Source organism: Poecilia reticulata, chromosome 12 (genome assembly GCF_904066995.2).
Source record: "Poecilia reticulata chromosome 12, P_reticulata-male-v2, whole genome shotgun sequence".
NCBI classification, from domain to species: Eukaryota; Metazoa; Chordata; class Actinopteri; order Cyprinodontiformes; family Poeciliidae; genus Poecilia; species Poecilia reticulata.
The window spans coordinates 27,792,260-27,925,768 of NC_088841.1; the positions used below are offsets into that span (position 1 = coordinate 27,792,260).

At 51.3% G+C, this 133,509-nt stretch overlaps 13 protein-coding genes and 1 long non-coding RNA gene across 36 annotated transcripts in view; 9 read left to right on the plus strand and 5 right to left on the minus strand.

Moving 5' to 3' along the window:
• Positions 1–1,319, plus strand: part of LOC103460428 (uncharacterized) — an 11,450-nt gene extending 10,131 nt beyond the window's left edge. For both annotated transcript variants that reach the window (XM_008402584.3, XM_081613180.1), the window contains one exon: positions 1–1,319. This exon is cut by the window's left edge and continues 550 nt beyond it. The gene's annotated coding sequence lies outside the window, so the exon portion shown is untranslated.
• Positions 1,320–5,621: 4,302 nt separating this feature from the next.
• Positions 5,622–7,083, minus strand: LOC103460429 (uncharacterized). Of its 2 annotated transcripts, XR_532927.2 has the most exons (3): positions 6,932–7,083; positions 6,224–6,262; positions 5,622–5,826 (listed from the first exon to the last, which is right to left on the minus strand). It is a non-coding gene; the product is annotated as an uncharacterized LOC103460429 (long non-coding RNA). The 2 variants fall into 2 exon arrangements; XR_014090045.1 differs by lacking the exon at positions 6,224–6,262.
• pisd (phosphatidylserine decarboxylase) lies at positions 7,048–15,704 on the plus strand. 5 transcript variants are annotated; one of them, XM_008402587.3, is made up of 9 exons: positions 7,048–7,145; positions 10,664–10,707; positions 10,780–10,916; positions 12,969–13,103; positions 13,187–13,288; positions 13,444–13,567; positions 13,636–13,776; positions 13,845–14,005; positions 15,189–15,704. In XM_008402587.3, exons 1-9 carry the CDS (start codon positions 7,090–7,092, stop codon positions 15,426–15,428), a joined length of 1,140 nt encoding a protein of 379 aa, XP_008400809.1. In that variant the 5' UTR covers positions 7,048–7,089; the 3' UTR covers positions 15,429–15,704. The 5 variants fall into 5 exon arrangements, with proteins under 5 accessions (XP_008400809.1, XP_017158810.1, XP_081469307.1 ...); XM_017303321.2 differs by having other exon boundaries at positions 10,664–10,916; XM_081613181.1 differs by lacking the exons at positions 7,048–7,145; positions 10,664–10,707; positions 10,780–10,916 and adding exons at positions 10,938–11,893; positions 12,675–12,819 and having other exon boundaries at positions 13,371–13,567.
• Positions 15,705–15,959: 255 nt separating this feature from the next.
• Positions 15,960–19,149, minus strand: rnf224 (ring finger protein 224). Of its 3 annotated transcripts, none has more exons than XM_008402589.3 (4): positions 18,732–19,149; positions 17,626–17,711; positions 16,691–16,917; positions 15,960–16,440 (listed from the first exon to the last, which is right to left on the minus strand). In XM_008402589.3, the coding sequence occupies exons 3-4, from the start codon at positions 16,910–16,912 to the stop codon at positions 16,132–16,134; spliced, it is 531 nt and encodes a 176-aa protein (XP_008400811.1). In that variant the 5' UTR covers positions 16,913–16,917; positions 17,626–17,711; positions 18,732–19,149; the 3' UTR covers positions 15,960–16,131. The 3 variants fall into 3 exon arrangements, with proteins under 3 accessions (XP_008400811.1, XP_017158815.1, XP_017158813.1); XM_017303326.2 differs by lacking the exon at positions 17,626–17,711 and having other exon boundaries at positions 18,732–18,889; positions 19,030–19,146; XM_017303324.2 differs by lacking the exon at positions 17,626–17,711 and having other exon boundaries at positions 18,732–19,147.
• A 6,798-nt stretch (positions 19,150–25,947) lies between these two features.
• Positions 25,948–29,448, plus strand: LOC108165961 (tyrosine-protein kinase Fer-like). The gene is made up of 5 exons (XM_081613908.1): positions 25,948–26,140; positions 27,828–27,954; positions 28,853–28,984; positions 29,056–29,244; positions 29,299–29,448. Exons 2-5 carry the CDS (start codon positions 27,886–27,888, stop codon positions 29,446–29,448), a joined length of 540 nt encoding a protein of 179 aa, XP_081470034.1. The 5' UTR covers positions 25,948–26,140; positions 27,828–27,885.
• Positions 29,449–29,487: 39 nt separating this feature from the next.
• Positions 29,488–38,946, plus strand: LOC103460451 (tyrosine-protein kinase Fer). The gene is made up of 15 exons (XM_081613509.1): positions 29,488–29,665; positions 33,678–33,815; positions 33,887–34,006; positions 34,077–34,199; positions 35,127–35,313; positions 35,384–35,479; positions 35,564–35,770; positions 35,852–35,974; positions 36,858–36,914; positions 36,999–37,117; positions 37,194–37,288; positions 37,373–37,496; positions 37,567–37,721; positions 37,790–37,912; positions 37,987–38,946. Exons 1-15 carry the CDS (start codon positions 29,640–29,642, stop codon positions 38,121–38,123), a joined length of 1,830 nt encoding a protein of 609 aa, XP_081469635.1. The 5' UTR covers positions 29,488–29,639; the 3' UTR covers positions 38,124–38,946.
• A 4,139-nt stretch (positions 38,947–43,085) lies between these two features.
• Positions 43,086–48,601, minus strand: cdc26 (cell division cycle 26 homolog). 3 transcript variants are annotated; one of them, XM_008402592.3, is made up of 3 exons: positions 48,465–48,601; positions 43,380–43,478; positions 43,086–43,309 (listed from the first exon to the last, which is right to left on the minus strand). In XM_008402592.3, exons 2-3 carry the CDS (start codon positions 43,458–43,460, stop codon positions 43,106–43,108), a joined length of 285 nt encoding a protein of 94 aa, XP_008400814.1. In that variant the 5' UTR covers positions 43,461–43,478; positions 48,465–48,601; the 3' UTR covers positions 43,086–43,105. The 3 variants fall into 3 exon arrangements, with proteins under 3 accessions (XP_008400814.1, XP_008400815.1, XP_081470148.1); XM_008402593.3 differs by lacking the exon at positions 48,465–48,601 and adding an exon at positions 47,702–47,914; XM_081614022.1 differs by lacking the exon at positions 48,465–48,601 and adding an exon at positions 47,642–47,665.
• On the plus strand, positions 48,480–65,079 carry prpf4 (pre-mRNA splicing tri-snRNP complex factor PRPF4). Its single transcript, XM_081614016.1, has 15 exons — positions 48,480–48,617; positions 52,505–52,683; positions 55,734–55,920; positions 56,022–56,109; positions 56,392–56,471; positions 56,585–56,678; positions 58,821–58,915; positions 58,982–59,040; positions 59,141–59,264; positions 59,338–59,427; positions 59,715–59,837; positions 64,351–64,458; positions 64,540–64,658; positions 64,748–64,854; positions 64,922–65,079. The coding sequence occupies exons 2-15, from the start codon at positions 52,512–52,514 to the stop codon at positions 65,006–65,008; spliced, it is 1,533 nt and encodes a 510-aa protein (XP_081470142.1). The 5' UTR covers positions 48,480–48,617; positions 52,505–52,511; the 3' UTR covers positions 65,009–65,079.
• A 1,763-nt stretch (positions 65,080–66,842) lies between these two features.
• On the minus strand, positions 66,843–92,543 carry LOC103460434 (ferric reductase 1-like). Of its 2 annotated transcripts, none has more exons than XM_081614015.1 (16): positions 92,433–92,543; positions 89,705–90,080; positions 89,282–89,412; positions 87,462–87,559; positions 87,279–87,375; positions 84,088–84,282; positions 83,879–83,980; positions 83,644–83,794; positions 75,136–75,243; positions 73,343–73,455; positions 73,184–73,270; positions 67,880–67,971; positions 67,624–67,682; positions 67,413–67,550; positions 67,173–67,201; positions 66,843–67,082 (listed from the first exon to the last, which is right to left on the minus strand). In XM_081614015.1, exons 2-16 carry the CDS (start codon positions 89,886–89,888, stop codon positions 66,984–66,986), a joined length of 1,683 nt encoding a protein of 560 aa, XP_081470141.1. In that variant the 5' UTR covers positions 89,889–90,080; positions 92,433–92,543; the 3' UTR covers positions 66,843–66,983. The 2 variants fall into 2 exon arrangements, with proteins under 2 accessions (XP_081470141.1, XP_081470140.1); XM_081614014.1 differs by having other exon boundaries at positions 89,705–90,257; positions 92,433–92,519.
• On the plus strand, positions 79,716–80,082 carry LOC108165959 (ras-like GTP-binding protein O-RHO). Its single transcript, XM_017303318.2, has one exon. The coding sequence runs from the start codon at positions 79,813–79,815 to the stop codon at positions 80,080–80,082; it is 270 nt and encodes an 89-aa protein (XP_017158807.1). The 5' UTR covers positions 79,716–79,812.
• Positions 92,482–101,507, plus strand: ythdc1 (YTH N6-methyladenosine RNA binding protein C1). Of its 8 annotated transcripts, none has more exons than XM_081614013.1 (16): positions 92,483–92,680; positions 95,015–95,116; positions 95,222–95,487; positions 95,555–95,933; positions 96,026–96,088; positions 96,196–96,290; positions 96,394–96,502; positions 98,330–98,447; positions 98,518–98,602; positions 98,722–98,876; positions 100,008–100,087; positions 100,215–100,251; positions 100,324–100,363; positions 100,445–100,507; positions 100,741–100,929; positions 101,004–101,507. In XM_081614013.1, the coding sequence occupies exons 1-16, from the start codon at positions 92,653–92,655 to the stop codon at positions 101,190–101,192; spliced, it is 1,998 nt and encodes a 665-aa protein (XP_081470139.1). In that variant the 5' UTR covers positions 92,483–92,652; the 3' UTR covers positions 101,193–101,507. The 8 variants fall into 8 exon arrangements, 4 of the variants coding, with proteins under 4 accessions (XP_081470136.1, XP_081470139.1, XP_081470138.1 ...); XM_081614012.1 differs by lacking the exon at positions 92,483–92,680 and adding an exon at positions 92,851–93,087 and having other exon boundaries at positions 95,558–95,933; XM_081614011.1 differs by lacking the exon at positions 92,483–92,680 and adding an exon at positions 92,853–93,087.
• A 139-nt stretch (positions 101,508–101,646) lies between these two features.
• ufc1 (ubiquitin-fold modifier conjugating enzyme 1) lies at positions 101,647–102,991 on the plus strand. The gene has a single exon (XM_081614021.1). The coding sequence runs from the start codon at positions 102,366–102,368 to the stop codon at positions 102,876–102,878; it is 513 nt and encodes a 170-aa protein (XP_081470147.1). The 5' UTR covers positions 101,647–102,365; the 3' UTR covers positions 102,879–102,991.
• A 398-nt stretch (positions 102,992–103,389) lies between these two features.
• fktn (fukutin) lies at positions 103,390–106,765 on the minus strand. Of its 5 annotated transcripts, none has more exons than XM_081614020.1 (10): positions 106,505–106,765; positions 105,400–105,459; positions 105,138–105,332; positions 104,915–105,061; positions 104,713–104,843; positions 104,503–104,635; positions 104,309–104,438; positions 104,097–104,230; positions 103,894–104,023; positions 103,390–103,653 (listed from the first exon to the last, which is right to left on the minus strand). In XM_081614020.1, the coding sequence occupies exons 1-10, from the start codon at positions 106,628–106,630 to the stop codon at positions 103,610–103,612; spliced, it is 1,230 nt and encodes a 409-aa protein (XP_081470146.1). In that variant the 5' UTR covers positions 106,631–106,765; the 3' UTR covers positions 103,390–103,609. The 5 variants fall into 5 exon arrangements, with proteins under 5 accessions (XP_081470146.1, XP_081470144.1, XP_081470143.1 ...); XM_081614018.1 differs by having other exon boundaries at positions 103,894–104,018; positions 105,138–105,329; positions 106,505–106,761; XM_081614017.1 differs by having other exon boundaries at positions 103,894–104,018; positions 106,505–106,760.
• Positions 106,766–114,361: 7,596 nt separating this feature from the next.
• The window catches only part of apc (APC regulator of WNT signaling pathway), a 22,026-nt gene continuing 2,878 nt past the window's right edge, over positions 114,362–133,509 (plus strand). Inside the window, exons 1-17 of the mRNA XM_081613243.1 lie at positions 114,362–114,552; positions 118,601–118,756; positions 119,289–119,376; positions 119,452–119,671; positions 126,242–126,350; positions 126,478–126,591; positions 126,691–126,753; positions 126,825–126,875; positions 126,948–127,034; positions 127,109–127,286; positions 127,356–127,556; positions 128,362–128,457; positions 128,545–128,684; positions 128,770–128,847; positions 128,985–129,101; positions 129,178–129,392; positions 129,459–132,264. Of these exons, the coding sequence (XP_081469369.1) occupies positions 118,622–118,756; positions 119,289–119,376; positions 119,452–119,671; positions 126,242–126,350; positions 126,478–126,591; positions 126,691–126,753; positions 126,825–126,875; positions 126,948–127,034; positions 127,109–127,286; positions 127,356–127,556; positions 128,362–128,457; positions 128,545–128,684; positions 128,770–128,847; positions 128,985–129,101; positions 129,178–129,392; positions 129,459–132,264 (4,698 nt within the window). The 5' untranslated portion in view covers positions 114,362–114,552; positions 118,601–118,621. The remainder of the gene's footprint in view (positions 114,553–118,600; positions 118,757–119,288; positions 119,377–119,451; positions 119,672–126,241; positions 126,351–126,477; positions 126,592–126,690; positions 126,754–126,824; positions 126,876–126,947; positions 127,035–127,108; positions 127,287–127,355; positions 127,557–128,361; positions 128,458–128,544; positions 128,685–128,769; positions 128,848–128,984; positions 129,102–129,177; positions 129,393–129,458; positions 132,265–133,509) is intronic.

The window sequence follows — 133,509 nt, forward strand, 5'->3', positions numbered from 1 at the left end:
CTCTGTAGTACTCTGTAGTACCCTGTAGTACTCTGCAGTACCCTGTGGTACTCTGCAGTACCCTGTGGTACTCTGTGGTACCCTGTGGTACTCTGTAGTACTCTGTGGTACTCTGTAGTACTCTGTAGTACCCTGTGGTACTCTGTAGTACTCTGTGGTACTCTGTAGTACCCTGTGGTACTCTGCAGTACCCTGTGGTACTCTGCAGTACCCTGTGGTACTCTGTAGTACTCTGTGGTACTCTGTAGTACCCTGTGGTACCCTGTGGTACTCTGTAGTACTCTGTAGTACCCTGTGGTACTCTGTAGTACTCTGTGGTACTCTGTAGTACCCTGTGGTACCCTGTGGTACTCTGTAGTACCCTGTGGTACTCTGTAGTACTCTGTAGTACCCTGTGGTACCCTGTGGTACTCTGCAGTACCCTGTGGTACTCTGCAGTACCCTGTGGTACTCTGTAGTACCCTGTGGTACCCTGTGGTACTCTGTAGTACCCTGTGGTACTCTGTAGTACCCTGTGGTACTCTGCAGTACCCTGTGGTACTCTGCAGTACCCTGTGGTACTCTGTAGTACCCTGTGGTACCCTGTGGTACTCTGTGGTACCCTGTGGTACTCTGTAGTACCCTGTGGTACTCTGTGGTACCCTGTGGTACTCTGCGGTACCCTGTGGTACTCTGTAGTACCCTGTGGTACCCTGTGGTACTCTGTAGTACCCTGTGGTACTCTGCAGTACCCTGTGGTACTCTGTAGTACCCTGTGGTACTCTGTGGTACTCTGTGGTACTCTGTAGTACCCAGTGGTACTTTGTAGTACCCTGTGGTACTCTGCAGTACCCTGTGGTACTCTGCAGTACCCTGTGGTACCCTGTGGTACTCTGCGGTACCCTGTGGTACTCTGTAGTACCCTGTGGTACCCTGTGGTACTCTGTAGTACCCTGTGGTACTCTGCAGTACCCTGTGGTACTCTGTAGTACCCTGTGGTACTCTGTGGTACTCTGTGGTACTTTGTAGTACCCAGTGGTACTTTGTAGTACCCTGTGGTACTCTGCAGTACCCTGTGGTACTCTGCAGTACCCTGTGGTACTCTGTAGTACCCAGTGGTACTTTGTAGTACCCTGTGGTACTCTGTAGTACCCTGTGGTACTCTGTGGTACTCTGTGGTACCCTGTAGTACCCTGTGGTACTCTGGAGTACTCTGTAGTACCCTGTGGTACTCTGGAGTACTCTGTAGTACCCTGTGGTACTCTGGAGTGTTGTGAACTGTGATGTTTATTTCTGATGAAAACTATTTTTGGACAAATAAAATCATCTCTTCTCTGAAACATTTTCTGGCTGTCCAGTCGTCTGCCAGCAGCTCAGGCTGTGATTGGTCAGTCTTACAGAACCGGGCAGGTCCGTCGAGGCTCAGTCCCCCGAGGGACACGGTCCAACGCCTTCTCCAAGTCCACAAGACACATGTAGACTGGTTGGGCGAACTCTCAGAACCCTCCAGGACCTGCTGAGGGTGTAGAGCTGGTCCAGTGTTCCACGACCAGAACCAGAACCACACTGCTCTTCCTGAATCCGAGGTTCGACTATCCGACAGACCCTAACCCTCTCCAGGACCCCTGAATAGACCTTACCAGGGAGGCTTAAGAGTGTGATCCCCCTGTAATTGGAGCACACCCTCCGGTCCCCCTTTTTGAACAGGGGGGCCACCACCCCAGTCTGCCAGTCCAGGGGAACTGCCCCCGATGTCCATGCGATATTGCAGAGTCGCGTGAGCCAACACAACCCTGCAACATCCAGAGCCTTAAGGAACTCCAGGCGGATCTCATCCACCCCCGGGGCCCTGCCACCTTAGGGGCCCTGCCACCCCGGGGCCCTGCCACCCCGGGGCCCTGCCACCGAGGAGCTTTTTGACCACCTCGGTGACCTCGTCCCCAGAGACTGGAGAGCCCAATCCAGAGTCCCCAGGCTCAGCTTCCTCAACAGAAGGCATGTTGGTGGGATTGAGGAGGTCTTCAAAGTATTCCGCCCACCGGCCCACAACGTCCCGAGTCGAGGTCAGCAGCGCACCATCCCCACTATAAACAGTGTTGGTGCTGCACTGCTTCCCCCTCCTGAGACGCCGGATGGTGGACCAGAAGCCACAGGAAGTCAAACCCAGCTTAACGTCACCAGACCCAGAGGTCATGACACCCAGGGGTCACATGAGCCAATGACCCCTAAGAGGGTCCAGGAGGGGCTCTGCAGCCGACCTGCAGTTCTGAGGTTCTGGGTCAGCGGTCCTGCTGAGGATTTTTCCTGGTGTCCAGATGAGGGTTCTGCAAGGGAAGCTGGAACCAGAACGTGTTCGGAACCAGATTGGGTTTTTTTCCAGCTGGTTTATCGAGCTTCCCAGCAGCTTCAGGTCCGTTTAATCATTTGAACTCTGGTTCTGATTTTCACTCGGTGTCCGGTGGTTCTGATGTACTGAAGTTCTGTCAGAACTCTTGTGGCGATTCTAAAAGGTTCTGGTTGAATCGTATTGTCCGACCAGACTGGGCCAACTTGGCAGGAACAGAACCGACCCGGTGTTGGGCCCAGAAACGCGTCCCCTGTCGCGGGAGCGCGCATCGCTCTAAACTCTCGCATATTGACGAGAAAACGGACCGAAATATGAAACTTTAAAGATATTTGTAACATTATCGCGTTTCTCAGCCATGTGGTCCCTGAAACGGTGATTTTATTTAGCAAATTACTTTAAATAAATACGGTTTTTACACCTTTATTGACACATAATGAGCCAAACGTTTTTCAGTCCGTCTCTGTTATAAACGTTTCAAATTCTCTGCTTTGTCTTTTGATGCCATAATAACTTAAAAGCTTAAAACACAGAGACCCGTTATGTAGAACATTTTACATCATAACTTTATAGTCTGTTAATAAAAGGAGGAAATGCAACTTAATTTATGAGCCTGGATATATTTGCATCCGTCTTGATGTGAAACTTGTAGCTTTAGCTCAGAGAACAAGAGTCGTTACGTAGAAGAGATTAAATCCTTTCAGCTCTTTATCCCCCAGTTTTCACAGGGATGCAGGTTTTGGCTATATGGACTCCAGCCTGTCACAATATGCATCCTCTCTCTATTCTCCTCAAATATTATTATAGTGATTTAAAACTTATACCAGCAGTTCATGGATCTATTCTGGTTATGTAGAAAAAGTTATTATTACTATTTCAAAGATACTGAAGGAAATAAATCTGATATGCAACCTTGCTAAATGTAAAGCTTGTACAAACAAATGTTATTTTGGTTTAACATAAAAATTAAATCACTTGTTTATTAAAAGAATATTCATAACTTGCTTTGTCGGTGGATGCAGAAAAGGCATTCGACAGAGTTGAGTGGCATTATCTGTTTCTAACTTTGGAAAGCTTTGGCTTTAGTAAAACCTTTATAGACTGGATTCGGCTTATATATGCTCGGCCAATGGCATCCGTCCTAACAAATGGGGTAATTGGTCAACCAATTGAACCTAAAAGAGGGACCAGACAGGGGGACCAGACAGGGGGACCAGACAGGGGGACCCCGTCTCCTCTACTCTTTGCATTAGCCTTAGAGCCGTTAGCGGCTGCTATTCGGAAAGAGGTTAATTTTCCTGGTATTACTGTAGGACATAGTTGTCATAAACTGATGTTGTATGCTGATGATATTCTTCTTTTTATGTGAGACCCGGTGAATTCCCTCCCCCCTTTGCTCTCTTTAACACATTCTCAAATATTTCTGGTTATAAGGTCAATTGGACAAAGTTGAAAGCTCTCCCACTTTCTGCGTTTTGCCCTAAAAACACATTTCCATCTAGCATGTTTTCTTGGCCTAAGAAGGATATTAAGTACCTTGGAATAACTTTTCCACCCCAACTGACTGATTTGATTAAGATCAATTTTGAACCATTACTAGAAAAAATGAGGGTGGATGTAGAGCGTTGGAGTCAATTATATCTTTCCATGTGGGGGAGGGTAAATACTATTAAAATGATCTGTGCTCCCAAATGTAACTACCTGCTACAGGCTCTCCCAGTACATGTCCCTATAACATATTTTAAACAATTTGATAAGATCTGTAACTTGTTCATATGGAATAAGAAAAAGCCCAGGCTGAATTTGTGAAAACTACAAAGACCTGTAGACAGAGGGGGTTTAGGTGCCTAATTTACTTAATTACCATTATGCCTTTTCTCTCAGGCATTTGGCACATTGATTTCTGCCCCCTGACAGAGCCCCACCCTGGTTCTCTCTTGAGAGTGTGGTGTGTCTACCATTTACATTGACTAGCTGCCTATCAATTAATCTCTCCCCTCAGAATCAGTCGCATCCTGTTCTCTCCCATATGACGGCACTATGGAAAAAAATATCTCAGATTTTTAAATTTGACCCACATCTCAATAAATCTGCTAGTATTTGGTATAACCCCAAACTGTACAGGCAAAACCCCGTTTTTTTGGAAGTCCTGGTTTCAGAAAGGAATATGTGAGATAGGCGATTTATATGAGAACGGCTCATTGAAGTCCTTTGAAACATTGGTTGGGGAATTTAAGTTACTCAGACAAGATTTCTGTAGATATTTACAATTAAGACATTTGCTGGTTAAAACGTTTGGTTCCCCCACTATTATTCCTGTAAGCTGCAACACACTGGCAGATATAAAGAAGGTGTTTGGGCATGAAGCTTCAGTTTACTATAGAATGTTGTCGACAGCCTTGGATCCTAACATTATGTCTCTTAAGAGATCTTGGGAAACAGATCTAAATCTTAGTCTCACAGAAGAGGAATGGCTTTCAATTCTTAGGAATGGGAAGAAAAGTTCAAGGGAACTAAAAACAAGACTGGAGCAATTTAAGATACTACATAGTATACTGGACTCCATACAGGGTTGGCCTGTCAGAAACCTCGGTTTGTTGGAAGTGTCAAAAGGATAATGGCACACTGGTACACACGCTATGGGACTGTCCAGAAATCCAAGATTATTGGTCATCAGTTCACAAAGTCGTAGGAAAAATAGTTGGCCAGAAAATACCGTTCTGCAGCAGACTTTATATTCTCTGGGATCCATCATTATTGGCTCACCTGACTTCCTCTCTCTCGCCCTGACAGCCCTAATGCTGGGGAGGGAATGGAGGGGTCCGTCTATCACTCATTGGTATAGGTCACTGGGGCAGCTGCTGCCTTAGAGAGATTATCTTATAGACCTTTAAACAGGGTTGAGGAGTACAACAGGAAATGGTCCCGCTACTTCTCACATGGGTTAAATGGCATTTCCATAATTAGACTAGAGGAATTTACGGTGATGCTGTAGTTATTTGAATGTATCGGGTTATAGGGGAGTGTTATGTTATTTTATGTTATGTATGTCTAAGTTCAGTTCATGTCTGTGTCTTGCCTTTTTTCTCTACTTTTACAGTCATGTTTTGTTATTCATTTGTTATTGTATTTATTTTTGTTTTATTTAATTTATTTTTTGTTCAAGTAATTTCTGTTGGCCTGAAGAATTCACAAGGACTAACTTTGTTTAGCTGATGCTAAATTGTAATATGCCAAGTGTGTAATTAGGCTATATTTCTGTTGGAAAATCAATAAAGTTCAAGTCATAAAAAAAAAGAATATTCATAACATTTTTATAAAACCAATTACTTCAAGTAAAAATTATGTCACATAAAAACTGCAAATGCAGTGAACTGTAGTAACTAAAGCAGCGTTGGTGCAAACAGAGCATCTATCAGCACAGCTGGTCAGTCAGAGGCTGCAGGTCCACCACTGGTTCCCATCTGTGGCTCCACCATCTGTCACCATCTGTCACCTGCAATCTGTAAGTAACAAAATCTAAATGGTCAAATAACATGAATAACAACATAAAGAATATTTTTAGCTCCTTATTTGTTTACTAAAGCTGATATTAGGTTCTGTCAACGTAAAGTTTATTGTTAATCATCAATATTTGTTTGGCAGCTCATTATTTGAGAAGCATGAACATCATTCATGTTCCTGACATGTAAGGAGGTAAAAATAATTCTAGGACCATAAGCAACTGATTTTATGACTATTTAAAAAATTAAACAACTTTCCACCGACCTGCCTTGGGTGTTTATTAATGTTATTTAAATTTATTTGTGTAAACGTAATGTACAAAAATGGTTGCAAAGTAATTTGCAGCCATTTTAAACCATTCACTTTATATTTTACTGCATTACGTTGTTGACTTACCACAGATTATTTTCCTCACTGCCAGTTTCTGCAACGGTTCTGAACAGAAAACAAACAATAATCTTCTCTATATGTCTCTGTTCATCCCTTTTTGATAACGTTTGATCTCATAAACAAATACAAGCAACAGAATCGGCATCATTTTGGCATATTAGGCACATAAAATAAGATATTCCTTTATTAATCCTGCAGTGGGGACATTTACATTGTTACAGCTGAATAAAGGAACCAATATAACAATCTATACACAGTAAAATCAAGTAATATAAAAATACTGAAACAGTAATGTTTGAAATATAAATAAATAAATTATTACCTGTAGTAGTGAGGAAATGACCACGAATTGAAGCACAAATGTATTTCATGTATTTCTGTGATTTATGGTAAAAGAATCACTTAATGTTTACTTTTATAATTTTCTCCAACTAAAGTGACTGAACGTATAAAAATGGGATTCAGAAAATGTAAATATATCTACATATAAGCTTATGTATGTCTTGGGAAAATGTTATTTTTGTGAATGTAAATTTTATGAAAACAGGAATGAAAATAATAAATATTGCTAATAAATAGCGATAATAAAGAAATAACTTGTTCTGCATAATCAGTTGCTGCTATAAGTTTTAAGGTCCAACTCGCAGCCAGTTTCCCTGGAGGTTCTGCTGCTCAGGTCCGGTCCAGTTTCCAGGTTCTGTTGACCTCATTTACCTTTGCTCCATATGTTTCGGTGGTTCTGATTCATTCTGCTGTCAGACGGATCTGTCTGGAGATCCAGCTCCTCCTTTAGGGAACAGCAATGCGCCTGCGCAACCCTCTTCAGAGGAAGAAGCCTGACGCAACTTCTGCTGACGTCACATCCTACGAAGATGATGGCGGCAGCAGCAGCGAGGTTGTTGAGCGGAGCGTCCAGGAAATGCTGCAGGTAAATTCAACTGGAACACCTGAGCACACGCTGACGTCAGCGGCATGCTGGCTATGACGTCAGGTGGCGAGCCGAAGGTTTGGTCCAGGGTTCGGTGGACCGGTACCGTGGCTCAACCGTCCTGGATCAGCTGATGCATCCAGAGACACATCCGAACCTGGAGACGCGGTTCTGGAGGACCGGACCCAAAGAGGTTCGGCTGGCACGTGACACCTGCAGCCCGGAAGTTAGGCTGACAGGAAGAGGAAGTAGTATGTTTGAAGTTAAATTGGAAACAGATTATCTTCAGCCAAATGGACCCAGTCTGGTTCTACCAGAACCAGCCAGACCAATCAGGCTTCTCCGGGTTCTGGTTCTATGGGCAGAAACCGGGTCAGATGGACCCGGAACCTCAGAACATCAAAGGGTTCCTGAATGAAACTAACAGAACCATGAAGGACCCGTCTTATTCTGGATTGGACCCGTTATTATGAGGCGTTCTGGTGTCGACCAGAAAATGTTCTGACCATTTTAAATTAGAAAGATGGTACCAGCTGGGCCCGGTACCAGGGCCATTTTGAAGGAACCTGTGTTAAACCTCTGTGGTTTTTCTGTTGTCATTGAAGTTCTGCATGAAGGGAGTCTGGCCCGGTTCTGTCGCTCTCAACCCAGTAGAACTTCCAGAACCAGCCCAGTTCTGCTTGGTTCTGTTGAAGGTAGCTGGACCCGAGTTGAATGAGTTCCAGGTGGTTCTGGATCTCCTGCCTGATGGCAGCAACATGCAGGGGAGGGGTTCTTGTTTTCCTGGCCTGGCACTGTGACCCGGTAGAGCCACTGTGGTTCTTCTCCGCAGACCTTCACCACGGAACCAACATGGCCGAGTTTTAGCTGGGTCTGGTACCAGCATGCTTTGTGTTTTTCAAGCTGTTCCAGTTGAGGTTCTGGACCGTCCGGTGCATAAAGCAGCCTGGGGTCAGTTTGGGGTCATGTGACCAAAGGTTGGGGTCAGTTTGGGGTCATGTGACCAAAGGTTGGGGTCAGTTTGGGGTCATGTGACCAAAGTTTGGGGTCAGTTTGGGGTCATGTGACCAAAGGTTGGGGTCAGTTTGGGGTCATGTGACCAAAGGTTGGGGTCGGTTTGGGGTCATGTGACCAAAGGTTGGGGTCAGTTTGGGGTCATGTGACCAAAGTTTGGGGTCAGTTTGGGGTCATGTGACCAAAGGTTGGGGTCAGTTTGGGGTCATGTGACCAAAGGTTGGGGTCAGTTTGGGGTCATGTGACCAAAGTTTGGGGTGGGTAATTATTTTTTCCATGGGTCACATGAGAAACAGAGAATATTGTGAATATCAGCCAAAAGGCTGAACTCAGTTCTGCATAATATTTACTGTATTTCTTTATATCAAACAGCAGTAAATGGGTTTGTTTCGTCAAGCCAGACTAGAACATGTTAAAGTTACACAATGAAAAAGTGAGGCTGCCTTCCAAAAAATGAAATTTATTCACACAAATTTCTCAAAACAATGTTAGAAAAGATGTTAACATTTCTACTATTTGTGGCTCATATTGGTGAACATTTCCCATCACATTCAGTCCAAAACACGAGTTTCATCTACTGTTGGTCGGCACGTAAAGGTTCTGATCGTTTTAAAGACATCAACATCGTCTTGGTGCTGCAAACATTAAGCAAGAAACGACATATTGAACTGATTTAGAGAAAAGGTTCCAGATAAAGTTCACGGCTATCTGGTGCCTTAACATCCTACATTTGTGACCCAACCACCTCATTTGGTCTGTTGCTTTTCCATCCATCCATCCATCCATCCATCCATCCATCCATCCATCCATCCATCCATCCATCCATCCATCCATCCATCCATCCATCCATCCATCCATCCATCCATCCATCCATCCATCCATCCATCCATCCATCCATCCATCCATCCATCTTATCCGGGTCGGGTCGTAAGGCAGCAGCCTCAGGAGGCCCAGACTTCCCTCCCCAGCCTCTTCCAGCTCCTCCAGGAATCCCAAGGCGTTCCCATAGAGAGACATCGTCCCTCCTGGGTCTCCCTCCTCCCGATGGGACGTACCTGGAACACCTCACAGGGAGGCGTCCAGGTGACGTCCTCGTCCCAAGTGCTTCTGCAGCCGAGGATCAGACCGCCGGGGTCCCCTCCCTCGGCTGCCGCCCGTAACGCAACGCACCCTTTCCTTGTTCAGTGAGAGAAATCTGATCTCCTGGGCATAAAGTCAGGTTGAATGTCTGCAGTGGAGATGCGAAGCACAGCTGACGGAGGATTATCAGTGAGAGGATCAATATCTGGATTTTGTAAATTTCATCACTGGAAATGTTTGTTCGCAAATGTAGGTAGACCAAAGAGAACAAACATCTTCTGAGCTTGTTTCCTAACGTTAGGAAAGTTGTCCTCTTTAGAGAAGAGTAGGAATCCAGCAGAGTTCCTGTCTCAAAGTTCGCTGCATCAGACTGCAGTTCTTTGGGTTCACGTCATCCCCACTGAAGGCAAAGAGAGGAAATCATGTGCATTTTACCCTCCATTGTTCTGGGATCCTTAGAGCGCATTGAAGACCCATCATGCATCATGATCTGGGCCAATTTCACTCATTTTATTCTGCATACTTTTTAAAAGTGGCATTTCTTCCTGTAAGATTTGGACAACCGTCCGTGATGACACCTGTCAGTTTGTCCCATTTCAGTCCCAACTTGGCGTCCCAAAATGGACGTCACTCGTCTTCGTCCCTTCTAAGGACCGCATCTCTGCAGCTCCTCCAGGTCCCCCGCAATGTCCTCCATCCTCCTCGTCTCGGTCCGCCTGGACAGCAGGACTTGCTCGAATGGGGCTTTTTGTTCAGGGCATATTAGCACTGCAGAGTCCGCCAAGCACTTTTTCACAATCGCCCCTCCCAGAATGCATTGCTGTTTGTGGGTACTTTCATCACTAAGCTGGTCTTGGTTGCTGCATTTCTGGAGCTTGGTACAGAAACAGCCTGGCTGCGTTCGCGGTTTAGCTCACAAAGCTTCGGCAGTCGAGTTTTCGTAACGGCCCCCGTGTTTGGTCTGGTGATGCCGATTCAGATTGAAGGGTCAGGGGTCAGGGGTCGATCTGCTCCGGAATAACTGAACACACGGCTTTACCTCCAGCTTCAGTAAATAAATACTGACCATCCATTTGTTGTTGGAAATCCTTCATTCAGAATCTACCTTTCTTTTTTTAGCCTCAGCTGACATTTGAGGGCTAAAGCCGTTTTCTGATAACGGTCAATAACGTCTTGCGTGAATAAGGAAAACAGCAACTTCAGAATAAAAGCAGTGAAATTAGAAGGTGTGTTTATTTCTTAATCTCCAGTTAGCCTTGCACTGCGGCCATCAGCTAAGGGGCTGTTGTCTGGGCCGTACGGTGCCCAGGTCTGGTTTAGGGTCATGTGACCATCGGCTGGGGTCAGTTTGGGGTCATGTGACCATCGGCTGGGGTCAGTTTGGGGTCATGTGATGGTGAACGTTAATGCGCTGTGTGTTTCAGGGCGCCATCGCCGCGCTGCAGCCAGAGCCGCAGCCTGAGCAGCGGTGAGTCCCAGCAGGAGGTAAATGATGACGACGTCAGATCTGTCAGCCAATCAGCTTCCTCTGCCTCTGCAGGTCTCCGCCCCCCGCCCCGGCTCCGGCCATTAGCTCTGCTCATCGTCACGGGAGGCTGTTACCTTGGTTACCAGCAGTACAAATGGCGGGGCCAGCAGGATGAAGAGGCTGCACCACATTTAGCCACGCCTACTCAGGTAAGACACATTAGGGGCCAGAACTAGTTCAGCCTCATGGACCCACTGAGACCCAGAGTGGGAGGAGCTTATGCCTCTTGAATTTAAAGGGGGCGTGGCCTAATGAGGCGGGAGGGAAATCCCCCCCAGAAGGTCTCAACCGTTTTTGATGTCACTTCCGCTTTTCATTTTGTCTTGCACAGTTGGGATTGGTTCTGACCCGGTTCTGAAGCTGGGTCTGTTTTATGCTGGGACCTGACCCGCTGAGACACAGGTTACCATGGCAACATTAAAGCCACAGCAGCAGAAGCACGTGTTTGTAAACACTTGATTCAGACGCCGGACCCGTTACCATGGTAACCCCACCATCACTTCCTGCTCCAGCAGCGGACCCGATCATGGTTCTTACTCGGTAGATGAACCTGCAGGTGGGCCTACTCAGAACCAACCAATCAGCAGCCGACGTTCTTTCTGAGCACGTGCAGAACTGCTTATGTAACAGGGCAGGGTCAACCAATCCCGTGGAGCCAAGTCAGTGACATCACCCAGGTGAATGACCTCACTGATTGGTTCTCTGGGTGAAAGGTGAAGGTGATGTCACACAGTCCTGCCACCTCTCCTTACAGCCAGCCTGCCTCCTGATTGGTCAGACAGCCTGCTGTGATTGGTCAATCAGTAACCAGGCATTACAGCAGCAGGCTGTGATTGGTCAGCTCTCAGCTGATCGTTGATCAGCGTATTGATCAGCAGAGCGATGACTCAGCAGTTTCAGGGACCAATCGTGGCCATCGATCCGGATTTTTCCATCAGGCCTCGGACTCTGATCCTTGTGCTATTAATAATCGCGGCGTGGCAGAGTGGGCGGAGCCTAGGCGCCTTAACCCCAGCCGCCGCCTCCTCCTCTTCCTCTTCTTCTGCTGCCGCTGCGGCTCAGCCTCACTCGCTATGTGCCGTCGGCCCGCTCAGCTCCCGGCGCCGGCCCGACCCGCGCGCTCATGGTGAGGTTCTGCAGGCCACCGCGGCCCGACCGCAGCCTGCTGCGGCAGGTGAGGCGGCGGGGCGAGGGCGGCGGCGGGGGAGGGGGCGGAAGGAGTGGAGCTGCCGGACCTTTCAGGTGGGAGAGAGGAACCGGCCCGGGCCTGACCTCTGACCTGTAGCTGCTGCCTGCCTCTGACCCGATCCAGCTGCACGCTGAGGTCCGCTCCGGCTTCTGTAGAACCCGGCTCAGGAACCAGAACCTGTAATCATTTCTTTACTCCAGAAACCTACTGATCCGACACGGATCAGGAACCAGATCCGCTCTTCCAACAGAACCGTTACGTTCAGTCTGGGAGAGCAGTCAGCAGTTCTGGACCCGACCCGGAGAGAGAGAGAGAGAGATTATCAGGAGATGAAGCCAGATTAGAGCAGATTACAGGTTGCCATGGAGACGGTATCTGATCTGCTGAAAGCCTGCTGACCCAGTTATTCAGCCACTGGCCCGATTCTGCTGGTTCTGGATGGGTTGCTTCTTCAGAGTCCCTCTGCTTGTCCGGCCGGAACCAGAACCGAGCTGGACTTGGAGGGGGGGCTAGTTAGCTAGCTGCCTAACACCTGGCTGCTCCTGTGCTGACCTATGACCCTCCTGATGCTCCGCCTCCTCGTGCTCGCCGCCGCTCGTTGAAGCCCCGCCCACTCCACACCTGTTCCTGACTGGGTTAGTTATCAGATTGTTGTCTTCCTGTCAGCTGACCATCGTGTCTCCGCCCCTTTCCTTTATGCTCCGCCCCTTCCTGTCAGGCTCCGGGTGCCTCGTTTGGCTCTGCGTCACCGTCTGAGCGCGCTCAGTAGTGGTGTCTGTCGCCCCGCCCCCTGGCACCACCGGCCAATTGCTTTCCTCGGCTTCCTCCTGTCTGTCAATGCCCTGCGGCCGCTGGCCAATCGGGTAAGAGCAGCTCTGACGGGGCTTCTGATTGGATGATCAGAAAAAAGGAGAGCGACCATATATGTACATCCTGTTGCTGCTCTGTGATCCGAGGGAACCGGAACCGGCCCGGCGCCTAGTGATGCTGTAGTTTCTGTTTGGACCCGCAGGTGGCGCTTTACCGGACCTTCCCGACCCGCCTCGTGTCCCGGGCCTGGGGCCGGCTCAACGGACTGGACCTACCCACCTGGCTCCGCAAACCCGTCTACTCCCTCTACATCTGGACGTTCGGGGTCAACATGCAGGTCTGGACCAGAACCAGAACCAGAACCAGAACCAGAGTGGTACCGCCTCCTCTGACGCTGTTGTTCCTCTGTCTGTCCACCAGGAGGCGGCAGTGGAGGACCTGCATCACTATAAGAACCTGGGCGAGTTCTTCCGCCGCCGCCTCAAACCGGCGGTCCGACCCGTCTGCGCCGCTTCCTGCCTGGTAAGCTCCTCCCACCGGAACCAGAACCTTCCATCCACTCCCTGACTCGAGTTGATTTGGGTTTTCATCTGAACCGCCTCAGTGCGGAGGGAAGAACCAGCAGAACTCTCTGGTTCTGGTTCTGTTGGGTCACTGGGTTCTGGCTACGTTTGCAGACATCGCCGGCTGATGGCAGGATCCTCCATTTTGGACGGGTCCAGAACTCGCAAGTGGAGCAGGTGAAGGGCGTGACCTACAGCCTGGAGAACTTCCTGGGACCGCCCAGCAGGCCGAGCCCAGGTGAGCGGCGCCGACCCACCAGAACTCCGGTTCCAGTTTGGGTTCTGACCTGTGCGGTTCCGTTTCAGACCCGACGTCCTTCCAGGACCGGCTGCTGTCGTCTCCGGACCGCGCCCTGTTCCACGTGGTCGTCTACCTGGCGCCGGGCGACTACCACTGCTTTCACTCGCCGGCCGACTGGAGGGTGGAGCTGCGCCGCCACTTCCCAGGTGAGCGTCGGCACGGCGATGAGCGGGCCGTCGCCGTGCCGACGCTCACCGCTCCATGTCACCGCCAGGCTCGCTGATGTCGGTGAACCCGGGCGTGGCCCGTTGGGTCAAGGAGCTGTTCTGCCTCAACGAGCGCGTGGTGCTGAGTGGCCAATGGCGGCACGGCTTCTTCTCCCTCACGGCGGTGGGCGCCACCAACGTGGGCTCCATCAGGGTCTACTTCGACCAGGTGAGTTCCCGCCGGAGGTCCGGCTGGCCATGTGCGTCCGGGTCCACCGGAACCCAGATGGGTCCCACTGAAGGATCAGAGGGAAGAACCGGTTCCTATTGGAGGCGGGCTCTTGGCAAGCAGCAGCCAATCAGAACGCTACAAGCTCTGTGTTTAGTTCAGAAGGTCGAGGGGTAAAACAGCAAAATGATCAAATGTCGGATCAGAACCAGAACCGCAGCAAATGGCTGAGTCCAGGAACTTTATCTGTGACTCGGATCTTAAATGTGCGTTCAGTCCAGCCCAGTTTAATCCGCTTTAATCCAACTCCAGAGTCGGTCCGTTTCAGGTGTGAATGCTAATTGGACTAAATCTGGATCCATCAGAGCTCCTCAGGTAGCGGCTCACCTGGACCAGCTGCTGATCAGAACCAAACCTGGCGGGTCCATCTGCTGACCAGCTGTTTCACAGACGAGCTTCATGGTTTCACCATCCTGGAGTTTATTTTCAGCTTATTGAGGATAAATGTGGCTCAGATTCATCGTTTAAACACTAAAATCATAAAGTCCTCAGGTTTGATTCCTGGTCTAAAGAACTGGATCAGGTTTCAGGGGGTTTATGAGTTTAGGTTTGTGTTACTGCTGCATGTGACATCTAATATTTATATGAATTTAAAATGACTGAGTGAATTAATGAAATCAGAAGAATTCCTGTGTTTGACTGCTGGAGCGAGAAGTGATCAGTAAACGCTGATCACTTCTCGCTAGTGAAACGTATTGATATTTACAATATATACAGACTAGTTGTTCAAAATAGTTCATGAAATCCAAGATGGTTTTTCCAGTTCAGCTCATTGATGGAGGTGAGAAATGATGAAAACAGATCCAGTTCTGCTCGGTTCGGTCCGGTCCAGATGTTTCTCTGTTGGTTTATCTCATGTCTGGTCCACTTGGCAACAGACAATCAGAACCCTGGTTCTGGTTCTGGTTCTGGTTCTGGTTCTTCTCATCACACAGTTTGTATGTTTTCCATTTAAATGCTTCCTCTAGGTGATAAACTCATTCAGGTCATGTTAAGTTTCACCGACTGAGCCCCAACAATAACAGGAGCTAGCGCTAGCATGCTAGCTTCCCAACGACACAGACACTGACCAGTCGCGCGACATGAGGCCCCTGGTCTGACCCCGTCTCTCTCTCCTTCTCAGGAGCTGCGGACCAACGCTCCTCGCTACAGCAAAGGTTCTTTCCAGGACCGCAGCTACGTTGCCGCGGGCGACCAGGTGAAGACTGGCGAAGGGGGCGTGGCCTTGCGTAAAGGCGAGCCTGTGGGCGAGTTCAACCTGGGCTCCACCATCGTCCTGCTGTTCGAGGCACCGGCAGACTTCACCTTTGACCTGCAGCCAGGACAGCGAATCAGGATGGGGGAAACCCTCGGCAGCTTCTGATTGGCCGCCAGCTAGAGGCCGCAGCGCATCGTTATTGGCTGGAGACGCTGAGAACAGAGCTTTGTGCAGGACGGACAAAAAGACACGGACTCAAATTCCCAGAGTGCTTTGTACCAAAGCTGTGTCTGCTCCACACTGCCGCCTGTGGCCAAAGGTTGAACTTCTGATTGGTAGAAAGCACTGTGACATCATCAGTGATGTTCTGATTGGCTGAGAGCCGTAAACTGTGTTTATTTTTGTAAATGATGTGTAAAGAATAAATTTCTACTTTGAGCAGCTTTGGGTTTGAATCTGGAACAGAAAAACCTTTTATGTTTGCTCAGAGTCAGTCTGGGCCCAATCTGGGTCCAGTTTGGGTCCTGATGGGGCACCAGGACCTGCAGCCGATCTGAGCTTTGATGTAGGGTAGTTCTGACACATCAACTGGACCTGAGAGTGAATCCGGTTCTGACCGGGCTGCTTGTTTCATCTCCATGGTAACAAAGGGGTTACGAAACGACCTGCAGGTGAGATCAATGAGATCAAAGACCCAAAACTTTAAAGCTTTTATTTGTTTCTGAACACAAAATACTTCAAAGCTCTGATTATTGTCCGGCGACCCGGTTCTGACCCGGTTCTGACCCGGTTCTGACACAGCGCTGACCTGGAACCAGGACATCAGAACTGGGCTCATCCAGGGCCGGGTCGGTTCCGGTCCGGTGTGTCAGCCTCGCCCGGGGCAGCAGAACCAGCAGCAGCGCCAGCAGGACGGCGCCGGGCAGCAGTCGCCGTAGTGATGGAAGCGCGGCTCCGCCAGGCCGCCGTGCCGCCAGCCGTCGTCGGGAACTTCCTTCCCCAGCCAAAGCTTCCCGTCGCTCCTGGGGGCGGGGCTTCGCGAGGAAGAGGAGCAGGAGGAGACGAAGGTCTGCTGGGCCTTCACCGCCAGGAAGGACGGCAGGTCCAGGTCCAGACCGGCGGCGCCGCCGCGCGGCCGCGGCGTGTTCTGCCGGCACTGGGGACATGGGATCCACGTCTGAGGAAGAGGAGGAGGAAGATGAGCGCCGTTAGGGTCTACCCGACTGCTGATGTCACGTCCTGTGAGGAAGATCAGACCGGTCCTCTAGTGACCTTTGACCCCGTCAGGTTCCCAACAGAACTCATGACATCAGTGAAGATTCACCACTTCAGAACTTGAGCTCCGGACCGAAACCAGAACCAGAACCTGGACCCTGACAGGCTTAGGAAATGGCTCTCCTCTTGACCTCCTGACCTCTTGACCTCACCTGCTCGTTGATCACCGTGTCGAGTCTCTTCAGACACGCCTGGCAGAAGGCGTGGCCACAGTGGAGTCGCCGTGGCAACCGCGTCAGCAAGTCATAACTGCCGAAACACACGATGCACACCAGGTCCGGCCTCCTGCCCGACATCGCCGTCTCCATGGCAACAGAGGAGCAGGGAGGGGGGGGCAGGGGATCATCATCCTCCTCTTCATCTTCATGAATCATCTTCCCTGTCAGGATCAATTAAAACATGAATCTAGAAAATAACAACGTTTATTAATGATTTATGGTTTAAAGGAGCTCAGGGTTTCGGCTGTTTTTCAGTTTTCATGAAGTTTGTTCCAGATCTGTGGTGCATAGAAGCTGAATGCTGGTTCTGGTTCTGATGCAGAGCAGAACCAGAACCAGCAGGTTGATCCAGCAGCAGATCTTTAATCCGGTCAGCGATTTATAAACGACCAGTAAAGGACTGTAGAACCAGGTGGTGTAGAACCAGACTAGTCAAAATTACAATTCATGATTTCTATAATTTAGTTTTCACTAGTCAAAACTACATTTGTATCCAAAAATACATTTAAGATATCTTGAATTATGGAGCCATTAGAGATATCTTTAATTACAATTATGACTAGTCAAAAACAAAATCGAGATATCTTGAATTTACTTTATGACTAGTCATAATTTAATTGTAGATATCTGAAAATGTATTTCAGATAGTAATTCATTATAGATATCTTGAAGTCTCCATACAAATCAATGATAAATCTGACGTCATTTCCACTAATCGGAATGTAATTACAGATATTTCAAATTGTTATTTTGTCTAGTCAAAATATAATTAGAGATATCTGAAATCGCTGAAACATCTAATCACAAAATAATTTGGGATATCTGGAATGTAAGGGCGGTAAAACCGAATTTATGTTAAAACGGCTTGCCATAGAGCTCCGCCTCCAGCCGGTGGCTCCAGATCCGATTGGTTCTTGGTTTCTTCTGGAGCTATGACCTCATTGCTCACGCTGTCCTGTGATTGGACGAAGGACTTTTTGTTGCAACGACATGAAATACGTTTGTGGTGAGAATTTTGTTTTCCCAGCTTGATTTACCTTTAGGGTTTACCTTACCCTAACCCATCTGGTTTGTAGAGACGATAACATCGGTTACTGGATCAGACTGGGAACAGACTGGGAACAAACTGGGAACAAACTGGGATCAGACTGGGAACAGACTGGGAACAAACTGGGAACAGACTGGGAACAAACTGGGAACAAACTGGGAACAGACTGGGAACAAACTGGGAACAGACTGGGATCAGACTGGGAACAGACTGGGAACAGACTGGGAACAAACTGGGAACAGACTGGGAACAGACTGGGAACAAACTGGGATCAGACTGGGACCAAACTGGGACCAAACTGGGAACAAACTGGGAACAGACTGGGAACAAACAGGGAACAGACTGGGAACAAACTGGGAACAGACTGGGAACAGACTGGGAACAAACTGGGAACAGACTGGGAACAGACTGGGAACAGACTGGGAACAAACTGGGAACAGACTGGGAACAAACTGGGAACAAACTGGGAACAGACTGGGAACAGACTGGGAACAGACTGGGAACAAACAGGGAACAGACTGGGAACAGACTGGGAACAAACTGGGAACAAACTGGGAACAAACTGGGAACAAACTGGGAACAAACTGGGAACAAACTGGGAACAGACTGGGAACAAACTGGGAACAAACTGGGAACAAACTGGGAACAAACTGGGAACAAACTGGGAACAGACTGGGAACAAACTGGGAACAAACTGGGAACAAACTGGGAACAAACTGGGAACAGACTGGGAACAAACTGGGAACAAACTGGGAACAAACTGGGAACAAACTGGGATCAGAAATGCTGGATATAAAAATGTCTTTTCACTATGATTATAATCGGTTTGGGGTTTTTGTTAATTCAAATAAAAAGTTTTTCTTAATGTTTTCGATTGGATGAAATGATTTCCCTTCCTGTGTTCTGATTGGTCAGACAGAGACTCACCTGGGTTTGCTGGAATCCTCCTCCTCTTCCTCAGTCTTCATCGCTCCATGTTTATCTGCTCTTCTCTCCGGTTTCTGTTTCTCTTCCAGTTTTTATTCTTGTTTTCCTGATTCCGTCTTTCCGCCTCCTGATGATCGTCTTCTGTTGGCTGTGATCGTCTAGCAGAGACAGAGGCTCAACTCCATCAATAATTCACCAACCAGGTGAAACCTGACCTGAAACAAAATCCTCACGTGCACAAGATCGACTTCAGCCTGTTGTACTACAATCAATACTCGTCAATAATATTAATGATAACCTGGCAGAGGTTCAGATCGATATAGAACCACAAAGCTAATGATCCTGCTGATCAATACCGGCTCCTGGAACCGGGTCCAGTAGAAAGTGGGTTAGGGTCCAGTAGAAAGTGGAGCCGGGTCCAGTAGAAAGTGGAACCGGGTCCAGTAGAAAGTGGGTTAGGGTCCAGTAGAAAGTGGAACCGGGTCCAGTAGAAAGTGGAACCGGGTCCAGTAGAAAGTGGGTTAGGGTCCAGTAGAAAGTGGAGCCGGGTCCAGGGTTCTGGTGTCGGCTGCGCCCTCCGCACAGACCCCTGTCGTCATGGAGACGATGAGGACCGTACTGGTTACCGGGTCAGGACCTGCTGGGCTCACTGGTCACAGACCATTAATGGGTTCGGACCTCTCACTGGTCCAGAACCGTCACAGCAGACTGACGAGTTTCTTTGTGTTTCAGACATTAAATAAAAAACTAAAGTTAATAAAAAAACATGATTAAATGAATTAAAACCAATCAGAAAGTTTGTACACCCCAAACAAAGTCAGTATTGGTCCAGTTTCTCTTTTCCCCTCAAATCAGCAGAACCAGAACCAGAACCAGTCTGGCAGCTGAAAGCAGAACCACATCCGGCCCGGTTCAGACCATCAGAACCGACTGTATTCTAGTGAGCCGTCCTGTTCTGATTCTGGCTCCTGTCGTCGGAGTGGTTTTTATTTTTGAACTTCTTCTTCTCTCCTGATTTCCTGTTTTATTTTGAAAGTACTCTTTCCTCGTGAACTTCCCTTTAGGTCAGATTACTGATCCGGTTCCGGTCCAAACATTGTTTCTGCAGGAAAGTAAACCAACTGAACTAAATAACTAATATTTATAATAACTTTACCCTGGAGACTCATTCATTCATTCACATTCACCCATTCACAACCAGAGTGAGTGTGAAGCTGGAATCGAACCAACAACCTTCTGGTCACAAGACCAGACGGCTCAAACGGCGCCCCCTGCTGGCATGAAGGAGTTTCTGTTTGTATTTTTAGACAAACGGGACAAAAAGAAACTGAAACGTTTTTATTTTGTTCTTCATCATCAAGTCGCTGCTGAAATTCCTTCATATTGAAAATGAAAAACAGAAAAACTTCACGGAGAAACATTTAAACAAAAGCATCTCAGCAGCAACATAATTATCTACATTTATTAAACTCTTAGTTTCTGTTCGGTTCTGGACGTGAAGATGATTCGGTTCGTTTTCCTCCTGATGGAACAAAAATATGATCAAAATCTTTTTGTTTAATATAAAATTCTAAATGTTTCCTAAACTTTGATTAAATGTAAAATCATTAAACCGGATCTGATTTATATTTTATGTGTGAAAATTATTTAAAGCTGTAAAAGGTCTGGTGTCTTCAGGTGGAGTTGTCATGGCAACGACAGAAAGGCGGCCATCTTGTCTGTTTGAAGGAATTAAAAATCTAAATAAATCTAAAAATATAACAACCAGATATTTAAATCTCCTGTTTGTCAGAGTTTTAACAAACTTTGATGTCCTGGTTCTGTCCTGGTTCTGTCCTGGTTCTGTCCGGGTTCTGTCCGGGTTCTGTCCGGGTTCTGTCCTGGTTCTGTCCGGGTTCTGTCCTGGTTCTGTCCTGGTTCTGTCCTGGTTCTGTCCGGGTTCTGTCCTGGTTCTGTCCGGGTTCTGTCCGGGTTCTGTCCTGGTTCTGTCCTGGTTCTGTCCGGGTTCTGTCCGGGTTCTGTCCTGGTTCTGTCCTGCTCTCCAGAACCAGGATCAACGGTCCAGAGTCAGTGTGAACCCAGTCTCTAAGCTTCGGACCTGCGGCTCGGTTCTGGTTCTGCAGATGTATCAACATGTGGTCAGCCCTGAAATAGAATATCTGCTAGTGAGCCAATCACAGTCCTCCTTCCAGGGTGACGTCACTTCCTCCTGCGGCAGCGGTAGCAGCACGCTGGGCACCGCCCCGCCTCTTCCTCCTCCTCTTCCTCCCTCACCGTGTAGGGGGGCGGGGCCGAGCCCTTCTGGACATACGGGTTCTCGCTGTTCAGAGCCACCGGATTGGCTATCACTGTTGCATCATCTGAGGGGCGGAGCTTAGCCCGAGGGATGGTCACCTGACCGTACGGGTTCTCCAAAGAAATGTTGATTTTTGATGACATACTGATGACGTCACAGGAGGGGGGCGGTGGAGGAGGGGGGGCGGAACAGCCAATCTAGAGAGAAAGAGAGATTGATGTGAATAAAGTTTCATTAATACGTAACAACAAACATCTATGACGTCACTTCCTCTATATTACAACCAATCAGGTCACGTTTACGCTTCCAGGAGAAAAAACCAATCAGCTCTGCAAGTTAAACCTTAACGAGTTTAATAACCTGAACTAAAACTTTAATAATCTGAACTAAAAGTTTAATAATCTGAACTAAAAGTTTAATAATCTGAACTGAGCGAGTTTAATTTGTTTCTTTTGTATTTTTAATCTGTTTTAATCTGGTAAAACCCTCTGAGGCAGAAATCTGGTTACACCAAAATGAACAAACTAAAACATTTACAGCCGTTTAAAACAAATTGCAGATCAAATCCATAGAAATGAGATCTGGAGCCGATTCCAACACCAAAAACCTGCAGCAGATCCAGAACGGGCAGCAACAGGTTCAATCAGCTGCAGCACAGCTTGATAAACCAGGATCATCAATGATGGCCTCTCCTGCAGGAGAGATGCTGCGGCCTAGTCCAAACCTGGCAGCACATTCATATCCCAAACATCAGCTGATGCCAGGACCCATCACCAAAACCACCTTCGTTTTAAAGATAATCATTTATCGATCTGAGCGACAGGAACCACAAGTTCACCAAATAAAATCTGTCCTCGTACGTCTCGGTTCTGTCAGGAGGATCGGATCAGAACCGCAGCAAACCGCTGGCTGTGGAGGAAACCAGAACACCAGTTCAAAGGTCAAATCCTGAGGAGGGTATGTAAACTTCTGACCCTCAGATTCATTCTGCTGGTTGTAGTTTGATCGATCTATCTATCTATCTATCTATCTATCTATTTATCTATCTATCTATCTATCTATCTATCTATCTATCTATCTATCTATCTATCTATCTATCTATCTATCTATCTATCTATCTATCTATCTATCTATCCTTCTGTTTGTCCTTCAGAAGGTTTTCAGGTTTGTTTTCTAGTTTGAGACGACTCACCTGTCCTCAGGTGTGTCCACCGTCGTCTTCTGTCTTTAGAAACAGTCCACCTCCTCCTCCTTCTTCTTCTTCTTCTTCTTCTTCTTCTTCTTCTTCTTCTTCTTCTTCTTCTTCTTCTTCTTCTGGAACAGATTCACGTCCTTCGTATCTGGAGAAAAAATAGGTTTTATTTGACCGAAACAATAAATCTGAATCTGATTCGTCTCTCTGGCTCTGCTGAGTCTCTTGACCGCCTCGCCCAAACCTGTTCTACCTGTCGGCACTCCCTCTCTCTCTCTCTCTCTCTCTCCTTCTCTTGCTCTCTCTCTCTCTCCTTCTCTCTCTCTCTCTCTCTCTCTATGTAGCTCGCCCACAGGGAACAACCCATCCTCCTCTGGGAGTTTTGACCTCTTAATGTCTGAATAGCAGATTTCCTTTAGTTTCAGATTTCCCTAACTCTTAAAGAATTTAATGTAGTTTTTTATTATTTTATATTTTCTTCCAGTTTATAAAGTCCAGCTTTAGTGTCATATTTGTATTTTATGAACATTTCATGTTTGCTTTTGTTATGGATTCTGTTTTCTCTTTTAGCCTCTTTTGTCTGCTTACTGCACACGCTGCAGCTTACATGACCATGTCGACGTGTCGGCCCACCAGAGCCACCAGAAATCTTGGGCCCCATGACAAAAACTTCTTTTGGGCACAACTAGCTACAGTTTGAGCCCATCTGACCCATCAAAGGGTCAGATATTCCTGCCTGCTGACTTTGGTCCAATACTGATAACTGGCACAAAATTCACTGCTAGAGAATTTTACCTGCACTGCCGACATGCTGCATGCAAATAGGCTGCTTGAACTTTTGATTATTAGCTTTATCTCATTGAAATGTCTCTTCCCACTTGCAGCAGACACAATGTCACACAATGTGACACATTGTGCAAAATGTGCAAAATACACATGAATCAATCCAGACGTCTCAAAACCAAGTTATGTAGCTGCATTTTATTCAGGATGCAGTTTAATAAAATATGTTTCTCCATATTTGTTACAGCTGTCACCATGTAGCAGTTATGAGACAGATAATCTGAAAACAATCAATCTCCTCCATCTGCTTCCTGAATTACTGGTTAAAGTGATGCACCGTTCTGACCAAAACAACCAATCAGAACCAGGAGGAGGGTCTTAGTGCTGTCAATCATCCTCATTCACCCACTGCTAAATGTGCTAATGGGGGAGAAACAACTTATCATTACAAGAAACTGTTCATCTGCCATCATTGGTAGCTATGCTAACTAAACTGAGCATTCAGTTTGAATCTGCACAGCTCTGTGCTATGCTAGCTGCTGCACAGCTCTGTGCTATGCTAGCTGCAGCACAGCTCTGTGCTATGCTAGCTGCAGCATGGCACAGAGCGAGGGGGAGGGAGGATGAGCAGCACCGCATGAGATTGTGATTGACAGCACTAAAACTCTCCTGCTTCTGATTGGTTGTTTCTAGCACTAAGAGAAAGCAGAGGAAATAGATTTTTTACAGATTACCTCTCATATCATACTTTCACAACATGATGACAGTTTTAACAAATATGTAAAAATATATTTTTTATAAAAGTTACATACTGCAGCTTTAATCTCTCTTAGGAGAGGACGGGTCAGGAGAGGACGGGTCAGGAGAGGACGGGTCAGGAGAGGACGGGTCAGGAGAGGACGGGTCAGGAGAGGACGGGTCAGGAGAGGTCGGGTCAGGAGAGGTCGGGTCAGGAGAGGACGGGTCAGGAGAGGACGGGTCAGGAGAGGACGGGTCAGGAGAGGACGGGTCAGGAGAGGACGGGTAAGGAGAGGTCGGGTCAGGAGAGGTCGGGTCAGGAGAGGTCGGGTCAGGAGAGGTCGGGTCAGGAGGGACGTGGCAACAGATATCTGTGATTTAAATTCAAACCCAGGTAAAACTGTGGACTGGCTGCAGTCCAGACAGGAGGCTGTTTTTTATTATCATTTTATAAAGAGTTTGACTTTCTGTCAGCAACAAATATGTTGTTTTTGTTGTGTAACTGTTAAAAGAGCAAAGACAGAGAAATCCCTATGATTCCCTGGAATGATGCTAACTAGCTTGTTATTGAACACAGTGTTGCTCAGTTTTTTCACTGGGACGGGAAGGAAGAAGGTTTATGCTGTATGGTGGTTAGAGCTGCTGCTGACCGACTCACCTGTTGTTAAGTGGTAAAAGGTGCAGGGAAGAGTTAAATATGTTGGCATTTCTTTTCCTTAATTCATTAAATGCTATGGAGGCAAACAGTGGTCTGTAGCTAAGCTAACTATGCTAAATGATTGATAATCTCAATTGACTCACCTCTTGGAGAAAAACTGTTACAAATTCACACTCTTGTCTTTTTCTCTCATCTGTTTTTTTAAACTTGACTTCATTATTTTTCTAGGCAGCATAGTAACCGCCATGTTTCTTGTCTTGTACTGACTGCAGCTGAAAACGTCACCGCCCAGCAGGAACGAACCATTTAACGCAGATCCAGGGGGTTCAGTGTAAACATGGACGTCTGTTTTGGTCTGGAGGAAACATTTAATTTTTACTGCTAAAAAACATTTTAAAAACACAACAACAGTAATTGACAAGTCCCCGATTTGTTTCTATTTCTGTAAAATAAATAAATAAATAAATTTTGTGTTAATCAATTAATTAGTTAATTAATTGATGGACAATTAATTATTGACATTAATTGTTTTACATGTTTGTTGAAATATTGTTAATTTGTTGTTTTGTATAAAACGTTTTGTATTGATTTTAAACATTTTATTCACTTTCAATGTTGATATTTATTTTAGATTTATTCAATTATTTTGTTTTTTGTCTTAGAATCTTTTCTTTCCTCTTGTAGTTTTTTCTGAATCTTTCATTTCTTCTGAGATTTTTTTCTGCTGGCATTTTATATCAAATAATGATCAATATGTTTTATTAGTTTATTTAATTTGACCCTTTTACATATTTTAGAGTCAAAATAATTTCAAAATGAATTGTTTTTATTTTATTCTGAATTGAATGATTGACTCTGATTTATTGTTCATCATCATTTTCCTGTTTGGAGGTCACGTGACCCCAGAGGAGTGAGAAAACAAAAGGTGTTGAAGTTGTGTTGAACGCAGGGCAGTGAACGCCTCATGTCTCTGGAACCAGTCGGACAGAAACTTTGACTGTTCCTTCATTCCTCTCATTCCCAGTTCAGAGCTCCGCCCTGGGTGGAGGCTCACTGGTCTCACTGGTTCCATAACACCAGTTTGGAATCTTAATCAATAATAAAACTAACTTACAGCCATCAGTTGTATTTTAGTGATGATGAAGATGAAGATATCGTTTTCCAGTAAAACGGTTTTATCCCGTCGTGCTGCGCTCCACACCGCCCCCTGTGGTCATTTTGTAAAGATTCATCTTTTTAACTGTCCTGGTTTAACGGCTTCTTGTTTAAATGTTCCGATTGATTTTATGTCTGTTTAGAGTTTATTCACCTAATGTCTTTATCTATGGTTTAGTGTTTGTCGTTCTGGACTTCAGAGTGTTTCTGAACCAGGAGGTTCCGGAGGTTCTGACTTCTCGGTTCTGTGCTGATTGTTTCTGGTTTGTGAATAAAACATGGCGGAATGAACCGTTTGTCCTCTTTCTTCTTGTCTCTTGTTTTCGTCACGTGACTCCCGCCCCCTCTTACTGGCTCCTCCCACCCCATCCCGTCTCCCTCTCCCACCTATTCCCGGTTTTCCGTTTCCGGCGGAAGCCCCTCCCTGTTAGCTGTTAGCTTTTAGCTCTGCATCCCGGACAGCAGAGCCAAAACACGGCAACGGAGCAGATAAACCCGGTACAGCGGACGACATGAGTCCCGAGGAGGACCAGAGCGAAGCCCGGTGACCAGACGGAGACTCTGCCGCCGCATTATCCAGTTTTCAGGTCAGTGAAGGCAAAGAAAGCTCCCGGAAAACAGCGATCCCACCCCGAGCTGCGGAGGTCCCGGACCGCCAGTCCTTCTCCGGCTGCTCGCCCTGCGTCCTGCGGGCTTCTCGGGACCGAATCCAGGACAGCAGCCGGGACAAGTTCTGGTAGAATGGACCCGACTATTCAGGTTCTGAAGGTGTGGTGAGGTTTAGGGTGACGGACCTCGGCTGCAGCAGTGGCAGCCATCTCCTAGCACTAGCATGATAGCTCTTCCTCCATTGGTTTGAATGGGGCTCAGGAGCTAATGCTAAGGCTAGCGGAGCCTCGGCGTCCAGCTGGTGGCCCGGAGGTCCAGCCTGGACCCAGAGATGCTGATCAGCTCCATCCCAGGAGGACGGGTTCTGACCCATCCTGGAGGCGACACCGGGTCTCAGTTTAGCAAACCTGGAGAGGAGCAGCAGGTGAGGCCAAGTTCAAGTCCTCCTCAGGAAGGTCTTGGGGGTCAGGAGGGCCGGTACCAGGCCCCTTGGTCCAGAACTTGGTCCTCATTGCTGCAGGTGAACGTTGGGCTCTGGTTCTGTTCAGGACCTTCCTGAGCAGGGCAGGTGTTGATCCGCTCTGGTGACCTCAGGATCCAAAGACCAGAACCTTCAGCTGTCTCTGGTCCGGTTCACCACCGGGATCAGAACCTCCGAGTCTGAGGGCAGGAAAAGGTAGCGAGACTCTCTGGGTTCATGAACGAGACAAATGGATCAGGACGTCTAGAGGCGGATCGGTGCGGCGCCCTGAGAGGGACGGTCTGAGAGGGACGGTCTGAGAGGGACGGTCTGAGAGGGACGGTCTGAGAGGGACGCCCTGAGAGGGACGCCCTGAGAGGGAGGGACACTCTGACAGAGACGCCCTGAGACAGACGGTCTGAGAGGGACGGTCTGAGAGGGACACCTGGTGAGGGACGCCCTGAGAGGGAGGGACACTCTGACAGAGACGCCCTGAGACAGACGCCCTGAGAGGGACGCCCAGTGAGGGACGGTCTGAGACAGACGGTCTGAGAGGGACGGTCTGAGAGGGAGGGACACTCTGACAGAGACGCCCTGAGACAGACGCCCTGAGAGGGACGCCCAGTGAGGGACGGTCTGAGACAGACGGTCTGAGAGGGACGGTCTGAGAGGGAGGGACACTCTGACAGAGACGCCCTGAGACAGACGCCCTGAGAGGGACGCCCTGAGAGGGACAGTCTGAGAGGGACGCCTGGTGAGGGACGCCCGGTGAGGGACGCCCTGAGAGGGACGGTCTGAGAGGGACAGCTGGGTCAGAAGGCGAAGCTCTCGGTTTCCACCAATCAGCGTTCCGTCCCTCGTTACGGCCACCAGCTGGGGGTGAAGAACGAAAGAACCGGGTCACAGAACCTGCTGGAAGGAGTTTCCTGTTGGGGCCCCGGGCCCTCAGAGACACCAACTGGGCCCCCAGTGGGGCCCCTGGTCCGACAGGAGCCGGACAGGGACGGACGTCCTGAGAGGGACGGACGTTTCTTTGGTGAGCGGGTCGGGTCCCACCGGGAGACGAGACCCGATCCGCTCACCAGTAGGACTGGAGCAGACCCAGTGGGAAGTTGGGTCACTGCAGATCCTGTGATCAGAACCTTGATGTCGCCACCCCAACTGGACCCAGTGGTTCTGGTTCTGACCCGTCCCTCTCTCCACAGGACGATGCCCTTGGGTTTTTCTGTGCTGCACTTCTAGAGACGGAACCGCTGATCCGGGATGGGTTTTGGTCGGGATCTCATCAACTCTCACGAGGGATTGCTGAAGCTGCAGGACTGGGAGCTGAAGGTAAGATGGGCCCGGTTCTGGTCGGGATCCCCACTGGCCACAGCCTGTTCTGATGAACTGGGCCGAGACGTCCTGGGTCTTCTGGTCGGACCCGACCAGAACCAGCAGTCAGAACCGGTCGGGCCTGAACTGATTTGGACTCGACGATCGCTCAGGAGGTAGATCAAACTGATCCTGCCGATATTTACCAATCAGCATTGATCATTGATCCGATATTGATCACATGGCTGGAAGTGTTCATGTGAGCTGCTGCATGTTTTCACACCTGCAGGCCAAAGCAGGTACTGCAGCCAGAATCTGAGCGTGAAGCAAAAACCCTGAAAATATCAAAGCTAACATTCAAACACATGATTTGACCAGAGCACGGCCAGCTGACTGGGGCTTTAGCAGCCTCTGTTGTCCAAAGACAAAACGATTGATTTCAATCATTTATAAGACAAACACAAGCAGCTTCATGTGTGGAATATCTACATTTAATATAAACATAAAATGTAAAACAGGCAGAAAAGTTGAACAGCATTTCTGCTACATACGCACAGCATTGTGGGAAGCAGAAGCATCTCAGCTGCTCCTGTGTTGGTCGGCCATGTTGGTGAGGGCAGAGAAGCTTTCCAGTGATGATGCACCCAGAGAGACGGCATCTCTGGTGCTGCAGGCCGCTAAGTTTGAGGTCCAGGTGATCAGCGATCGCCAATCAGATACTATCGATCGGCAGGCCACTGCGATCAATAGATTTCTAGTTTCAACACGGTGATCAAACAACCAGAAGAGCTGATATTCCTTCAGTCCTGTGTGGCATCTGTGTCTCACCTGACTTTTGGCATCAGGAGTCGGTGGGGAGCAGACGGGTTCTGACCCGTCAGCTGCAGCTGAACCTGTGTGCTCTGGCGCCCTCTAGCTGCTGGAGACGGTGAAGCGCTTCATGACGCTGCGGGTGAAGAGCGATAAGGAGTACGCCGCCCTGCTGCTCAGCATGACTCAGCAAACGGAGAAGCAGGAAGCCGCCGACTACGTGAGCACAGTCAGCAAGGTAAGCTGCTCACCTGTTGCCAGAGGGCGGGGCTTGTGGGCCCGCCCCTCTGAGTCCGGTGGCTCTGTCAGTCGTGGTCTCAGGTGATCCGTCAGACGGAGGCGTTGGGTCACATCATGAGGAGCCACGCCGACGACCTGAACTCCGGCCCGCTGCACCGCCTCGCCACGCTGATTCGGGACAAGCAGCAGGTGAAGAAGAGCTACCAGAGTCTTCATCAGCAGCTGGAGAGCCACAACCACAAGGTAACCCGGGATTCGGTCGGGGGCGGCTCGGGTCACGACCACAGACACAAGCCTGTCTGTTGTTGCTAGGTAACCAAAAATGACCTGGAGAAGCTGAAGGCCTCCTACCGTCAGCTGAGCCGCGATGCCAACAACGCCAAAGAGAAGTACCGAGAGGCGTTGGCCAAAGGTCGGTCTGGTTCGGCCGCCCTGATCGGACCGCACTTCCTGTTGCACTGACCGCCACGTCCCTTACTCCCCCTCCAATCACAGGCCGCGAAGCAGAGCGGGCTCGCGAACGCTACGACAAAGCCACAGCGAAGCTCCATAACCTCCACAATAACTATGTGTTGGCGGTGTGCGGCGCCCAAACTCAGCAGGAGAACCACCGCCAGCGGGCAGCGCCAGCGCTGCTTGATGCGCTGCAGAGGATGCAGGAGGACATGACGCTGGCACTGTGAGTCACATGACCCCCCCACTACGAGGAACATCTAATATTTCTTGGTTTTTCATGATGCAGGACACATTTCAAACAACATATTTCAATAATCTCCGATGCCATTTTAAAATATAAAAGCCTTTCAGCGCGACGTCCCCATCGCCCTGCTGGAGGGCAGAGAGCTGTCGACACAGAGCTAAATCTGAAATATACACTGATGTATAAAAGCACATTTATGAAGTGCTTTGCTACTAGTAGTCAACAATATGACAAAAGTTTTAATTAAGAGAACAAAGTAGTTCAGTTACGCCAGCTTGACTTTACAATCGTCACAAGTAGATGTGCTGCGTTTCGGTCCAGTTACAATAGAAAAAATGGCGACCGACATTAACTAATGTGTTTAAATTAACTAATCTAGCCCGGCTAGTGTCGGGCTAGCTAATGGCAGCGGTAGCTAATCTAGCACGGCTAGTGTCGGGCTAGACCGACACTTCACCTGGAACTCAGCTGGCCGCCATCTTGTTTCCTCTGCAGCCTGGGCAGGACGTTCAGGCTGGGAGTGGCTGGTGATGCATTCACAGGGTGTCGGATAAAACAGTCGTCCCCAACCCCTTGGCCACGGACCAGTTGGTACCGGGGCTGCACAAGAAATAATTAAATACTTCCGGAGGGTCTGGAGGTCTTTTATTTTGAAAATCCTTTAACCGGATTCTCTCGGTTACTTGGCGCCAACACTGAGCCACAAGCAGCAAAATGAGTCAGAAACAGATCAGATGTGTTTGGAAAGTTTCTCTGCAAAGAGGAAAAGGCCCAGAGAAGAGACAGGAGGATGGATTTATCCCGGACCGGTAGGTGAGTCCCACATTACAAGCCGCTCTGCGTAACATGTGGCGACCGGCTGCTAATGAGGCAATGAAGCTTCAAGCTGCTTCACCACGTAGAGACCAAGCAGGCTGTGGATATAAGCAACACTTCAGGTGTTATTGTCTCTCATCTCTCCCTGATGGACCGTCTGGTTGCAGAGAAACAAGCTCAGGGCTCCGTTAGTCAGTATCGTGAGTTAAAATGTTCACGAAAGTAAAATGTTGATTTTTGTGGCGCTTCTGTATCTTATTTTGAAGGGATATGTAAACGTTACCATAGCGACCAAAGGAATATATAAACGTTACCATAGCGACCAGAGTCAGCGTTTGGGCTGCGGTCGAGAGGAGATGAGTAGAGCTTGTGAGTCTTAAGTCTGGTTTAGACAGAAAAATTTCAGAATGTCGGCCGATTCTCCAAACCTCTGAGACCACAGAGCTGATAAAGTCCAACAGGTTCGATCGGTTCGTGTGTCCAAGGCAGGAGGAGCAACACGAACCGATTCCAGTCAGAACATCCCGATTCCAGAGGATAATCCAGTAAAACCCCCAACATAGCAGGAATTTAGAACAACCAACAGGATGAGGATGTAGAAGCAACAGTGATGTTTGTGGACTCAGTTTAATCGAGCTAGTGTCGGCGTCAAGCCCTGACTGAATGTAGAGTCTTATCTTTATGACCTTTGTGTCACGTTAATGATGAAAAGTTACCAGGTTTATCGACTGTGGTACCAGTTTGGCTCCAGTTCCTCTCCTCATCATTTCTGTTGATGTTCCTTGTACGAAATGCTGAATAAACATTAATGCTGTTTCCACATATTTCCAATGTAAACCGGACTCTCAGTTGCGCCATGTCAGCTGTTTGGGATTCCCCTCTGTTCTTACGCGCTTTCTGATTGGCTGCCTGTCTCATTCAACAGGCTGCGTTCTCCCAGTCACAGGCTGAGACAGTCGGGTCAATCCAACAATGCCTGATGTTGGACGGGAACACGCCACACGATCGGTTACGATTATCGCAGCCACAGTCTTAGAACTCGGAACGTTTAGACCAGGGGTGTCAAACTCAATTTCACCGAGGGCCACTTCAGCATATTGGCCTCCCTCAACGGGCCACATTGACGGTACAAATCAGGAGTTCCCAGGTCCAGTTCTACAGACTGCAACTTTTAGATGCATCCCTGTTAAAACACACCAGACAAAAGGTTGACTTTCCTCATCAGCAGCAACTCAGTTCTGTGGAGGCTTATAATGAGTCAATGATCCAGGTGTGTTAGAGAAGGAACGCATCTAAAGTTTCAGATTGTAGCTCTGGAAAACTAGACTTGGGCAGCCCTAGCATTAATGTATGAAAATACAATGTTAAAAATAGATTAAACACCTCATAACGCTTTGGAGCGTCTGGTTAGGAAGCGCTTTCAAAACCTTTGGTTGAAATGGTGCGTTACATTCAAGTCTCCATTACAGACTAGATAAAACTAAAGTGAATGCAACGTTGTGTTGATCCGTTTGAGGAGCCGGGAGTTTATCTTGAGGAAATAAATGACGACGCAGAAGTTAATTAGACTGTAACATGCGCAGTCCGCTGTCAACCACTGAGGACGATGCTAGAATTAAAAACCGCTGGAAGTAACTCATCCAGAAGATTTAACAAATGGAGCTTCTTGGTGCACATTACCCAGGAGAGGGGAGCTCTGGAGGAGCTGCAGACGGAACATCTGTCCGTTTCGGAGAAGCGAAAACACGCAAAACAACAACAAAAAATCCTGGTAAAAGCGCAAACCGAACCGCGCACAGGGCAAAACACTCAAAAAAGTTCTAGCTGCCGCCCTGACACCAACTCACACACATCTTCATTCACAGTCTTGTAAATCGATGTTTCTTTTCTTGGACATTTTGACGTTAGCTTGTCGACGTCTCAGTTTTATTCGCTGGGAAAATCAATAAGCAGCTTGAGGTGACTCTGCTGCTCTCTAGTGGCGAGAAGCCGTAATGTTGGCTGGTAACAATCGGAATGCATTATGGGAGATGTAGTTTGAAGTCAATTCATGCTCAAAGCCTGTTTTAAGTCAATCATGGGCCTATAAAACGCTGGGGGGCCACATAAAATGACATGGCGGGCCACATGTGGCCCGCGGGCCTTGAGTTTGACACATGTGGTTTAGATGGTCGTAAGGGGAAAATCCCTCCGACCCGCTGGGATTAACGGCCCTCACACCAAAACACATGCTGAAAACTAACTATGAACGGCAATTTATACTGGATGGATGATAAAACCAGTTTAACCAGTTTAACCATTGTGTAGTACTGTGAGGTACCTCTGAGTACCCTGCAGTACTGTGAGGTACCTCTGAGTACCCTGCAGTACTGTGAGGTACCTCTGAGTACCCTGTAGTACTGTGAGGTACCTCTGTGTACCCTGTAGTACTGTGAGGTACCTCTGTGTACCCTGCAGTACTGTGAGGTACCTCTGTGTACCCTGTAGTACTGTGAGGTACCTCTGTGTACCCTGTAGTACTGTGAGGTACCTCTGCGTACCCTGCAGTACTGTGAGGTACCTCTGTGTACCCTGCAGTACTGTGAGGTACCTCTGTGTACCCTGTAGTACTGTGAGGTACCTCTGTGTACCCTGCAGTACTGTGAGGTACCTCTGTGTACCCTGTAGTACTGTGAGGTACCTCTGAGTACCCTGCAGTACTGTGAGGTACCTCTGCGTACCCTGCAGTACTGTGAGGTACCTCTGTGTACCCTGCAGTACTGTGAGGTACCTCTGTGTACCCTGCAGTACTGTGAGGTACCTCTGCGTACCCTGCAGTACTGTGAGGTACCTCTGCGTACCCTGCAGTACTGTGAGGTACCTCTGTGTACCCTGCAGTACTGTGAGGTACCTCTGTGTACCCTGTAGTACTGTGAGGTACCTCTGTGTACCCTGCAGTACTGTGAGGTACCTCTGCGTACCCTGCAGTACTGTGAGGTACCTCTGCGTACCCTGCAGTACTGTGAGGTACCTCTGCGTACCCTGTAGTACTGTGAGGTACCTCTGTGTACCCTGCAGTACTGTGAGGTACCTCTGCGTACCCTGCAGTACTGTGAGGTACCTCTGTGTACCCTGCAGTACTGTGAGGTACCTCTGCGTACCCTGCAGTACTGTGAGGTACCTCTGTGTACTCTAGTAAAAGTATCCTGGAGGAGTACTGTGAGATCAGCTCTCTGCTGACGGAGGAAGTCGTCGGCGTCCATCGGGAGATCTCGGCGTCCGTCCAGCAGATCGACCCGCTGGCCGAGTACCAGCACTTCATCGACGCCTACAGGTGAGTCCGGCCCCGCCTCGTGGTGGCCATGTCCGGTCGCCATAGTAACCGCCCATTCGTCCCGCGGTCAGGTCGCCGGTGCTGCCGGAGGCGAGCGTGGAGTTCGACGCGTCTCTGTTGGACGAGACGGACAACATCCCGGGAAACGAGATCCTGTGGAACACGCTGACCGCAGACAGCCTGCAGAACACGTGAGCGCCGACTACATGAAGCACTTCCTGTCACCTTCCAGAGTAAAAGCCGCTCTGACCTCCTGCCCAGGTTGTCGTGGAAGACGGAGGAGCTGGCGCTGACCCAGAAGAACCTGCAGGAGAAGGAGACGCTGGCAGACGACATGGAGGCCCGGATCCAGACCGGCCAGCAGAACGCCGACAGGAAGAGCGAGTGAGTGGAGGGGGCGGAGCCACGACTCACCTGGCGGATTGAAGGGGGCGGAGCCAGGACTCACCTGGATGGGGTGGAGAGGGCGGAGCCAGGACTCACCTGGATGGGGTGGAGGGGGCGGAGCCAGGCCTGACCTGGTGGAGTGAAGGGGGCGGAGCCAGGACTCACCTGGTGGAGTGAAGGGGGCGGAGCCAGGCAGAGCCAGGACTCACCTGGATGGGGTGGAGAGGGCGGAGCCAGGACTCACCTGGTGGAGTGAAGGGGGCGGAGCCAGGCAGAGCCAGGCCTCACCTGGTGGGGTGGAGGGGGCGGAGCCAGGACTCACCTGGTGGGGTGGAGGGGGCGGAGCCAGGCAGAGCCAGGACTCACCTGGATGGGGTGGAGAGGGCGGAGCCAGGACTCACCTGGTGGAGTGAAGGGGGCGGAGCCAGGCAGAGCCAGGCCTCACCTGGTGGGGTGGAGGGGGCGGAGCCAGGCCTGACCTGGTGGAGTGAAGGGGGCGGAGCCAGGCCTCACCTGGTGGGGTGAAGGGGGCGGAGCCAGGCAGAGCCAGGCCTCACCTCATGGGGTGGAGGGGGCGGAGCCAGGCAGAGCCAGGCAGAGCCAGGCCTCACCTCATGGGGTGGAGGGGGCGGAGCCAGGCAGAGCCAGGCCTCACCTGGTGGGGTGGAGGGGGCGGAGCCAGGCAGAGCCAGGCCTCACCTGGATGGGGTGGAGGGGGCGGAGCCAGGACTCACCTGGATGGGGTGGAGGGGGCGGAGCCAGGCCTGACCTGGTGGAGTGAAGGGGGCGGAGCCAGGCCTCACCTGGTGGGGTGAAGGGGGCGGAGCCACGACTCACCTGGCGGGGTGGAGGGGGCGGAGCCACGACTCACCTGGCGGGGTGGAGGGGGCGGAGCCACGACTCACCTGTCTGTCTCACCTGCAGCTGCGTCCTGCTGCTGAGCCAGAAGCTGTCCCTGCTGGAGCTGCGTCAGGCCGTCCAATCGCTGCGCAGCTCAGAGGCCTCCCTCCTCTCCCAGAAGGCCTTGCTGGACACCAAGATGGCCGCCGCGGTCGCCTCGCCGCCGCTAGCGCTGCAGTATGAGGACGACACACGCTCGGTGTCGTCGACGGTGGGTGAAGGTGGCGTTTCAGAGATTGCAGCCGGCTCCCCTCCTGACCTCTGACCCCTGTGCCCCGCAGGACAAGAAGGAGAAGAGCTCCCGCTTCGACACGCTGCGCCACTCGCTGGCCGGCATGATGCGCTCGCCCAAAGCCATGCTGGGCTCCTCCACTTCGGTGGGTCGTCCTTCCACAGCGTTTCTCTGCCTGTCCTTTGGTCTCGCTGGTCACGTCTTCTTCTCCTGGCCTCCGTTTGAGCAGCAGTTCTTTGATGTGATTCCCACGTCGGAGCGCCCCCTGGCGGAGCAGGAGTGGTACCACGGAGCCATCCCCCGCACCGAGGCTCAGGAGTTGCTACGGCAACAGGGGGACTTCCTGGTGAGAGAGAGCCACGGGAAGCCGGGCGAGTACGTCCTGTCGGTGTTCTCTGACGACCAGAGGCGCCACTTCATCATCCAGTTCGCCGACGTACGTATTCTCACGCTCAGGCCCGCTGAAGCAGGTCAGAGGTCACCGAACCCACCGCCGGCTCCTCTCTCTCTCTGGTAGAGTCAGTACCGGTTTGAAGGGACGGGCTTCCCCACCATCCCTCAGCTCATCGAGCATCACTTCTCCTCCAAGCAGGTCATCACCAAGAAGTCTGGGGTCGTCCTGCTCAACCCGGTCGTCAAGGTAACAAATGGGCCGAATTATACTGAGACGACGCGCCGCCTGTGTCCCGGTTGGCCGGAGCGTTAGCGGCTAACGAACCAGCGCTAACCTCGCCATGCAGGTCCAGAGCGGTGAGGAGCTTTCACCTCGCCTCGCAGTCATGCTGGTTTTATATCATTTTCTTTTTATTTTCAGTATTTCACACGAAGCATCAAACGCTTTGCTACATAGTCAGAGTTGGTGCGAAGCGCGGAGATATGAAAAACCCGTCCGTAAAGTTTGTCATGTCAGAGCTGCTCCAGCCTCATTAGCATCATTTCATTAAACCTCCTGGTTGTGGCTCATCTCTGCTCAGTCCTGCAGGGCCGGTCCCAGGCTGATGGGGCCTGGAGCAGAATCTGACTTGGGGCCCCATCAGCAGCTCCAACAGCATTTCAACATGGATTTAGTGAAATGTGGGAGTGGAGTGGTTTATCTGTATTTATGAGCTAACGGCTCAGACTGCAGCTAAAAAGAAATAAAATAAAACCAGCGTGACTGAGGCTGTGGACCGAACAGCTCAGCCACCACAACATAACGTTTATCAGCAGACACAGCGCCACACGCTGGCCATCGTGTTCACATGTAAACGCTGCTCTTGGTTCACAAACATAAATTATTCTCACTGCTCCTATATTAGCGGCTCACATTGAGCTCAGAGCCAACCAGGTTTAAACTGGATGAATTCTACAGAGGAACACCTGTACAGGTGAGCCTATACCAGTTTGAGCGCCGCTCAAGGTAAACTTTAGACATCCAGCTGCGGCAGCGTGTGATTGGTCCGCGCGCCGCTTCATACAGAGTTCGATGCATGAACTGCGGCTACCGACGAGCCGCCATCTTGAAAGTCTGGTTTCCTCTTCAGGACAAGAAGTGGATCCTGAACCATGAAGACGTCGTGCTGGGAGAGCTACTAGGAAAGGTGACCTCACTTCCTGTTTCCACCCACCATACCTAGATGCACCTGTCTGCTCCCGTGTCCCATAATGCCTTTGCCTGTTGCCAGGGTAACTTTGGCGAGGTCTTCAAAGGAACGCTGCAGCGAGACAAAGTGCCCGTTGCCGTCAAAACGTGTAAAGAGGATTTACCTCCGGAGCTGAAGATCCGCTTCCTGTCCGAGGCCAGGTGAGCTCTCAGGTGGGTCCAAACCACCAACCATAGAAGAAGAAAGCCACTAAAGCTCTCACCTGATTCGCTGCAGGATCCTCAAGCAATACGATCATCCCAACATCGTGAAGCTGATCGGCGTCTGCACTCAGAGGCAACCCATCTACATCGTCATGGAGCTGGTTTCAGGTGGGTGGAGCCTCTACCTCCTATTGGCTGCCGTCTGCTGCTGGCTTCCTATTGGCCGTAACTGAGGGGTTCCTGCTCCACCAGGCGGGGACTTCCTGTCGTTTCTGAGGAAGAAGAAAGACGAGCTGAAGACGAAGCAGCTGGTTCGCTTCGCCGTGGACGCTGCTGCCGGCATGGCGTACCTGGAGAGTAAAAACTGCATCCACAGGTGAGGACGGTCGCTCAGGCGAGCGGCAGGCGCGGTGGAGCGCGGTGTGACCGTGACCCTTGACCCCCAGGGACCTGGCCGCCAGGAACTGTCTGGTCGGAGAAAGCAACGTGTTGAAGATCAGCGACTTCGGGATGAGCCGGCAGGAAGATGACGGCGTTTATTCATCTTCTGGACTCAAGCAGATTCCCATCAAGTGGACGGCACCTGAGGCCCTGAACTACGGTAACACCTGGCCACGCCCACACCCGAAGCCCAGTGGTGGCTGGCTGCTGACCGGCTGTCCTCCGCAGGTCGCTACAGCTCAGAGAGCGACGTGTGGAGCTACGGCATCCTGCTGTGGGAGACCTTCAGCCTGGGGGTGTGTCCGTACCCGGGGATGACCAATCAGCAGGCCAGGGAGCAGGTGGAGAAAGGTAAGCGGGCGCCGCCGCCCGGCACCACCATCACAGGATTGGCAGTGACAGCGGAGATGTTCTTTGGTTGCCAGGCTACAGGATGTCGTGTCCTCAGCGTTGCCCTGACGACGTGTACAAAGTGATGCAGCGCTGCTGGCAGTACAACCCGGAGGACCGGCCCAAGTTCTCCGAGCTGCAAAGAGACCTGGCGGCCATCAAGAGGAAGTGAGGCGAGGCCACGCCCACAGAGGGCGGGGCCTGGGTTACCTGGCGGCCATCAAGAGGAAGTGAGGCGAGGCCACGCCCACAGAGGGCGGGGCCTGGGTTACCTGGCGGCCATCAAGAGGAAGTGAGGCGAGGCCACGCCCACAGGGGGCGGGGCCTGGGTTACCTGGCGGCCATCAAGAGGAAGTGAGGCGAGGCCACGCCCACAGGGGGCGAGGCCTGGGTTACCTGGCGGCCATCAAGAGGAAGTGAGGCGAGGCCACGCCCACAGGGGGCGGGGCCTGGGTTACCTGGCGGCCATCAAGAGGAAGTGAGGCGAGGCCTGCAGCCACTTCCCATTAGATGGTACATGAGTTTTCAAGTGCTGTTGCCATAGAAACGGCCAACAAGATGTAAACAAACGGTGCCTAAAGGATTCAGCCATTTTTAGACACAATGTGAAGACAAGCCACTAAGCCCCGCCCCCAGAATGCCTCCTGGACTGTAACCATGGTGACAGAAGTTTCCATGTTAAAGCTCTTTTGTTCTCTATTTATTTTTTAATTTGTTTTTATTTCCGACAGCCAGCTGTCAGTCGCCTCAGGCCCCGCCCAGTCTGCCTTCCACTAAACTTTCCCTCTAAATGGTGTCGCTTAGTCGTCATGGTAACAAATCATGACTCCTGATTGGTCGGCATCATTTTCTGGGCTTTGTGAGAACTGAGCGCCACCTACTGTCACAGTAAATGAACTCCAATGTTTTGTTGTTTTCAGTACTAATCGTTTCTTTTATAAACTTGTTATAAAAAATTTGTATCATTTATAATGAAAATAAATCATAAGACTATATTAGCTCGTCTGGTTTAATGAAGGTGAAGGAGTGGACGCTAATGAGCTCTGAACTTTGACCTCCTGTGTCTATGGCTCAGCAACATCAAGTCATAAACGCTGTAGAGAAATTATAAAATAATAAATACTGACCCTGAAGACAACAATGAGACGTGTGATAGGTTGAGACCAGGAAAGACGACTCTGGTCCAGCAAAGGGCCCACCACAGCAGGCCACGCCCACATGAAGGCCTGTCACACCAGGCCACGCCCACATGAAGGCCGATCACACCAGGCCACGCCCACATGAAGGCCTGTCACACCAGGCCACGCCCACATTAAGGCATGTCACACCAGGCCACGCCCACATTAAGCCCACACCAGGCCACGCCCACATGAAGGTGCTGCCACACCAGGCCACGCCCACATGAAGGCCTGTCACACCAGGCCACGCCCACATTAAGGCCTGTCACACCAGGCCACGCCCACATTAAGGCCACACCACAGCAGGCCACGCCCATATTAAGGCACTGTCACACCAGGCCACGCCCACATGAAGGCGCTGCCACACCAGGCCACGCCCACATGAAGCCCCCACCACAGCAGACCACGCCCACATCAAGGCCCCACCACAGCAGGCCACGCCCACATTAAGGCCCCACCACAGCAGGCCACGCCCATATTAAGGCGCTGTCACACCAGCCCACGCCCACATGAAGGCGCTGCCACACCAGACCACGCCCACATCAAGGCCCCACCACAGCAGGCCACGACCACATTAAGGCACTGTCACCGCAGGCCACGCCCACATTAAGGCATGTCACACCAGGCCACGCCCACATCAAGGCCCCACCACAGCAGGCCACGCCCACATTAAGGCCCCACCACGACAGGCCACGCCCACATTAATGCACTGTCACCGCAGGCCACGCCCACATCAAGGCCCCACCACAGCAGGCCACGCCCACATTAAGGCATGTCACACCAGGCCACGCCCACATCAAGGCCCCACCACAGCAGGCCACGCCCACATTAAGGCCCCACCACGACAGGCCACGCCCACATTAATGCACTGTCACCGCAGGCCACGCCCACATTAAGGCCCACCACAGCAGGCCACGCCCACAGGAGATATTTCTCTGTTCAGATGTTTTGCTGTGACTAGTTGGGTTCAGAGTAAAATTTGATCACATGTTCAGAGAAACAAAAATGATTTCAATACTTTACACTTGGAAGCTGTTCAGTGAACTCTGCTGTATTTCCAAGATGGCAGATTTCTATTATATGACGGTCTGTCAAAAAAGACTGATTAAAATGTAACATCTTTATTTGAGTTGTAGCAGGAATTGCTGTTAAATGTTGAAACATTTTCAGCTGTTTGGTTCTGAATGACGAACTCTGTCACTTTTCTTCCACTCATAGAATCACATTGTCAACAATTTGTGAATAGAACAAAACACTTAGCACGTTAATGTTATTTAGTTTGGTTAATAAATGACGTCTAATAGATGTTCTTATTGCCAGAGGACCAAAGTAACACCTTCATGAGGTCAGAGGTCAAACTAATGAACAGAGGATGGACGATCTGCCATCTTCCATGTTCTTTCAGCAAACAGTTGAGACAGAAAGTTTTCTTAAAACTTAGTCTGTTAGTCTGCAGCTCATGTGACCAAACCAGCCGAGGAGATGAAAAGTTCAAACACTCAACATGAACCTCAGGTTGGGTCACCAAGATCTTCTTGAAAGGTAGAGTTTCTGAGAACGGTTCTTAAAAATACAGCCGGTGTTTTCAGCAGATTTGAGCCGACTGTCCAGGATTTGAGGTATTTCAAATTAGCCACAGTTTTAACAAGTTGACAGAAACTGGAACCACATTCAGGTCTTGTTTAGGTCATTAGCTCTACTTTCTTAAGAGAATGAAAAATATGGTGTTTTCTGAGGGGATTTATCTTTTATGGCCAGAATTAGTAATAAATAATGCAGACTTTGCAGTATTCTGATTTAGTAACGTAATTTTATTAGTTGTGTTGCCTCCCCACGCCACTAGAGGCAGTAGCAGGACCGAATGCGACTAAGGAGCAGATTTAGAAGAACACAGAAGCTGCAGAATTAGTTAAAAGCTGAGCTGCGCTGAATAAAAGAGAAAAGTTCAAATACATGTTGACTGAAACTCCTTCCTAAAGGTGAAAATATATCAGATTTAAAAAGAAAATAAAAACGGAAGTATAGGAAATAGCGCCCTCTTCACTTCCGGAGTGCAATGGTCCCATTTCCAAATAAGGTAAGAGACTGACGGCGGTCCGTCCCGCCCCTTCCTGTTTGCTGCAGCGAGGTCCTTCTTTTTTTCTCCTTTTTTTATTAGTATATAAAAATAACAGTGACAAAAACTCAACATTTAAAAGGAAACAAATATTATAGATCACAACTCCTAATGTTAACAAATCACATTGATTTCAAAGCTCAAGAAAGAAAAAAAAAAAACACGTTAGGAGCTACAAACTAAAATCTCATTAACAATTTTACTGCATTTAAATTATGCATTTTTTTAGACAACTCCTAAAAAAGGAGAGTTCATTTTTAACAGCATTGATTGAGAGGGAGCATTTTGCATAACGACATTTATGGATATAATATTTTGTTGCAATAATCAGAACATTGACTAAAAATTCCAGATTTTTATCTTTAATGAATAAGCAGAATTGAATGTTTTGTAAGGAAACAAAAGCAAATTTATTGTCTTAGAAGACAGAAAGTTAGGAAGTTGATCCCATAAGTTTAACACTTCTTTACATTCATAAAACAAATGTTTAGTTGTTTCCAAATGAGTTGTACAAAAACCACAATTCTCTACATTAAAATTCAATCTCACTTTTAAGAATTCATTTGAAGGATGTATGTTATTTATAATTTTAAAATGTAGTTCTTTATGTTTGGGAGGAATTGGACATTTCAAATAATTTGTCCTTATTTTGACTCATGATTTGTTAAATTTTGTGCTTTTTGTTTTTTCTGGTTCATGTTATTTATTGAATACTGGTTCAAAAACTTGTTATTGCATTTATTATCTCTAATGTCCACATACTCAGTTTGAATCTTGTGGAGTCTTGGAATAGAGAAATTAGATAAATTGTTCTTAACTGACAATAAAAGGACATCAGAGATGCTACGTAATACTTTCTGATTTGTTAGTGAACAGTCAGTTCCATATTTTCTGTTAAATTCCTCCAAACTGAGAATTTCACCATTTCCATCCAATAATTGACCAGATCTGTTTATTCCACCAGTCATTCATGAGTATAGATTTTCTACATAGAATGGCTCTGTAGTTCCACATTATGGGGCTAAAGTTGTGTTTAAACAACATGTAACAGAACCTGCTGATGGAAAGCAGAGATTTTTAGGGGGAGTTTAGATAATTCAAAATCACATTTCAATAACAACTCAATACCTCCAACTTCCTGAAATACGAACGATGGAACAACAAACCAAATAAGATCAGCGTTTTTTAAAAGCCATCTCATTTTTAAAGTCCCATTCATAATTTCAAAATGGACGCCTTAATACCACCTTCCTCATAATCCTTTAACAAATCTCTTTTTCTGATGTAATGGTTTGTTTTTCCAAAGGAAGTTAAAGTTTATTCTGTTAATCTGTTTTATTGGAGGGACGGCTAAGGAATATGCAGGATATAATGTTCTACCAAACAACGTCAAATCTCTCTGAAGCCAATTATTTAAGGTTTTGCCACATTTATCAATGTTGTCTTGTAAATGTTTTCTTACACTAGTAGCTTGACATTTAGTAATCCACATTCCTAAATATTTAGTTTCATTTGTAACAGGAATACAGTTATGGATACTCATAATTTCATTTATTTATGTTTAGCTGCAGCCCTGAGGCTTGAGAGAACAACTTTATTTCCTTTAAAGCTAGAGGAATTTGTTCTTTATTTTGTAGGGTTGCATCATCTGCACATTGACTCAGCGAGGTCCTTCTCTATGCAGCGGCAGGCCGAGTTATCGCACTTCCTGGATGATGTTGCAGGTGTCTACAGCGCCATCTCTGATTGGTCTATTTTACTGCAGTGTTTTTCAGTGAACTAAAAGCTGCTGGCTTCCTATTGGCTAATTTTATCTCTTAACAAATAAACCAACAGCCTCTTCAAACTGTCCAAACTTTATTAAAACTGTAAACTTCCAAATAAGGTCGGCAGCGTCGCCGGCTTGGGGTGCGGCTTGTAGCCGATTCGCTCGTTGATAAGCTCCGCCCTCGAAGCAGCTGTGGAGGACGCAGAGGCTCCGCCCCCAATCATATCAACGCCAATGACAGAAGCCCCGCCCACTCCAGCTCCTGGCCCCGCCTCCTCTCGCTGTCGTTTCCTGGCCTGCAGAGAGAAGAGACATGATGACCGGCTGGAAGCAGACGGGTCAGAACAGATCAGGGGTTGACCGGACCTCCAGCTCCTTTTTAACGCTCTCGAATTCCTCGGTGTCGTCGATCTTCAGCTCCAATCGGGTCGGTTTCCTTCGCAGCATCTTCGCTCCAGTCGGCCCCTGAACAGAACAATTAGATCAGACATCAATAAACGATCAATAAGTTTGTCCTGAACCCTGATGACCCAATGATGTCACGTGAAAAGCCTGGAAGGCCAGAAGGTTTCTGCAGACCAACCACTAGAACCAATCAACGAGTTGCTGCTCATTGATTGGTCAGGATCAGGAGGTGTTCCAGATTAACTGGTCACAGCTGAGGCAGGTGCTCTGTGGGCGTGGCCTTATCTTAAGTAATTATTTTGTTGTTGTATAAACACTCAGCTCCATGAAGGTTCCGTAATGTTCAGTCATGTTTGTTACGGAACGACACAGATATTATATTTCACCTGATCTGCTGCCCTCTGGTGTCGGATGTTTTCATCACATACAGAAATACCATCATGAGTAATAAAAGCTTTTATTGACAGAATGAGTTAATGCAGATGGTCAGTATTTGCAGTGTTGACCCCTCCTCTTCTTCAGGACCTCTGCGATTCTCCCTGTCCATCAGCTTCTGGACCACATCCTGACTGATGGACGTCCATTCTTCCACAATCAATGCATTTTGTCAGAAGGTTTCTGTTTGTCCACCGTCTCTTGATGATTGACCACAAGTTTTCAATGGGATTAAGATCTGGGGAGTTTCCAGGCCATGGACCCAAAATCTCTGTTTTGTTCCCTGAACCAGTTAGTTCTCACCTTTATGGCCAGGTGCTCCATCATGCTGGAAAAGGCATTGTTCATCACCAAACTGCTCTGGGACGGTTGGGAGACGTTTCTCTCTCTCGGAGGACATTCTGCTACCATTCTTTATTCATGGCTGTGTTTTCAGGCCAGACTGTGAGAGAGCCGACTCCCTGGGCTGAGGAGCAACATGAATGGTTTCAGGATGTTGTACAGCTGGCATGAGACCAGACTGGTGGTGGCGCTCACCTCGTCTTCTCCCAACAAGCTGTTTTCCAGATGTCCCAAACAATCGGAAAGAGGATCCATCAGAGAAAATGACTTCACCCCAGTCCTCAGCAGTCCACTCCCTGTACCTTCTGCAGAGTATCAGTCTGTCCCTGATGTTTTCCTGGAGAGAAGTGGCTTCTTTGCTGCCCTCCTTGAGACCAGGCCTTGCTTGCTCCAAGAGTCTCCGCCTCACAGTGCAGATGCCCTCACACCTGCTGCTGCCATTCCTGAGCAAGCTCTGCACTGCTGGTAGCCCGATCCATCCCGCAGCTGAAACACTTTCAAGAGACGGTCCTGGTGCTGGCTGGGCTTTCTTGGGCGCCTTGGAGCCTTTTTGGCACCAATGGAGCCTTTTTGGCAACAATGGAACCTTTTTGGCACCAATGGAGCCTTTTTGGCAACCATGGAGCCTTTTTGGCAACAATGGAGCGTTTTGGCACCAATGGAGCCTTTTTGGCAACCATGGAGCCTTTTTGGCACCAATGGAGCCTTTTTGGCACCAATGGAGCCTTTTTGGCACCAATGGAGCCTTTTTGGCACCAATGGAGCCTTTTTGGCAACCATGGAGCCTTTTTGGCAACCATGGAGCCTTTTTGGCAACAATGGAACCTTTTTGGCACCAATGGAGCCTTTTTGGCAACCATGGAGCCTTTTTGGCAACCATGGAGCCTTTTTGGCAACAATGGAGCGTTTTGGCACCAATGGAGCCTTTTTGGCACCATGGAGCCTTTTTGGCACCAATGGAGCCTTTTTGGCACCAATGGAGCCTTTTTGGCAACAATGGAACCTTTTTGGCACCAATGGAGCCTTTTTGGCAACCATGGAGCCTTTTTGGCAACCATGGAGCCTTTTTGGCAACAATGGAGCGTTTTGGCACCTATGGAGCCTTTTTGGCAACCATGGAGCCTTTTTGGCACCAATGGAGCCTTTTTGGCACCAATGGAGCCTTTTTGGCACCAATGGAGCCTTTTTGGCACCAATGGAGCCTTTTTGGCACCAATGGAGCCTTTTTGGCAACCATGGAGCCTTTTTGGCAACCATGGAGCCTTTTTGGCAACAATGGAGCGTTTTGGCACCAATGGAGCCTTTTTGGCACCAATGGAGCCTTTTTGGCACCAATGGAGCCTTTTTGGCACCAATGGAGCCTTTTTGGCAACAATGGAGCGTTTTGGCACCAATGGAGCCTTTTTGGCACCAATGGAGCCTTTTTGGCACCAATGGAGCCTTTTTGGCAACCATGGAGCCTTTTTGGCACCAATGGAGCCTTTTTGGCAACAATGGAGCCTTTTTGGCACCAATGGAGCCTTTTTGGCACCAATGGAGCCTTTTTGGCACCAATGGAGCCTTTTTGGCAACCATGGAGCCTTTTTGGCACCAATGGAGCCTTTTTGGCAACAATGGAGCCTTTTTGGCAACAATGGAGCCTTTTTGGCAACAATGGAGCCTTTTTGGCACCAATGGAGCCTTTTTGGCACCAATGGAGCCTTTTTGGCAACAATGGAGCCTTTTTGGCACCAATGGAGCCTTTTTGGCACCATCTCTCTCCTTGAAGTTCTTGATGATGCCATAGATTGTTGACTGAGGTGAATGTTTCCAGCTGCTCTCCCCTGTTAGGTCGTTGTTCAGCAGAGCAATGATGATGTTTCTTTAGAGGTAACATGGTTCACAGGGAGAAACCATGATGTCACCACCAGCCTCTTTAAAGGGTCCAGTCATTCTTACTGAACCGTGACAGACTGATGTCCAGCTGATGTCCAGCTGATGTCCAGCTCTGTCCAGCTGATGTCCAGCTGATGTCCAGCTGATGTCCAGCTGATGTCCAGCTGATGTCCAGCTGATGTCCAGCTCTGTCCAGCTGATGTCCAGCTGATGTCCAGCTGATGTCCAGCTGATGTCCAGCTGATGTCCAGCTCTGTCCAGCTGATGTCCAGCTGATGTCCAGCTGATGTCCAGCTGATGTCCAGCCCTGTCCTCATCAACATTAACGGAGCTGAAACATGTCAGCTGCTCCTTTAAGGCAGCAATGAGGCTGAAATGTGTTTAGGGGGATAAAGTTCATTTTCTAGGCAGATATTGACTGTAATTAATTACTGTTAAGCTGATCAACATTCTGGAGTTTATATGCAAAGTGCCGTTATAAAAACTGAAGCAGTAGATTTAGTAAATATTAACATTTGAATCTTTCTCACAACTTTGGGCCATTAAACATTATAAGATCACAGAACAAACAACAACTGGAAAAAGATATAAAGAAATGAATAAAGACATAAATGAAACTAAATAATAAAAACATACAACAGGGCAGTATATTAAAGTATGAAACTTTTCACAAAATTCACAACTTAAACGCATTTTTTGACTTTATTAGACATAAAGATTTATAAAACAAGTTTAAATCATCCACTGACTAAAGTTAGGAATGGTTTTAGAAAAGTGAAATTTAGCTAATAAACATAATTTATTCCAGTTAATGAAGTGATAATTGATGAAGAAACCAGATGTAACATCTTTTATGGTCACATCTGCTAATTGGATCATGATGATGATGATGAACTGATGAAGATCTTTGGTCTAAAGTCTGAACCACGAGAAAAACTGGGTTTAAATCTTCTTTTCACAGAATCCACTTTAAACCTCAGGAAGTTTTAGTTTGATACATTTTGGTTAAAATTTTAAATTGCATGTCTTTTATTTTGGTAGGAAGTGGAAAACATAAATACTTTGATCTAATCTTTTGAATTTGTTCTAAGGGTATATATTCTCTCTCTTAAGCACAATAACTGGATAAATGGCTTCTTATAAACTTATTATTGCATTTGTCATCACAAAACTCAACATTTTCAATCAAGAGTCCATAAACGAGGACAAACCTTAGAAAACATTCAATCTTGTCTGACCACAGATACAAGCTGACGCTTTAACGATGTTTTTGTATTTTGTCTGGATCCAATATAATTGAAATTTATCACAAACTCTGAATGTTATAATGTCACCATCAGCATCCAAACAGTGAGCAGCAGACCTTTACCAAACCAATTATCGACAAATATATATTTATCTATCGTCCATCCAGGAAGTGATGAATGCAGCTGCATTTTCACCACAGATCAATCAGATCGATCAGATCAATCTGATCAATCAGATCGATCAAATCGATCAGATCGATCAGGACTCGCTGCGTTTTAAATGAGAAACCCTGGACCGTCCAGCGCCCCCTGCTGGTCACAGACCTGCTGCTGTTCTGGTGGATCATGAGGATCCGGACCGACGGAACCGGGATGTTTACACACCTAACAAGTGATCAGCTGGTCGAAGCTGCAGCTTCTCAGATCGGAACCGGAATCTGAGCCATGAAAACCGGTTCTGTGTCCGTTTACACTACGAACATCGGATCCATCCGCTGTTTAATCTCCAAACAGACCCGGACGGGACCAACAGACAACCTGCGGTCCAGTCGGAACCAACAACCTGCAGTCCAGTCGGAACCAACGACCTGCAGTCCAGTCGGAACCAACAACCTGCAGTCCAGTCGGAACCAACGACCAACAACCTGCAGTCCAGTCGGAACCAACGACCAACGACCTGCAGTCCAGTCGGAACCAACAACCTGCAGTCCAGTCGGAACCAACAACCTGCAGTCCAGTCGGAACCAACGACCTGCAGTCCAGTCGGAACCAACAACCTGCAGTCCAGTCGGAACCAACGACCAACGACCTGCAGTCCAGTCGGAACCAACGACCTGCGGTCCAGTCGGAACCAACGACCTGCGGTCCAGTCGGAACCAACGACCTGCGGTCCAGTCGGAACCAACAACCTGCAGTACCACTGATTTGTTTGCGGTGTTCTGATCAGGCAAAGCTGCGGGCAGCTTAGCTCCGATTTCCTACAGAGTCCAGTTCGCTGAAAGCACCGCGGACTTTACCGCTGGTTAAACTGGTTTATCTGGTTAAACTGGTTAAACTGGTTTATCTGGTTAAACTGGTTAAACTGGTTAAGCTGGTTAAGCTGGTTAAGCTGGTTTCCAGGTGACCTCAGAGGGTCGTGGAGTTTTACCTGCAGACTCCGCGCGTTGCCGTCACCTGGTCAATCTGACAGACGAGCTGCTTCCACAGACAGACACACCGGAAGAAGTAGTTCTGACCCGGAAGCTGTTTCTACATCCGGGTCAAGATTTCAGAGACGTTTCGGCTGCGATCTTCTTTAGCGGTGAGTTAAACTCTTAAACAGACTAAAGAACTAAAACTAGCGCTCCGTCGGCACAATAACGGGAAACCGACTGCTGTGTGCGCATGCGCGCTGTGCGGAGCTCACCGCGTGGAAACGGCATTAAACTCAGGAGATTCAAGTTTCGCGCTAGTAGCACCTGGTGGTGGTTTCTGTAGATAAATGTACCAAATAACGTTCAAACCCCGATAATGTTCCAATAATAAACCCGTTGCTGGTTCTACTGGGTCTGAATTTCCTCTTTCAGGCTGAAATAAGAAGCTGAAGTTGGTTTCCGATTCGGACATGGCTAAAGGGCGATTCCACCTAATTTTCCACTGCCTTCCGCATCTTTAATCGACTCTAGTTTAAAAACTGCAACACCTAAACTCTTCCAACCTGGACTGGATTATCCTGCTTTAGTAGCAGAATATTTATAACCATGTTTGGGATTTGTGAAACCTTTTTCTGATTTGTGAAACGTGAATAAAGGTTGATTTTTATCTAACTGCTCCAAACTACAACATGTAGACTCTTTAAACCATAACCAGATTATTTTCAACAAATCCCAAAACCATGTTTGACATTTTGGTTTTGAATTAGAACTGAATCTGAAACAAACTGCATGGAACAAGTGTGAATAGTCAACTTTACTGAAGTTTCACTAATCATGTAAAGGTTTAACAAATCCCAAATATGGATTAAAATAATCTCCTATTAGAGCAAAATGATCCAGTCCAGGTGTGAAGAGTCCAGGTGTTGTAGATTACAGATGCAGAATGTAGTGAAAAATGAGGTGGAATCGCCTCATGAAGTTGGTTTCAGACATGAAGCTGAAACCAACTTCAGCTTCATGTCTGAATGTGGTTTTATCCAGAGGCTCATTAACAGGTTAAATGTTGGTGATGCTTCACTTCACAGGACTAAAACCTGAACTTTGACCCCAACCGCTGCTGTCTGGGTCCGAACTGCAGATCCAGCCTCTGGTTCCGACCGCCTGGTTGGTCTGGTTGCCGCGGTAACCCGCTGCTTCATTTATTTTTATTAATATTAAACAGCAGCATCCAATGATCACAACAGGAAAAAACACAACATGCTAGAAAAACAGTAAAACCAGAGCAAGATTTCAAACCAAGGAAAAGTGGAGACACTGGCCTTTACACAGATGTTTGAATTAAATCCAACAAGGAGCAGAACTCCTGCCCTCTGCAGTGGACCTGACTGAACCGGGTCCATGTGGAGACCTGAGAGGAGCCAGTGGCTTTAACCTGAGGAGCAGCGGGACCACATGGAGGGTCTCTGCTGCCGTTTCTCTCACCATTTGGGTTTGACTGAACCAGGACTGAACATTATTCTGGTTCCAGTTTGGCTCAGGATGAAGTGACGCTAGAAATGACATGGAATAGATTCAGATTAAATGGATCAACCTATAATCTATCATTAAGTCAATACCATACCTTTCTCTCTCTCACCAGTCCGTTTTAAACATTTATTTTCTATTGACCAATATTGATCTGTTATTTCACAATGAGGTCAAATTGTAGATAAATATCAGATCATTCAAAATCACATTTTAGCAGGAAATCCAAGCCACCAAGTTTATTAAATATGACTTCAGGGTGTGAAGCCACACTGACAGACAGATGGGTCTGAAGACGGTTTATAGTAAATGGACCAATCAGGGCCTCTAATTCCAGCCTTTAATAATCTTTAAAAACTTTTGTTCCTCCAGATGAACTGAAAGATGAAGCAGAATAAATGGATAAACCCTCTGATCTCTAGAGATCAATCAATCATCTTCCAATATTTTCCTCCTCTGCCAGTTTTTCAGGTCGATATTCCCAGATATCAAACTTCAGACTCTAATGGATCAGCAGAAGTTCATATTTATTAAGATGGATTTTAGCGCGATGTCTAAAAGTTAGAAAAATAGTTTTACTGTCAGCAAACTGACCCAACTTGAGTGTTAGAGGTGTGCCGATCGATCGGCCACCGATCAGAATCAGCTGATTTCCGTGAAGAAGTGTACGATCGGGGACCAAACCGATGAGCTGCTTCTCATTCGCTGCCTGCCTGGGCAGCTGGTCTCCTCTTTCCTCCTGGGGTTGGAAGTTTAACGCCGGGTGAACGGGGACGTTTCCGTGTTCAAGGGGAAAATGGCCTCGGTGGTGACTCACGTCCAATCGCATCAACACGACGGATCTAACGTGACATTTGAAAACCCTTGACGGAGTTCGGCTATATCGAGGCCCAACGCAGGAACAAACGGCTGTATGAAATACTGCGATGGCCCTTTAATACCAACAGCAGCTAGCGGTGTAACTATTCAGAGTCCAATCTTCGATCATCGATCCTTCAGCTCCTGGCTTCCTGGACCAGGGACCTCAGCTCACTTCTTAGAAAAGTCCTTGAAGCTGATGTGCGTCTTTAGCATCTTTGGATTTCCTCCAGACCTCAGAACTTCCTCCAGACCTCAGAGGTCCGGAGGTCCCGCATCGCCCACCAACCGCTCTGGGACGGTTGGTGGGCGATGCGGCGCCGGCTTTTCCCCCCGGTCTGTGAACGGTGTTGACCGCATCATGCAGCCGATCCACGGAGACAGGAATGATCCCGATGATGGATTCCCGTGGCGTCGGGTCACGCTCGGGTTCCGGCGTCTGTTGTAACGCTCATGGTCTCCACAGGAGACCCTCAGCGCTGAGAAGGTTAGCTGTAGCTTGGGGCTCTGATGTTTACCTCAATGGCGGCTTTAGCCTCGATACGTCAAGTTCTCCTATCGCACAGAGAATCTCATTGGCTTTAAAATCCAGCTTCTCCTTAAAGCTGAACTCAAAATACACCAGGTACAAAATGTTACACCATTTAATCTGACCAGAAAAACCACAAGAAATAATAATAATTATCCTGATAAATAGACCAGTAACCAAAAGTAATGTTAGATTTAAATCACTCAGTTTGTGTCAGTATAGAAACCCAAAGGGTTAAATGTCCAAACGTTCCCTTTTTAATGCGAATATTGTCCACAAAAGAGTTCCGTACCCTGGTGGAGCTTCTCCATTTTAATCCAAAACCAAAACTCCAAAACCTCAAACCCGCAGAAATGAGAAAAAAAAAAAAAAAAGTAAAGTCCAGATCTGTCCTCCCCCGGTGGCGGCCTCTCGCGCCTGGCGGCGTTTCCTGGGTCCCATCCCGGTCCTGAGGCTCTGGACCGGCGGCGCCGGGCGAAGCCTGATTGCTGTTTTCTTTGATTGATTACTTGATCTAAACATTGAGTCAAATCTGCGGCTGCCCAGATGAGCGTCGTCCTCTTTACACCAACAACCTGCAGAAGATCAGCTTTAAACGTGGAAATAACGGCAGCAACACGAACCAGATGATGATGATGATGATGATGATGATCAGGGTTCATCCAGGGTTTAGTTCATTCAGGTCCCTGCAGCTTCTGATCCCAGTTCAGTTCTTTGCCAGACGGGTCAGACGGCCCATCATGCCTCAGAGAGCCGACCGGTGGCTGTCGCGGTCAGACATGCTGGCTTCCTGAGACCAACTCCCAGACGGTGAAGACATTAGAGATGAAGAAGCTGAGCTGAGGCTGCACAGACCCGGGTCTTTCTGCATGTTGTCCCAGTGGTGCTGGTTCTCTGGGTACTCGGCTTCCTCCCAGAGTGTGGATGGTTGTGTCTCTGTTGCCCTGTGACAGACAGGTGACCCGTCCAGGTGACCCGTCCAGGTGACCCGTCCAGGTGACCCCGCCTCTCGCCCTCCAGCTGGCGATACTCTAGAATTGTTTTACTAAAAGGCTTTAAGAGGAAAAACCTCAGACTGAACCAAACTGAATGCCTGAGCTGCTCGCCGCCATCTTAGGACTTCTTCTTCTTCTCTCCCTGCAGAGTCAGAATGTCGGACGAGGAGGACTCGGCTCCGGCCGTGAAGAAGAGCCGCGTGTTCTACGGCAGCCTGGAGGAGAAGGAGCGGCAGCGCATCGCCATGGAGACGGCCAGCAGCGCCACCACAGGAAGTGATGCGCTGAAGGCCGGAATCAGAGCAGGAAACATCAACATCTCATCAGGTGAGACACAGGCAGGGGGTGCTGCTCCCTGCTGGACAGGTGAGGTCATCAGGTGAGGTCATCAGGTGAGGTCATGAGGTGAGGTCATGAGGTGAGGTCATGAGGTGAGGTCACGAGATGAGGTCACGAGATTAGGTCACGAGGTGAGGTCATCAGGTGAGGTCATGAGGTGAGGTCATGGGGTGAGGTCATGAGGTGAGGTCATCAGGTGAGGTCATGAGGTGAGGTCATGGGGTGAGGTCATGAGGTGAGGTCATCAGGTGAGGTCATGAGGTGAGGTCATCGGGTGAGGTCATCAGGTGAGGTCATGAGGTGAGGTCATCAGGTGAGGTCATGAGGTGAGGTCATCAGGTGAGGTCATCAGGTGAGGTCATGAGGTGAGGTCATCAGGTGAGGTCATGAGGTGAGGTCATCAGGTGAGGTCATGAGGTGAGGTCATCGGGTGAGGTCATCAGGTGAGGTCATCGGGTGAGGTCATCAGGTGAGGTCACGAGGTGAGGTCATGAGGTGAGGTCATGAGGTGAGGTCATCGGGTGAGGTCATCAGGTGAGGTCACGAGGTGAGGTCATGAGGTGAGGTCACGAGGTGAGGTCATCATGTGAGGTCACGAGGTGAGGTCACGAGGTGAGGTCACGAGGTGAGGTCATGAGGTGAGGTCATGAGGTGAGGTCATGAGGTGAGGTCATCAGGTGAGGTCATGAGGTGAGGTCATGAGGTGAGGTCATCATGTGAGGTCACGAGGTGAGGTCACGAGGTGAGGTCACGAGGTGAGGTCATGAGGTGAGGTCATGAGGTGAGGTCACGAGGTGAGGTCATCATGTGAGGTCACGAGGTGAGGTCACGAGGTGAGGTCATGAGGTGAGGTCATGAGGTGAGGTCATCAGGTGAGGTCATGAGGTGAGGTCACGAGGTGAGGTCATCAGGTGAGGTCATGAGGTGAGGTCACGAGGTGAGGTCATCATGTGAGGTCACGAGGTGAGGTCACGAGGTGAGGTCACGAGGTGAGGTCATGAGGTGAGGTCATGAGGTGAGGTCATGAGGTGAGGTCATGAGGTGAGGTCATGAGGTGAGGTCATGAGGTGAGGTCATGAGGTGAGGTCATGAGGTGAGGTCATCAGGTGAGGTCATGAGGTGAGGTCATGAGGTGAGGTCATGAGGTGAGGTCACGAGATGAGGTCACGAGATTAGGTCACGAGGTGAGGTCATCAGGTGAGGTCATGAGGTGAGGTCATGGGGTGAGGTCATCAGGTGAGGTCATGAGGTGAGGTCATCAGGTGAGGTCATGAGGTGAGGTCATGGGGTGAGGTCATGAGGTGAGGTCATGAGGTGAGGTCATCAGGTGAGGTCATGAGGTGAGGTCATCGGGTGAGGTCATCAGGTGAGGTCATGAGGTGAGGTCATCAGGTGAGGTCATGAGGTGAGGTCATCAGGTGAGGTCATGAGGTGAGGTCATCGGGTGAGGTCATCAGGTGAGGTCATCGGGTGAGGTCATCAGGTGAGGTCACGAGGTGAGGTCATGAGGTGAGGTCATGAGGTGAGGTCATCGGGTGAGGTCATCAGGTGAGGTCACGAGGTGAGGTCATGAGGTGAGGTCACGAGGTGAGGTCATCATGTGAGGTCACGAGGTGAGGTCACGAGGTGAGGTCACGAGGTGAGGTCATGAGGTGAGGTCATGAGGTGAGGTCATGAGGTGAGGTCATCAGGTGAGGTCATGAGGTGAGGTCATGAGGTGAGGTCATCATGTGAGGTCACGAGGTGAGGTCACGAGGTGAGGTCACGAGGTGAGGTCATGAGGTGAGGTCATGAGGTGAGGTCACGAGGTGAGGTCATCATGTGAGGTCACGAGGTGAGGTCACGAGGTGAGGTCACGAGGTGAGGTCATGAGGTGAGGTCATGAGGTGAGGTCATCAGGTGAGGTCATGAGGTGAGGTCACGAGGTGAGGTCATCAGGTGAGGTCATGAGGTGAGGTCACGAGGTGAGGTCATCATGTGAGGTCACGAGGTGAGGTCACGAGGTGAGGTCACGAGGTGAGGTCATGAGGTGAGGTCATGAGGTGAGGTCATGAGGTGAGGTCATCAGGTGAGGTCATGAGGTGAGGTCATGAGGTGAGGTCATGAGGTGAGGTCATGAGGTGAGGTCACGAGGTGAGGTCACGAGGTGAGGTCATGAGGTGAGGTCATGAGGTGAGGTCATGAGGTGAGGTCATGAGGTGAGGTCATCAGGTGAGGTCATGAGGTGAGGTCATGAGGTGAGGTCATCAGGTGAGGTCACGAGGTGAGGTCACGAGGTGAGGTCACGAGGTGAGGTCATGAGGTGAGGTCATCAGGTGAGGTCATGAGGTGAGGTCATGAGGTGAGTCATCATGTGAGGTCACGAGGTGAGGTCACGAGGTGAGGTCATGAGGTGAGGTCATGAGGTGAGGTCACGAGGTGAGGTCATCATGTGAGGTCACGAGGTGAGGTCATGAGGTGAGGTCATGAGGTGAGGTCATGAGGTGAGGTCACGAGGTGAGGTCATCATGTGAGGTCACGAGGTGAGGTCATGAGGTGAGGTCATGAGGTGAGGTCATGAGGTGAGGTCATGAGGTGAGGTCATCAGGTGAGGTCATGAGGTGAGGTCATGAGGTGAGGTCATGAGGTGAGGTCATGAGGTGAGGTCATCAGGTGAGGTCATGAGGTGAGGTCACGAGGTGAGGTCATGAGGTGAGGTCACGAGGTGAGGTCATGAGGTGAGGTCACGAGGTGAGGTCACGAGGTGAGGTCATGAGGTGAGGTCACGAGGTGAGGTCACGAGGTGAGGTCATGAGGTGAGGTCACGAGGTGAGGTCACGAGGTGAGGTCACGAGGTGAGGTCATGAGGTGAGGTCACGAGGTGAGGTCACGAGGTGAGGTCATGAGGTGAGGTCACGAGGTGAGGTCATGAGGTGAGGTCATGAGGTAGAAGAAAATGGTTCCACAGAATTCGATTCGACTCGGTCCTGGTTCTGGATCGAGCCTGACCACTAGATGGCAGCACTGCCGATGACTCCGTTTCCCATGATTCCCTGCAGGAGAGACCATGGAGATGGAGGAGCGGGTCAGCGAGCGCCAGCTGGAAGCGCTGGCCGAGTTCGAGCGCCGCCGCCGAGCGCGACAGATCACCGTCTCCACCGACGACGCCGAGGTGAAGGCCGGCCTGCGAGCGCTGGGAGAGCCAATCACGCTGTTCGGAGAGGGGCCGGCCGACCGCCGAGAGAGGTGGGCGGGGCCTAATGACGGCCAACCAGGAGGCTCCTTCCTATCCGGTCGGCCGACTGTTGGCCAGTCAGTCAATCCTCACTGACTGTTTTTCTCCCCAGGCTGCGCAGCGTTCTGTCTGTCGTCGGTCCAGACGCCTTGAAGAGATCCAGGAAGGACGAAGAGCGGGCCAAGAGGTCACGGGACGAGGTACTGGGAACTGCTGGGAACTACTGGGAACTACTGGGAACTACTGGGAACTGCTGGGAACTACTGGGAACTACTGGGAACTACTGGGAACTACTGGGAACTACTGGGAACTACTGGGAACTGCTGGGAACTACTGGGAACTACTGGGAACTACTGGGAACTACTCTGTAGTACTGTGTACTTCATGTCAATCGATCGGTTCAAACTCGGTTAAATGAAATCTCCTCCGAGTGAAGCATCGCCAGTGAAATGTAAATCTTTGTTTCTCTCCACCAATCACAGTGTCTGCAGACGTGGTACCATGAAGGCCCCGCCTCCCTGAAGGAAGCTCGCCTCTGGTTGGCTAGATATTCTCTGCCACGGTGAGTCATCAGCAGACTGACCAATCAGCTGCATGGCTGCTCCAGATCCACCAACCCTAAGCAGCCTCTCATTGGCTGAGATCCACAACGTCTTGCTGTGATTGGTCCGTCAGGGCGATGAGGCGTCTGGACGCTGCACGCGCTTTGAAGGAGGTTGCCGAGGCGACAAAGACGATCCGCCAGCAGGAGCTTCACAAGTCGCTGAGGGTGAGTTGGTACCACGGGTCCAGAGTGGGTCATGGAGCGGGTACAGAGCGGGTCCAGTGCGGGTCCAGAGTGGGTCCAGTGCGGGTCATGGAGCGGGTTGTAGAGTGGGTCCAGAACGGGTCCAGTGCGGGTCCAGAGTGGGTCCAGAGCGGGTCATGTAGTGGGTCCAGAGCGGGTCCAGAGTGGGTCCAGAGCGGGTCCAGAGCGGGTCCAAACCGGGTCCAGAGTGGGTCCAGAGCGGGTTGTAGAGAGGGTCCAGTGCGGGTCCAGAGTGGGTCCAGAGCGGGTCATGTAGTGGGTCCAGTGCGGGTCCAAACCGGGTCCAGAGTGGGTCCAGAGCGGGTCATGTAGTGGGTCCAGAGCAGGTCCAAACCGGGTCCAGAGTGGGTCCAGAGCGGGTCCAGTGCGGGTCATGGAGCGGGTTGTAGAGTGGGTCCAGAACGGGTCCAGTGCGGGTCCAGAGTGGGTCCAGAGCGGGTCATGTAGTGGGTCCAGAGCGGGTCCAGAGTGGGTCCAGAGCGGGTCCAAACCGGGTCCAGAGTGGGTCCAGAGCGGGTCATGTAGTGGGTCCAGAGCGGGTTGTAGAGAGGGTCCAGAGTGGGTCCAGTGCGGGTCATGGAGCGGGTTGTAGAGTGGGTCCAGAGTGGGTCCAGAACGGGTCCAGTGCGGGTCCAGAGTGGGTCCAGAGCGGGTCATGTAGTGGGTCCAGAGCGGGTCCAGAGTGGGTCCAGAGCGGGTCATGTAGTGGGTCCAGAGCGGGTTGTAGAGTGGGTCCAGAGTGGGTCCAGAACGGGTCCAGTGCGGGTCCAGAGTGGGTCCAGAGCGGGTCATGTAGTGGGTCCAGAGCGGGTCCAGAGTGGGTCCAGAGCGGGTCCAAACCGGGTCCAGAGTGGGTCCAGAGCGGGTCATGTAGTGGGTCCAGAGCGGGTTGTAGAGAGGGTCCAGTGCGGGTCCAGAGCGGGTCCAGAGTGGGTCCAGAGCGGGTCCAGAGTGGGTCCAGTGCGGGTCCAGAGTGGGTCCAGAGTGGGTCCAGAGCGGGTCCAGAGTGGGTCCAGAGCGGGTCCAAACCGGGTCCAGAGTGGGTCCAGAGCGGGTCATGTAGTGGGTCCAGAGCGGGTTGTAGAGAGGGTCCAGTGCGGGTCCAGAGTGGGTCCAGAGTGGGTCCAGTGCGGGTCCAGAGTGGGTCCAGAGCGGGTCATGTAGTGGGTCCAGAGCGGGTTGTAGAGAGGGTCCAGTGCGGGTCCAGAGTGGGTCCAGAGCGGGTCCAGAGTGGGTCCAGTGCGGGTCCAGAGTGGGTCCAGAGTGGGTCCAGAGCGGGTTGTAGAGAGGGTCCAGTGCGGGTCCAGAGTGGGTCCAGAGTGGGTCCAGTGCGGGTCCAGAGTGGGTCCAGAGCGGGTCATGTAGTGGGTCCAGAGCGGGTTGTAGAGAGGGTCCAGTGCGGGTCCAGAGTGGGTCCAGAGTGGGTCCAGTGCGGGTCCAGAGTGGGTCCAGAGCGGGTCATGTAGTGGGTCCAGAGCGGGTTGTAGAGAGGGTCCAGTGCGGGTCCAGAGTGGGTCCAGAGCGGGTCCAGAGTGGGTCCAGTGCGGGTCCAGAGTGGGTCCAGAGTGGGTCCAGAGCGGGTCCAGAGTGGGTCCAGAGCGGGTCCAGAGTGGGTCCAGTGCGGGTCCAGAGTGGGTCCAGAGCGGGTCCAAACCGGGTCCAGAGTGGGTCCAGAGCGGGTTGTAGAGTGGGTCCAGAGCGGGTTGTAGAGTGGGTCCAGTGCGGGTTGTAGAGTGGGTCCAGTGCGGGTCCAAACCGGGTCCAGAGCAGAAACGTGGGACTGGTCTGAAACGGGGCGACCAGAACCGTGTTGGGTCCCATATTCATGCAGCGACTAGTTCAATCCAGTTTAATTGGTTCAGTTCTTCTTTCTACAAACCCGACGAAGCCCAGTTCTGGAACCAGTTCACTCCAGTTCACTGGTATAAAACCAGTTCACACCGTATTCATGTGAATGAATCCGAGTTTAAACCAGTTTCAGGTTAGTTTACATCAGTGGAATCTGGTTCCTGAACCACTTCAGTCCCAGTAGAATCCAGCTGAATCCGGATCAAACCGGTTGAATCCAGCTGAACTCTTCCTCTTCCTCCTCTTCCTCCTCAGAATCTGAACAACTTCTGCAGTCAGATTGGAGACGATCGGCCAATCAGCTTCTGCCACTTCAGTCCGGACTCCAAGATGCTCGCCACGGCGTCCTGGTAAGAGCTCCGCCCCCGACCGCTGCTGTTGTTCTGATGCTAATGCTAGCGCGCTAACGCCTCCAGGAGCGGCCTGTGCAAGCTGTGGTCGGTCCCGGACTGCGCCCTGATCCGGACCCTGAGAGGTGGGCGGAGCCTCCTGCTTCTGTTTCTATCCGGGTCCAGTTAAATATGCTGACTGGGTTTCTTTTTGCCCCTCCCCCGCCTCGCTGTGATTGGCTGAAGGACACAACACCAACGTGGGCGCCGTGGCGTTCCGCCCGCAGGCCGGCGTCTCTCTGGACCGGTCCGACGTCAACCTGGCGTCCTGCGCCGCCGACGGGACGGTGAAGCTGTGGAACCTGGAGAGGTGGGCGGAGTCGGGAGGAGGACTGGTTGCTATGGAAACGAACAATGACGATCTGTTTCTGTGGTCACCATAGTGACGAGCCAGTGGCGGACATCGAGGGTCACGGTGATCGGGTTTCCCGAGTTTCCTGGCATCCGTCCGGAAGATTCCTCGGGACCACCTGGTAAGAGAACCGGGACCAGAACCAGGACCAGAACCAGGACCACAGCACTGTGCAGTGGCATGTAGTAACCTGTAGTACCCTGTAGTACCCTGTAGTGCTCTGTAGTACCCTGTAGTACCCTGTAGTGCTCTGTAGTACCCTGTAGTACCCTGTAGTACCCTGTAGTGCTCTGTAGTACCCTGTAGTGCTCTGTAGTACCCTGTAGTAACCCATAGTAACCGATAGTACCCTGTAGTGCTCTGTAGTAACCCATAGTACCCAGTAGTAACCTATAGTACTCTGTGCAGCTACGACCGCTCCTGGCGCCTCTGGGATCTGGAGCTGCAGGAGGAAATTCTCCACCAGGAAGGTCACAGCAAAGGAGTTCATGACATCGGCTTCCATCCTGACGGCTCCTTGGCTGCTACAGGGTCTGTAGTACTCTGTGGTACTGTGTAGTACTCTGTAGTACTGTGTAGTAATGTGACGCGAATTAGCAGCGACGTGCTTTGAGGTTCAAAGCTGGTGAGGCACTGACTTGGTCATGGAGCTAGCTCCATGGCTAACTCCATGGCTAGTTAGCTCCATGGCTAGTTAGCTTCATGGCTAGCTCCATGGCTAGCTCCCTGGCCAGCTGGCTCGATGGCTAGTTAGCTCCATGGCTAGCCCCATGGCTAGCTTCATGGCTAGTTAGCTCTATGGCTAGTTAGGTCCATGGCTAGTTAGCTCCATGGCTTGTTGGCTCCATGGCTAGCTCCATGGCTAGTTAGCCCCATGGCTCGTTAGCTCCATGGCTAACTCCATGGCTAGTTAGCTCCGTTGCTAGTTAGCTCAGTGGCTAGTTAGGTCCATGGCTAGTTAGCTCCATGGCTAGTTAGGTCCAAGGCTAGCTCCATGGCTAGCTAGCTCCATGGCTAGCTTCATGGCTAGTTAGATCTATGGCTCGTTAGCTCCATGGCTAGCCCCATGGCTAGCTTCATGGCTAGTTAGCTCCATGGCTAGCCCCATGGCTAGCTTCATGGCTAGTTAGCTCTATGGCTAGTTAGGTCCATGGCTAGTTAGCCCCATGGCTCGTTAGCTCCATGGCTAACTCCATGGCTAGTTAGCTTCATGGCTAGCTCCATGGCTAGCTGCCTGGCCAGCTAGCTCCATGGCTAGTTAGCTCCATGGCTTGTTAGCTCCATGGCTAGCTCCATGGCTAGTTAGCCCCATGGCTCGTTAGCTCCATGGCTAACTCCATGGCTAGTTAGCTCCATGGCTAGCTCCATGGCTAGCTCCCTGGCCAGCTAGCTCCATGGCTAGTTAGCTCCATGGCTAGTTAGCTCCATGGCTAGCTCCATGGCTAGTTAGCTCCATGGCTAACTCCATGGCTAGTTAGCTCCATGGCTAGTTAGCTTCATGGCTAGTTAGCTCCATGGCTAGTTAGCTCCATGGCTTGTTAGCTCCATGGCTAGCTCCATGGCTAGTTAGCTCCATGGCTAGTTAGCTCCATGGCTAGTTAGCTCCATGGCTAGCTCCATGGCTAGTTAGCTCCATGGCTAACTCCATGGCTAGTTAGCTCCATGGCTTGTTAGCTCCATGGCTAGTTAGCCCCATGGCTCGTTAGCTCCATGGCTAACTCCATGGCTAGTTAGCTCCATGGCTAGTTAGCTCCATGGCTAGTTAGCTCCATGGCTAGCTCCATGGCTAGTTAGCTCCATGGCTAGTTAGCTTCATGGCTAGTTAGCTCCATGGCTTGTTAGCTCCATGGCTAGCTCCATGGCTAGTTAGCCCCATGGCTCGTTAGCTCCATGGCTAACTCCATGGCTAGTTAGCTCCATGGCTAGCTCCATGGCTAGTTAGCTCCATGGCTAACTCCATGGCTAGTTAGCTCCATGGCTAGTTAGCTTCATGGCTAGTTAGCTCCATGGCTAGTTAGCTCCATGGCTTGTTAGCTCCATGGCTAGCTCCATGGCTAGTTAGCCCCATGGCTCGTTAGCTCCATGGCTAACTCCATGGCTAGTTAGCTCCATGGCTAGCTCCATGGCTAGCTCCCTGGCCAGCTAGCTCCATGGCTAGTTAGCCCCATGGCTCGTTAGCTCCATGGCTAACTCCATGGCTAGTTAGCTCCGTTGCTAGTTAGCTCAGTGGCTAGTTAGGTCCATGGCTAGTTAGCTCCATGGCTAGTTAGGTCCAAGGCTAGCTCCATGGCTAGCTAGCTCCATGGCTAGCTTCATGGCTAGTTAGATCTATGGCTCGTTAGCTCCATGGCTAGCCCCATGGCTAGCTTCATGGCTAGTTAGCTCCATGGCTAGCCCCATGGCTAGCTTCATGGCTAGTTAGCTCTATGGCTAGTTAGGTCCATGGCTAGTTAGCCCCATGGCTCGTTAGCTCCATGGCTAACTCCATGGCTAGTTAGCTTCATGGCTAGCTCCATGGCTAGCTGCCTGGCCAGCTAGCTCCATGGCTAGTTAGCTCCATGGCTTGTTAGCTCCATGGCTAGCTCCATGGCTAGTTAGCCCCATGGCTCGTTAGCTCCATGGCTAACTCCATGGCTAGTTAGCTCCATGGCTAGCTCCATGGCTAGCTCCCTGGCCAGCTAGCTCCATGGCTAGTTAGCTCCATGGCTAGTTAGCTCCATGGCTAGCTCCATGGCTAGTTAGCTCCATGGCTAACTCCATGGCTAGTTAGCTCCATGGCTAGTTAGCTTCATGGCTAGTTAGCTCCATGGCTAGTTAGCTCCATGGCTTGTTAGCTCCATGGCTAGCTCCATGGCTAGTTAGCTCCATGGCTAGTTAGCTCCATGGCTAGTTAGCTCCATGGCTAGCTCCATGGCTAGTTAGCTCCATGGCTAACTCCATGGCTAGTTAGCTCCATGGCTTGTTAGCTCCATGGCTAGTTAGCCCCATGGCTCGTTAGCTCCATGGCTAACTCCATGGCTAGTTAGCTCCATGGCTAGTTAGCTCCATGGCTAGTTAGCTCCATGGCTAGCTCCATGGCTAGTTAGCTCCATGGCTAGTTAGCTTCATGGCTAGTTAGCTCCATGGCTTGTTAGCTCCATGGCTAGCTCCATGGCTAGTTAGCCCCATGGCTCGTTAGCTCCATGGCTAACTCCATGGCTAGTTAGCTCCATGGCTAGCTCCATGGCTAGTTAGCTCCATGGCTAACTCCATGGCTAGTTAGCTCCATGGCTAGTTAGCTTCATGGCTAGTTAGCTCCATGGCTAGTTAGCTCCATGGCTTGTTAGCTCCATGGCTAGCTCCATGGCTAGTTAGCCCCATGGCTCGTTAGCTCCATGGCTAACTCCATGGCTAGTTAGCTCCATGGCTAGCTCCATGGCTAGCTCCCTGGCCAGCTAGCTCCATGGCTAGTTAGCCCCATGGCTCGTTAGCTCCATGGCTAACTCCATGGCTAGTTAGCTCCGTTGCTAGTTAGCTCAGTGGCTAGTTAGGTCCATGGCTAGTTAGCTCCATGGCTAGTTAGGTCCAAGGCTAGCTCCATGGCTAGCTAGCTCCATGGCTAGCTTCATGGCTAGTTAGATCTATGGCTCGTTAGCTCCATGGCTAGCCCCATGGCTAGCTTCATGGCTAGTTAGCTCCATGGCTAGCCCCATGGCTAGCTTCATGGCTAGTTAGCTCTATGGCTAGTTAGGTCCATGGCTAGTTAGCCCCATGGCTCGTTAGCTCCATGGCTAACTCCATGGCTAGTTAGCTTCATGGCTAGCTCCATGGCTAGCTGCCTGGCCAGCTAGCTCCATGGCTAGTTAGCTCCATGGCTTGTTAGCTCCATGGCTAGCTCCATGGCTAGTTAGCCCCATGGCTCGTTAGCTCCATGGCTAACTCCATGGCTAGTTAGCTCCATGGCTAGCTCCATGGCTAGCTCCCTGGCCAGCTAGCTCCATGGCTAGTTAGCTCCATGGCTAGTTAGCTCCATGGCTAGCTCCATGGCTAGTTAGCTCCATGGCTAACTCCATGGCTAGTTAGCTCCATGGCTAGTTAGCTTCATGGCTAGTTAGCTCCATGGCTAGTTAGCTCCATGGCTTGTTAGCTCCATGGCTAGCTCCATGGCTAGTTAGCTCCATGGCTAGTTAGCTCCATGGCTAGCTCCATGGCTAGTTAGCTCCATGGCTAGCTCCATGGCTAGTTAGCTCCATGGCTTGTTAGCTCCATGGCTAGTTAGCCCCATGGCTCGTTAGCTCCATGGCTAGCTCCATGGCTAGTTAGCTCCATGGCTAGTTAGCTCCATGGCTAGTTAGCTCCATGGCTAGCTCCATGGCTAGTTAGCTCCATGGCTAGTTAGCTTCATGGCTAGTTAGCTCCATGGCTTGTTAGCTCCATGGCTAGCTCCATGGCTAGTTAGCCCCATGGCTCGTTAGCTCCATGGCTAACTCCATGGCTAGTTAGCTCCATGGCTAGCTCCATGGCTAGTTAGCTCCATGGCTAACTCCATGGCTAGTTAGCTTCATGGCTAGTTAGCTCCATGGCTAGTTAGCTCCATGGCTTGTTAGCTCCATGGCTAGTTAGCCCCATGGCTCGTTAGCTCCATGGCTAACTCCATGGCTAGTTAGCTCCATGGCTAGCTCCATGGCTAGCTCCCTGGCCAGCTAGCTCCATGGCTAGTTAGCTCCATGGCTAGTTAGCTCCATGGCTAGCCCCCTGGCTAGCTTCATGGCTCGTTAGCTCCATGGCTACCGCACTGCGTCTCACTCTGCAGCTGTGGTCCCAGTGTCTGCATCATGAGATTTTGAAGAAACGATAATCACAGTTGGTTAAATAAAGTTTAGTTCAATCCACAGCAACACAAATGACCTAATTATGTTTTTCCATTCTGACAGGTGAGTCTCTGCTAATTAGATTTCTGTTCTGACGCCGTTTTCGTTTCTGAGGTTCCTTTATGATCATTGAGTCTGATTGTTGATCAGCTTCTCTGTCAGCCATTAGTTCTGCCTGTTTCTCGTCCAATCAGAGGGCTCGATGCCTTCGGCAGGGTGTGGGACCTGAGGACGGGGCGCTGCGTGGTTTTCCTGGAGGGTCACCTGAAGGAGATCTACAGCGTTCACTTCAGTCCTAACGGGTCAGCCAATCACAGCACAGTTAGCAGAAATCCAGCCAATCAGAGAGTCGGTGCATCATCTTGTCCTGGTTGTTCCTGCAGCCATCACCTGGCCACAGGAAGTGGTGACAACACCTGTAAGGTGTGGGAGCTCCGCAACAGGAAGTGCCTGTACACAGTCCCCGCCCACCAGAACCTGCTGTCTTCCGTCCGATTCCAACGTAAAAAACTAAAGCATTTCTCTTCAGTTTGAGCTCACTTCCTGTCTCTGACCTCACTTCCTGCGTTTGTGACCTCACGTCCTCTGCAGCCTCAGACGGTCACTTCCTGGTGACCGGAGCTTACGACAACACGGCGAAGATTTGGAGCCACCCGGGCTGGATGCCGCTGAAGACGCTAGCCGGACACGAGGGGAAGGTAGGACCGGCCCGGGCTTTGACTGGACCGTCTGAGCTCTGAGTCCTGATTGGTTGTGCGTTTCCAGGTGATGGGCGTGGACGTGTCACCTGACGGCAAGCTGATCGCCACCTGCTCCTACGACCGGACCTTCAAACTCTGGCTGTCAGAGTGACATCATCAGTGACATCATCAGTGACGTCATCTGTGTTTTTTGTTTTTTCTAATAAAGATTTTGAATCCTGATCAATCAGTTCTGTTATCTATCATTATTGATCCCAGAGCTAAATGAAACGTAGAGGTCTGTGTTTCAGCGTCCAGAGGAGCTTCTGACTGAAGACAGTCGGTTGGATCTTCATTTATGATGATCGTTGCTCCATCGCCTGGAGGTTCTGGAGGAGCCATCGGATCAGAACCTGGATCAGAACCTGGACCTGGATCAGAACCTGGATCAGAACCTGGACCTGATCAGAACCTGGACCTGATCAGAACCTGGACCTGGATCAGAACCTGGACCTGGATCAGAACCTGGATCAGAACCTGGATCAGAACCTCGTCTAGTCGATGATCTAGTTCAGTGTTTTTTCGGCGCAGCGCCCCGCAGCCTTTAACCTAAAGATCCTTTTAATGCCATATGAGACAGAAACATGGATTATATCTTTATATAGATCTATTGATTATAGATTAATAGTTTTACTGGACAGAAATGACAAAGAACAAATCTGGTTCTTAATCAAATCCTAATGAGTCAAAGTGTCATGGAGTCATCAGCCTCATGACATTAACACTGACATGAAAATAATATTGAAGAAATAAATATATCAAATCTAAAAACATAAATAAGTGATCAGTTCTTTACTGTTATGGTCTGTAAGATATATTTATTCTCAGTACTAGATGTGGTCTCAACAAACCCATGGCACTAAAACAATATTATTTTACCTTTTATCTGGAAATAGTGTCTGTTTATTCTTGCCATACAGTCTCTGTATTAATTATTGCTCGAAAGGTCTTGCCATACCAGTTTATTCCTCTGTATTTACTTTAGTTTCTTAGTTTATTCTTTCATTTTGTTCTTCATTCATTTCCATTTAGTTTCCTTTGATTAGTTTTATCCTCTCTTGGTTTATTGCTATGTCCACTTTAGTTTCTTTTCTGTTGCTACATTTATTTTATCGTTTATTGACCATCAGTAATCTTCACTCATCACCTGCTGCGCCGCCTCATCGTCATGTTCCACATCATGTGTTGATTTTTCACTGTTCAGCATCAGATTCTCTGTTTTTATGCCATAATTCACATCTAGTTCGTCGCTCCGTTTTATGTCCAGCTTCTCCTGTTTCAGAGTTTTGCGCAATGTGAACGTCTTGTTTTAACCCCTTAAGGTGCAGGGCGGTGGGGAAGCGTATCGATGGGGAAAAGGCAGACTGACATAAACCTTTTAAAACAATGGAAACTATTTCTGCATTCTGATTATTGAAATGTAAAAGTGCTGTGTTGTTCTATCACCCCGTTTCATACCGGACCACTTACAGCTCCAGCGCTATAAAATGAACGCTCTCTATCGTGGTATCACCATGGAGGGATTTCTTTATTTCTCTATTTAAATGATACACAGTGAGGGTGTCGTGATTTTAGCTACCAGTAGCAGGAGAACAGAGCTGCGCCAAGAAGCTAACAGAAGCTAACAGAAGCTAACAGAAGCTACAAACACTGAATAGAAGAAGAGCTGCCATCGATACAGTTGCAGCCAAGCATGTTTTAATGTTACACAATACAGTTTTACCAAGTTGCTCAAAGTCTAAACTGGGATTGTTGTGCATTTAAGGTGTAAAGTTTACCTTCGACCAAACGCCCCCCAGAGGCGGTCCATCGCCCCCCTTTTGTAAAAATGTCCGCCAGCGCCCCCTGCCGTCCTCTGAACGGCCCCTGGGGGGCGGTACCGCCCACGTTGAGAACCGCTGGTCTAACAGAACCGTGGTTAGTTGGACAAAGTGACCCAAACCGGATTCAGTGTTTGTCTTTATTTGGCTGCATAAACCAGCAGCTGGTTTTTAACTTTAATGCGCTGAAGTTTCTCTAGAACTTCAAACTTCTGCTCAGCTGATCAGAACGGACCGGACAGAACCAGCGCTGAGCAGAACCAGGTGCTAGGAATGCACCGCCTGTCCGATTCCGACCAGCAGGGCGATGAGGAAGGCCAGGTTCCCGGTGAGGAAGAGCGCCACCAGCAGGACGTCCTGCTGCACCTGCACACAGGAGAGCAGCGGGTCAGGAACGGGTCAGGGGTCAGAGGTCAGGGTTAACGCCGCCTCCATTTGCTGCGTCGGCTCCTTTACCTTGTCAGGCTCCACAGGACCGCTGCCACCTGCAACCACAGCACAGAGGTCAGAGGTCAGAGCAGGATGCTGGGAAATATTTACACCTGTTCTCTAATGAAAGTAACAATGGCAGCTCTGAACGGGTCAGAACCATGACAGGACCCGACCAGAACCAAACGGAACCGTTTCAGGAAAATACAAAACTTCCTCAACAATCAATAAGATTCTGGTGAGACGCTCAGCGGTTCCGGTTCTGACCTGCGGCGGCGCTCCGCCATCTTGCTTGCAGCTCCATCAGGATGAGCAGCAGCGCCTCCCAGCCGGCGAAGCCGCCCAGCACCTTCATCAGCCAGCCGGCGCTGTCCATCATGTCCATGCCTGTGAAGACGGTCGCCACTGTGGGCGGAGTCAGGAAGTCCTGGTTAGGGTCGCGGTGCGTTCACGGCACCGTGGGAAAAATGAAACTCACCTGCTAAGAGCTTCAGAGACACGGCGATGACGAAATGAGCCCAGTTGAACAGGAACCTCCTGAAACGGAACCACAACTGGTTTTATTGGTTTTACTGGGTAACTTTGGACCTCCAGCCCGGTCCAGTCCAGAACTTAAATGGGTTTATCATTCAGTTTCATTTGCTAAAAACCCGACTGGAAGAATTTTGGAAGCTGTTGAAGAACCAAACCTTCATCGGGTAAACGGAACAGAACCGGTCAGAACCGCAACCAACCTTGGATGCTGCGGCGCGCAGCGCATGAAGGCCAGGATGGGCTGGATCAGCGCCAGACACAGAACCAGGCAGCCCAGCACCGGGTGAATCCCCTGTGGAGAAACAGAACATCAACCCAGCCCAGTGGTTCCAGGTTCTGGTTCCGCTGTTCTGTCGGAACCAACAGACGGCGTTACGTCAGACATGGTCGCGCTTTTATTGAATCGGCAACATGAAGTCGGTCGTCACGGAGCTGTGTACTTAGCGGTTAGCTTCATCCGCGATGTGTGACTTAGCGGTTAGCTTCATCCGCGATGTGTGACTTAGCGGTTAGCTTCATCCGCGATGTGTGACTTAGCGGTTAGCTTCATCCGCGATGTGTGACTTAGCGGTTAGCTTCATCCGCGATGTGTGACTTAGCGGTTAGCTTCATCCGCGATGTGTGACTTAGCGGTTAGCTTCATCCGCGATGTGTGACTTAGCGGTTAGCTTCATCCGCGATGTGTGACTTAGCGGTTAGCTTCATCCGCGATGTGTGACTTAGCGGTTAGCTTCATCCGCGATGTGTCCGTCCAGTTCAACCTGAAGGCGATTCTTTCATTGACCAGCTGCAGTCAGATTGAACATGAACGATTTTATTTTGACAAAATAAATAACACTGGATCTGGCACAGCGTGCTACGGAGCCCCCTATGGGTCATGGGGGAAAATGTTCTTTTGGGTTCAATCGCAATAAGCAATATTTGCTCATCTATTTTGCATACAGTCACAAATATAAATTTAAAATGTCAGACACATTTAAAGATCCTAAACGGATTAAAATGGATTTATTCACTGCATGTTTGTAACGTTGAGCAGGATCTGCTCAAGAAAACGGATCTTTATTCAGAACAACACAAAGACAATCAGTCAGTATTACAGATTTCACTGATTACTCCTGTTTATCAAAAAGATCTCTGGAAGTAAAATATAATCCAGTTCTCTCTGACTCCAAGCTAAGTAAGTAAGTAAGTAAGTAAACCCCCAAGGTTGCTTCAGCTCGCCTTACCTTTTTATTTTGTACACAAATTATTGTGGTAGCTCTCAAATCAGTATATAATATTTTCAGATGAAGCTTTCCTGAGTCTTTTAACAAACAATCCAGACATCATAAATCTGCCATAGTTTTTTTGTGTGACTCTCAAACTGAAGATAAACACCTGGAAAACTGTTGGACTGTTTCTGGATCCATGGCTGCTCCTTCAAACGTATTTAAATATTTATGTTTGGACAAAGACGGCGATCTGACTGCAGCCGATCTGCGCAAAGCTTCACCAGCGTCTCTGTTTTCTTAGACGGCTCCGATTGTGTGGCATCTCCAAAATGATCATGTTGATCTTTAGTAGGAAAACCGCCGAGTCTGTTCAGAGATGGCATCACTGGATGGTGTGGAAACTTTACTGTTAAATTAAAAATCTGGCGCAGATCATTAACACTTCAGATCTCATGGATTCAGGAGAACGTTCAGGGTTCTGGTGTAAATAGAACCGTCTGAAACGTTCATTTGGACCCTAACCCAGTTCTACATCACCCACATACCCCCCACCCTGTCCATCAGCCTGATAAACAGCCGACCAGCCGGGCCTGGACAGTACCAGGAGGTCCAGAAGGAGACCAGGAGTAGCACTCAGAGGATGTGAATGGAAATGGTTACGGGGATGAAATGCTGATCTGACATTTGTATTTCTATGTATTTTTTGCTTTTACGTATTTATTACGGCTACTGTAGTTTTAGATGAGCTGCTATTATCATACAGTTTTACTTCCTGGACAAATTTCTCCTAAAGGAGACTAATAAAATATTTTATTTCTTACTAAATTTAAAAAGCAATAGCATAATTTTAATTATATGAAAATAAATCTAACTCTTTAGGTGACAAGCTGTAGTGGCAGCTAATTGCAACGACTAAATTTGCGTGTGATATATTGACACAAACATCTCCAACTTACTACGAGGCGTGGAGCGGTCCACCCCCACTTTTTACACCAGTGGTTTGTTCCACCCCCACTTTTTACACTAGTGGTTTGTTCCACCCCCACTTTTTACACCAGTGGTTTGTTCCACCCCCACTTTTTACACCAGTGGTTTGTTCCACCCCCACTTTTTACACTAGTGGTTTGTTCCACCCCCACTTTTTACACCAGTGGTTTGTCCCAACCAAACAGCCACTTTGCTGCTGGCTTGTTTGCAACCAGCTTCTGACTTGAATTCTCCTCTGAGCAGTTTTATGGTAAGTTCAACAACATTACTTTGATCTTAAATGTGTTTATTGAAAAATAACTGCATTGTTTTGTGCCTGTAAAAATCTTGGTTATTTTGGGGCAAACCAGATATTTTTCATAATTGAGGTCATGTCTCTTTATAGGGTTAGGGGTGTAATTCCTGTACTCCGCTCCAGGCCTCAGTATGAAATCCTGTGAGATTTTGTGGGATTTGAGTTTTTGACAGAAGGACGAGGCTGATTGTTTGGTCTGGGAGAGCATGTGGTGGAAGGGTTAGGCTGGCTGCTGCAGGTGGGCTTTAAATCAGTTCAAATCACTTGTTTTTCATTTTTATTATGATGTGCTTAGATGTGCCTCTGATCCAGAACAGCTCATTCACATGGCTGCAGCCATCAGTCCTGCAGGCTGTTAATCACCACAGATTGAATCCAGGTGGCAGAAGAACCACTGATCTGGTTGGTAACTGGTTAAACTGGACTATTACTACTGGTGCAGATTCTTTATCAGCATTTTGAATGAATTTAATCAACTTATTTGGAACCGTTTGTAGTTAATGGAAGATTGAACCAGTTGTTGGATGGAAGTTTATCCTGTATAAACTGTAAATAATTTTTACTACAGTATAAATCTGTCTGTGTTAAATCAGCCCTGATCCTCCCTGAGTTTTATCTTCAGGTTTTATGATACACAGAATTTATTTTAAATATCGATTCCCTCATTTTAACACGAGCATCATAAATGCTACATTACGCTGCAGCTTGATGGGTAAATGTTACCGTCTGTCAACTAAGATAAATATTAATGAATATTCATTAATGTGTCCTAATTAATGTACTGAGTACACGGGGAACCGTACACTTTGTTTGTTCTATAACCAGTATTTAATATTTCAATGTGTTTCAGAACGTTTCTAATGTTCATCATCTTTCTAACCGACGTCTTCCTCACTCTTATCTCTGTTTCAGCAGTTTGACCCAAAGCTGACTGACTGCAGGGAAACGGTCAGGAAGTGGCTTCATTAGGCGCCACAGCGGGAGGAGGAAGGCACCAAGGAGCCAAGGCACAAAGGAGCCAAGGCACCAAGGAGCCAAGGCACCAAGGAGCCAAGGCACCAAGGAGCCAAGGCACCACGGAGCCAAGGCACCAAGAAGCCAAAGCACCAAGGAGCCAAGGCACCAAGGAGCCAAGGCACCACGGAGCCAAGGCACCAAGGAGCCAAGGCACCAAGGCGCCAAGGCGCCAAGGCACCAAGGAGCCAAGGCACCAGGGAGCCAAGGCACCAAGGAGCCAAGGCACCACGGAGCCAAGGCACCAAGAAGCCAAAGCACCAAGGAGCCAAGGCACCAAGGAGCCAAGGCACCAAGGAGCCAAGGCACCACAGAGCCAAGGCACCAAGAAGCCAAAGCACCAAGGAGCCAAGGCACCACGGAGCCAAGGCACCACGGAGCCAAGGCACCACGGAGCCAAGGCACCAAGGAGCCAAGGCACCAAGGAGCCAAGGCACCAAGGCACCAAGGAGCCAAGGCACCAAGGAGCCAAGGCACCAAGGAGCCAAGGCACCAAGGAGCCAAGGCACCAAGGAGCCAAGGCACCAAGGAGCCAAGGCACCACGGAGCCAAGGCACCAAGGAGCCAAGGCACCAAGGAGCCAAGGCACCAAGGCACCAAGGAGCCAAGGCACCAGGGAGCCAAGGCACCAAGGAGCCAAGGCACCACGGAGCCAAGGCACCAAGAAGCCAAAGCACCAAGGAGCCAAGGCACCAAGGAGCCAAGGCACCAAGGAGCCAAGGCACCAAGAAGCCAAAGCACCAAGGAGCCAAGGCACCAAGGAGCCAAGGCACCACGGAGCCAAGGCATCAAGGAGCCAAGGCACCAAGGAGCCAAGGCACCAAGGCACCAAGGAGCCAAGGCACCAGGGAGCCAAGGCACCAAGGAGCCAAGGCACCAAGGAGCCAAGGAAGGAGCCAAGGCACCAAGGAGCCAAGGCACAAAGGAGCCAAGGCACCAAGGAGCCAAGGCACCAAGGAGCCAAGGCACAAAGGAGCCAAGGCACCAAGGAGCCAAGGCACCACGGAGCCAAGGCACCACGGAGCCAAGGCACCAAGGAGCCAAGGCACCATAGAGCCAAGGCACCATAGAGCCAAGGCACCAAGGAGCCAAGGCACCAAGGAGCCAAGGCACCAAGGAGCTAAAGTGACACCAACCAGAGTCAGACCTGTTACCCCAACTAGTCCTGTTTCCTGGTTCAAACAGAACCTGAAGCTGAACCTCCTGGACCTTCATGGACAACAGACCATGAAGAAGTCCAGCCATAACGGATCAGAACACTGGTTCTGATAGTCTGTGCTACCCGTAAATCCGTCCTACCTTGTGGCGATGCCACATCGATGCTACGTCACAATCTGCTGACTCAGCAGATCTCATCCTACCTGTGGAAGTTTCATTTCATGTATTTCCTGGCAGTTTAAGTTTAATTAAACTTACTTTATACCTGGCTTTCATTAAGCTGCTGTATTCATGTTTTTAGTCTACTTGACAGCAGCTTGTAAATATATTTATGGCTTTAATTTGCCGTCTGCTGTAAATAAGTTGTTTGGTGGCTATTTTTTCCCTATATTTTAAAATGTTAGTTTAATTACATTCTTTTTTTAATTTTTTTTAAACTTTGCTAAATGGGTGTTGGTACGATACTATGTGGGATTGAAGCCGTGTAATATTGGTGTAAGATCAACTTTCATTTCAGTGATCTGTGCAGTTTGGTGGACACATTGTGGCTGCATTTAATAAAGTTTGTCATGCAACGTATTAATGCTGTGATTTGTCTTTAATTCCAATAAAACTTCAGTCACTCAGATAATGTTATCCAATATATTTAACATTAACAACCCGTTATAGTTTTCTGTTGGTAAACATGACAGTAGCAGTTTTGGACGGGTAGCACGGACAGATGGACTTGGCTGTCTATCCGTGCTGCCGTAGGAAAATCTGACGAGGTAGCACTGATGGTCAGAACAGCGGTTCTGGTCTAATGGATCAGAACCAGCAGGAGACAACACTCCACTTACGTATTCCCAGCCGCCAAGGTATGAGAAGGCGAGGATGAAGGCGATGATGGTGGTTACCACGGTGATGCTCATCACGGAGATGTGGATCTGCGGGAACATCCATGTTGTCATGCAGATCACATGGTGCAGGTCAGAACCCAGCCGCACACGGAAACTCACCACAAACCACAGATCTTTGCCAAACATCTGGACCTGACTGGATCTTCTCAGGTACCGAGCCACCATCATCCCCACCGGACACAAGGTCATCCAGGCGAGCAGCATCAGGCAACCTGGAGTACAGAGGACCGGTTAGCCGCCACCGGCTAACGGGTCCCAATTGGCCGTCTGATGGCTAAAGGCTAACGGGTCCCGATTAGCCACCACCGGCTAATGGCTCCTGATTGGCCGTCTGATGGCTAAAGGCTAATGGCTCCCGATTGGCCGTCTTATGGCTAAGGGCAGGGTTCTAGTTAAGACCACCTAACCTGAGACCGAGGCGACCAAGTCTTTTAGGGTCTAAGACCGAGTCCAGACCAATGTAGCGCCCCGCGCTACATGGCACGATAAAATGTTAAATATGATCAAAATTGCTTCTCAAATTGATCTGAAAGGTCCACATGCCCATAAAAACACCTAGATATTAAATACTTAGAGCTGAAATAAATTTAACCAATACCATCTCTGTGCTACAATCCGCGGTGGTCTCATGCCATCCCTAAAAAGATAACACCCTGGGTGTTTGCCCATATTGCTCATGTTGGAAACCACCACTGTCTGCACCATTAAACTTAGCAATCAAGTCAATTCCCTGACGGCAAATAATGCTCGACTATGAACACTGACCAAGGAGCAATAAAAAAGTAACCAACCAGAATATGCTCATCGTGACTGTTTTCACCCTCCCTCCCGCTACATGAAGCCAGGCAGTCTGACACCATGGCAAACATTACAGCTGCCACTTTCAACGAAAACAAAGAACAATGTGCATGCTCTCTGTGCTCTTTTGTTCTTGTGATTTATTTATTTGCTAATTAAATAAATATCAATGTATATAATAAAATAAAATAATAATAGCTACTGCAGAGTACCAGAGCATTACAAGAACAAAGAACGGCTCTCAGTGAGGCTCCAGTCCGATCTTCTTAATAAAGAGCCGTTCAGAAAAATCGGATCGTTTGTGAATTTCACATCACTATTTTGCAGACTTTTGGACACAGTGTTGTCCCATATCTACATCACGTTAGTCAACACCTCCGCGAAATAATTCAGCACAGCGAGTGACAACTTTTTTTCATCACAATGCTTATGTGTCTCTATACAGCTAGCTAGCTTTGCTAAAAAACATGCTAAAGCTAAATGTTATTAAGTTTGGTTAAGAATAATTATTGCATTGTCAATAAATGACGTCTAATCGATGATCTTAGTTGCCTGAGAAACTCAATAACCTTCATGAGCTCAGACGGTCAAACTGATGAAAAACGAGGATGGGTCCTGACTCAAGAGACCGGAGGAGGACCGGAGGAGGACCGGAGGACGGACTGTAGGACCAGAGGACGGACTGTAGGACCGGAGGAGGACCGGAGGACGGACTGTAGGACCGGAGGAGGACCGGAGGACGGACTGTAGGACCGGAGGACGGACTGTAGGACGGACCGGAGGACGGACTGTAGGACCGGAGGAGGACCGGAGGACGGACTGTAGGACCGGAGGAGGACTGTAGGACGGACCGGAGGACGGACTGTAGGACCGGAGGAGGACCGGAGGACGGACTGTAGGACCGGAGGAGGACCGGAGGAGGACCGGAGGACGGACTGTAGGACCGGAGGACGGACCGGAGGACGGATCGGAGGACGGACCGGAGGACGGACCGGAGGACGGACTGTAGGACCGGAGGAGGACCGGAGGACGGACTGTAGGACCTGAGGACGGACCTGAGGACGGACTGTAGGAAGGACCGGAGGAGGACTCACCGTGGGCTCTGATCATCTGCTGCTTCCCATCACTTGGGACCACAGCAGGAGACGTCAGCGCCATCTTTTGGCTGCTGCTATAATCGTTCTGGTGCTTCATGATGATCCCTGTTGGACACAGCAGAGCCTCCAGTGAGGACAATTCCCTGAGGAGTTGTTAATACACTGAACAACAATATAAAGTGTCAAATATCAGAGTTTTATCAACATTTGGGTTGCGCAATTTATAGAGAAACTCAAACTATATTTTCAGTAATTACTGATCTTCATATCGGCATTGATAACTTGGTGGTGTGGCCATTTGTAGTGCACTGACAGTCCTTTGAACATGATGGGATTCAGGTTGAGGAATTTGATTTTCACCCAGTTGGCTTCTCAATCAATCAACCAAATTCTATTGACTGCAGCAGCAAGGCTTTACAAAGTGCTTTCATCATAAAAAACACAAAGTCGTGCAACATAGAATCAACTATCAAAACATTACATTAAGTCAAGTGTCATCATTAAATTAGTGACTTCAGTCACAAGACATTTAAACTAGCTGGGTTGAGGGCTGAGAAGAAAAAACCCTCAATCACAATGACAGCAATTTGAAAAGGCAGCAGCAGCACTTGGTTCTGGGCGATGGCTCCAAACAAACAACGAGTTGAGCCATTTGCTGAACTTTTATACACCTGCAACTCTAAACACGTTTCAGCAGAAGGGGATGCTTGACTCCCCATGGCCTGCACACCGAGTGGGAAGGGGGGACAAATGATGCTGAGTCAGAACTACCTTTCTGAACCTGTTCCGCTCTCTCAAGAAATCGTTCTCATTGGTTGTGGAGGGTCACTCAGCAAACCTCACTGCATGTATGAGGTGGACATGAAACTGTATGGTGAGACTTGTGTTGTCCCTGTGTTAGTAGTGCCAGGCCTAACGGACGATTTAATCATTGGCACAAATGTCATAAGATTCTTCATGCAACAGCTGAAAATAACCAATGATTATTGGCGTCTAGTGTCCAGTCCCAGTCTTCTCCCAGAATGTGAGCAGCTTCTCGACATGATGGCAAGCACTTCTCGGTGGAGAGGTGAAGAACTCCCAGAGAAGATTGGCATAGTCAAACTACGACAGTCTGTCACCCTGCTGACTGAACACCTGGTGTGGGGTGAGCTGCCACGTAACATCCCCATGTCTCCAGGGAGTACTGTAATCACCAAACCAACCTCATCTAAGTCGATGCCACGCAACATCATGGTTGCTCACATTATCACTCCTTTATGGGGAGATAGGTGGGTCCCTTTAAAAGCCGCCAACCTTTCAGACAAGCCCATCATGCTGAAAAGAAACAGCAAGTTGGCAGATGTGTCCCTTTGCCTGGCGGTTCAATGGTAAATGGACTGAACTTACATAGCACTTTATCCAATCATTTTGACCACTCAAAGCACTTTACACTAGAGTCACAGTGTAACTGTGACTCTAGTGAGTCACAGTTACACTGTGACTCACTAGAGTCACAGTGTAACTGTGACTCTAGTGAGTCACAGTTTAGTAGGCAATTTGGGGTTGGGTGCCTTGCCCAAGGGCACCTCAACACATGGCAGGAGGAAGCTGGAATCGAACCTACAACCTTCCAATTGCAAGACGACCACTCTACCCACACAGCCACAGTCGCCCCGCCCCATTGGTTGAAAATGTTGAGGTTTTTCAAGGCATCAGCCAGGTTGAAACTGCTGCTCCAGAGAAGGGACATGTCAGAGATCTGAAGCTGCGATTTCAACAGGTTGAACCTTAATATGACCTTAATACTGATGCAGGGAAAACAAAGTTGGTCGAGCTGCTTGAGAAATATAACGATATTTTCTCTAAGCATGCAGTAGACTGTGGCAAGGCAGAAGGCGTCGCATCCGGCTTGTTGATGATGAACCATTCCAGCTTCCATACCGCCGAATCCCACCGGCTCATCATCACAAGCTGCAGCAGGTTTTATCTGACATGGAGGAACAGGAGATAATAAATAAATCTGTGAGTGAATACGCCTCTCCTCTTGTGCTGGTCTGGAAGAAGGATGGCAGTCTGAGGATATGCACAGACTTCAGGTGGTTAAATGAAGTGATAAAGAGTCTCTGGAGAGGTTAGAGGTTGTGTTCCAACACCTTCACCTGCACAGTCTCAAGTTGAGCCCCAACTTTATGAGATCATCAGTGAAATTTCTAGATGGTCATGGAGTGTCTGTCAACCCTGGAAAAGTTTAAATTATTACAAAGATGACAAAGGTTGACCTGATGGAGGATGATGGACGCACTCCTTCAGTCAAGAGGATCAAGTCCTTCCTTGGTGTTTTATTACCAACATTTCATTCCAAGCTGTTCATCTGTGGCCAGGCCCCTGTTTGCTCTAACTGCTGGACAGAAGAGGAAGGGCAAAACCAAAACAACAACAACTGCTGGTTCTTACAGAAAACTGAGACCATCTGACTGGACAGAGGAGTGTGAAACAGCCTTTTAAAGTCTCAAAGAAAAGCTGTTGAATTGTGTTGTTCTTGCACACCCAGATTTCTCACAGACTCTGATTTTGTTCATAAATGCTTCACTGGACGGACTCAGAGCTGTCTTGTCTCAAGTCCCAGCTGGAGAAGAGAAAGCTCGCCCCATTGCATTCGCCAGCAAGACACTGAGCAACTCTCAAAAGAAATACCCCGCTCACAGGCTTCAATTTTTGGCTTTGAAATGGAGTATATGTGAGAAGTTCAGTCATTGGTTAAGAGGTCAAACATTCACGGTGTGGACTGATAACAATCTGCTCACCTACATCATGACGAAGCCAAAACTTGATGCTTGTGAGCAGCGATGGGTTGCGAAGTTTCTTTTGATCTGAAACACATACCTGGGTCCAAGATCACAGTGGCTGACGCACTCAGCAGGGATCCATTTGCAACAACTGTCAGCCATAGGATCATCACTGAGGGCTGCTCTCGCCTCCTTATTGAAGCTGATAGCATTAGCCAAGATGGGATCCAAGACGCTTTTCAACCTAAAGGTCCAGAGCCAAGAACCAATGCAGAACTCCATTGTAGTTCGCAACCTTACCCGTGTGACGCAGTGACAGTCAAGGCTCTTCTGGAGATGCATGACCAGTAGTGGCACTAATTCAGTCTGTCCAAGATTTGGGTGCATCAGGGCAAGATTCCCTCCCCGTGTTGGGCATATTTTGGATGAATCACAATATGCCCAAAAGCTTGACCCTGATGTTTCCAAAATCTTGCCATTCATTATCCGAGAGAGACGTCCATCCAGACGCGAAAGAGCAGGACTCAGTGTTGGAGCTATGGTGCTCATTAAGCAGTGGGAGAGGCTCAAGATTAAAAATGGGATCCTCTATAGAGTCACTCGAGATCCCCCCCTCAGCAAACAGAAAAGACATCCGTTTGTTCTTCCTGATAGCCTCAAGGAAAGAGCCTTGCAAGGCTTTCATGACATGGCTGGACATCAGGGGCAGGCACGGACACTTCACCTGGCAAGACAGAGATTCTTCTGGCCAAAGATGGGTTCTGATGTGAAGGAGTATATAAAGTGTTGCCAGAGGTGCATTCTTGCCGAAACACCAGAACCTTGTTCTCGAGCCCCTCTTAAAAGCATAAGAACCTTTGCTCCAATGGAGTTGGTGTGTTTAGACTTCTGGAGTGCGGAAGATAAAAAGCTAAATTCAGTGGATGTGCTTGTCCTGACCGACCATTTCACAAAACTAGCCCACGCATTTCCATGCACCAATCAAACAGCAAAGCAGGTTGCTAAAAAGTTGTGGGACCGCGTATTTTGTGTGTATGGATTTCCTGAATGGATCAGGGAGCAAACTTTGACAGTGAGCTCATTGCTGAGCTGCTTCTGCTGGCGGGAGTATCAAAGTCTCACACCACTGCGTACCATCCCATGGGGAACGGGGGCACCGAGAGGTTCAACCAGACACTTGGCACCATGCTCAGATCATTGCCACTCAGAGAGAAGAACAAATGAACAAATACAAACATTGACTGTTGCATATAATGCGACCGTTCACCAGACCACAGGATTTGCTCCAGTTGGTTGGATCCCGAGGCTTCCTGTGGATGTGATCTTCAAACAGCTGCTGTGTGATCCAGTGACTACCGATTACAAGAACTATGCCAACACACTCATGTCGCGTCTGTATGAGGCAGCTAGGATAGCTCAAGCACATGCTGTGGAAGAACAAGATAAAGAGGCAGTGTTGAAAAAGTGTAATACCCCTGCCACGCCACTAGTTGGTGCTAGGCTTGGACAAAGGTACCGGTTTGAACATTGGAGACAGAGTCTTGCTAGCCAACAAGGGTGAAAGAGGGAAGAAAACGTTATCTGACAAGTGGAGCGCTACAGTTTACACAGTTGTTGACAGGAATCTTCAAACTCACACATACAAGTTGGAAGACAAACAAGGTAACAAACAAATTGTGCACAGGAACCTGATCCTGGACATCAACTTTCTACCTGTGGGAACAGTCCAGGATGAGGTCACTGTTGTTGGAGCAGAGGAGGCACAAGGCCTGAGGCTTCAGAAGAGAGAAGTTTGGATAATGGCTCACTTCCCTCCTGTTAATCCTGTAGCATCAGCAGCAGACACCGAGGCTAACAAAGCGCTACTTCGACTTCAGTTCAACAATCTTCTAACCAATCACTACCGATGGCAGCAATTAGGAAAAAGCTGGTTATAGTGGGAGATGGAGCCTGTGGGAAGACCTGCCTGCTCATTGTGTTCAGCAAGGACCAGTTTCCTGAAGTCTATGTGCCCACAGTGTTAGAGAACTACGTCGCTGACATTGAAGTTGACGGGAAACAGGTTGAATTAGCGCTCTGGGACACAGCAGGTCAAGAGGACTATGACCGACTCCGCCCACTCTCTTATCCAGACACTGATGTCATACTCATGTGTTTCTCCATTGACAGCCACTGATTATTTCTGTTTTTATTTTAATTATGTAAAGCACTTTGAAATGCCTTGCTGCTGAAATGTGCTATACAAATAAAATTTGATTGATTGATTTATTAATGGAGATAAAACATGGGAGATGAGTAAATAGACAAACTGTGACAGCAATGATTCTCTGGATCAAGACGTGTCAGAACCAGGATTATCCAGCCAGAGTCTTGTGACGCCTCAGTGTGCAGGACTGTCAGGTGGACATGCAGGCAGTCATGTGGCAGAAGGACAGTTACAGACAGTGAGTCAGGCTCACGGAGGCTCTTCCTGTAAACTCAGACGCTAACATGGACATGTGTGTCAGAGACTGACCAGGTCGTTAGGACTCGGGTGGGCAGGGTCAGCGAAAGGGTGAACAGACTCAATGAATCCTTGGTTCAAAGACCTTTTGATTTTAGGGATTTGGCAAACTCAAAACTCCCAGTCCGTTCTTACGTGGTTTTGACTGAATTAATGTATTTACAGTTCTGTATATGGACAGTTCAACAATATAACTGTGACCCTGTTTACACGACAGTGATCCAATGAAAATTGAATTTTTTTTCCATTTCTATTAACACGATTACATGAAGATGTTCTAATTACAATCCTGTACACAGAAATGGCATAAATCGAAAAGGTGTAATACCCCTGCCACGCCACTAGTTGGTGCTGGGCTTGGAGAAACAAAAGTTCTCCCTCCATTCTTCATCGACTACATGGTTTACAAGGTGACCCCACCACTGGCTTGTTCTCCCGGGTCGCGTCCAGCAGCGCCGCCTCGTCATGTTTCTACTTAACGGAGTGGCGCTGAATGAGAGCCGTGTTCGAGGATTTAAGCACAGAGGCATAAAATGAGCTCCGTGTTGGAGACATGCAGTTATAAGAGTCAGAAGCACAAATATTACTCTGGTGTCTGGCATTCTGTAGTTTCTTCTTCTGTGGATTGTAGAGAGCCGTTATGAAAGTGTCATACTAGCTGGAAGAAAAGATCCGTTTATTCTGTTTCCAAGACGACGGACACCGGTACGTTTCAGAAACATCGCAGTCTGGAACCCGTTCTCACACTGTGCCGCTGTCAGAGACAACATTGTCAGGTGGTTTCATGTAAATGTACACTGCAAACGCAACAAAACTCTTGTTGTCGTGTAAACGGGACCTGTGATGGAATATCGTTTTCCTGAAAAACACACCGCGCATTGTGTTTATGGGTTTAAAGTTGGCACAGAACTGTATGATGATATGGATCTGAGAAGGCCAGAGGCCTGATCACACGTATGTTCCTTCTAACCCTGTTTGTAGGTGGCTCTCGAGCTGAGTGCTGTACTTCGCCATGGCAACCCTGTTTGTAGGTGGCTCTCGAGCTGAGTGCTGTACTTCGCCATGGCAACCCTCTGCTGAATTTTCATCTGTTTTCATCAACTTGGATTTTGGTGAAATATACGAGGGGTGAATGTAGCAAGTGTGTAAAATGTTTATATTTCTCCCCAAATCCTTCCTCATCTTTTGTTTTTCTTGGTTTCTGAATTGTATTTTATTTTGGTGGAGAAGCTTTTAGTTTCCTGTTTCCTGTTTTCGCGTCATATCCTGAGTGCTCCCCAGCGCGGGGCTCTGTAAGTCTACAGAGCTGCCTTCTGTCTGTGTATTAAAATATTCAACATTTCAAAACTGTTTTATGTTGAGTGCAGCACTGCAGTGGGTATTTAATTCCCACGTTAGTCGCATTAATCGAGTTCACCGGGCCGACGTGGTTATTTTGTTCTGGTTGGTTGAGCTGCGTGTGGGGAGGTTACAGCCAAAGACCTATTCTTGTTTTAAACAGAATAAACCTGCTGCAACACTCGTCTGCTGGTTCCTTTTGCCCATTACACACAACAGATGAGTTAGATGAAGGCGGCTACAATTGGATGGGGTCAAAGGTCACCTGGTGACATCATAATGTAGAGCTGCGTATCATCATAGTTATGGTAGCTGATCTTATAACCTGAGCCAGTGGGAGCAGATAAATATTGAATAAGAGGGTCCTAGGATTGAACCTTGGGGTACCCCACATGTGACCTTTGACCTCTGATGAGAAGTTTCCGATTGAAACAAAGAAATCCCTGTTCTTTATGTAGGATTCAAACCAGCTGAGTTCTGGACCGGAGAGTCCGACCCGACTCTCCAGTCGGTTCAGAAAAAATGTCCTGATCAACACTGAGGTCCAACAGAACCAGAACCAGCACTGTGGTTCTCCCACAGTCCGTATTTATGTGGATATCATTGAACACTTTGACTAGGCCAGTCTACGTGCTGTGGTAACTATGGAAACCAGACTGGAAGGAGTCAAATCGGCCGGTTATCGTTGGGAAGTTGTTTAACTGTTGAAGCTTTTTTAATAACTTTGCTGATGAATGGGAGGTCAGAGGTCAGAGGTCAGCCTGTAGTTCGGCAGTAGTGATTTTATCAGTGGTTTGATAACGGCTGTTTTCACAGGGGAAACACCTGAAGAGAGCGATGAGTTACTATCTGGACCAGATCATTAACGACAGGCAGGACTTTCTTAAAGAAATGTGAGGGTCGGAACCGGAGCTTCACTGACTTATCATGTTTTCTAGGGTTTTATAATGTAGTAGTTGAAATTGGGTCATTTTTTCTGCATCTGTTTTGTTTGGGCCCAGCTTTGGTTCTGGCTTTGGAGTGGATGTGCAGATTAATCCTCTGATCTTTTGAATTTTCTCTGAGAAGAAGCTGAAAACTTGTTGCAGGCATTAGATTGGAGTTCAGGTGGTAACGTCATAGGAGGGTTTGTGAGCCTGTCAACAGTGGCAAATAAAGCTCGAGCGTTGTTAGTGTTTTTGTTTATGACATCTGCAAAGAAAGCCTCTCTGGCATGTTTTAGTGTGGAGTGATAGTTACGTAGTCTTTCTTTATAGATGTCATAATAAACGTGACGTTGAATTTTTTCTCGTAGGCGGTTACGGGCAGTCTGAGGTGTGAAGCGTCTGTTGTTCAGGCCAATAGTTTCATCAGCTGTGTGTCGCTGGTCTGTCCCAGTCCTCAGATGGACGAGCCAGAAGTCCATCTGGTGCTGGAGCGGTCAGACGAGGATGAGGTCGATCTGCAGTAGAGCTAGTCTGTTGGAAACCAACTCTTTAACGGCCGATGGTCCGATAACGGACACTGAGCCGTGCAGCTGCCGCTCTAGTGGACGTCCCTGCATTCAACACGCCAACGGCTCCACATTTCATGAGACACATGAGGCTTTATGACCTGTGACAAAATGTAACATTATGGGGCCTTTTATTGTCTCCAGTCCAAGGGTTGTCCAAATGTTGCCAATTATGGTCTGATTACCCCGTGGACTTTCCCCACCCTGCACTGGGTAAAAAAACAACTCACTGACAGCAGGTTGGATTGAAAATTATACACAGATCAAGAGAGATATTACTTTGGTACAATAAGATGTCAGCAAATGCTCATTTACAGTTGTTAACTCCACATGGCAACAGTATTGAACATGGAGTGTTTATAGTTTGCTCAGTATAGGCGATTCTGTGGAGAGGGTCTTCCTACCGTTGGAGCTGGATCCATAGACCAGCAGCAGGTAGAAGAGTTGGTCGGAGGTGAAGCTGAAGTTGCTGGAAGTGAAGATGGCGTTCTTGGAGATGAATGTGCAGCCCAGGACCCCGTTCTGGTTGGAGGTCTGTATATCTGAGAGGGCTCCCTGCCAGAGACATTCACTGGTCATCCTCTGAGGAACCAACCTCTGAACGCTCCTCGACCAGGACGTCCTGGTGGGGTGAAGTACCTTAGGTTGAACCGTTGGAGCTGTTCGCCCAACAGAGAAGGCCCGCTGCACATCAACAGCTCCGGTGCTGTTCAGGCCACAGAGGTAGATGTCATCTTGACCCTGAGGATGGGAGACGGAGCAGAAGCTCAACCTTCTGACACTGCAGCACTGGAAAGGTCCAGGAAACATTTGGACTTCATAACCAACATCTGGTTTGGTTTCCTCACCATATTCTGATCATCTGACCACCCAAAAGCTACGTATCCCTGAGCCGGTCCGGACAGCTCGTACTGGACCCCGGATTCGGGCGGAGTCAGAAGTCTGGCTGACATGAAGAAGCAGTTGGAGCTGGAGGAGGGATCACAGTTTGTGGGCTGGCTGAAGCACAGCTTGGTGGAACCGCAGCCGACATTGGAGATGGACTGGAGGGAGACAGGACCAATCAGAGAGACTCCTGGGCAGTGGAGGGAACTGGTTCTGACCCAAAGGCTGGAACTGGTTCTGACCCAAAGGCTGGAACTGGTTCTGACCCAAAGGAAGGAACTGGTTCTGACCCAAAGGCTAGAACTGGTTCTGACCCACAGGCTAGAACTGGTTCTGACCCACAGGCTAGAACTGGTTCTGACCCCAAGGCTGGAACTGGTTCTGACCCCAAGGCTGGAACTGGTTCTGACCCCAAGGCTGGAACTGGTTCTGACCCACAGGCTAGAACTGGTTCTGACCCACAGGCTAGAACTGGTTCTGACCCCAAGGCTGGAACTGGTTCTGACCCCAAGGCTGGAACTGGTTCTGACCCCAAGGCTGGAACTGGTTCTGACCCCAAGGCTGGAACTGGTTCTGACCCAAAGGCTGGAACTGGTTCTGACCCCAAGGCTGGAACTGGTTCTGACCCAAAGGCTGGAACTGGTTCTGACCCAAAGGCTGGAACTGGTTCTGACCCCAAGGCTGGAACTGGTTCTGACCCAAAGGCTGGAACTGGTTCTGACCCCAAGGCTGGAACTGGTTCTGACCCAAAGGCTGGAACTGGTTCTGACCCAAAGGCTGGAACTGGTTCTGACCCAAAGGCTGGAACTGGTTCTGACCCAAAGGCTGGAACTGGTTCTGACCCAAGGCTGGAACTGGTTCTGACCCAAAGGCTGGAACTGGTTCTGACCCCAAGGCTGGAACTGGTTCTGACCCAAAGGCTGGAACTGGTTCTGACCCCAAGGCTGGAACTGGTTCTGACCCAAAGGCTGGAACTGGTTCTGACCCAAAGGAAGAAACTGGTTCTGACCCAAAGGAAGAAACTAGTTCTGACCCAAAGGAAGGAACTGGTTCTGACCCAAAGGCTGGAACTGGTTCTGACCCAAAGGCTGGAACTGGTTCTGACCCAAAGGCTGGAACTGGTTCTGACCCAAAGGAAGGAACTGGTTCTGACCCAAAGGCTGGAACTGGTTCTGACCCAAAGGCTGGAACTGGTTCAGACCCAAAGGAAGGAACCGGTTCTGACCCAAAGGAAGGAACTGGTTCTGACCCCAAGGCTGGAACTGGTTCTGACCCAAAGGAAGGAACTGGTTCTGACCCCAAGGCTGGAACTGGTTCTGACCCAAAGGAAGGAACCGGTTCTGACCCAAAGGAAGGAACTGGGTCTGACCCAAAGGGTAGAACTGGTTCTGACCCAAAGGGTAGAACTGGTTCTGACCCAAAGGAAGAAACTGGTTCTGACCCAAAGGAAGAAACTAGTTCTGACCCAAAGGAAGGAACTGGTTCTGACCCAAAGGCTGGAACTGGTTCTGACCCAAAGGGTAGAACTGGTTCTGACCCAAAGGCTGGAACTGGTTCTGACCCAAAGGCTGGAACTGGTTCTGATCCAAAGGCTGGAGCTGGTTCTGACCCAAAGGAAGAAACTAGTTCTGACCCAAAGGAAGGAACTGGTTCTGACCCAAAGGGTGGAACTGGTTCTGACCCAAAGGCTGGAACTGGTTCTGACCCAAAGGGTAGAACTGGTTCTGACCCAAAGGCTGGAACTGGTTCTGACCCAAAGGCTGGAACTGGTTCTGATCCAAAGGCTGGAACTGGTTCTGACCCAAAGGCTGGAACTGGTTCTGACCCAAAGGCTGGAACTGGTTCTGACCCCAAGGCTGGAACTGGTTCTGACCCTGGTTCTGATCCTGGTTCTGATCCTGGTTCTGATCCTGGTTCTGATTCTGGTACTGACCCTGGTACTGATCCTGGTTCTGATCCTGGTTCTGATCCTGGTTCTGACCCTGGAACTGATCCTGGTTCTGATCCTGGTTCTGATCCTGGTTCTGATCCTGGTTCTGACCCTGGTTCTGATCCTGGTTCTGATCCTGGTTCTGATTCTGGTACTGACCCTGGTACTGATCCTTGTTCTGACCCTGGTACTGATCCTGGTTCTGATCCTGGTTCTGATCCTGGTTCTGATCCTGGTTCTGATCCTGGTTCTGATCCTGGTTCTGATCCTGGTTCTGATCCTGGTTCTGATCCTGGTTCTGATCCTGGTTCTGACCCTGGTTCTGATCCTGGTTCTGACCCTGGTTCTGATCCTGGTTCTGATCCTGGTTCTGACCCTGGTTCTGATCCTGGTTCTGATCGTGGTTCTGATCCTGGTTCTGACCCTGGTTCTGATCGTGGTTCTGATCCTGGTTCTGATCCTGGTTCTGATCCTGGTTCTGACCCTGGAACTGATCCTGGTTCTGATCCTGGTTCTGACCCTGGTTCTGACCCTGGTACTGATCCTGGTTCTGATCCTGGTTCTGACCCTGGTTCTGATCCTGGTTCTGATCCTGGTTCTGACCCTGGTTCTGACCCTGGTACTGATCCTGGTTCTGATCCTGGTTCTGATCCTGGTTCTGACCCTGGTTCTGATCCTGGTTCTGATCCTGGTTCTGATCCTGGTTCTGATCCTGGTTCTGATCCTGGTTCTGATCCTGGTTCTGATCCTGGTTCTGATCCTGGTTCTGATCCTGGTTCTGATCCTGGTTCTGATCCTGGTTCTGATCCTGGTTCTGATCCTGGTTCTGATCCTGGTTCTGATCCTGGTTCTGATCCTGGTTCTGATCCTGGTTCTGACCCTGGTTCTGATCCTGGTTCTGACCCTGGTTCTGATCCTGGTTCTGATCCTGGTTCTGACCCTGGTTCTGATCCTGGTTCTGATCCTGGTTCTGACCCTGGTTCTGATCCTGGTTCTGATCCTGGTTCTGATCCTGGTTCTGATCCTGGAACTGATCCTGGTTCTGATCCTGGTTCTGATCCTGGTTCTGATCCTGGTTCTGATCCTGCTGAGGTTCAGATGTTTCTTGAGCTGATCTGGTTTTAGTTTTACGGGTCAAACTAAGTGTTCTGGTGCCTCTCAGACCCAAACGGCCCGGTTCCACCTGTGTGACTGGGAAGGTTCTGTGGTTCGGCGGTTACTCACTGTGGGCCCGGTAACTGGGGTCGTGCTCCGATTCAGACTCAGAACCGGACTTTTCACTCCGACCCAGAAAGTTCTGTAGCTCTGAACAAAGGAGGCTCTGCAGGAACGAGAAGAGAAGCAGCTGAGGTCCAGACTGAGCAGCAGAACCGCAGCAGAACCTTGAGGGACCCGACTGATTCTCACTGGAACTGGACCGATCCAACGGTCGGGTTTGAGTCCGGCTTCCACGTCACCTGGACGCTGGTCTTAGAAGAGGCAGAGGAGTGAGAGACGGCAGAGGCCTGAGGACAAGAGACAGACAGAGAGACAGAGAGACAGAGAGACACAGACAGAGACAGAGAGACAGAGACAGAGAGACACAGAGACAGAGACAGAGAGACACAGACAGAGACAGAGAGACACAGAGACACACACGGGAGCACATTAGACATTTCTGAACATCATGTGACCCCTAGTGATCCTTGGTGACCCCTAGTGATCCTTGGTGACCCCTAGTCATCCTTGGTGTCCCCTAGTGATCCTTGGTGACCCCTAGTGATCCTTGGTGACCCCTAGTCATCCTTGGTGACCCCTAGTGATCCTTGGTGACCCCTAGTGATCCTTGGTGACCCCTAGTCATCCTTGGTGTCCCCTAGTGATCCTTGGTGTCCCCTAGTGATCCTTGGTGACCCCTAGTGACCCTTGGTGACCCCTAGTCATCCTTGGTGTCCCCTAGTGATCCTTGGTGTCCCCTAGTGACCCTTGGTGACCCCTAGTGATCCTTGGTGACCCCTAGTCATCCTTGGTGTCCCCTAGTGATCCTTGGTGTCCCCTAGTGATCCTTGGTGACCCCTAGTCATCCTTGGTGTCCCCTAGTGATCCTTGGTGACCCCTAGTGACCCTTGGTGACCCCTAGTCATCCTTGGTGTCCCCTAGTGATCCTTGGTGTCCCCTAGTGACCCTTGGTGACCCCTAGTGATCCTTGGTGACCCCTAGTCATCCTTGGTGTCCCCTAGTGATCCTTGGTGTCCCCTAGTGACCCTTGGTGACCCCTAGTGATCCTTGGTGACCCCTAGTCATCCTTGGTGTCCCCTAGTGATCCTTGGTGTCCCCTAGTGATCCTTGGTGTCCCCTAGTGATCCTTGGTGTCCCCTAGTGACCCTTGGTGTCCCCTAGTGACCCTTGGTGACCGCTAGTCAGCCGTGGTGACCCCTAGTGATCCTTGGTGATCCTTGGTGACCCCTAGTGACCCTTGGTGACCCCTAGTGATGTGGTCAGTAGTAGTCCCCCCAGGCTGCTGGACCCTCCAGGCTGCTGGACCCACCAGGCTGCTGGACCCTCCAGGTTGTTGGACCCACCAGGCTGCTGGACCCTCCAGGCTGCTGGACCCACCAGGCTGCTGGACCCTCCAGGTTGTTGGACCCACCAGGCTGCTGGACCCTCCAGGCTGTTGGACCCTCCAGGCTGCTGGACCCTCCAGGCTGCTGGACCCTCCAGGCTGCTGGACCCTCCAGGCTGTTGGACCCACCAGGCTGCTGGACCCTCCAGGCTGCTGGACCCACCAGGCTGCTGGACCCTCCAGGCTGCTGGACCCACCAGGCTGCTGGACCCTCCAGGCTGCTGGACCCTCCAGGCTGCTGGACCCTCCAGGCTGCTGGACCCTCCAGGCTGCTGGACCCTCCAGGCTGTTGGACCCGCCCCAACCTGTTGCCTCAGTCCCCAGAACAGGCAGCAGTAAACGTTTCCTAGAACCCATCAGGAGTTTCTGCCTCTTTGTGTCACAGTGAACAGAAACAATCTGGTATCGGGTTGCAGGTTCCTTCTGTTCTGTTCTCTGTTCTGAGAACAAACCCACAGAACCAGAACCGCACCCTGATTATGTCAGAGCAGGTCTGTCTGGACCCTGGTTCTGGACCCTGGTTCTGGACCCTGGTTCTGGACCCTGGTTCTGGTACCATCAGGGTTGGGTTCGCCCGGTTCCAGGTTCAGTCATGAGTTTCAGTGCAGGTGGGCGGAGCACTTACAGATTTCCCGAAGCAAGCGAGGAGCCGGGCCGGAGCAGAACCCAGTAGAAACGAGCCCACGGCGGTCTGGCCCCCCGGCTGTCTGGCCTCCAGCAGGAACCCGGTAAACGGACCAGAACCCTGGAGAGAGACTGGAGAACAGGAAGGCTGTCAGACTGGGACCAGAACCTCCAGTCCAGTAAAGATCCTGCTGTTCCACGATGGGAGGTTCTGGTTCTGTGGAGCAGAACCCCCAGAACCCAGAGGGAGGAGGAAGATCAGTGACGGACCACTTCCTGTCTCCGAGGATCAGAGAAACAACAATCATTGTGAAAAAACTGCTGAGTCACAGTGAGGGAGAGAGAAACTGGTTCCCAGTGTAAACTGGTCTGGTTCCTGAGGACCAGTCCAGGGTTTTCTACCTATGAAGGGTCGGTGACTGACCTTTGACCTGTCCTCCAGACGTGCTCCACTCCGCGCTGACGGTGAACGGCGCGGCGGCGGTCTGGGCGCCGCCGGTGTGGCTGGGCTTCATGTCCGCACAGCTCTCCGACACCAGACCTGAGGGGTAGCAGCGAGCGGCCGGAGCGGACCCGATCAGAACCAGCAGCAACGTGATCCGCTTCATGATGCGCCTCCAATGAGGTGCAGCAGGAGAGCAGACGGAGGTACACCTGCCGAGGGCGGGGCTTAGCGCCGGCAGGTGACACGATGGGAGGGAAACCGGCAGACGCTGCAGTTCTCTGGTTTCCTGAGCAGCGGCGCGCGGTGATTAGCAGCAGAGGGAACTTCCTGTTCCTGCAGGAAGCTGGAGGCGACTCTGTGCTCACAGGCAGAAACAACTAAAGTTCAACTTGAAGCAGGAAAAGCAGCGACGGCTCTGACCTGACAGCTGGACGTCTGCCAGACCCGTCTGACCTTTGACCTGGCTTCAGCAGCACGAGGCTCTCAGCTTCCTGGAAACGTTTCATCTGGGAGCCGTGTGGAAATCTGTTCCCTGTCTCCCGCCTCCCAGAGAGGCGGTCCGATCATTCCTGACCCATTTCTCAGTAAAACATCATGTCGGCTTCATCAGCAGCTAAAAACAGTTTTGAATCAGTTTGTTTCCAAACTGACAAGTAAAAGTCCGTCACCAAACAGGTTCCACCATGTTGTGATGTCATCATAAAGGTGGAGCTGCCTGACAACCAAAAGACAACCTTCCTAAGAAGATGGGTGGGTCTACTTCCTGGAAAACCTCCTGGAAAATCCCCTTTAATGTGAAATATGACAGATTGCTGGATAAAACTATTCTTGTTACCTTTTGGTGGCTCAATCATATTATCACACAAACAATCACTGAGATTTTGGTAACTTTTCCTCCTCATTTGCCAAAGTTATGAGGGAGGAACCAAATATTTCAGCTGCCTGGATGTTTCCCCTCCAGAACTTGGAAACTTTACCTTCAAGTTGTAGCAAATTTCCTCCACAAAGGAAAACATGATCAGCAAGTTATGATCAGTGCTGTCATGACATGATCATGATTATGATCATCATCATGATCATAATGATCAGCAGATCACGATCATGAAAAATCACACAATGTGCTGGAGCCTGTTTGGTGGCTGACTTGTTGTCGTGCTTAATTGACGAAAGCTGAAAGTCCGATTCTCTTGTGAAAAACAACAAACTGGTGAAAGAAGACCTGGTTTATTTATTTTATCATTTGTTTAGCTGCCGACGAAGCTGAAAGTTACGACACTGACATGATGTTTTACTGAAATCGATCAGAAATGATCGGACCGTCTCTCTGATCGGACCGTCTCTCTGATCGGACCGTCTCTCTGATCGGACCGTCTCTCTGATCGGACCGTCTCTCAGGCTCCCGACAGGGAGCAGATTTTCACACGGCTCCAAGTTTAAATCAACCGCCGAGTCGCTCAGGTCGGGACTGAAACCCTAAAAAAGCCTCAAAGAGTGATTTCACCAACCCTAAAGATCTTCTCCATATAAATACATGTTAATAATGTAGCTACCTTAGCTCAGCCCTCCTAGCATCCAGACTAATGACAGCAGGGCTGAGGCCCATTCATTAAACTGTCAGGAGTTAGCTTAGCAATGCTAACTCAACAGCTGGATGCCGGTCCAGGCTGAATACTGGTGTGAAGGCCAGTTTAACGGGACTGAGTGGCGAGAAGGCGGAGAAATTTAAAAGATTTGAATTAAAGCTCAACACTGCCACTTGGGGAATGTTATTAGCCAACAACTTCAAACACCACAAATGACAAATTCACTTTGACAGCAACCTGAGGTCTACAAAAATACATTTAATTAATTAACACAGAATCCTATTAAATAAAAAACGGGCTTTACGCGTACTGCATCATCCCTGAGCAAATCTAAATGTTTCAGCTAGTCCTCGCCACACGTTTAAATCCTATTTATTTCCATTCATCTGCCAAATGAAACCTGCTGTTTTAGGGCTACATGTTTAAGAAACATGCTAATGTTTCATTAAAAAGTTTCCTCTGGTCACATTTCAGTCCGTTTTCTCATCAACATGCCAGCTTTTAGAGCGATGCGCGTTCCCGCGACAGGGAGCGCGGTTTTCGGCATAAAGCCGGGAAAATACGGCGGTGAAATGTCGCGTACCGTATTGACCGATACGGGACGCGATTGGTTCCGTATTACTATAAATAGACACGCCTGTCGCACACATATCAACACTAAATGTGACTATAATGACCAAAATAAAACAGGATATATTAAGGCCAGCTACATTCTAGTGGCGGGAGCTAAAGGACCCCAGAACGCCATGCAGACATTGGGGTCAGGAGGTCAGCGGGCGAGAGGCTGGGTCACCTGGACAGGTCACCAGTCCGTCACTGGGTTTTTGTATCATTTCTTATTTCCATTGGGGTTTAGGTTACATCACATTGTACATCAGGACACTTCACTCATCTATCAGCACAACTGGTGGAGATGTGACATATTAATTAAAGGGTTAAATTAAATTAAATTAAAGATCAGAAGAGCTGTGAGAACGAAAGCTAACAGCTGGATGCTAAACAACGAGCCAGTTATAACAGATACTGAATATGAAAGAACTGATATGTAAAGATGTTTAATTAACTGGGCTGATAAAGAGAATAAGGTTTTGTGTGTAAGCCTTGCTTGTCCTGATCCTCCTCACCTGCAGGTGGCGGTAATGCGCCACGTCGCTGTTTATGCCATGATCTCCACAACAAGAAGCAGCAGCGCCAGCCGCAGACGCAGTTTGGCCATTTGGCTCCTCCAGATGGTTTTACTGGTCTTCCTGGTGGTTTTCAGGGGTTTTGGGTTATTTCCAGTAAAACCAGTCAGTCCATCTCAGTTTTCTGCTCTTGAGACAGGAGAACGTCACTGAGCGCGTCATGGCGGCCGACCGGCGCGAGGAAAAAGGTAGGCCATTAGCTGTTAGCATTAGCATCACGGTGACGTATTTATTTATCAATATTGACCAAACACCCGCGAAATTAACAATATGTCTACGTGATATGTAGACCTGTCGGTGCGCAGAGAACCACTGCGCAGCAGCGGAGCTAAAGGAGCTAGCAGCTAATGGGCGCTGTTAGCATTAGCACCACGGCGGCGTCTTTGTTCCTTCAGTTCATCTGTGGAAATGATCCGTTTCTATCTCAGTTCGTCCTGATGAGAACAGCGGTCCGTTCCACGCGTCTATTGGGCGTTTTGAGTCGGGTCCAGATTCGAGCCGGAGATGACCCAAAGTGGGTCCAGCGGAACCGATGCTCTGACTATAGGCGCTACCTCGTCAGATTTTCCTACCGGATGGACAGCCAAGTCTATCGGTCCGTGCTACCCGTCCAAAACTGCTACCGTCATGTTTACAAACAGAAAGCTGCAGCGGGTTGTTAATGTTGATACACTTTATAACATTATCTGCTTATTGGTCAGGGTTAGCTTAGCATCGGAACAGTTTATGTACAGGACGAAGCCACAATGAGGTCCCTTCCGTCATCAGAATGTCCTACCTGTTAAAATGTGTTAAAAACATTGAAGTTTGTAAGAATAAAACTATCAGACAAGAGAAACAGGTTTTTATTGGAATTACAGACAAATGACCGCATTAATACACTTTATTAAATGCAGCTGCAATGTGTCACTGATGACGTGATTCATTAACTCTGACATCACAACGATACAGTAAACATGAAGTAATGCAGCAGCTTGATGAAAACCAGGTATTTAAATAAAGTTTACTAAACGTCCACAGGTGGGATAAGTTCTGCTGACGCGGCATCGGGTCCTGATGAGGCTTTTAATGTGAAAGGATCATAAATAAACCAGGTGTTGGACACACTGAGAGATGGATCCATGGTGATGGAGGTACATGAACGTCTCCATGGTTCATCTTCGCTCAGTGGTTGTTATGGTTACTGAAATACGATCTGAAGAATAATCACAACAACATGGTTTCCTTTACTCCCGATGAGATGAAATGCTCCAACATGAGATGAAAATCAAAGTGACATTAACAGCAGAATAACTCTGGAGCTTGGTGACCCCTGACCCCCAGCAGAGCAGACATGATGCATCTTTACTGTAAAGTTACGATCATAAGGTTTTAATTCATCACATGTTTTTCTGTCGGCTGGGATTCTGCAGCTCATGTCTGTGTTGTGGAGCAGGGGGGGCACATGTTAGCTGCTGCAGCATGGGGGGCACATGTTAGCCGCTGCAGCGTGGGGGGGCACATGTTAGCTGCTGCAGCATGGGGGGCACATGTTAGCCGCTGCAGCGTGGGGGGGCACATGTTAGCTGCTGCAGCATGGGGGGGCACATGTTAGCTGCCGCAGCGTGGGGGGGTCACATGTTAACTGCTGCAGCGTGGGGGGGGGGGCACATGTTAGCCGCTGTAGCGTGGGGGGGGCACATGTTAGCCGCTGAAGCGTGGGGGGGTCACATGTTAGCCGCTGCAGCGTGGGGGGGCACATGTTAGCCGCCGCAGCGTGGGGGGGGTCACATGTTAACCGCTGCAGCGTGGGGGGGTCACATGTTAGCTGCTGCAGCGTGGGGGGGGTCACATGTTAGCCGCTGCAGCGTGGGCGGGCACATGTTAGCTGCTGCAGCGTGGGGGGTCACATGTTAGCTGCCGCAGCGCGGGGGGTCACATGTTAGCTGCCGCAGCGTGGGGGGGCACATGTTAGCTGCCGCAGCGTGGGGGGGGCACATGTTAGCTGCCGCAGCGTGGGCGGGGCACATGTTAGCTGCTGCAGCGTGGGGGGTCACATGTTAGCCGCTGCAGCGTGGGGGGGGCACATGTTAGCCGCTGCAGCGTGGGGGGTCACATGTTAGTTGCTGCAGCGTGGGGGGTCACATGTTAGCTGCCGCAGCGTGGGGGGGGCACATGTTAGCCGCTGCAGCGTGGGGGGTCACATGTTAGTTGCTGCAGCGTGGGGGGTCACATGTTAGCTGCCGCAGCGTGGGGGGGGGGCACATGTTAGCCGCTGCAGCGTGGGGGGTCACATGTTAGTTGCTGCAGCGTGGGGGGTCACATGTTAGCTGCTGCAGCGTGGGGGGGGCACATGTTAGCTGCTGCAGCCAAAAATAGCCCCGTATTCATCATCCAGTTTCTATTACATGTGACTAAAGTTACATGTCTGTCCCTCTGTCTCTGTCCCTCTCTCTCTGTCCCCCTCTCTCTCTGTCCCCCGTCTCTCTGTCCCCCTCTCCCACCGTCTCTTGGACGTCCTCATTGTCTCGGTTCTGCTTCAGACGGGGAGCTGAACGTTCTGGAGGATCTTCTGACCGAAGCGCCGGATCAGGATGACGAGCTCTACAATCCGGAGACGGAGCGCGACGTCGGCGACAAGAAAGGTACGGAACCTGGACTCTGTTCTGGTTCTGGATCGGTTCTGTCTGACCTCACATGATGCCACTGTAAGCGATGATGTCACAGCTTCAGGTCTCTCTCTCTCTCAGGAGTGAAGAGGAAGAGCGAGCGATCGGACAGCCAAGACGTGAAGAGGCTCCGCCCCTCGTCAGGCCACGCCCCCTCCAGGTCCTCTGGGAAGCGGGCGCTGAGCTCCAAGAAGCCGTCCAGCCCGCGCCGCCACGCCGCCGCCTACCATCACGAGTACTACGATGAGCGAAAGGGTCGGCGCGTGGCCCGAGAAGGCCCACGGAGTCGCGTCACGGAGGACAGTCGGCGCCGGGAGTCGCAGCGCGGCGTGGAGGCTCTGAGTCGGGTAACGACCCTCACCTGAGCGCGCCGCCTGCCGCTCATGTCTCCGCTCACTTCCTGTTTGTTTTCAGAAGCTGCGTCACGACGACAGGCGAGTGAGCCCCTCCCCTCACGGCGAGGACAACCAATCAGAGGAGGAGGCGGAGTACAGCTCAGAGCCGGCGTCAGGAAGCTCCTCCCCCGCCGGCTCGCACGGCGACGATGAGGAGGAGGAAGAGGATGAGGACAATCAGGAGGAGGAGGGGGAGGAGGGCATGGAGGAGGAAGAGGAGGAGGAGGAGGAGGGAGAGAAGGAGGATGACGATGAGGAGGAGGATGAATATGATGAGCGTCATGGCGACGGGAACGACTACGACACGCGCAGCGAGGCCGGCGACTCTCGCTCCGCCTCCTCCGTCAGCTTCTCCGACGGAGAGTCGGGACGCTCAGGCTCCGCCTCCGAAGCCTCAGGTAACCATGGCAACGACCGCCGTTCACCTGAGCAGCTGAAATCGGCGCTGTGCTTTTATTCTGAAATCAGTGCTCGGCTTTTATTCTGAAAGGGTCGGAGAAGAAGCGAGAGAAGCTGTCGTCGTCGGTTCGAGCCGTTCGGAAAGGAATGGAGAGTAAGAACCTTCCAGGCCCGGCGGAACCGACCCGGCGGTACCGACCCGGCGGTCCTGACCCGGCGGTACCGACTCGGCCCGCTGCCTGAACGTGCCTCTTGTTGCAGATCCCACCAGCAAGCTGCGCTACATCCTGCGGGAAGCCCGCTTCTTCCTCATCAAGAGCAACAACCACGAGAACGTCTCCCTGGCCAAGGCCAAGGTCGGTCCACAGCCCCTCTGCTGCCGGCGCCGCCGCCGCCACCGCCGTGCACTAATGTTGGTTACTGTGCTCTGTCTCCATGGCGACCGTGTCCTGCCTTCAGGGCGTCTGGTCCACACTGCCGGTCAACGAGAAGAAACTGAACGCCGCCTTCCAGTCGGCGCGAAGCGTCATCCTCGTCTTCTCCGTCAGGGAGAGCGGCAAGTTCCAAGGTGCCTTCATCTGCTTCCTGTTTCCTCCTCATGGCTCTGACTTCCTGTTTCCTCCTCATGGCTCTGACTTCCTGTTTCCTCCTCATCTGTCTGACTTCCTGTTTCCACGGCTCTGACTTCCTGTTTCCACGGCTCTGTCTTCCTGTTTCCACGGCTCTGACTTCCTGTTTCCTCCTCATCGCTCTGACTTCCTGTTTCCCTGGCTCTGACTTCCTGTTTCCTCCTCATCGCTCTGACTTCCTGTTTCCTCATCGCTCTGACTTCCTGTTTCCTCATCGCTCTGACTTCCTGTTTCCCTGACTCTGACTTCCTGTTTCCCTGACTCTGACTTCCTGTTTCCCTGACTCTGACTTCCTGTTTCCCTGACTCTGACTTCCTGTTTCCCTGACTCTGACTTCCTGTTTCCCTGACTCTTACTTCCTGTTTCCCTGACTCTGACTTCCTGTTTCCCTGACTCTGACTTCCTGTTTCCCTGACTCTGACTTCCTGTTTCCCTGACTCTTACTTCCTGTTTCCCTGGCTCCGACTTCCTGTTTCCCTGGCTCCGACTTCCTGTTTCCCTGGCTCTGACTTCCTGTTTCCTCCTCATCTCTATGACTTCCTGTTTCCACAGCTCTGACTTCCTGTTTCCCTGGCTCTGACTTCCTGTTTCCTCCTCATCGCTCTGACTTCCTGTTTCCTCCTCATGGCTCTGACTTCCTGTTTCCTCCTCATGGCTCTGACTTCCTGTTTCCTCCTCATGGCTCTGACTTCCTGTTTCCTCCTCATCGCTCTGACTTCCTGTTTCCTCCTCATCGCTCTGACTTCCTGTTTCCTCCTCATCGCTCTGACTTCCTGTTTCCCTGGCTCTGACTTCCTGTTTCCCTGGCTATGACTTCCTGTTTCCTCCTCATCGCTCTGACTTCCTGTTTCCTCCTCATGGCTCTGACTTCCTGTTTCCACAGCTCTGACTTCCTGTTTCCTCCTCATCGCTCTGACTTCCTGTTTCCTCCTCATCGCTCTGACTTCCTGTTTCCCTGACTCTGACTTCCTGTTTCCCTGACTCTGACTTCCTGTTTCCCTGACTCTTACTTCCTGTTTCCCTGACTCTTACTTCCTGTTTCCCTGACTCTGACTTCCTGTTTCCCTGACTCTGACTTCCTGTTTCCCTGACTCTGACTTCCTGTTTCCCTGACTCTTACTTCCTGTTTCCCTGGCTCCGACTTCCTGTTTCCCTGGCTCCGACTTCCTGTTTCCCTGGCTCTGACTTCCTGTTTCCTCCTCATCTCTATGACTTCCTGTTTCCACAGCTCTGACTTCCTGTTTCCCTGGCTCTGACTTCCTGTTTCCTCCTCATCGCTCTGACTTCCTGTTTCCTCCTCATGGCTCTGACTTCCTGTTTCCTCCTCATGGCTCTGACTTCCTGTTTCCTCCTCATGGCTCTGACTTCCTGTTTCCTCCTCATGGCTCTGACTTCCTGTTTCCTCCTCATCGCTCTGACTTCCTGTTTCCTCCTCATCGCTCTGACTTCCTGTTTCCCTGGCTCTGACTTCCTGTTTCCCTGGCTATGACTTCCTGTTTCCTCCTCATCGCTCTGACTTCCTGTTTCCTCCTCATGGCTCTGACTTCCTGTTTCCACAGCTCTGACTTCCTGTTTCCTCCTCATCGCTCTGACTTCCTGTTTCCTCCTCATCGCTCTGACTTCCTGTTTCCTCCTCATCGCTCTGACTTCCTGTTTCCTCCTCATCGCTCTGACTTCCTGTTTCCTCCTCATCGCTCTGACTTCCTGTTTCCCTGGCTATGACTTCCTGTTTCCTCCTCATCGCTCTGACTTCCTGTTTCCTGCAGGTTTCGCTCGCCTGTCGTCGGAGTCCCACCATGACGGTTCTCCGATCCACTGGGTTCTTCCGGCCGGGATGAACGCCAAGATGCTGGGCGGAGTCTTCAAGATCGACTGGCTCTGCAGGTCAGCTGCTTCCGGAACCCGGACCGACCCGGTTCTGGTCGGACCCGGTTCTGACAGCCCTGTGTTGCAGGAGGGAGCTGCCCTTCATCAAGACGGCTCACCTGTTTAACCCCTGGAACGACAACAAGCCCGTGAAGATCGGACGGGACGGCCAGGTGAGCCCGTCCAGGTCCAGACTCCGGTCCCGTCCAGGTCGGGTCCTGGCTCCGGTCCAGGTCCCGTCCAGGTCCAGACTCCGGTCCCGGTTCCTCTCCAACCCTGCGCTCTGTTGCAGGAGATCCAGCCGAAGGTGGGCGCCCAGCTGTGCGCCCTGTTCCCATTGGACGAGAGCGTGGACGTGCACCACGTGGCGCGACGCGTGCGTCAGAAGGGCCAGACGCCGTCAGAGCTGCGTCCGCGCGGCCGCCCGCCGCAGCGCGAGCCGGGAAGGTTAGCCAATCACCGAGCTCCTCCCCCCGCTTCCTGTTCTGCCACCGCAACACGGCGCCACCTGCTGCCGGACCACGGACACGGCGCCGCTCTGTTGTTGCGCCGTTTTGGTTGAAGCTTTGAGTCAGGCAGGAAGTAGTTCCCCGGCGGCGTGATGAGGTCACCAGATTGAGGAGTTGATGTGTGATTGGAGCGCCGCCGGCTGATGATGGCGGCAGAGCGGCGCAGGATGGAATTTCTCTCATGATGAAATTTTGTCTTTGCAGGAAGTTGTTTGGCGGGTAGTCGGACTGTGGCTGACCTTTCAGAATAAAAGGACGATGGACTGATGGGGGGAGGGGGGTGGAACTGTTTCTGGCTTTGAGCAGGTGTGCGGGGGCGGGGCTTCCTGGCTTTCTGTGAGGTAAATCACAGAAACGAAGGACTTTTGGACTGACAGCAGGGCCCCCCCCACCTCAAGGACAGTGTTGTCCCCTCCTACCCCCCCCTGCTGGGGCAGACTGTCGGGGGGAGGGGGGCTGATGGACTGATCTGGCGCCGGGGGGAGGAGCCGACGGACGCCGGAACGCCCTGATTGGTTGCCTGTGTTCAGGACTGTTGGTATGGAGGGGGCGGGGCTTGGGCTCAAAGGGGCGGGGCTTTCGGTGTTGATTAACAGGACTGCACCATCATCATCACCATCACCCTTTCAAAATAAGAGGGTCTGTAATGGACGTGATGAGGAACTGTTTGTTAGTTTTCCCTAACGGCTCCAGCAGCGGTATGTCGCCCTCCAGAGGCTTCTTCTGTTTCCTTCCTGTGTGAGTGAGAGTGTGACTAGAGCCAGGGTCAGAACCAGAACCGACCCGACCCGCAGGACCGTCGCTGGGAGGACGCTAACCTGAGCGCGGGTCTGTGGACCGGGTAACTGTCGCCATGGTGACAGGATCAGAACGGCAGCAGGTAATGTACCAGGGTTCATCACCATGACGACAGCAGCAGCACCTGGCTGCTCTGACCCCGCCTCCCTGCTCAGGCGCCTGCAGACGACGCTCAGGGAATACTGTACCTGCCTCCATGTGTGTGAGGCTGAGTGTGTGTGTGTGATTTTGTCCGTGTGTGTGTGTCTTAATTGTGGACTTGTTCATGTAGGCGTCGACCTGAAGAGTACGACCTTCACGGCAGGAAGCGACCGCGAGCCGACGGCCCGCCCGACTTCAACCAGCGGCCAGGTGCAGATCACCTGTTCACATGCCTGCTAGCATGCTAGTTTAGCCTGCTAACTAAACAGCTCTGCCTCTTCACCTGTTAGCTTAGCGGAGTAACGTTTACCTGTCATTAACTGTTACTCATCATCAGGATTCATCCCGGACCTACGGAGCCAGCCGGTGGACAGGTGAGACTCACCTGGCAGTGGGCGGGGCCTCAGTTTCAGGTAGAAAGTAAGATGTGATGTTTCTTCCTGCAGGAGATTCTCCGGCGTGAGGCGAGACGTCTTCCTGAACGGGGTGAGTCTGGGGGCGTGGCCTCTGCTGCGTGATGTCGGCGCGCTCACCTGTATGACGTCTACCTGTGTTCACCTGTTTCAGTCCTACGACTACATGAGGGACTACCACCACAGCGTGGGGCCCCCGGCTCCCTGGCAGACTCTGGTATGGTTCTTGGTTCTGATTGGATCAGGCATGCTAGCTTGCTGAGCCACCTCACCTGGCAGGTGCACCTGGAGGCGGGGCCAGGGCCGTTTTACTGGTTTAGATTCGACCAATCAGAGAGGAGTTAAACTAGAGCGTTCTGATTGGTTGCTGGTTCCCATGAGCCCGCTCCCTTGGGAACCGGTTCTAAGCCCCGCCCCCGACCAACTGACCCTTCCTGTTTGTGTGGACAGGCGGCGTACCCCGGCGTGGAGCAGCAGCCCCCCCACCACCCCCCCTACTACCACCACAGCCACCCCCCGCCGCCCCCCCACCAGGCCTTCCACCACCACCACCCCTCCCTGCCGCCGCACGAGGCTCCGCCCCCTCGCTTCAGAGACAAGCAGCGCCTGCCGCAGCACCGCGCCTTCGCGTCCAGCCCGGTGAGTTCTGGTCCGGTTCTAAGTGATCCGGGTCAGAACCTTCTGGGTCTGACTTCCTGTTTCCTGTCCTGCAGCACGACTACGACATGCGAGTGGACGACTTCCTGCGGCGCACGCAAGCGGTGGTGAGCAGCCGGCGTGAGCGCGAGCGGCAGCGGGAGAGAGAGCGCGGCGGGCCGCGGCGCGACCGCGAGCGAGAGCGGGCGAGGGACAGAGACAGGGAGAGAGAGAGGGACAAGGAGAGGGGGCGGTACCGCAGGTGATCGCTTGGAACTGAGCGCTCTTATTTTGACAGTCTGACTTCCCCTTCATTTTCAAATTATGTATAAATAGCTGCAGGATGACATCATCAGTGTTCACGTCTGTTTCTTCAATAAAGTTTCTTTGGTCAAACTTTTACTTTGAAAGTCTGTAAAAACTTTTTTATGGTGACTTCATTTCCCAGAATGCTCTGTCAGTCTGTAGGCTGGGGGCCAACAGAGGGGCGGGGCCTTCCTAGACACAAACAATACTGGTTTTATTGTGAAAGGTTGGATGTTTCCTGTTGGATCCTTCATATTAAAAGTTTTTTAATGTTCCACATGAAGCCTGCCTGTTTTGTCACTTCCTGTTTGATTTCCTGCTGTCTGATTGGTTGTCGTCTTGCTGATTGGAGAGTCAGAGGGGGCGGAGCCTGAGACTCCTTCCTGCTGGATGATCCGGATCAGAACCGCCTCAGCGAAGTTCGGTCCAGAACTTTAGACCCGGCAGAATCGGAACATCCGACCCACATTCAGTGGGGACTCAGAACCTTGAAGCGGGTCCAAATGCAAGTTTCAGACCAGAAAGGGCTTCGACCTGGTGACCCAGAGTTCTTTTGGACCCGGTTCAATAACCAGACCTGCTGGAGTCAGGGCAATGTGACTCAATCTCAAGATAAATCAGAACCAGCAGTTTGGACCCGGTTCTTTTATTGCTGGTCAGAAGAAACGTGAAACCATCTAAACCTTTTGGACTTTAGAAAAGCTGGACCAGGTCCGAGGTCCAGAACCCCAGCGGTTCTTAAAGGTAGAACCCAGCCTGGGTCAGAGGTCGCGTTTCTGAACGACCCTCCTGGAACTGGATGACCGGGATCGACCGGTTCCGTTTCGGATCCGGAACCTGGATTTAAGTGGTTCCTTTAGGTTAAAACTGCAACCAGCAGGTTCTGTTCGGTTCGGAACCCAGATCCTGCTGCAGGTTCTTTGTTAGTGACGTCATCGCGGCCCGGTTCGCAGCTCAGATTCTGGTACGGTCAGCATCATTCAGAACCAGCCGGGTCTTTTGCTTTGAAGGGACCGGAAAGGGCTCCGAAGGTTACAGCAACTTCCGGTTTCTCTGGAGCCGCAGGTCCACGTCAGGGTGAAGTAGCGCCGACACCGACACGCCGGAGCGGGACCGAACCGAACCGTGGCACCATGGCGGACGAGGCCACGCGCAGAGCCGTGTCACAGATCCCGCTCCTGAAGACGCACGCGGGCCCGCGGGAGCGCGCGCTGTGGCCGCAGCGGCTGAAGGAGGAGTACCAGGCTCTGATCCGGTTCGTGGAGCAGAACAAGGCTGCCGACAACGACTGGTTCCGGCTGGAGTCCAACCCGGACGGCACGCGCTGGACCGGGACCTGCTGGTTCGTACACGAGCTACTGCGCTACGAGTTTCGCGTGGAGTTCGACATCCCGGTGACGTACCCGGAAACAGCGCCGGAAGTGGCGGTTCCGGAGCTGGACGGGAAGACCGCCAAGATGTTCCGAGGCGGGAAGATCTGCCTGACCGAACACTTCGCCCCGCTGTGGGCGCGCAACGTGCCGCGCTTCGGGCTCGCGCACCTGATGGCGCTCGGGCTCGCGCCTTGGCTGGCCGTGGAAATCCCGGACCTGATCAGCAAAGGTCACGTGGTCCACAAGGAGAAGCCGCGTGATGTGGCGGAGTGACGTCAGAGCGGTGACATGGACAGGGTTCCGGTTCTGGAACTGTCAGCAGAAACAACACTTCCGGTTCTGCTGTGAAAATGTGATTGCACAGAAAATAAAGTTCTGGTTCCGAGTGTCTGTCTGGTTCTCTTACTACCCACCGGGTCATGCAGCATCCTCCAGAACCGGCACCACTCTATAAACTGGGCCTGGTTCTGGACCTGCAGGTTTTCTCCTCAGTCTGGTTCAGAGCCAGACGGTTCTGGTTCGTTTGCACAGAAGCAGCAGTGTGGTGGGGAACCGAGCCGGTACCAGAACCTCTTTGCTCTGGAAGACCCACCTGTGTTGTTCTGTTGAAGGTCCAGAACTTTCTGATTAGTTCTGAACTCGTTGGGATCCGGAAAAGGAACCCATAAGGTTCTGAGAACTGGGCCCAACCCGCCTCGGCGTGAGCGGCGATCCGATGAGGTCAGAGCTGGAGGTGCTCCCTGATTGGTGGAACCTGTCATAATAATAATGAGCAGCAGGAGGCGCCGGTTCCCCAACAGTTTTATTAAACCTGTTTGACAGACAGGATGTAGCTCAGTACACCTGGATAAGCCCCGCCCACTCCGCCACAGGCCACACCCCATTTTCTATCACGTTGCTAGGCGACGACTTCCAGTCCCAGCTCTTCACGGGGACGCTCCAGGTGCCGCCGTAGTTCGCCATCACGTAGTCCAGCGTTTCACACGGAACACGAACTTTGACCTCTAGGAGCTCCGCCCAGCACAGGGAGAACGAAGGGAAGACGTACCTGGAGAAGAAGAAGAGATAATATTCACATTCAGACAAACAAGACCAGAGAAGAAGAAGATGGCGGACGGCAGAGAGAGCTGCGCCACCAGGGGGCGCCACCAAGAATATGAACTACTGCTGACTTGATTAGTAAATGGATCAGAACCACAGAACCTTCTGTTCTGAGATCCTGGACCAGCTGGTTCTGGTTCTGGACCAGCTGGTTCTGGTTCTGTTAGATGGACCTGGAGACTCTTACTTGAACTTCCTGCCGCTCTTCGCCTGCGTTCCTCCGTTCCACACGACGTCTCCATCTCTGTAGAAGAAGAAAATGTCCAGTTTGACGTCCTCGCCCAGGAAGGACAGCTCCAGACTGTCCTCCACCTGCCCTTCAAAATAAAAGCAGACCACTCTTCAGTCTAAACCCAACCGACCGGGTCCGACTGAGAACAGAACCAGGACCTTTCCGAACTGGTGTTTGAGCGACATCCCGGCATCGCGGAACGCCGTCGTGATTTGGGGCCGGAAGTCGGAGATGAAGATCCCGATGTCGACGTCCCGGCTGTAGGAGATGACGCCGCACTGCCGGTACCATCCTGCAGGGGGCGGCAGAACCAGAGGAAAGGTGAGTCGGCCGGCCCAGTGGTTCTGATGGGGGCAGGAACTGGCCTTACCTAGACAGGTGCCGCTGCTGATCCAGAACGGGACGCCCAGCCGGTCCAGGCTCTGCGCCGCTAGCCTCAGCAGAACCTTCGCTTTCCTCCGGAACTCCACCGCCGCCGCGGACGAGTCGTCTGGGTAGAGCTGCACACAGGGAGAGAGAGAGAGTCACATGACTCCACACCTGGCTCAACTCAGACAAACCTACCTGCAGGAAGCTGCGGGCGTCATGGTAACGGCACTCCAGGAACCGGGCTTCCTGCCGCTGCGCCAGGAAGCGGGAAATGTTGCGCGGGACGCGAACGTCCAGGCCGTCCACGACGGTCAGCAGCAGCTCCGGCCTGCAGGGGGCGACACAAACGTGATGTCACATCCAGGTGACGTCACAGTAACCCCACCCCCACCAGCAGGCGCTGACCTATCGTAGGCCCCGGCGTGGCGCCCGTAGTCCAGCAGCCTGAAGGGGGCAAAGGTCGGGTCGGCGGCGGCCTTGAGGCGCAGGGCGCCGTGCCACAGGTAGCCGCCGCTGCGCTCGTACAGCAGCACCACCTGCAGACAAGGACAGGTACTGCAGCAGCCCAACACCTTCCAGAACCAGAACCGGCAGCACCTGGACCCACATGGATGATGTAACCGTGGAGACGGAACAGGAAGTGCAGCGGGATCTCTTCTCCTGACAGGGTGTCCAGGCTGGCCAGTCGGGGGTCGCGACCTCTCACCTCCAGCAGCTGGAAGCCCTTCTGCTCAGCAGCCAATAGGAAGCCAGGCTGCACAGAGACGGCGGCGTTAACAGGAAGCTGCGTTCTCCAGCAGGAAGGCGGGTCCTGAAGGCGGTGAACTCACGCTGAGCTGCCATTGGCTGGCCGGCAGAGCGAAGGACGTGATTGGCCGGCCGGCGCACAGGAAGCTGCAGTGCGGCTCGTGCATTGCCCGCTGCCGCAAAGCATCCTGGGAAAGCAGAGCAAGCGCGGCGCTGTCGGCCAGGAACAGCGGCAGCCGGAAGAACTGGGCCAGCGCCAAGAACTTCTTCAGGTTCTGCTGCAGACAGAGGAACCGGGTCAGGCTCAGGCGGAGCTGGACCGGGTCGGCGCCGGTTCTGACTCACCCATTGGACCTGGCTGGACGTCACATGACCTGCAGGGTCCAGCAGGTGGAGGCCCGGTTCCTGCAGAACACACAGAACCATTAGTCCGGGTCCGGTTGATGATCAGTCCAGGTCTGACTGAACAGAACCCGTCTGAGGGTCCAGAACCTCACAGTCCTCTGGCAAAGGTCCACTATGGTTCAGAACCAGAACCAGTCCAGAGCCAGGACTTCCTGCTGCCAACCCGTTTGGGTCCGTGTTCAGTACCTGGGTCAGAACTTGGGTTGTTGTAAAGGGTTCAATTAAAATGATCTGAGCTTTGACTAGGCCACCCAGGACTCCTCACTCAGCCTGTCCTCTTGGTTCTGCTGGTTTCTTTTGGGTCGGATTTCCGTGTCGGTTCTCAACCTGCCTCTGGTCCGCTGGCGCCCCCTGGTGGTCTGTGAGGTACTGCATGTAAACGTGACGCCGCAGCTAGCTTAGCAACGCTACACTCTTCATGGCCGCTGCGGCGCTGAGCCCCTCGCTGACCGACTGCATCTGAAATGATTTCTGTCCGCTGGTGACAGAAAAGGTTTGTTCACTGTTCATGCTTTTATTGTGACAGTCTTCACATGAGGACAAACAAAGACAGCGAGTCTCATGGTTTCATTCTGGTTGTGTTGTTGGTTGTCGGTTTGATCATCAGCTTTTATACGATAAACACTAAATATTATAATCTGAGGATCTACAGATTATTTTCCTTCTCCTGTAATTTCACTGGCAGCAGCTTGAGTTTTTCCTTCCACACAACTACTTTAATCAATCATCTGTAAAATATCATCTTGGTGTGTTCGCCACAGCGCCCCCTGTGGGCCAGCGAGTCCATGCCTCCACCTCTACCGTGCATCACCAGCAGGAACCCACAGAACTGTTCTGATTGGTCCAAATTCCTGAAACAGAAGAGGCGTGAGGCGGAGGGTCTGGACCGGAACCAGAACCAACCGGAACCACTGGCCCGTCAGCTGGAACTCCGGAATCTTCCAGGATCAGCATCGGACCGTGACTGGACCGGAACCAGCTGTTCTGCATCAGGTGACCCACTCCAGACCGAACCTGGACCGAACCTTAACGCAACACGTCTTACCTGAGCGGGAAGTCCCGCCCTCACCTTGCTGACGTAGTTCCGGTAGTAGTAGAGCTGGAACAGCAGGAACGCGCAGCTGCTCGCGAGCAGCAGCACAAACACGAAGGTCCGGTTCACACGAGGCATCCGGTACCGAGCCGTTCATGACGTCACAACCCAGCCATCCTAACGCGGCTCCGGCAGGAAACACCGCAAACCGTCCGCCGCCATCTTTAATGTTCAACAGAGAAGAAGCTGCTCGTTTCCTGCCAGCCCCTTCACAGTAAAAGTCCCGTCTTCCTGTTTGAGTTGAGCCCAGCCCGTCCCTGGTTCTGATCCAACACGTCACTGAACCCAAAAAGGACGGCTGGTGGGTTTATGAATAAAAAGCAGATTCATTCATTTCGTGTGTTGCTGGGTGCTTTTATCTGTGGAACATGATTTGTAAACCGGAACTCGGCTGTAAATATGTGGTCACGTGTACAAATATGAAGAAATGACGAATACAAATTAAAATGATTTCTACAAATGTTACATTTCTACACAGATTTTTTTACTTCAGCCTCAGAAATCTGACCATTAGAAATTCAAACCTTCTTATCTATGTCTATCTTAAAACAGGTATAAAAGAACGACACGCCTGACAAAACAAGCTCACAACAAAACATCAATTAAATGCCAAGGAGTAAAAATGAGTTTTAAGAAGCGATTTAAAATGATCCAGGCTGTTGGCAGATCTAATCTGATAATATCTAATAATAACTGATTATTAGATCTTAAAGTTCTTTAACATCTAGGGGGGTTAACCCATTTAAAACTTTATAAGTTCACAAAAGAATCTTAAAATCTATTGGATAAAAAACAGGCAGCCAGTGTAGAGAGGCCAGAGTTGGTGTTTCATGCTTCCTGGTTCCTGTGAGAAGCCGTGCTGCTGCTGCTGCTGCTGTAGCTGCTGTAGCTGCTGCTGCTGTAGCTGCTGCTGCTGCTGCTGTAGCTGTAGCTGCTGTAGCTGTAGCTGCTGTAGCTGCTGCTGCTGTAGCTGTAGCTGCTGCTGTAGCTGCTGTAGCTGTAGCTGCTGTAGCTGTAGCTGCTGTAGCTGCTGCTGCTGCTGCTGTAGCTGTAGCTGCTGTAGCTGTAGCTGCTGTAGCTGCTGCTGCTGTAGCTGTAGCTGCTGCTGTAGCTGCTGTAGCTGTAGCTGCTGTAGCTGTAGCTGCTGTAGCTGGAGCTGCAGCTGCTGTAGCTGTAGCTGCTGTAGCTGCTGCTGCTGTAGCTGTAGCTGCTGCTGTAGCTGCTGTAGCTGCTGTAGCTGCTGCTGTAGCTGCTGTAGCTGTAGCTGCTGTAGCTGCTGTAGCTGCTGCTGTAGCTGCTGTAGCTGTAGCTGCTGTAGCTGCTGTAGCTGTAGCTGCTGTAGCTGCTGTAGCTGTAGCTGCTGTAGCTGTAGCTGCAGCTGCTGTAGCTGTAGCTGCTGTAGCTGCTGTAGCTGTAGCTGCTGTAGCTGTAGCTGCAGCTGCTGTAGCTGCTGTAGCTGTAGCTGCTGTAGCTGCTGCTGCTGTAGCTGCTGTAGCTGCTGTAGCTGTAGCTGCTGTAGCTGTAGCTGCAGCTGCTGTAGCTGCTGTAGCTGTAGCTGCTGTAGCTGCAGCTGCTGTAGCTGCTGTAGCTGTAGCTGCTGTAGCTGTAGCTGCTGTAGCTGTAGCTGCTGTAGCTGTAGCTGCAGCTGCTGTAGCTGCTGCTGTAGCTGCTGTAGCTGTAGCTGCTGCTGCTGTAGCTGCTGTAGCTGCAGCTGCTGCTGTAGCTGTAGCTGCTGCAGCTGCTGCTGTAGCTGTAGCTGCTGTAGCTGTAGCTGCTGTAGCTGTAGCTGCAGCTGCTGTAGCTGCTGCTGTAGCTGTAGCTGCTGTAGCTGCTGTAGCTGTAGCTGCTGTAGCTGCAGCTGCTGTAGCTGCTGCTGTAGCTGCTGCTGCTGTAGCTGCTGTAGCTGCTGTAGCTGCTGTAGCTGTAGCTGCAGCTGCTGTAGCTGCTGCTGTAGCTGCTGTAGCTGTAGCTGCAGCTGCTGTAGCTGCTGTAGCTGTAGCTGCTGTAGCTGCTGTAGCTGTAGCTGCTGTAGCTGGAGCTGCAGCTGCTGTAGCTGTAGCTGCTGTAGCTGCTGTAGCTGTAGCTGCTGTAGCTGCTGTAGCTGCTGTAGCTGCTGTAGCTGTAGCTGCTGTAGCTGCAGCTGCTGTAGCTGCTGCTGTAGCTGCTGTAGCTGTAGCTGCTGTAGCTGTAGCTGCAGCTGCTGTAGCTGCTGCTGTAGCTGCTGCTGTAGCTGCTGTAGCTGTAGCTGCTGTAGCTGTAGCTGCTGTAGCTGCTGTAGCTGTAGCTGCTGTAGCTGTAGCTGCTGTAGCTGCTGCTGTAGCTGCTGTAGCTGTAGCTGCTGTAGCTGTAGCTGCAGCTGCTGCTGTAGCTGTAGCTGCTGCAGCTGCTGCTGTAGCTGTAGCTGCTGTAGCTGTAGCTGCTGTAGCTGTAGCTGCAGCTGCTGTAGCTGCTGCTGTAGCTGTAGCTGCTGTAGCTGCTGTAGCTGTAGCTGCTGTAGCTGTAGCTGTAGCTGCAGCTGCTGTAGCTGCTGCTGTAGCTGCTGTAGCTGCAGCTGCTGTAGCTGCTGCTGTAGCTGTAGCTGCTGTAGCTGTAGCTGCTGTAGCTGCTGCTGTAGCTGTAGCTGCTGTAGCTGCTGTAGCTGTAGCTGCTGTAGCTGCAGCTGCTGTAGCTGCTGCTGTAGCTGCTGCTGCTGTAGCTGTAGCTGCTGTAGCTGCTGTAGCTGCTGTAGCTGTAGCTGCAGCTGCTGTAGCTGCTGCTGTAGCTGCTGTAGCTGCTGTAGCTGTAGCTGCAGCTGCTGTAGCTGCTGTAGCTGTAGCTGCTGTAGCTGCTGTAGCTGTAGCTGCTGTAGCTGGAGCTGCAGCTGCTGTAGCTGCTGTAGCTGTAGCTGCTGTAGCTGCTGCTGCTGTAGCTGTAGCTGCTGCTGTAGCTGCTGTAGCTGCTGTAGCTGCTGTAGCTGTAGCTGCTGTAGCTGTAGCTGCAGCTGCTGTAGCTGCTGCTGTAGCTGCTGTAGCTGTAGCTGCAGCTGCTGTAGCTGCTGCTGTAGCTGCAGCTGCTGTAGCTGCTGTTGCTGTAGCTGCTGTAGCTGCTGTAGCTGTAGCTGCTGTAGCTGGAGCTGCAGCTGCTGTAGCTGTAGCTGCTGTAGCTGCTGTAGCTGCTGCTGCTGTAGCTGCAGCTGCTGTAGCTGCTGCTGTAGCTGCTGCTGTAGCTGCTGTAGCTGTAGCTGCTGTAGCTGTAGCTGCTGTAGCTGCTGTAGCTGTAGCTGCTGTAGCTGTAGCTGCTGTAGCTGCTGTAGCTGCTGCTGCTGTAGCTGTAGCTGCTGCAGCTGCTGCTGTAGCTGTAGCTGCTGTAGCTGTAGCTGCTGTAGCTGTAGCTGCAGCTGCTGTAGCTGCTGCTGTAGCTGTAGCTGCTGTAGCTGCTGTAGCTGTAGCTGCTGTAGCTGTAGCTGTAGCTGCAGCTGCTGTAGCTGCTGCTGTAGCTGCTGTAGCTGCAGCTGCTGTAGCTGCTGCTGTAGCTGTAGCTGCTGTAGCTGTAGCTGCTGTAGCTGCTGCTGTAGCTGTAGCTGCTGTAGCTGCTGTAGCTGTAGCTGCTGTAGCTGCAGCTGCTGTAGCTGCTGCTGTAGCTGCTGCTGCTGTAGCTGTAGCTGCTGTAGCTGCTGTAGCTGCTGTAGCTGTAGCTGCAGCTGCTGTAGCTGCTGCTGTAGCTGCTGTAGCTGCTGTAGCTGTAGCTGCAGCTGCTGTAGCTGCTGTAGCTGTAGCTGCTGTAGCTGCTGTAGCTGTAGCTGCTGTAGCTGGAGCTGCAGCTGCTGTAGCTGCTGTAGCTGTAGCTGCTGTAGCTGCTGCTGCTGTAGCTGTAGCTGCTGCTGTAGCTGCTGTAGCTGCTGTAGCTGCTGTAGCTGTAGCTGCTGTAGCTGTAGCTGCAGCTGCTGTAGCTGCTGCTGTAGCTGCTGTAGCTGTAGCTGCAGCTGCTGTAGCTGCTGCTGTAGCTGAAGCTGCTGTAGCTGCTGTTGCTGTAGCTGCTGTAGCTGCTGTAGCTGTAGCTGCTGTAGCTGGAGCTGCAGCTGCTGTAGCTGTAGCTGCTGTAGCTGCTGTAGCTGCTGCTGCTGTAGCTGCAGCTGCTGTAGCTGCTGCTGTAGCTGCTGCTGTAGCTGCTGTAGCTGTAGCTGCTGTAGCTGTAGCTGCTGTAGCTGCTGTAGCTGTAGCTGCTGTAGCTGTAGCTGCTGTAGCTGCTGCTGTAGCTGCTGTAGCTGTAGCTGCTGTAGCTGTAGCTGCAGCTGCTGCTGTAGCTGTAGCTGCTGCAGCTGCTGCTGTAGCTGTAGCTGCTGTAGCTGTAGCTGCTGTAGCTGTAGCTGCAGCTGCTGTAGCTGCTGCTGTAGCTGTAGCTGCTGTAGCTGCTGTAGCTGTAGCTGCTGTAGCTGTAGCTGTAGCTGCAGCTGCTGTAGCTGCTGCTGTAGCTGCTGTAGCTGCAGCTGCTGTAGCTGCTGCTGTAGCTGTAGCTGCTGTAGCTGTAGCTGCTGTAGCTGCTGCTGTAGCTGTAGCTGCTGTAGCTGCTGTAGCTGTAGCTGCTGTAGCTGCAGCTGCTGTAGCTGCTGCTGTAGCTGCTGTAGCTGCTGCTGCTGTAGCTGTAGCTGCTGTAGCTGCTGTAGCTGTAGCTGCAGCTGCTGTAGCTGCTGCTGTAGCTGCTGTAGCTGCTGTAGCTGTAGCTGCTGTAGCTGCTGTAGCTGTAGCTGCTGTAGCTGCTGTAGCTGTAGCTGCTGTAGCTGTAGCTGCAGCTGCTGTAGCTGCTGCTGTAGCTGCTGTAGCTGTAGCTGCAGCTGCTGTAGCTGCTGCTGTAGCTGCTGTAGCTGCAGCTGCTGTAGCTGCTGTAGCTGTAGCTGCTGTAGCTGCTGTAGCTGTAGCTGCTGTAGCTGGAGCTGCAGCTGCTGTAGCTGTAGCTGCTGTAGCTGCTGTAGCTGCTGCTGCTGTAGCTGTAGCTGCTGCTGTAGCTGCTGTAGCTGCTGTAGCTGCTGTAGCTGTAGCTGCTGTAGCTGCAGCTGCTGTAGCTGCTGCTGTAGCTGCTGCTGTAGCTGTAGCTGCTGTAGCTGCTGCTGTAGCTGCTGTAGCTGTAGCTGCTGTAGCTGCTGTAGCTGTAGCTGCTGTAGCTGTAGCTGCTGTAGCTGCTGCTGTAGCTGCTGTAGCTGTAGCTGCTGTAGCTGTAGCTGCAGCTGCTGCTGTAGCTGTAGCTGCTGCAGCTGCTGCTGTAGCTGTAGCTGCTGTAGCTGTAGCTGCTGTAGCTGTAGCTGCAGCTGCTGTAGCTGCTGCTGTAGCTGTAGCTGCTGTAGCTGCTGTAGCTGTAGCTGCTGTAGCTGCAGCTGCTGTAGCTGCTGCTGTAGCTGCTGTAGCTGCTGCTGCTGTAGCTGCTGCTGTAGCTGTAGCTGCTGTAGCTGTAGCTGCTGTAGCTGCTGCTGTAGCTGTAGCTGCTGTAGCTGCTGTAGCTGTAGCTGCTGTAGCTGCAGCTGCTGTAGCTGCTGCTGTAGCTGCTGTAGCTGCTGCTGCTGTAGCTGTAGCTGCTGTAGCTGCTGTAGCTGCTGTAGCTGTAGCTGCAGCTGCTGTAGCTGCTGCTGTAGCTGCTGTAGCTGCTGTAGCTGTAGCTGCAGCTGCTGTAGCTGCTGTAGCTGTAGCTGCTGTAGCTGCTGTAGCTGTAGCTGCAGCTGCTGTAGCTGCTGCTGTAGCTGCTGTAGCTGCTGCTGCTGTAGCTGCTGTAGCTGTAGCTGCTGTAGCTGTAGCTGCTGTAGCTGTAGCTGCTGTAGCTGTAGCTGCAGCTGCTGTAGCTGCTGCTGTAGCTGCTGTAGCTGTAGCTGCTGTAGCTGTAGCTGCTGTAGCTGTAGCTGCTGCTGCTGTAGCTGCTGTAGCTGCTGTAGCTGCAGCTGCTGTAGCTGCTGCTGTAGCTGTAGCTGCTGCTGCTGTAGCTGCTGTAGCTGTAGCTGCTGTAGCTGCTGCTGCTGTAGCTGCTGCTGTAGCTGCTGCTGTAGCTGTAGCTGCTGTAGCTGTAGCTGCTGTAGCTGCTGTAGCTGCTGCTGCTGTAGCTGCTGTAGCTGTAGCTGCTGTAGCTGCTGCTGCTGTAGCTGCTGTAGCTGTAGCTGCTGTAGCTGCTGTAGCTGCTGTAGCTGTAGCTGCTGTAGCTGTAGCTGCAGCTGCTGTAGCTGCTGCTGTAGCTGCTGTAGCTGTAGCTGCTGTAGCTGTAGCTGCTGTAGCTGTAGCTGCTGCTGCTGTAGCTGCTGCTGCTGTAGCTGCTGTAGCTGCAGCTGCTGTAGCTGCTGCTGTAGCTGTAGCTGCTGCTGCTGTAGCTGCTGTAGCTGTAGCTGCTGTAGCTGCAGCTGCTGTAGCTGCTGCTGTAGCTGCTGCTGTAGCTGTAGCTGCTGTAGCTGTAGCTGCTGTAGCTGCTGTAGCTGCTGCTGCTCCTTCGTTCTGGATCAGTTGAAGTGGCTGAATCTGTGATTATCCATCCCTCTACATAAAGAGTTGCATTAACCCTACGACTGAACTAACTGGTTTATCTAACTTTAAAAAGCTGTCAGAAGTGAAACCAGATCCTAACCAGAGCTGCACAGGTAGCTGCTCACCTGGATCAGCTGAGATGTTCAACCAGCAGCTTGGAGTGAATCTGCTGACCAGCTGTTTCCTCCTGTCAGTCAGGATGAAACGACCCACAGATTCATTTCATGGTCAGTTTCATCTTCATGAGACTCAAACTGAGGGACAGGATTATTTACCTCCTACTGAGGTTTTTATGTTCTTTATTCTGTGTCCCTGTCAGCTCATTGTCTGAGGATAAATGCGGTTCAGTCTCATCCTTTACGTTTTAGCAATAAAATATGAAAATCATGAAACACATGGTTTGGTGCTTCTTGGTCTGAATGTCGTCATATTTCAGTTATTTATGAGTTTTGATGCTTTGTGTTTCATGTTGTCCACAGAACGTTTGCATGGCTGCTGCTCATTTTCACCCACAGATGAAATGTTGATATTTACACAAACCTCAACGCAAAGTTGATTTTTATATGGAACATGCTGCACACGCTGCATGCATGAGAACCCAGAGGTTCTGGCTCAGAATGTTCATCGGTTCTGCTACCGGTTGGAACCAGGTCCATTTTCTCACAGAAGGGTCAGCGGTCCTCACAGGGTCAGCAACACACCGTCTCTCACACACACACGTTTGGTTGCTATCTTTGTGGGGACTTTCCAGTAATTCCTGCAGCCTGAGCCAAACTCAGTTCAGACCTCAGACCCAAATCTGACCCCTGACCCCAAAACAGGTATGCTTCAGGAAACTGGTCCCCACGAGGTATTACAAACACACACACACACACACACACAAACACACACTCACCTCCATGCCCCCACACACACACACACGCACACACACTGACACACACACACTCACCCCCACACACTCACCCCCCCGCCCCCACACACACAGACACACGCGCACACACACACACACACACCTCACCCCCCCCCCAACACACACACACTGACACACACACACGCGCACACACACACTGACACACACGCACTGACACACACACACGCGCACACACACACACACACACACTGACACACACACGCGCACACACACACTGACACACACGCACTGACACACACACACGCGCACACACACACACACACACTGACACACACACACACTCACCCCCACACACAACCCCCCCCCCAACACACACACACACAGGTCCTACGGTAGCTGTGCGGACCGGCAGGACGCAGCCGGTCCTCACAGCTATAGTAACACCCCCCGCCCTCTCACACACAGAAACAAGATGGCGGAGCACAGCAGCCGCTGCGGCTCCTCAACCAGGCGGGTTCGGTAGAACTTTTCGGGACTTTGTTGAACCCCGTTTCTCCCGTCCGGACCGGATTCATGAGCTCCCCGAACCGGCTCTGACGGCCCGTTCCCCGGCTGGTTGCGTCTGTCCGCCGCCTGAAGCCCCGATCACCGAGAAGGTAGGAGCTGTTAGCCTAGCTGCTAGCTGGCCTCTTGTTTTGGTTCCGGACCGGCGTTTGGACCGAAGCAAGAACGGTCCGGGAAAGGTCCCGGTCCACCAGAACCTGCTGACAGGATCCGGAGTTTCCTGCAAGTAGAGGAGGCGGATTTCTGAGCGCCGGTTCGGGGAAAAACCCGGAATGAGTCGATGCGGTGTTAGCAGGAGCTAAAGCTACACAGTAGTACTGCTGTAATACTACTGTAGTACTACTGCGGTGTAGTATCAGAGGACTGTTGTAGTATTGCTTTAGAACTGTATTTAACTGCTGAGGTACGGCTGTAGTACTGTTGTAGTACTACTGTAGTACTGGTGTAGTATGTATTTCACTGCTGTAGTACGGCTATAGTACTGCTGTAGTACTGCCGTAGTACAGCTGATGTAGCCTCTCATCAGCCAATCGGCTGCCTGCTCAGTAGTCACGTGACCCATTAATAACGTGAATCTGCAGCTTCCGATGGATGTGGAGGCTTTTATTATGTAGGAGCTGGACAGGAAGCGGTTGGGAATCGAACCCGGGACCATTGAACGGACCGTCTGAGGACAGTTTAGTCTGATTTAAAAATAAATATTCAATATGCTGAGAAACGCTGTTACCATGGAAACATATTTACATCCCAAATCAGCAGGGAAATAATTAGCAACATGGCCGACCATTGGGAGGTTTTCATTGGACAATACTAACTCCGCCCTCCTCCCACTAAAACCTGCTCACATTATTGTCATCACCATTAGATCCGTTTAAAATGGCCTTCAGTCGTTTATCCCAGAGTTTCTCCTCCCTGGTCCTCTGGCCCCCTGGTCCTCAGGTCCTCTGGTCCTCCGGCCCCCCTGGTCCTCTGGCCCCCTGGTCCTCTGGCCCCCTGGTCCTCAGGTCCTCTGGTCCTCTGGTCCTCAGGTCCTCAGGTCCTCTGGCCCCCTGGTCCTCAGGCCCCCTGTCCTGCAGGTCCTCTGGTCCTCAGGTCCTCTGGTCCTCTGGTCCTCAGGCCCCCTGTCCTGCAGGTCCTCTGGTCCTCAGGTCCTCTGGTCCCCTGGTCCTCTGGCCCCCTGGTCCTCAGGTCCTCTGGTCCTCTGGTCCTCAGGCCCCCTGGTCCTCTGGCCCCCTGGTCCTCTGGTCCTCAGGTCCTCAGGTCCTCTGGCCCCCTGGTCCTCAGGCCCCCTGTCCTGCAGGTGTTTCCTTCTGCCACCTGGACTGTGTCTCTGGGTGATTAACAGGTTTCTGCAGCACCTGATGGTCAATGCAGTCATTTGGACCAGCGGTTCTGGAACAGAGGCTCATCTAGAGCATGCAGAGCAGGGGGCCAGAGGACCAGGGGGCCAGAGGACCAGGGGGCCAGAGGACTAGGGGGCCAGAGGACCAGAGGACCAGGGGGTTTGAGGACCAGGGGGCCTGAGGACCAGGGGGCCAGAGGACCAGGGGGTTTGAGGACCAGGGGGCCTGAGGACCAGGGGGCCAGAGGACCAGGGGGCCTGAGGACCAGAGGACCAGGGGGTTTGAGGACCAGGGGGCCTGAGGACCAGGGGGCCTGAGGACCTGAGGACCAGGGGGTTTGAGGACCAGGGGGCCTGAGGACCAGGGGGCCAGAGGACCAGAGGACCAGGGGGTTTGAGGACCAGGGGGCCTGAGGACCAGGGGGCCTGAGGACCTGAGGACCAGGGGGTTTGAGGACCAGGGGGCCTGAGGACCAGGGGGCCAGAGGACCAGGGGGCCTGAGGACCAGAGGACCAGGGGGTTTGAGGACCAGGGGGCCTGAGGACCAGGGGGCCTGAGGACCAGAGGACCAGGGGGTTTGAGGACCAGGGGGCCTGAGGACCAGGGGGCCTGAGGACCTGAGGACCAGGGGGTTTGAGGACCAGGGGGCCTGAGGACCAGGGGGCCAGAGGACCAGAGGACCAGGGGGCCTGAGGACCAGGGGGCCTGAGGACCAGGGGGCCTGAGGACCAGAGGACCAGGGGGTTTGAGGACCAGGGGGCCTGAGGACCAGGGGGCCTGAGGACCTGAGGACCAGAGGACCAGGGGGCCTGAGGACCAGAGGACCAGGGGGTTTGAGGACCAGGGGGTTTGAGGACCAGGGGGCCTGAGGACCTGAGGACCAGAGGACCAGGGGGCCAGAGGACCAGGGGGCCAGAGGGCCAGAGGGCCAGAGGACCAGAGGACCAGAGGACCAGAGGACCAGAGGACCAGGGGGCCAGAGGACCAGAGGACCAGGGGGCCAGAGGACCAGAGGACCAGAGGACCAGAGGACCAGAGGACCAGAGGACCAGAGGACCAGAGGACCAGGGGGCCAGAGGACCAGGGGGCCAGGGGGCCAGAGGACCAGAGGACCAGAGGACCAGAGGACCAGAGGACCAGAGGACCAGAGGACCAGGGGGCCAGAGGACCAGAGGACCAGAGGACCAGAGGACCAGAGGACCAGGGGGCCAGAGGACCAGGGGGCCAGAGGACCTGCAGGACAGGGGGCCTGAGGACCAGAGGACCAGGGGGCCTGAGGGCCAGAGGATAATCTTTGAGACAATAAATCGTGTTGTCTTGACAGACCTGGTCATTGGTTGGTTGTTTTGAATCAGGACATGGGTTGGTTCTGTTCTGGTTCTGTTGGGTTGATCAGTCAGCAGTGTGTTAATTTGTTCTGTAGAAATGAAGAGATTAAAGTCAGAACTGAGGTCCTGATGGAAACGCTGAGAGGGTTTAGTGATCCGATTAATCTAACAGAGGTCTGATACCGGGTCGCTCATCAGAACCCATCTGCTACTGAGCATGTTCAGGTGGACAGCCCACGGCGACCCTGCTGGCTGGAGGTCAGAGGTCACTGGACGTGATGTCAACTGGTTCTGGTTCTGGTTCAGCTGGTTCTGGTGGTTCTGGTTCTGTTTCAGTTGGTTCAGCTGGTTCTGGTGGTTCTGGTTCTGGTGGTTCTGGTTCTGTTTCAGTTGGTTCAGGTGGTTCTGGTGGTTCTGGTTCTGGTTCTGTTTCAGTTGGTTCTGTTTCAGCTGGTTCTGGTTCTGGTGGTTCTGGTTCTGTTAATTCTGGTTCAGGCTCTGGTTCTGCTGGTTCTGTTTCAGTTGGTTCTGTTTCAGTTGGTTCTGGTTCTGGTTCTGTTAATTCTGGTTCAGGCTCTGGTTCTGGTGGTTCTGGTTCTGGTGGTTCTGGTTCTGCTGGTTCTGTTTCAGTTGGTTCTGTTTCAACTGGTCCTGGTTCTGGTTCAGCTGGTTCTGGTTCTTCTGGTTCTGGTTCTTCTGGTTCTGGTGGTTCTGGTGGTTCTGGTTCTGGTGGTTCTGGTTCTGCTGGTTCTGGTTCTGGTCCGTTGTGTGTAACCCAGTCAGTCAGCCTGCAGTGCTGCAGCAGAGCATGCTGGGAGGAGGGGGGCTGTGCTCCCCCTCCCTCTCTGCCTCTGTGAGGCTGGCTCCTGATTGGCTGCCGGCCGATCAGCTGACCCGCTCCAGTCGGAGACGGAGGCTGATGGAGGCGACAGCGATGGGGTGAGCTGCCATTTTCTCTTTCTTTATCCTCCGTCCTCCATCCCTCCATCTGCTGGGGGGGTTCATTGTTCTCAGTGGGGGGAGGGGGGGTCTGTCTGCGGGTCTCATTCATTCATTCATTCATTCATTCATTGATGCTCTGATGGAGACGGAGGGGGGGTTATGATGATGGAGGGAGGAAAATGGCCGCCTGCTGGGGGGGTTGAGAATCAGCTGCTATTGATCAGAGCTGTGACATCATCAGTATTGATCCGCTGATGGGTTCTGGTTCTGATGTCAGTGTGCAGGAACCAGAACCATCCAGAACTTTCTGTAGAGACCCGGTTCTGCTGCAGGTTCTGGTTCTGACCCAGAACCAGATCCGCTGCAGAGGACACATGAACTACCTTGTTACCACGGTAACCTCATGTTACCGTGGTAACCGGTTCAGGTTAGCAAATCCTTCAAAATAAAAGCCAGTTTTTTTGCAAGTGAAGATGTAGAACTGATGTCTAACAGCTGTGGGTCGACCTTTGACCCGTGTGGCTTAGGTCTGAGGCGGAGCGTCCATCATGGCGGCGGCGTCCTACGACCAGCTGCTGAGGCAGGTGGAGGTGCTGAAGATGGAGAACTCCAACCTGAGGCAGGAGCTGCAGGACAACTCCAACCACCTGACCAAGCTGGAGACGGAGGCGTCCAACATGAAGGTAGGAGGGGGAGGGGGGGGGGTCTCTGTCTCTCTCTCGCTCGCCCCAGGATAGTCCTGAGCTGTTTTCAGCCAATCATGCGCTGCGCTGTTAGAAAGAGCTTTTTGTTCAGAGTGGGATGTCTCTTTGTTTGTGGATCTTTGGAAGGAACCAGAAAATTTGTCGGAGTGAGCGCTCTGTCTGCATCTTTCATTTCCTTGCTGTGTTCCTCTGGCTCTGGTTCCTGGTCTGGGTCGACCCGGTTCCTGTCTCTGTGGTTCTGGTTCATTGTTGTTTTGTCCTTAATGTCTATTGGAACTCTGACTTCCTGTTTCCTGTTTGCTGCTCTGTGTTAGTGTGTGTGTTATTGTCCCAGTGTGTGTGTGTGTGTGTGTGTGTGTGTGTGTGTGTGTGTGTGTGTGTGTGATGGTTCTGTCTGAGCGCTGCGGGCTGATCGTTGGTTAGCCCTGCCTCCTGCCTCGGCCCCACTTCCTGTCACTTCCTGTCTGGGATTCCCAGCCAGTCACGGAGCGCTGCTCTTTGTGTCCAACAGGAAGTGCTGAAGCAGCTGCAGGGCACCATAGAAGAAGAGTCTGGGGAGGCGTCCGGCTCCCAGCTGGAGTTCATAGAGAGACTGAAAGGTGAGGAGAACCGGGTCGAGCCGCCGTGGGCCAGGTTCCGGTCCGGACAGCTCCCTCACCGGGTTCTTCCCGCAGAGATGAGTTTGGACCCGGCCGGCTTCAGGACCAGAACCAGGGTTCCTCCACCTCCTTCGTCCTCCTCCAGCTCTGCCTCCTCTTCCTCCGGAACGATGGCAGGAGCCGCTGGGGGGCCCGGAACCCAGGGGCCGAACCCGGCGTCCTTCCCCAGGAGAGGAGCTCCGACTGTGGGGAGAGACGGCCACGACCGCTGCCTGGAGGAGCTGGAGAAGGAGAAGTACTGACTACTACACGCTACTATTGACTACTACACGCTACTATTGACTACTACACACTGCTATTGACTACTACACGCTACTATTGACTACTACACACTACTATTGACTACTACACACTACTATTGACTACTACACGCTACTATTGACTACTACACGCTACTATTGACTACTACACGCTACTACACACTACTATTGACTACTACACGCTACTATTGACTACTACACGCTACTATTGACTACTACACGCTACTACACACTACTATTGACTACTACACGCTACTATTGACTACTACACGCTACTATTGACTACTACACGCTACTATTGACTACTATTGACTACTACACACTACTATTGACTACTACACGCTACTATTGACTACTACACGCTACTATTGACTACTACACGCTACTATTGACTACTACACGCTACTATTGACTACTACACGCTACTATTGACTACTACACACTACTATTGACTACTACACGCTACTATTGACTACTACACACTACTATTGACTACTACACACTACTATTGACTACTACACGCTACTATTGACTACTACACACTACTATTGACTACTACACGCTACTATTGACTACTACACGCTACTATTGACTACTACACGCTACTATTGACTACTACACGCTACTATTGACTACTACACGCTACTATTGACTACTACACGCTACTATTGACTACTACACGCTACTATTGACTACTACACGCTACTATTGACTACTACACGCTACTATTGACTACTACACGCTACTATTGACTACTACACGCTACTATTGACTATTGTACCGAGGGTTCTGGGTAAAGTACCGAGGGTTCTGGGTAAAGTACCGAGGTTCTGGTTCTGGGTAAAGTACCGAGGGTTCTGGGTAAAGTACCGAGGGTTCTGGGTAAAGTACCGAGGGTTCTGGGTAAAGTACCGAGGGTTCTGGGTAAAGTAGAGAGGGTTCTGGGTAAAGTACCGAGGGTTCTGGGTAAAGTACCGAGGGTTCTGGGTAAAGTACCGAGGGTTCTGGGTAAAGTACCGAGGGTTCTGGGTAAGTACCGAGGGTTCTGGGTAAGTACGGGTTCTGGGTAAAGTACCGAGGGTTCTGGGTAAAGTACCGAGGGTTCTGGGTAAAGTACCGAGGGTTCTGGGTAAAGTACCGAGGGTTCTGGGTAAAGTACCGAGGGTTCTGGGTAAAGTACCGAGGGTTCTGGGTAAAGTACCGAGGGTTCTGGTTCTGGGTAAAGTACAGAGGGTTCTGGGTAAAGTACCGAGGGTTCTGGGTAAAGTACCGAGGGTTCTGGGTAAAGTACCGAGGTTTCTGGGTAAAGTACCGAGGGTTCTGGTTCTGGGTAAAGTACCGAGGGTTCTGGTTCTGGGTAAAGTACCGAGGGTTCTGGGTAAAGTAGAGAGGGTTCTGGGTAAAGTACCGAGGGTTCTGGGTAAAGTACCGAGGGTTCTGGGTAAAGTACCGAGGGTTCTGGGTAAAGTACCGAGGGTTCTGGGTACAGTACCGAGGGTTCTGGGTAAAGTACCGAGGGTTCTGGGTAAAGTACCGAGGGTTCTGGGTAAAGTACCGAGGGTTCTGGGTAAAGTACCGAGGGTTCTGGGTAAAGTACAGAGGGTTCTGGGTAAAGTACCGAGGGTTCTGGGTAAAGTACCGAGGGTTCTGGGTAAAGTACCGAGGGTTCTGGTTCTGGGTAAAGTACAGAGGGTTCTGGGTAAAGTACCGAGGGTTCTGGGTAAAGTACCGAGGGTTCTGGGTAAAGTACCGAGGTTTCTGGGTAAAGTATCGAGGGTTCTGGTTCTGGGTAAAGTACCGAGGGTTCTGGTTCTGGGTAAAGTACCGAGGGTTCTGGGTAAAGTACAGAGGGTTCTGGGTAAAGTACGAGGGTTCTGGGTAAATACCGAGGGTTCTGGGTAAAGTACCGAGGGTTCTGGGTAAAGTACCGAGGGTTCTGGTTCTGGTAAAGTACCGAGGGTTCTGGGTAAAGTACCGAGGGTTCTGGGTAAAGTACCGAGGGTTCTGGGTAAAGTACAGAGGGTTCTGGGTAAAGTACCGAGGGTTCTGGGTAAAGTACCGAGGGTTCTGGGTAAAGTACCGAGGGTTCTGGTTCTGGGTAAAGTACAGAGGGTTCTGGGTAAAGTACCGAGGGTTCTGGGTAAAGTACCGAGGGTTCTGGGTAAAGTACCGAGGTTTCTGGGTAAAGTACCGAGGGTTCTGGTTCTGGGTAAAGTACCGAGGGTTCTGGTTCTGGGTAAAGTACCGAGGGTTCTGGGTAAAGTACAGAGGGTTCTGGGTAAAGTACCGAGGGTTCTGGGTAAAATACCGAGGGTTCTGGGTAAAGTACCGAGGGTTCTGGGTAAAGTACCGAGGGTTCTGGTTCTGGGTAAAGTACCGAGGGTTCTGGGTAAAGTACCGAGGGTTCTGGGTAAAGTACCGAGGGTTCTGGGTACAGTACCGAGGGTTCTGGGTAAAGTACCGAGGGTTCTGGGTAAAGTACCGAGGGTTCTGGGTAAAGTACCGAGGGTTCTGGGTAAAGTACCGAGGGTTCTGGTTCTGGGTAAAGTACCGAGGGTTCTGGGTAAAGTACCGAGGGTTCTGGGTACAGTACCGAGGGTTCTGGGTAAAGTACCGAGGGTTCTGGGTAAAGTACAGAGGGTTCTGGGTAAAGTACAGAGGGTTCTGGGTAAAGTAAAGAGGGTTCTGGGTAAAGTACAGAGGGTTCTGGTTCTGGGTAAAGTACCGAGGGTTCTGGGTAAAGTACCGAGGGTTCTGGGTAAAGTACCGAGGGTTCTGGTTCTGGGTAAAGTACCGAGGGTTCTGGGTAAAGTACAGAGGGTTCTGGGTAAAGTACCGAGGGTTCTGGGTAAAATACCGAGGGTTCTGGGTAAAGTACCGAGGGTTCTGGGTAAAGTACCGAGGGTTCTGGTTCTGGGTAAAGTACCGAGGGTTCTGGGTAAAGTACCGAGGGTTCTGGGTACAGTACCGAGGGTTCTGGGTAAAGTACCGAGGGTTCTGGGTAAAGTACAGAGGGTTCTGGGTAAAGTACAGAGGGTTCTGGGTAAAGTAAAGAGGGTTCTGGGTAAAGTACAGAGGGTTCTGGTTCTGGGTAAAGTACCGAGGGTTCTGGGTAAAGTACCGAGGGTTCTGGGTAAAGTACCGAGGGTTCTGGGTAAAGTACCGAGGGTTCTGGGTACAGTACCGAGGGTTCTGGGTAAAGTACAGAGGGTTCTGGGTAAAGTACCGAGGGTTCTGGGTAAAGTAAAGAGGGTTCTGGGTAAAGTACCGAGGGTTCTGGGTAAAGTACCGAGGGTTCTGGGTAAAGTAGAGAGGGTTCTGGGTAAAGTAAAGAGGGTTCAGGGTAAAGTACCGAGGGTTCTGGGTAAAGTACCGAGGGTTCTGGGTAAAGTACCGAGGGTTCTGGGTAAAGTACCGAGGGTTCTGGGTAAAGTACCGAGGGTTCTGGGTAAAGTACCGAGGGTTCTGGGTACAGTACCGAGGGTTCTGGGTAAAGTACAGAGGGTTCTGGGTAAAGTACCGAGGGTTCTGGGTAAAGTAAAGAGGGTTCTGGGTAAAGTACCGAGGGTTCTGGGTACAGTACCGAGGGTTCTGGGTAAAGTACCGAGGGTTCTGGGTAAAGTAAAGAGGGTTCTGGGTAAAGTACCGAGGGTTCTGGGTACAGTACCGAGGGTTCTGGGTACAGTACCGAGGGTTCTGGGTAAAGTACCGAGGGTTCTGGGTACAGTACCGAGGGTTCTGGGTAAAGTACCGAGGGTTCTGGGTAAAGTACCGAGGGTTCTGGGTAAAGTACAGAGGGTTCTGGGTAAAGTACAGAGGGTTCTGGGTAAAGTACCGAGGGTTCTGGGTAAAGTACCGAGGGTTCTGGGTAAAGTACCGAGGGTTCTGGGTAAAGTACCGAGGGTTCTGGGTAAAGTACAGAGGGTTCTGGGTAAAGTACAGAGGGTTCTGGGTAAAGTACAGAGGGTTCTGGGTAAAGTACCGAGGGTTCTGGGTAAAGTACCGAGGGTTCTGGGTAAAGTACCGAGGGTTCTGGGTAAAGTACAGAGGGTTCTGGGTAAAGTACCGAGGGTTCTGGGTACAGTACCGAGGGTTCTGGGTAAAGTACAGAGGGTTCTGGGTAAAGTACCGAGGGTTCTGGGTACAGTACCGAGGGTTCTGGGTAAAGTACCGAGGGTTCTGGGTAAAGTACCGAGGGTTCTGGGTAAAGTACAGAGGGTTCTGGGTAAAGTACCGAGGGTTCTGGGTAAAGTAAAGAGGGTTCTGGGTAAAGTAAAGAGGGTTCTGGGTAAAGTACCGAGGGTTCTGGGTAAAGTACCGAGGGTTCTGGGTAAAGTACAGAGGGTTCTGGGTAAAGTACCGAGGGTTCTGGGTAAAGTACCGAGGGTTCTGGGTAAAGTAAAGAGGGTTCTGGGTAAAGTACCGAGGGTTCTGGGTAAAGTAAAGAGGGTTCTGGGTAAAGTAAAGAGGGTTCTGGGTAAAGTACAGAGGGTTCTGGGTAAAGTACCGAGGGTTCTGGGTAAAGTACCGAGGGTTCTGGGTAAAGTACCGAGGGTTCTGGGTAAAGTACCGAGGGTTCTGGTTCTGGGTAAAGTACCGAGGGTTCTGGGTAAAGTACCGAGGGTTCTGGGTAAAGTACCGAGGGTTCTGGTTCTGGGTAAAGTACCGAGGGTTCTGGGTAAAGTACAGAGGGTTCTGGGTAAAGTACCGAGGGTTCTGGGTAAAATACCGAGGGTTCTGGGTAAAGGGTTCTGGGTAACGTACCGAGGGTTCTGGTTCTGGGTAAAGTACCGAGGGTTCTGGGTAAAGTACCGAGGGTTCTGGGTACAGTACCGAGGGTTCTGGGTAAAGTACCGAGGGTTCTGGGTAAAGTACAGAGGGTTCTGGGTAAAGTACAGAGGGTTCTGGGTAAAGTAAAGAGGGTTCTGGGTAAAGTACAGAGGGTTCTGGTTCTGGGTAAAGTACCGAGGGTTCTGGGTAAAGTACCGAGGGTTCTGGGTAAAGTACCGAGGGTTCTGGGTAAAGTACCGAGGGTTCTGGGTAAAGTACCGAGGGTTCTGGGTACAGTACCGAGGGTTCTGGGTAAAGTACAGAGGGTTCTGGGTAAAGTACCGAGGGTTCTGGGTAAAGTAAAGAGGGTTCTGGGTAAAGTACCGAGGGTTCTGGGTACAGTACGACGGTTCTGGGTAAGTACGAGGGTTCTGGGTAAAGTACCGAGGGTTCTGGGTAAAGTACCGAGGGTTCTGGGTAAAGTACCGAGGGTTCTGGGTAAAGTACCGAGGGTTCTGGGAAAAGTACCGAGGGTTCTGGGTAAAGTACCGAGGGTTCTGGGTAAAGTACCGAGGGTTCTGGGTACAGTACCGAGGGTTCTGGGTAAAGTACAGAGGGTTCTGGGTAAAGTACCGAGGGTTCTGGGTAAAGTACCGAGGGTTCTGGGTACAGTACCGAGGGTTCTGGGTAAAGTACCGAGGGTTCTGGGTAAAGTAAAGAGGGTTCTGGGTAAAGTACCGAGGGTTCTGGGTACAGTACCGAGGGTTCTGGGTAAAGTAAAGAGGGTTCTGGGTAAAGTACCGAGGGTTCTGGGTACAGTACCGAGGGTTCTGGGTAAAGTACCGAGGGTTCTGGGTACAGTACCGAGGGTTCTGGGTAAAGTAAAGAGGGTTCTGGGTAAAGTACCGAGGGTTCTGGGTACAGTACCGAGGGTTCTGGGTAAAGTAAAGAGGGTTCTGGGTAAAGTACCGAGGGTTCTGGGTAAAGTACCGAGGGTTCTGGGTACAGTACCGAGGGTTCTGGGTAAAGTACCGAGGGTTCTGGGTAAAGTACAGAGGGTTCTGGGTAAAGTACAGAGGGTTCTGGGTAAAGTACCGAGGGTTCTGGGTAAAGTACCGAGGGTTCTGGGTAAAGTACCGAGGGTTCTGGGTAAAGTACCGAGGGTTCTGGGTAAAGTACCGAGGGTTCTGGGTAAAGTACAGAGGGTTCTGGGTAAAGTACAGAGGGTTCTGGGTAAAGTACCGAGGGTTCTGGGTAAAGTACCGAGGGTTCTGGGTAAAGTACCGAGGGTTCTGGGTAAAGTACAGAGGGTTCTGGGTAAAGTACCGAGGGTTCTGGGTACAGTACCGAGGGTTCTGGGTAAAGTACAGAGGGTTCTGGGTAAAGTACCGAGGGTTCTGGGTACAGTACCGAGGGTTCTGGGTAAAGTACCGAGGGTTCTGGGTAAAGTAAGAGGGTTCTGGGTAAAGTACAGAGGGTTCTGGGTAAAGTACCGAGGGTTCTGGGTAAAGTAAAGAGGGTTCTGGGTAAAGTAAAGAGGGTTCTGGGTAAAGTACCGAGGGTTCTGGGTAAAGTAAAGAGGGTTCTGGGTAAAGTACCGAGGGTTCTGGGTAAAGTACCGAGGGTTCTGGGTAAAGTACCGAGGGTTCTGGGTAAAGTACAGAGGGTTCTGGGTAAAGTACCGAGGGTTCTGGGTAAAGTACCGAGGGTTCTGGGTAAAGCTCATATGGTTCTGTACTCTGGCTCTCCTGTGATTGGCTGCTGGCTGTCCTCAGGTCCCTCCTATTGGCTGAGCTGGAGAAGGAGGAGAAGGAGAAGGACTGGTACTATGCTCAGCTCCAGAACCTCACCAAGAGGATCGACAGCCTGCCGCTCACCGAGAACGTAAGCCGACCCAGCGCATGCTGGGAGATGTAGTAGTGATGAGTGCAGTGCATGCTGGGAGATGTAGTAGTGATGAGTGCAGTGCATGCTGGGAGATGTAGTAGTGATGAGCATCTGTCCGTACCAGTTCACGCTGCAGACAGACATGAGTCGCCGTCAGTTGGAGTTCGAGGCTCGCCAGATCCGCTCAGCCATGGAGGAGCAGCTGGGGTCCTGTCAGGAGATGGAGAGGAGAGCTCAGGTACGACAGGTCACCTGGGGGTCATCTGGAGGTCATCTGGAGGTCGGGGGACAGTGTTGGTTCAGACTCATCTCATAAGCTGTGTGTGTTTGTTTTCAGGCTCGTGTGTCTCGTATTCAGCAGATAGAGAAAGACATTGTGAAGCTGGGCACCCGACTGCAGGTAGGCTCACCTGTTGCTTGCTCACCTGTGTAGCAGTCACCTGTTAGCTGACCAACATGGCGTCTCTGCAGGTGGAGGGCACTCAGAGTGCAGGGGACGGTAGTGGATTGGCTGGAGCTCAGGTGAGAATGCTACTACAGTAGTAACCTCTGTTTCTTCCTCCGCCATGTTTACTTCCTGGTTTCCTCTTCCAGAGCTCCAGCAGCCGATTGGACCAGGAGTCTGCTAATGAGACGAGCTACTCAGTGCCTCGACGAATCACCAGCCACCTTGGAACGAAGGTGAGTGTGTGTGTGCGCGCGGCACAGGTGTATGAGGAGCTGAACGAGATGGGGCTCTGTGTCGCCCCCTGCAGGTGGAGATGGTGTACAGCCTGCTGTCCATGCTAGGGACTCACGACAAGGATGACATGTCGCGCACGCTGCTAGCCATGTCCAGCTCGCAGGACTCCTGCATTGCCATGCGCCAGTCTGGCTGTCTGCCGCTGCTCATCCAGCTGCTGCACGGCAACGACAAGGACTCCCTGTTGCTAGGTAACCACCCCAACCCACAGCCCTTGTGCGGTCTCCTCCGTCGGTGTTCACGCCTGTGCGGTCGCCTAGGTAACTCTCGCGGAAGCAAGGAGGCGCGAGCGCGGGCGTCAGCAGCTCTGCACAACATCGTCCACAGCCAGCCGGACGACAAGCGCGGGCGGCGCGAGATCCGGGTACTGCACCTGTTGGAGCAGGTCCGCCATTACTGCGAGGCGTGTTGGAGCTGGCAGGAGAGCCACGAGAGGGGCGTCGACCAGGAGGACAACCCCAGTGAGTCCGGTCACATGACCAGGTGCCGCACCGTGTAGCATAGTGCAGTGTAGCATATCATAGCATAGCGTAGCATATTGTAGCGCCCCACAGTGCAGCACAGTGCAGCACTTGGTCATGTGCATAGAGCAATGCAGCATATTATAGCATAACATCTTGTCACATAGCGCTGCATAGCATAGCGCTGCGTAGCATAGTGCTGTGTAGCATAGCTCAGCGTACCATAGCATAGCATCTCGCCACATAGCGCTGTGTAGCATAGCGCTGCGTAGCATAGCTCAGTGTAGCATAGCGCTGCGTAGCATAGCTCAGTGTACCATAGCATAGCATCTCGCCACATAGCGCTGCATAGCATAGCGCTGCGTAGCATAGCTCAGTGTAGCATAGCGCTGTGTAGAATAGCTCAGCGTACCATAGCATAGCATCTCGCCACATAGCGCTGCATAGCATAGCGCTGCGTAGCATAGCTCAGTGTAGCATAGCGCTGTGTAGCATAGCTCAGCGTGTGTAGCATCTCGCCACATAGCACTGCGTAGCATAGTGCTGCGTAGCATAGCTCAGCGTACCATAGCAAAGCATCTCCCCACATAGCGCTGCGTGGCATAGCTCAGCGTAGCATAGCGCTGCGTAGCATAGCTCAGCGTAGCATAGCGCTGCGTAGCATAGCGCTGCGTAGCATAGCTCAGCGTAGCATAGTGCTGCGTAGCATAGCGCTGCGTAGCATAGCGCTGCGTAGCATAGCGGTGCGTAGCATAGCGGTGCGTAGCATAGCATAGTCGTGTCCTGATGTGTGATGTCTTTGCAGTGCCGTCTCCTGTGGAGCATCAGATCTGTCCCGCTGTCTGCGTTCTCATGAAGCTGTCCTTCGACGAGGAGCACCGCCACGCCATGAATGAGCTGGGTGGGTTCTGACCTGGTGCTGACCTGGTTCTGACCGGGTTCAAACCCAGTTCTGACCTGGTTCTGACCCGGTTCTGTGTCCCTGCAGGAGGCCTCCAGGCGGTGGCAGAGCTGCTGCAGGTGGACTGCGAGATGTTTGGGCTGAGTAGCGACCACTACAGCGTCACGTTGAGGCGATACGCTGGCATGGGGCTCACCAACCTCACCTTTGGAGACGTGGCCAATAAGGTGACAGCAGGCTCCTCCATAGAACACAATAGAACCGCCTTTATTGTCCCTGAGCAGCCAATGACGTGCTGCTGTTTCCTATCAGGCCACGCTGTGCTCCATGAAGGGCTGCATGAGAGCCATGGTGGCCCAGCTCAAGTCTGAGAGCGAAGACCTGCAGCAGGTACGTTCAGCTGCTCCAGGCTGCTCCGAGAGGTAGCCAGTGTCTTGCTGTTCCAGGTCTTAGCCAGTGTCTTGCTGTTCCAGGTCTTAGCCAGTGTCTTGCTGTTCCAGGTCTTAGCCAGTGTCTTGCTGTTCCAGGTGATAGCCAGTGTCCTGAGGAACCTGTCATGGCGCGCTGATGTCAACAGCAAGAAGACGTTGCGTGAGGTCGGCAGTGTGCGAGCGCTGATGGGCTGTGCTCTTGAAGTGCAGAAGGTACAAACAAATGATCCCAGAGCTCTACTGAGCATGCTCAGTCTGCCGCTTCTCATCACTCTTCCTGGTGTTGCAGGAGTCGACGCTGAAGTCCGTACTGAGCGCGCTCTGGAACCTGTCGGCTCACTGCACAGAGAACAAGGCGGACATCTGCGCGGTGGACGGCGCTCTGGCCTTCCTGGTGGGAACTCTCACACACCGCAGCCACACCAACACGCTCGCCATCATCGAGAGCGGTGGAGGGATCCTGCGCAACGTCTCCAGCCTCATCGCCACCAACGAGGCGCACAGGTAACCCCTGAGGAGGCGGGGCACTTTGACAGGAGGCGTTCTGAATCCCTGTGTCTCGTCTTGCAGGCAGATCCTGCGGGAGCACGGCTGCCTGCCGACTCTGCTGCAGCACCTGAAGTCGCACAGCCTGACCATCGTGTCCAACGCCTGCGGCACGCTGTGGAATCTATCGGCGCGAGACGCTCGCGACCAGGAGACGCTGTGGGAGCTGGGCGCCGTGGGCATGCTGCGCAATCTCATCCACTCCCGCCACAAGATGATCGCCATGGGCAGCGCCGCCGCCTTACGCAACCTCATGGCCAACCGCCCCGCACGCTACAAGGACACCAGTGTGGTGTCGCCTGGCGCCGGCGCACCATCGCTCCACGCCCGCAAGCAGAAAGCTCTGTTTGAGGAGCTGGACGCCCAGCAGCTGTCAGAGACCTTCGATAACATCGACAACCTGAGCCCCAAAGCCGCCAACAGGAAGGGGCGGAGCTGCAACGGCGCTGGAGGCAGCAACCCACGCTCCTACACCAACACGCCGGTGCTGTCCAGCCCGAAAGGCGGCGAGGGAGCGAAGAGAGCGAGCGAGGAGGTGGCATACGCACGGCCGGCGTTCCCGGCCAGCGTGCGCGCCTCCAGCGATAGCCTCAACAGCGTGACCAGCACCGATGGCTACGGCAACCGCGGCAAGACCAAACCGTCCTCCGACGTCTTCTACTCCTCTGACGAGAGCGCCGCCAACAAGTGCTGCGTCTACAGGAAGTACCCGGCCGACCTGGCGCATAAGATACGCAGCGCCAACCACATGGCCGACGATGATGGCGCTGAGCTGGACACGCCTATCAACTACAGCCTGAAGTACTCGGACGAGCAGCTGAACTCGGGGCGGCAGAGTCCGAGCCAGGACGGTGAGCAGGACGCCCGGCTGCGCCGTGGCAACAGTGGCGAGGCGGGGCAGAGCAGCGGCCGCATGGCGGCAGGGCAGGCGCCACGATACGTCGTTGTCTCGGCAACGTCCTCTTATGGTGGTGACGCCGTACCAGAGCAGCCGATTGACTATAGCCTGAAGTATGGAGATGAGTCGGCGCGCAAAGAGACTGCCATCCCCTCGCTGGCTCCTCCCACTTCTTCCTCCACCAACAAGCTCCGCCCCCTGCAGGTCACCGCGCGCTCTGCGGTCAAGAGCAACCAGGAGTCAACGCAGACGTATTGTGTGGAGGATACGCCCATCTGCTTCTCCAGGGGCAGCTCCCTATCCTCTCTGTCCTCTGAGGAAGATGAGGATGCCGACGTCGTGAGGAAGAGGAAAGGCAGCGGCGGCGGCAACGACTACCCGACACTTCCTGTCAGCGAGAAAGATGCTCAGGAGCAGCGGCAGCAGAAGGAGGCGGAGAGTCAGACGTCAGCCGTGCCGTCCACCAGAGGTCGAAGGGGCCACCACCACCACCACGGCCACCATCATCACCATCACCACCACGTGACCTCATCGTCGGGCGCCAGGACCCCCAAAAGCCCTCCGGAGCCGCCGTACGCGCAGGAGACGCCACTGATGTTCAGCCGCTGCACGTCGGTCAGCTCGCTGGACAGCTTCTCCACGTCGTCCATCGCCAGCTCGGTGCGCTCCAGCGAGCCGTGCAGCAGCGAGCCGAGCGGCGTGGTCAGCCCCAGCGACTTGCCCGACAGCCCGGGCCAGACCATGCCGCCCAGTCGCGCCAAGACGCCGCCGCCGCCCGCCCAGGGCGATGCGCCGACGCAGGGCGCCAAGAAGGAGGAGGCGGGGGACTTGCTGCTACACTTTGCTACGGAGAGCACGCCGCACGGATTTTCCCGTGCCTCCAGTCTGAGCGCGCTCAGTCTGGATGAGCCCTACATTGCGGCCGAGATGAAGGAGGCGGCGGGCGGCGAGGAGACGAAGCCGGCGCCTCGCAAGCCCATTCTGGACGAATCTGACGATGACAATGAGATCCTGGTGGCGTGCATCAACATGGCCATGCCCAAGTCCTCCCAGAAGCCCAAGAAGCCTCCGCCAGCGGCGCCACGGAAACCCAGCCAGCTTCCTGTCTACAAGCTCCTCCCACCCCAGAGCCGGCCGCCGGCGCCGCAGAGGAAGGAGGTGCCACCGCTGCCGGAGGAAGTGCCCCGCGTTTACTGTGTGGAGGGAACGCCGCTCAATTTCTCCACCGCCACGTCGCTCAGCGACCTCACCATCGACTCGCCGCCCAATGAGCAGGCGGCCCCGCCCCCATCAGGCCCCAGGACCCGGCCGGCGGTCCCAGAGGGCGAGAACGGCGACGACATCTTGGCCGAGTGCATCAGCGCCGCCATGCCCAAAGCCAAGCCCCGCAAGCCAATCAGAACGCCTGACAGCCAGGCCCCGCCCCCGACTGTGTCTCCGCCAACACCGCCACAGGTGAAGAAGAAGCCCACCTCCCCTGTGAAGCCCATGCCTCAGCGGGGGCCGTATGGCGTCGTCGCGGCGACGGCCACCAAGCCCAAGCCGGGATTCGCCTTTGACTCGCCTCGCCACTACACGCCCATCGAGGGGACGCCATGTTGCTTCTCACGCAACGACTCGCTGAGCTCTCTGGACTTTGACGAAGACGAGGCCGGCGAGAAGGACAGTGAGGACAGGAAGAGCAAGGAGGAGGACAACAGGAAGCGGAAGCAGCAGACGGTCACCATCTTCCCCCGCACCAAACCGCCGGCCAATCAGACGGTGGCGGACGAGAAGCAGAAGTTCGCCATGGAAGACACGCCCGTCTGCTTCTCCAGGAACCCGTCGCTGAGCTCGCTGAGCGACATCGACCAGGAGAACAACAACAAGGAGTTCGCCCAGCCGCCGCAGGAGGACGAGGAGGAGGAGGAGGGACTTCCTGCTGCTGGACAGGTGGGACAGGAGAGACAGGTGGGACGAGTTGTGAGGGGTCAGCAGGTTTCTTCCTGATGAAGCCTCGATTACATTAAGCAACCCAAAGTTCCCACGATCTGATCCCAGGGCTGATCCTGATTGGTTAACTCCTACAGGCATCGGTGGACCTGATTGGTTAACTCCTACAGGCATCGGTGGACCTGATTGGTTAACTCCTACAGGCATCGGTGGACCTGATTGGTTAACTCCTACAGGCATCGGTGGACCTGATTGGTTAACTCCTACAGGCATCGGTGGACCTGATTGGTTAACTCCTACAGGCATCAGACGTGCCAACTCCTAGCTTGACGTGCGTCAGTGATGATCGGGCTGCTTCTAGTTTTCAGTGACAGGAACGTGAATCTAATGGCATCAGTGTTGCTGCCACACAGGCTAGAGAGGAGGGCCAGCGCCACCTGTCTGCTGCCCAGGTCCCTTACAGCCCCCATCCAATAGATGTAGCCTAGCGGCCCTGAATATTATTTTATTATAAATATTACTGTCCTTTTTGTTGCCAATGATTATTGTTGTTTGTATCTATCATCATAAAACAGGGAACAAAAATGCCCTGTGAAAATAAATGATTTTTACATGTTTAAGGAAAACAGAATGGACATTCAACTTAAAGTAAGTAGATCTTACAGGGGCCACATTTTAATGCCCCAAAGGGATTGCAGCGCCCCCTTTGTAAATATTGCTGCCCCTGTCATCCTGTAAACGGCCTCCAGGGGGCAGTGTCGCCCCCTGGAGAAACGCTACATTGGTAGTTGAAAAGGCCTTTGAACACCGAGAAGGAACGGCCGTGTTTCCTCACATCGGTCCTCCAAAGCCTCCATTGATCCCGTACAGCGAGCGAGGAGGCCGGCTGGGATCCGGTTGGTCAGCCGGATCCCAGTGATCCAGTGATCCGGCTGACCAACCTGAGCTTCAGACCAAAGGCTGTCCAGCAGCTGGTGAGGTTGGCAGAGTGCTGGTTCAGCTTTAAGGCAGAGAGGAGGACTGAAACACGGAGTCTTCCTCATCGTCAGTGTGAGGAGGTCGGAGGTAGCATCTGCCTCCATTTGGAGTTCCTTTGCCTCCATAAGAGCCTCAACTAGCAGAGGCATGGACTCTTCCTCCATCATGTCGGCCCAGCTCCTAGAGGCACTGAGAGGCCTGGTCCTGGCAGCCAGCTACAGCCACTGTGGGTTCTGCCCTAGCGGCCTCCATCTGAGTGTGATCTGA

What these genes read in the sequence shown, in the direction of transcription:
- pisd (XM_017303321.2), top strand. Translation starts at nt 7,090, where the DNA reads ATGATGGCGGCAGCAGCAGCGAGGTTGTTGAGCGGAGCGTCCAGGAAA. An exon ending in CGTTCGGGGTCAACATGCAG is followed by an intron (nt 13,104 to 13,186) that starts GTCTGGACCAGA and finishes TCTGTCCACCAG; the next exon opens with GAGGCGGCAGTGGAGGACCT. An exon ending in TCAGGGTCTACTTCGACCAG is followed by an intron (nt 14,006 to 15,188) that starts GTGAGTTCCCGC and finishes TCTCCTTCTCAG; the next exon opens with GAGCTGCGGACCAACGCTCC.
- rnf224 (XM_008402589.3), bottom strand. Translation starts at nt 16,912, where the DNA reads ATGATTCATGAAGATGAAGAGGAGGATGATGATCCCCTGCCCCCCCCT. An exon ending in ACACGGTGATCAACGAGCAG is followed by an intron (nt 16,441 to 16,690) that starts GTGAGGTCAAGA and finishes CCTCTTCCTCAG; the next exon opens with ACGTGGATCCCATGTCCCCA.
- LOC108165961 (XM_081613908.1), top strand. Translation starts at nt 27,886, where the DNA reads ATGGGTTTTGGTCGGGATCTCATCAACTCTCACGAGGGATTGCTGAAG. An exon ending in TGCAGGACTGGGAGCTGAAG is followed by an intron (nt 27,955 to 28,852) that starts GTAAGATGGGCC and finishes GGCGCCCTCTAG; the next exon opens with CTGCTGGAGACGGTGAAGCG. An exon ending in ACAAGGTAACCCGGGATTCG is followed by an intron (nt 29,245 to 29,298) that starts GTCGGGGGCGGC and finishes TGTTGTTGCTAG; the next exon opens with GTAACCAAAAATGACCTGGA.
- LOC103460451 (XM_081613509.1), top strand. Translation starts at nt 29,640, where the DNA reads ATGCAGGAGGACATGACGCTGGCACT. An exon ending in TGCTGGGCTCCTCCACTTCG is followed by an intron (nt 35,480 to 35,563) that starts GTGGGTCGTCCT and finishes CCGTTTGAGCAG; the next exon opens with CAGTTCTTTGATGTGATTCC. An exon ending in TGCTCAACCCGGTCGTCAAG is followed by an intron (nt 35,975 to 36,857) that starts GTAACAAATGGG and finishes TTTCCTCTTCAG; the next exon opens with GACAAGAAGTGGATCCTGAA.
- cdc26 (XM_008402592.3), bottom strand. Translation starts at nt 43,460, where the DNA reads ATGCTGCGAAGGAAACCGACCCGATTGGAGCTGAAGATCGACGACACC. An exon ending in GCGTTAAAAAGGAGCTGGAG is followed by an intron (nt 43,310 to 43,379) that starts GTCCGGTCAACC and finishes TTCTCTCTGCAG; the next exon opens with GCCAGGAAACGACAGCGAGA.
- prpf4 (XM_081614016.1), top strand. Translation starts at nt 52,512, where the DNA reads ATGTCGGACGAGGAGGACTCGGCTCCGGCCGTGAAGAAGAGCCGCGTG. An exon ending in AAACATCAACATCTCATCAG is followed by an intron (nt 52,684 to 55,733) that starts GTGAGACACAGG and finishes GATTCCCTGCAG; the next exon opens with GAGAGACCATGGAGATGGAG. An exon ending in GCTAGATATTCTCTGCCACG is followed by an intron (nt 56,472 to 56,584) that starts GTGAGTCATCAG and finishes TTGGTCCGTCAG; the next exon opens with GGCGATGAGGCGTCTGGACG.
- LOC108165959 (XM_017303318.2), top strand. Translation starts at nt 79,813, where the DNA reads ATGGCAGCAATTAGGAAAAAGCTGGTTATAGTGGGAGATGGAGCCTGT.
- LOC103460434 (XM_081614015.1), bottom strand. Translation starts at nt 89,888, where the DNA reads ATGAAGCGGATCACGTTGCTGCTGGTTCTGATCGGGTCCGCTCCGGCC. An exon ending in GGTCAGATGATCAGAATATG is followed by an intron (nt 83,981 to 84,087) that starts GTGAGGAAACCA and finishes TCCCATCCTCAG; the next exon opens with GGTCAAGATGACATCTACCT. An exon ending in GTCCTGTGGAGCCTGACAAG is followed by an intron (nt 67,083 to 67,172) that starts GTAAAGGAGCCG and finishes TCCTGTGTGCAG; the next exon opens with GTGCAGCAGGACGTCCTGCT.
- ythdc1 (XM_081614010.1), top strand. Translation starts at nt 92,653, where the DNA reads ATGGCGGCCGACCGGCGCGAGGAAAAAG. An exon ending in CTCCGCCTCCGAAGCCTCAG is followed by an intron (nt 95,934 to 96,025) that starts GTAACCATGGCA and finishes TTATTCTGAAAG; the next exon opens with GGTCGGAGAAGAAGCGAGAG. An exon ending in GCGCCTTCGCGTCCAGCCCG is followed by an intron (nt 100,930 to 101,003) that starts GTGAGTTCTGGT and finishes CCTGTCCTGCAG; the next exon opens with CACGACTACGACATGCGAGT.
- ufc1 (XM_081614021.1), top strand. Translation starts at nt 102,366, where the DNA reads ATGGCGGACGAGGCCACGCGCAGAGCCGTGTCACAGATCCCGCTCCTG.
- fktn (XM_081614017.1), bottom strand. Translation starts at nt 106,630, where the DNA reads ATGCCTCGTGTGAACCGGACCTTCGTGTTTGTGCTGCTGCTCGCGAGC. An exon ending in CGTCCAGCCAGGTCCAATGG is followed by an intron (nt 105,333 to 105,399) that starts GTGAGTCAGAAC and finishes CTCTGTCTGCAG; the next exon opens with CAGAACCTGAAGAAGTTCTT. An exon ending in CACGCCGGGGCCTACGATAG is followed by an intron (nt 104,636 to 104,712) that starts GTCAGCGCCTGC and finishes CGCCCCCTGCAG; the next exon opens with GCCGGAGCTGCTGCTGACCG.